This window comes from Oryza brachyantha, chromosome 9, assembly GCF_000231095.2.
Source record: "Oryza brachyantha chromosome 9, ObraRS2, whole genome shotgun sequence".
Classification (NCBI taxonomy): domain Eukaryota; kingdom Viridiplantae; phylum Streptophyta; class Magnoliopsida; order Poales; family Poaceae; genus Oryza; species Oryza brachyantha.
Genome location: NC_023171.2, coordinates 9,532,809 through 9,672,001, shown reverse-complemented (window position 1 = coordinate 9,672,001; position 139,193 = coordinate 9,532,809). Strand labels below are relative to the sequence as shown.

Genomic DNA, 139,193 nt, shown 5'->3' with positions numbered 1-139,193 from the left:
GCTGCGGGCGGCCGCCGTGGCCATGGAAAAGGGCGAGCGGGGGAGGACCGCCAGGCAGTTCACCTGGGTGCTGCTCCTCCGGGCGCACCGCGCCGCCGGGTGCCTCGCCTCGCTTGCCGCCGCCGCGTGGGCGCTGCCGGGCGCCATCCGGCGGCGCTTCAGGCGCTCCTCCTCCTCCGCCGCCGCCGCGGCCGATGAACGCGGCCACGGCCGGGGCTGGCTGCTGTACACGTTCATCAAGGGGTTCTTGGCGCTCTCCTTGCTCGCCCTCGCCGTGGAGCTCGCCGCCCACTGGAACGGGTGGCGCTTCCAGGGGCTGGAGCTGCATGTGCCGGAGGTGGTGGAGATTGAGGGATGGGCGCACTCGGCGTACATCTCGTGGATGTCATTCCGAGCCGACTACATCAGGAGGCCGATCGAGTTCCTGTCAAAAGCTTGCATTTTTCTCTTTGTCGTCCAATCCATGGACCGGCTCATCCTTTGCTTGGGGTGCTTCTGGATCAAGCTCAGGAAGATCAAGCCAAGGATTGAAGGGGACCCATTCAGAGAAGGATCAGGGTATCGGCACCCGATGGTGCTCGTCCAGATTCCTATGTGCAACGAAAAGGAGGTTGCTTGCTGAATTCTCATCTGCATCTTTGTGTACTTGTAGTTTTGTAGTGTGTTATGTTCATTATGTGTGTTTTCAATGAGACAGGTCTATGAGCAGTCGATTTCGGCAGCCTGCCGGTTAGATTGGCCTAGGGAGAAGTTTCTGATTCAGGTGCTCGACGATTCCAGCGACGAGAGCATTCAGCTACTGATCAAGGCAGAAGTTTCCAAGTGGAGCCATCAGGGTGTGAACATTGTGTATCGGCATCGTGTTCTGAGAACCGGTTATAAAGCCGGGAACCTCATGTCTGCAATGAGCTGTGACTATGTCAAAGATTATGAATTTGTCGCCATTTTTGACGCGGACTTCCAGCCAAGCCCTGATTTTCTCAAGAAAACGATACCACATTTTGAGGTAACAAATTCTTGGTGATACTGCATTCTCGATGGTTGACTACCGAACAATAATTTGATGCTAAGTCCCACTGTAAATTCATGTAGGGGAATCCTGAGCTTGGATTGGTTCAAGCACGATGGAGCTTTGTGAACAAGGATGAGAACCTCTTGACCCGTCTTCAGAATATCAACCTATGCTTCCACTTTGAAGTAGAGCAACAAGTCAATGGTGTTTTCTTGAACTTCTTTGGTTTCAATGGAACTGCTGGAGTCTGGAGGATCCAAGCTCTGGAGGAATCCGGGGGTTGGCTTGAGAGGACGACGGTGGAGGATATGGATATTGCTGTCCGAGCGCATCTGAATGGATGGAAATTTATCTTCCTCAATGATGTGAAGGTACATTTTCTATGTTGTTAGTAATTACATTTCACATGAAGAATCAATCACATGATAGCACAGAAACTGATTTTTACTTAGTACCTTCACTCAGGTCCTGTGTGAACTACCAGAATCCTATGAGGCATATCGAAAACAGCAACACCGGTGGCATTCTGGTCCAATGCACCTTTTTCGACTGTGCCTTCCGGACATAATTACTGCAAAGGTATGCAATTCCATTAGCTAGAATTTGGTTCCTATGCCAGTAGGTAAATTTTTTTTTTTGACAAATATTGCTAATGTTCCACCACAGATCTCCTCATGGAAGAAGGCGAACTTAATACTATTGTTCTTTCTTTTGAGGAAATTGATTCTTCCTTTTTATTCATTCACATTGTTTTGTGTCATTCTTCCGCTGACCATGTTTGTTCCTGAGGCTGAGCTGCCTGTTTGGGTCATCTGTTATGTGCCAGTTTGCATGTCCTTCCTCAACATTCTGCCATCACCGAGATCATTTCCTTTCATTGTGCCATACCTCCTTTTTGAGAATACCATGTCGGTGACAAAATTCAACGCAATGGTGTCTGGATTATTTAAACTTGGAAGCTCCTACGAATGGATTGTCACTAAGAAGTCTGGTCGATCATCAGAATCGGATCTCTTGACAGCAGTGGAGAAAGATACAAAGGGTATTACCCTTCCACGGCTGCAGAAGCAAATATCTGAAAGTGAATTGATTGAGCTCAAAATGCAGAATGAACGCCAAGAAAAGGCACCACTTAGTACAAAAAAGGGTAACAAGGTCTACAAGAAAGAGCTGACTCTTTCTCTTCTCCTCCTCACCGCTGCAACTCGGAGCCTCTTGTCTGCTCAAGGGATTCACTTCTATTTCCTTCTCTTCCAGGGGGTATCATTCCTTTTTGTTGGGCTCGATCTGATTGGAGAACAGATAGATTGATCACTCTCAGGCTTTGTCCTCTCTGCACATACATACACACAACGAAGTTCTGAGAGTTCCAAATATGCAATGGAATTTTACTTAAGCATTTTGGACGAGTTACCATGTTCGTAGAGATATGGAAAGGATAATTTGTTATGCAGTCCTGATTCAGGGCACAAACAGGAGGATCCAACAGGAATCAGCTGAAGAGTAGACAGAATTTGTTCATTTGTACCCAGTCCATATATAGTTCCAGAAATGTTCTTTGGATTCAAAAAATACCGAGACATGTGTTGTTCATTTGTAAATCGTTAATACACAATCTGCTCTCATATAGTGTGAATGTGTATATATTATACCTTAGATAATGGAAATGTTTCACATCTCCAGCCTCTGCTGTTAGGCACCCAGCAATTGTAGATATTCCTATGATGGATGATTGACATGATCATAGCTAAATTTCAGTCTCTTATTACTTGTCGGTGGATCTACTGGTAGCCAACAGGTAGGCAGTTGGATGACTTGGATCTACTATTAGTGCTGTGACATTTTCTGTTCATCTCATCATGGTGGAGCATCAAGCATTTTGTTTTCTGTCACACATGTTCCACACTCGTCCTCTCATTTTCGTATCAGATACTGCAAAGGCAGCATCGGCCATGTCGTCCAAAATGCAGGCACAAACGAGAGTCCATCCATCCATTTCTGCTAGTATTTTGGATGCACTTCTGCAGATTCATTCGCAGCTGTTATCTTTCCCACAGTTTTACACTCTTTCCCGGCTAAGGTAAATTCAGAACTCACCAGTTAACTACAAACAACACAATCTTTTGGCTGGTGATGAACTAGGCACTGAAAAATCTTTAAAATGATGTACAATTGTCCTGCAAAACATCATTTATTCTCCTCAGGATGCGATCAAACCTGATTATTTTTCCCTGCTTCATCATCTCTGCCATGTGCTCTGGAGTCAGGAGGCCGTTCATCTGATCCCACCACCACATCAATGGTGATCTCACTATCACCAGCAGGAGAGTAAATACAACTCTACCAATTAGCGACGCCAGCACAAGGACCAGCACAGAGTCAGTACAATTATCACACAAGTTCCATTTCATGTATACTACTACTACTACTACTACTACTAAACTCATCGTCTTCTTCAGTTGTGCAGGACGATGAAAACTTGGAACTTGCAAGGCACTGGCATTTGGCACTGCTTGCAATTGGCAGATTGATCATTGATGTGTTGTGTTGTGTTGTGTTACGCATGTGTGCTTTGACTGAATTGTTGCTTTCTTTTCTTCTCTCGCACCAATTAGCATGGGCCCATTCTGGATTATCCTTGGCGTCCATCTTCTGACGGTAGAGAGACATGCTTGGTGGGAGCACTGTTATGCAGAGAAGCTTTTGTCAGCCAGCCATTGTGCCTACCACCCGGGAGAGAGCTTGGATAAAATCATTTCTAAATTTCCTAATTATTTAAAAATATTTTAAGGAAAGTTGGGAAGTGATTAACATATATGCCCTTATACTTACTAGGTCATAAATATTCAAGTAAATTGTATAAAATTATAGATATTTTAATAAAACTATTGTACCAACACCTCTATGTGGAAAGCCTCTTCACATGGTCACCATAGTCAACGTCACCGTAGTTTCAACTGCCACCAAGTTGAGCATACTTGGTTCCCTTAGCATGAAGTTGTCATGCCAAGATTGATGAGCATCGCCGATGCCATTCTCATCGCCGTTGGGCTTGATGCACATGCCTTTCCTCACATGTGGATCATACCAACTACCATTGACACCTTAGCCCTAATAAGCCACCTTGGTCGTTGCCACTCGCCGCTAGCCAAGTTGTAGGCAAGGCCAAGCACACTTGCCCATCCCCTAGTGTTGGATATAAACCTCATCACAATTGCTAGCCAGGCCCTTTATGGCATTCACTAGCCACCGTCAGTCTCCACACATCATCCACTGTGCACGTTGGCCTCAACTTTGCCACTGTTGCCCACCACACACGTTAGCCTCTCCTCGGTCACTATTGCTTCACATCTCGCTCACTACCCGTTTTCATCCTTATGTATCGATCGCTTGCGTCACCACCTCCCTTGTCGGCTAACAGTCTTGTGTGCCTAGATATATGAACCCCTACTTAGAGAGCACTAGATCCACTTGTGGAGATCACCTCCCTAACCACCTTAAGCCACCAACCCCACTGCCACGTTATGGTGGACACCAGAACTGGTAACCATGGTTAAGGATTCATTTGAGATTCCTATTCCCTCACATACCGAGACAACATTAGTGGAGAGGGAAAAACAAACTATAACGACCCTTATGAATAGGAACGAAATATTGGTGGATGCGTAAGTAAGGAGCTAAAGAAATAAAAAAAATTCTTCGTTTGTTAACCAAAGGTAGGTAAGGAGGTAGGAATTGACTTTTTTTTTGATAAAGTTAAACTATAGAAAGTTTAAACATAGTCACCTACAAATTTTCCTATTTTAAGGGATCATGTCTTTTTTTTTTACCAAAAATTAAGAAAATAGTAAGGAATAAAAGCTGTTTGGTGTCTAACTATATACTATTTAGCTATATTTGGGGGATGACATGATAGATGAAGAATAAATAATATTGATAGGTGGGAATAAAACATTATCGCAGGATCGCAAAATCCCTCATATTAGTCCCCGTTCAGTTGGAGAAAATTTTTGGGAGTGGTTATATCGACGTGTACGGTCACACATTTGAAGTATTAAAACGTAGTCTAATTACAAAATAAATTTTAGATTCCACATGTAAACCGCGAGACGAATCTTTTGAGTCTAATTAATCCATCATTAGCACATGTTGGTTACTGTAGCACTTATGACTAATCATGTCCTAATTAGGCTTAAAAGATTCGTCTCACGATTTCCCCCATAAGCTGTGTAATTAGTTTTGATGTTCATATATATTTAATGCTTTATTTAGGTGTCTAAAGATTTGATGTGATGTTTTTGGAGAAAATTTTGGGAACTAAACATGGCCTTACTTAACTACTAAGTCAAGGTCCCACCTGTCAGCTGAGTGGATACGACCTTTTGGGCCCTGCCGCGGCCTGGGAGTTGACTTAGGCTGAGAAGAATCAGCAGCAATGGCTCTTGGGCCTAATTTGTAAGGATGGTTCGGCTGGGCCAGATCTATTTCCAGGCCACAGTGCCACACAGCTGTGCAGCTACGAACATGACACTGTTCGTGGCACTGTGCTGCTGCTCCAAAGACCAGCTAAAGAGCCCAAGAGCAGCTGCCATGTTCATGTGTTAACCCGTTTAGCAGCAAGCCAGCAAAGAGGCCACCAACCCAACATATGGAACATTGAGAATAAAGAACGCAAGAAAACTAAGATGATTGTACTTTGTGCATGGTGATCTCCAATGAAAGAAAACCCCTCGTGTTTTCGGTTTACACCTAACGTCCGTGGTTGATTTATATTTCCTCGATTACACAAAAGACACAAATGTACACGCTCCCGATTGTGCCTCTTAACACACGTTTAAAAGACGGAGACCAACGATATATCATGACCCCTTCATATTAAAGCGTATTTACGTGTGAGCGACATTTTTAAGACACTAAGATACAACAAGCCATAGTGGGTGGCATGCATCCATGATCAGGGTCGGTAATTCTGGTCGAGAAAACCTCTTCGTTTTTGTAAAGTCATTGAAGATTATTTTATTTGTAAATAATCAAATCATTGGTCAACCAAGATCACAATTAAGGTCACCAAAAGGACACCAACCCCAGTACCCCCCTCTGTCTTTTTTCTATTTGATATTATTGATTTTTAAGTCTATGTTAAACCATTCATTTTATTTTTAAAAATTATATATTTATTGATTTTTTTTATTTGATTTATTAATAAATAAATTTGAAGAATGACTTATAATTTTACTGCTTTGAATAAAATTTTTAAATAAGATGAATAATCAAACATATATCCATGTCAAATAAAAAACCCGGAGGGACTCCGTTCTTAGCTCGACAACACTGCATGCATGCGCATACTACTGCGACGTGCAATTCCACTTCACTACTACAGTAGCGCACGCACATTGACTCGTCCCACACATACACGCACATAGCGCAGCGCAGGCGTGATCGATGATGTGAAGAGGGGCCGTGGCGCGTACGTACGTGCCTGTGCGTGTGGGGGGCGCACACACGTGCACCCGTGAAAAATCAATGCCGCCCACGGACGGATCGACCGCGACGTGCACATGCGTGCATGCGCCGAGATCATATCGACGTACGCCTCACCGATCGGTCGGTCGATCGTACGACGCGCGCCTCGCTGGAAACCCTGCTCCTCCGGCCCCAGCTAGGCTACCTGTGCATGCACCGGCTGGCTTACGTTCCAGCCTCCACCGTCGGGTGCCTTGACTCGCCACTTGCTTTGTTGAGCTAGAACAAAACAAAGATGGTGGAACCCACTTACTTTTTCATGCTTTGAACCGAGTTTAAACTATTATGGGTGTTTGAGTTTATTAAAGAGACATATATATGATAAAAATAGATACTCTAGATAAAATCTTTCTGGACCGGGTTCGTGGGAACCCCCACGAACAACTTAGCTCCGCCCTGAGCGTCGTGGAAAACAGAATGCAGAGTTATTAAACCAAGAGGGTATCGATCAATTAACCAGAATTATGCGAAAATATGATGTTTGCAAATACATACATGTGTTTTTTTTAATAATGTTATTCTCTTCTTTGAAGGATTTGGATGTAAGATATAGCTATACGAGCCGATCGAATAGGTTCATGTTATATATATCTTAATTGGATAGCCACGAGTCGATATTAACTTAAAATATTAGCTTCAAATACCTCTAGTTATACAACAAAAGATTTTGTTCATACTGGGTAATTGAAACATAGAAAAACATCCCATATATCACTACCACTTTGCATGGTATCGCCTCCCCTCTGCTTCCCACTAGGCCCTGCACAGTTGCGCTGCACGCATCGATCACAGCTTGGTCGTCAGACCGACCAGGGTCCCGGTACGTGCGTGCGTCCACCCACTGTTCAGTGCTCGCTGCACGCATGTGTGCGTGTCGTATTAGCTGGCCGCAGGCCCCCCGAGCGAGCCGGCCGGCCGTCCGTCCGTCGCCCGATCACACGACCGGATATGCATGCATCATATCGATCACCGGATGGGTTGGATGCAGCTAGCACGTCGATCGTGACGACGATCGATAGCCCGTGACGAATCATGGGCCGTCGGTAGATGCAACAAGCCGTACACATGCACCTGCCATATGTAGTTTGGAAAGATCATGAAGAAATTGGTTTTCACGGCTATTCTATTACTCCATTCCGGTTTTTTTTTACCCGTTTATCTTATTTATAAATTATTAATTATTTTGTTCTCATTTAATTTATTACAAAATACTTTAAAAACAACATAATTTTGCATATCTACTAAACATTTTGAATAAGACCAACGATTAAATTTAGATTAAAAAATTCAATTATGTCAAATAAAATAAACATTTTGAATAAGACCAACGATTAAATTTAGATTAAAAAATTCAATTATGTCAAATAAAAGAAACCGGAGAGAGCATAAATTTTTCATGTCGTACTACAGTATGATCATGCGGTTAATTAATTTATCTGCGAGCAACGCACTGCATTTTATCTTCGATGGTATATATGGATGACAACATGTGCATATTACTGGTCATCGGCTGCATTATGCTATAGCCTGGTGGTGGCTCTCTTATCTGTTCACACAGCGCCTGCCTAGCTAGCATTGTACTTTGAAGCCCTGATTGCTTTACCAGAACAGCGTCTCACTGGTCAGTGCTACCTGCAAGTCGGTCCTGCATTACACCAAAGTGCCGGTACTGTGCCAGAGTTTAGACTCACATTATTACATCATCTTTTCCTCTCTCCAAATTAATGCAGAATGTAGGAGTATTTGTTTTAAAGCCTTCGGTAAGAAATGGACTAAACCTTCCGTTCCACTTACAGCATCCCCAACAGCTTATCTAAATTTGTTCATCTGTATCTTAGTTTGCATGGTTATCTAAAACAATTTCATCCTCTATATATTTGTCTCTATATATTTGTGTGCTCCAACAGATCATCCATATTAAAGCATCTATATTCTAGTCTATTATATTTTATTGATATATGTAACTACTATGTATTTATTTTATGTTTTATAGTGATCAAAGTGGGGACAATTAAGTTTTAGATGATGGAGAGAGAACATCTATATTTAGATGTTCTCTCTCCTAACATAGAGGACATCTAAAAATGGAGGATGGAAGATGGAATAGATGTTCTGTTGGAGCAATATCTTTACCCTCCGTCCTCTATTTTTAGGATAGATGATGGGATAAAAGAGCCGTTAGAGATGCTCTTACCCGTGCAAAAATAATTTTATTTTTCACGCATCTCATATATATCAACATAAAAGCAATAAAATACCTTTAAATTTATCAAATCCTAAAAGCAAGAATAATAGTACACCATAAGTTCATATAAGATGAGGTGGGAGAGGAAGGTAATGAAAAAAAGTGGGGTTAGCTAGATTTACGCATACTCTTAAAAACTATATTAAATGCATAGATGGGAGAAAGAGATATGAGATAAAAATTAGAGCTAACCTTATAGCCAATCTATTAATCTATTATATGTGTTAACTCTAATATAAACCTATAACTAGTAAATTGGTTTTACTATTAAATTTGTTCTAAGAAAAAGTCAAATAGTTGGCTATAAGTTGACCATGTGATACGGAGAAGAGATGAAATGAAAAAGAAATCAGGTTAACTTTAATGCAATAGCTAGATCTACACGTACTCTAAGAAAAATACATTAAATGCATAATGCATAAGTAAGATAAAAAAACAGGAGATACAAATTAAAATCCTTATAACCAATCTATTATATATGTTCACCCTAATATGAGTTTATAGTACTAAGTTGACTCTACTATTAAACTTGCTCTAATACAATTGTTTCTCATTTTACCTGGTTCCAATGTATTTGTTCTCTACTTTTAAAAACTTTAATAAAATGATTGATCAAGATTGAACTTATTTTGGGACAAACAAAAGAGGATAGATATTAACTTATTTTAGGAAAATTGATGCCAAAGCATATCGGGTTCTTATCCATTGGTTGTTTCTGAATCTACTATCCAGTAGCCACACAGCAATAATATGACCATATTAAAATATCGGTTTAGTGAGAGAAGTCACAAGTGTTTTCTTTCACAATTCAAAATATCGTTTAATGTGCTAGTCAATGTAATATAAAATGTTGTTATTATCTCAGCTCAAAAGGACTAAATGATAGACTAGATTGATCGAACATATAATTAGAAGTCTGCCTACCATTGAACTTCAGTTCCTGAAAATTGTTAAATTTTTAAGTGATGCATGCATCCAACTTGCCCCCAATCAGTGGACAAAAGAAGGTTATTTTAGAGGGAAAATAACTTAAAAATGAGAAAACAAGCATGCATCGATATCTAGACATAATATTCCAACATGCTTTTTTTTTAAAAAAAGAAGGAAGAAATCATCACCTAGCTTGGAACCGTCGGCTCATAACGTTCCATATTCTCTACGGATCCGTCAGCTCACTAACTTGCTGTCACGCTCCATATTCTCTACTGTCCGAATGACACCTATGTAATTAAATATATGAAGTGGTTGGAGCAAACTAAACTAGCGCCTCCCATACAGAAATAGTCGAGGCAACAGTAGTTCACCAGCTCACGCATTGCATGCGATTCAAGGGAGTTCGTGACATGGCCGGCTGCTTCCCCGTGGGAAATGCAAATTGCAATGCCATAAAACCGCATGCACACCGATGAGACCCCATTGAAAAGATTATCAACAAAAATGATAGCCAGAGGAAAGGATTAAGGCTTACGTGGCTGCCACAAGCTCCACATGTATGCGAATTTTTCCTGTGATCCATGAGCGCCTTGGCTGATGAAGAAATGTGGAGGCATTTGCGTCTGTCCCCTGTTTCTGCAGGCTGTGCATCAGTGCAAGCCCATGTTCTTCTCCAGCAACGCTTGAATGACTCACATGTCTTGTCCCAGGAACCAATCCATATTTCTCCTCCATTTCCCTTTTGTAATTGATGGCTCCAAGCATAGAAGGCGACGCCGGAAAATCAACACCACGCCTGAATATAGCCTGCGAAAAGAAATCTAAAGTGTCAATTTTTAGGGAAATCCATAAATGATATCTTCGAGTAAAAAAATCACAGGGCCCAAAAACTTTCTGAGCCTTTTTTTCTTCTCAAAATTAAATGAATGACAGGATTAAACCTACTTTGAAATTTTCTCCATTCCAGATTTGGCCAAAGCGCGTGCTTTTACTGTGTGATTGGCACTTGGCCACAGTGAGAGATTCCCATCAGGTTGCAGCTTCATGCAGTTTTCACGCCGCAAGTTGGCAAGACACCACATGGGGATTTCCTTCAATCATTGCAAATAATTCTAACCATTCGATGATTGCGATTAGGACAAGATTTGTCTTAAGCTAGCATTGCAGGTGAGAAAGCACAGATGGCCATTTTGCTGGATATGGTTATACGCCTGTGTTGATAGACTACGAATAACAACATCAACAGATGACAGAAACAAGTTCACAACGCATGAGGCATGAAACGTGCCAACCTTCTTGTCAAAATATATATATAGCCTACCAGAGGGTCAATTTAAGCCTGGTAACAAGGCACATGTCCGCAATTAACACGTGATCAACAAGAGACAAGAAAATAAATTGGAAAATGTATGTACACCCCGGGGTGGATCCAGGTGGGGGCTTGAGCCCAAGGCTTAGGCATAACCCCATTTAAGCCCCATCAAAATTCCATGAAAATCCTAGGATTTAAAGTACTAAGCCAAGGGTTCATTAGCTTATCCTTAGGCTTTCTAGTTTAGTGTATTGTTTGGATCATTAGATAGTTTCATCATGTAACATTATATAAATTTAATATTTTTACCAAATATGACCTTGTACAGGTAAGGGAGAAGCATACTGCAAAATCAGTGAGCAAAATAAAGATTCCCATGCTACTAGGGACGACCGAGGTCCCAGCTTTTAACCAGTACGACACATGTTGCAAATAGTTAAGGTACCATTCTATGTGACTGCCACATAATTCATGGCCTGTGAGAGCTAGCTATCCTTACAGCTCATTCTACAGGTTAGAACCTGGTTCTGCCCACATGGCCAAGGGAAATATCACTATGCTCTCACCTATATATACCTCCATCCTGAGTTGTGCCTGTGTCACACAACACAACCTTAATTTGCAAAGCATAAGTTTGGGGGAAGAGAGAGAGAGATGAAGCGGAAATCCATGGTCACAGTTGGGAAGACCAAAGGAGTGGCCTCATCAGTGCATAGGAAGCCCCTCCAGCACATGGTGCAGAGGAGGCTAAGGGAGCTCAAGAAGATCGTACCAGATGCCCATGAGGGCAACGTCAATGTGCTGCTCCAGCAGACGGCTGAGTACATCTGCATCCTTGAGCTGAAGGTGGCCATCTTGCAGAGGCTAGCTGCAATCTATGGTGCATGAAGGATGCCATACCTTCGGCTGCTTCTGTTCATTGAAATCCATGATTTGGAGCTTGAGCTCAGAATTTGTTGTGGTTGTACATTTAAGGGAAGAGGAGGGTGTTTCTTGCCTCATCTCTCTCGTGCTGTACCCCCAAGTAGTAGTGGTAGTATGCTCGTGGCTCCTATTGTGTGGTTACACACAGTAGTTTATTTGTCTGGAGAAGCCAGCCTCCAGCCATTGTTTCTGACATTGCTATGAGTGGTGTTCGCCATGAGAACAACGATGCAAAGCTTTGATCTGCAGCATGTGGATAACTGCTGTTCAGTTTCACCTTTCAACTATCCCATGAAGAAGTTGAATTATTGCACAAGTTTTGAACTTATCAAATCAGGAGAGTTCTACATGTTTTATCTTATATACAATGGAACGTTTATTGATGTATGAACAATTGAGTTATTATTCTCAAAAGAACATTGATCTAAAGCTTAAGAGCATACCTGCAAGAGCCTAGAAACACAAGAAATATCCATGTAAGGTTATCTCTAGCAGACTCCAGTGCAGGCAAGAGTTTCCTCCGACATACTGTATTGATGCTGTGTTGGAGCACATACTGTATTGTGCTGCTTACAAGAAAACTGAAAGAAAGATTTATCAGGTTTGATTGTGCAACTAAATGGATGGTATATCATATGTTAGTCAAGGTCCATCTCCTAGTAGAACTGTGGTTTTCCAGCCCTTTTAACCATGGAAAGAATATTTGCTGGTATGCCTCATCAACACATGATGTAGTGATGATGACAGAGTTACTTAAAGGCAATATCTTACCATACTACATGCTACTTATGATTTTATGAAGTATCCAGGTGTGTCAAAACTTCAAGCTTTTCAACAGTCAGCGAGGAAACAAGTATTATGCCTTTTCCAGATCAAAAGCATCTACTAATACTATCTACTTGCTAAATAATAAAGTCTTCATGCGATCACTGAAAAAATCAGGTGACTGAAAGGAACCTGCAACACTATTCAATAATGCTCAATAAATTATAAATGGGTATACAGAATGACAAGAGGAAGGAAGGCTAGAGGAGCCCAACAACTTACCGAATCCAAGTAGTGGCATCAACGCAGTACAAGAGGACTGCATAGAAGTTGCAATAACTGCTTGTGAAATATATGTAACCAACATTCTCAACTCTCGAGCAGCTCAGGCATGACTAAAATCTTGGGAAACATCCTTACTATACCTGCACGCACACTTCAAACTCTGTAGAAGTACAATTATATCCATTTATCATCTACTGTGACAGCTGACTTTTGGCAAAGCTGAACTCCTTGCATGTCAGGAAAACAAGAGAAATTAGGACTAAGCTGGCATAATCAGTAAGATTATATGTTTATGGCAAAACCATATCATATAGCTTGTTGCAGCAAAAATACTGCCACTGACCATAACAGTTCAGCTACAAAACAGAGCAATTGTATATGTGATGATAGGTCCTTTTGCATAATCTTCAAACCCAGTTATTATGTAAGCATCACCGAATTGATGGCATTATAGCTTTCACATGTGCCCCAAACATACCATGATAATCATTTCAACACAAGCATTATCTCATAGTTACCATTTTATCCTGTTTTTGTTCTAAAACCATAATGCATTATATGTGCTCACACACTAATCATATTCCATTATCAAAACAGTACGAAAAATATCAGAAAGATTAAATGATACAGCCATCTCAACCATATATCAAGGGAAACTATCATGTTATTCTTGCTTCAAAAGATATTTCAGAAAAAAAAAAGGGGACGTAGAGTGTAAAAAATCATTGTGTAGGAACGGGCAAGGCCATGCTATCAATCTAAAACTAAACCTCACATTTAAAAATCATAAGTGTCTGATACTGTCTGTAGCCCATTATTGACAAATCTTACAGAAAGTACCCTGAAAATGAGGTACAGCCAACGTATATAATGTCAAGGTCCACTGTACCTTAATGGTACACCTCCTGGGAGTTGCATGACTTTATTGAGACACATGGAGCCCATCCATGTGTTAGCATGTGTCTCTGATACTGCAATTTGCACTATGCATCATAGGCACATACCAGCTGAAGTGACACTGGGAACACAAAGAACACTCCCAAGTCACTGGTAGTTCAACTATAGAGCAAACCAAATCGTACAAGATTATACCCATTTAACAAACCAAGAAACCTTTCTTGCTTAGAATATAATCCCATGATTGAAGCAGAATCCCAGATTCGTGCCTTTCTTCTAATTTACCGAGAACATTCAATCAGATAAAAAACACAAAATCATAGTTATTATGTAGGCACAGTTCTACAGCACGAACAGCCATTCCACCATTTGCAAAATGAGAGAACATTCAAATGTCAGGCTTTAAGCCATGTGCATGCATGTGATATGTCTAATATTTCAGTCTGACTGACAGGGTAGTTCATATGGAACATTGTATGCTACTCCAAAAAAATTAACTGACACCACTACATCCCTGTTAGTCACACCAGGTAAATGTCAAGAATAATCACAATGGGACCAAGAAAATGTACTCTGTAGTAAAATATCAACAATGTTAGACAGGACAATGTCACTTATTATCTGTGCTTAACCCCCAAACACACATCTAGTTTTACTAGAGCCAAACAAATATCACAAGGAGAGAGCAATACTGAAACTATCTGAGAAACTAGGTTGTTGTACTTTCACGCTTCCAATAATCACTAGAAATAGAACTTTACAATGTCACAAAGAAAGTATTACTGACAATGCAAATAGATAGGACACAGTCCCAGCAGGTTGTATTGGCTCTTAACAGAAAAATATAAAAATTACAAATATCTCGGTTGGCCATCGAATGATTCATTCATGGCATTGGGTTACATGCCATCCCATTTGGGCACATCAGAGGACGTAAAACATAAATGACTTACTGGTAGAGGTCGTTTAGTAATCATATACTCGGATACTCCCATGTTACAAAAAGGATGAAAAGATACAAACATAATTTGCAGAAATGACCGTAAGCTCGCAAAACCCAAGCCCCCACGGAACCCCCGAATCCTTCCTTATATTCAGTTTCCGGGCGAGAGAGCCGTGCCTGTACACCCGGAAGGCAATCTACAGACGAAAACGCTCGCCCTACCTACCAGCCCACCACAAGCAGGGAGCTGCTTGGCGGGAGAGGGAGAGCGGGGAGGAGCACGGAGGGGGTGCGAACCGTAGGGGAGCGCCGCCGCAGAGAGGCGTCGGACTGACTCCCAAGCGGCGCGCCATCATCGAGGGGTGGGGGCAGTGGCGGGGAGGAGGCGGAGCCGAGTCGAGCCGAGCCGGGCTCCCCCGGAAAGTCATCGAACGCGGCGGCCGCGGCACCGGCGGTGGTCGAGCGCCGGGGCGGTGTGGGTGGCGCGGCGGAGGCGAGCTCCGCCCGGCGTCGGGGGTAGCCGTGGGGTTGCAAATGGGACGGGCCTTCGCGTGCTCCTCTGAGAATCGGAATTCTCGCGGCCCCAAACATAGAGATGATGGTTGGGTGATCCAGAAGAAGGATTAGGCCCATACAGCCCAGATAAATGGCTTGAAACTCTCTCCGCCTTAACTGATGCACCCCCTCGTAAACTTATCTCTCTGTTGCAGTTTTGATAGCCACATAACAACTCCATGGCAAGTACATATCACATATGAGGTAGCCAAATATGTCTGAAATTCAAGGTTTTATTTTTGGGCTGTACAATATGTTATCTCGTTTTGTAATGAGATGATTCCGACAAGGTATTAAACATGGGAAAATTTAACTATTTACCACTGGTACGTTTGCATACTCTTCAAATATCATTTTTGCGTTTGCTTTTATAAATATACCACTGGAGAGAAGTTAGCTCTTTTTTTTTTTTTGCTAGTTTTGCTGAGTTGGCACGCTACATCAGTGCGCCACCGTGGAGAGGGCATGCAAAATGATAATAGCACCCCTATAAAAAATGAAAAAGTGGCAACGAGAGCTTCGTGCCGTGGGCGCCTTGCGGCGGCGCGGGGAGAGCGCGGGAGGTGCCGTTGAGCTGGTTACTGACGAAGAGCTCGCCCGTCGCCTGCTCGTTGTAGAGGACGAGTCCACCCGACGAAGCCACCGGCACAGCCGCGGCGCGGCAGGGGTTCTAGGAGCGCTCGGCGGCGTCGAAGGCGAGCGGCGGGGGGGCGGCTGAACTCGGGGAGCATGAGGAACCGGGGGTCCCGCGACGGGGCGCGTCCGTAGCCGTGCGCCAGGTGCAACAGACGGCGCAGAGGCGGAAGAAGCTGGCCAGCGGGAGCCGTGCCAAGACGCGCTCCAGCACGTCGTCCTGGAGGTCCCCCAGCATGGAGAGGGCACGTATGTGCTGGAGGATTCTGGATAACACGTACGTGCTGGAGGAGAAGAGAAAGATCGAATTGGCAGCTGCTAGCAATACCTCGTTAGCTCGTCGAGCTCTTGCTCTTGTCGCGTGGATGGAAGAATTGAAGCGAAGCTCTTTTCTTTGCCGACGTGCGTTGACACGGGAGGGGTGTGAAGCGAAAGGAGGTGGCAGCAGCAGCAGCACGCCGTGCCTCCGCTATTATTCCGGACCTGGGGGCGACGACGACCACGGTCCCGTACGTACGAGTAGTATAAAGCTGCATGTCTACGCACTCCTCTCATGCCGACGGGATGGGCGGCAGACGGCACGACGTGGCTTTGGCAGCAGGCGGCGACGTGTCGACGTCACTCTCCTCTCACGGCGGCGGGTCCGGTCCGTGGACAGGCGGCAGTCGGCCTGGCGCGGCATCGGCAGCGAGCACTTCGAGCTCGTGGGCGGTCGGCCGGCAGGCGGCGACGCGCCGTCGCCGCCGCCCTCCTCTCGCACTGGCGGCGGGTCTGGTCCCCGTGGCTTCGGCGTCGGCGGCGAGCACCCAGCGCTCGTGAGCGGCCAGACGGCTGACGGCGACGTCTCTTCTCTCGCACGGACGGCGGCCGGACTGAGAGATGGGGATCTTCTTTTTCCTTTCCACGCTGGCGCTGATGTAGTGTGCCAACTCTGCAAAAATGGCAAAATATTAGGAACTAAATTCTCTACAGTGACATAAGAGCAAACACAGAAGTGGTATGTGAAGAGGTTGTAAATCTAACAGTGACAAATAGTTAAATTTCCCTCAAACACGATACATTATCGGTATCAAATCTGATAATGAAAACGAGATGATTTTGATGATACAGTATCAGATCTGATATTGGAACGGAATGATTTCGACGAGATATCAAACATGAGATTAATTTGATACTGCACCAATACCAGGTGATATCAGTACGGTAACTGATACTCGGTTAATACCACCCAAAAGTTATTGAATCGTCGCCGTCGTCATCGCTGCCGCCGTTGGCTGCTCCCGGTCTCCGCCGTCTAACGGTTGATCGGTATTTTCCTTTATTTTTGTGTGAAACAAATTGCCAATTAAACAGCTCCATTTTAGGAACAGTCCCAACCACAAAACCAGCAAATACTACTATGAAGGTGTGTTGTCACGCGATACATCACGAAATCAAATGCAGATGTGATGTATATATAATACTTTCACTTTTCTGAAACTTATAATACTTCTCATCTTGTGTATATATTATACATATATCTACACGTTTCATACAGCTCATCTATCTCTTTATGTAGCCAACACCAAATCGTAGCCCTCCATGAAAAGTATATAAATATATCAATATAATGAGTATACATATACGTGTAAACAAATCAAAACACGGTGCTGGGGGAAAGCTGGTGGTAGCAAATTGAATTCGCTGGGAACCACACGAGATTGATTTGATGGCGATCGATGACCAGTTGACCACGACGACGACGATGCATGTGTTTAATAAACTTGAAAAATGTAGAGGAGATCTAAAGAGAACGACGACGACGAGCCGGCCGTTGGATCGATCAGACGGGCCGGAGGCCGTGCCTGAGCGCCGCCTCCCAGACGACGTCGATGCGGTCGACGTCGATGGCGCCCACCTCGTGGTGCGTGTACCCTTCAAGGAAGTGCACCACGCCGCCGGCGTGGCAGGCGTGCACCACCCCCCGCTCCAGCGAGTACTGCCATGCGCGCGCGCCAAAAAAAGCAAGATCGATCAGAGGGGTCAGGCGGGTCAGCATGCATGCGGCGGCCGACCGACGGCGGCGGCGGCACACGCCGGAGGAAAGGAAGACGACCGACGGCGGCGATGACAGTAGTCACAGTACTATATATACGTACCTCGCAGGCGCCGAGGCCCTGGACGTCCTTGGGGAGCTGCATGGCGGCGAGCTTGCCGTAGGTGCAGTCGCGGCGGAAGCCGAGGATGGGAGGGACGACGAACTGGTGGAAGTGCGTCCCCGGCGGCGCCCACCGCTGCTCCCGCGGCGACAGCCACTTGCCGACGATCCACGTCTTGCAGTGCTGCGCCGACCGGTACTTGGTCACCTGCACCAGGTACTGCTGGTGCTCCGGCGCCGCCTCCCTCTGTATCTTCTGGAACCTCTCCGTCGACAGCGTCATCATCTGCACGAACACAAACAAACACACGCCATGGCGGCGACGGCCGGAGCATCACGTCGATCGATCGGTCGCCATCAGTCACGCACATCAACGGTACGTCGGTGGAGGTGGTGGTTTGAATAATGACGACGTACCATGACGCGGACTTTCTTCCTGCAGAGGTAGAGCGCGATGGCGCGGCCGAGCTTGGAGGTGGCGCCGGTCATGAACACCTCGGTGGTGCCCTCCGGTATCTCGTTGAGGATCACCGCCGCCGTCAGCGTGTTGCCGTGGACGACGCGCACGCGGAGCCCCGGGTGTTTGTTCACGAACAGCGTCCCGCCACCGTTCAACGCCTCGTTCTGCACCCCGCACCCGCACCGCGCGAATCATCAGCGCACGCACGCGTCTCGTTTCGCAACACAAAAAAATGTGACCGCGAGAACATGTGCACACATCTCAATTCTCACCTTGTTGAGAGCGGCGAGGCTGACGACCTTGACGCCCATCTTGTCGGCCCTGAGGATAGCGAGCTCGATCTGCTTGTTGATCCCGTCCTTGGCGAACGGCAGGAAGTACTGCACGCAAACCCCCCAAAAACACAAACAAAAATTCAGTCGTAGTACTATATCAGATTGATTGATTAATTGCAAGTGAAGAAGTAGCAGTAAGTAGAAGGATGAACTGAAGGGGAAGAGAGGGATGATTACGTGGAAGCCGTAGCGGGGGACGGCCCACATCTGGTGGAGGCGGGCGCGGAGGCGGTAGCAGGAGATGACGAAGGGCTTGGACCAGGCCCACATCATGAGCATGACGAGGAAGGCGAACGGCCACATGGGCAGCAGGAACAGCTGCACCGAGAAGGGCGTCGACGCGAACGTCCGCAGCACGAACGGCACGTGCAGCGACTGCATCACGTCCACCACGTGCGCCAGGAACACGAACTCCGGCACCTCGTCCACCCCTGCACCCAATCCGGATTCACTTGCACTATAGTAGTATGACGCTAAACATGTACTGTTTATCGATAATGTAGCGACCGATCTCACGTATTGATTGCGAATCGAACAGCTGAAAATATATCTAAAATTATGACACTGTTCGTCTCCAATCTCATTTGCCCGTGCACCACCACCACCAGCGTCGCGCGCAGCGGCGGCGACAACGCGCGGCATGGTAGTATAAATTAAGCTATAAAGCAGTGGCACTATAGCTGGTATAGCATGGCCGGAGACGACGACGACGACACGGCGGCTAGAACGTGAACAGCTCATTGAAGTCTTGCGGGTTATTGTTTAGCTTTCCAAAGATATACTCTCAAACTAAAAATAATTTATATATATTAATTTTTTATATATGTGTCCTTAATGGTAAAATAAATTACAATGAAAAAACTCTAAACTCAATTCTTAATTTAATATTTAAAATTTAAATTTGGATTTATAAGTATAAACAGAGGGGTGTTTAACCGCGGAATTGCGTGGGCGGATGGCATGTCGCGGTCGGGGTCGCTGTACGTATACGCATTAGCAGGTATATATGGTTACGGTGACCGTGCAGCGCAGGACCGAACTCCCGGGAGGGTACCTGTCCTCTCAGGACGGATACACTAATTTGCCCCACGCCAACACCGGCATGCACAACCTCTCTCACACATTAATGTTTATGCAACAGGGCTTGCCTAATTTGCTGCCAATCTGCCATCATCATTGACAAAATTATAATGTGGAATTAAGCTTTAAAAATGTATATATTAATATTAGGTGGCCGTTGGTCAAAGTCTTTGTATTGGAAATGGGGGAAGTATATATATTGATGTGAGTGAAACGACTAGGACTACTAATTGTGTATGCGCTACGCATACCATAGCTTGCTAATTCGAGCTTAACAGCATGCGGTTTTGTCTGAGGAAACGCATGTTGCATGTGCAATGTAGGAGCAACAAACTAATATCTCTTGCTTTCTTTCTGCAAACACTTGGATCGAATTAATGGAGCACTCCCTGAACGGCAGGTAGCTAGCTAGCTGCCGTCCATGCGTCACTCACGCAATCGACACAGCAAGCGGCATGTGAAATTTAATTAAGGTCGGTGACATATGCATATCTCACATAGATCGATGGACCATCGTATCTAGTGACCTCCATCGATAATCCACATTACTCTCGTGGATGATCTTAATCAAAAAAATCTGATTCGATTAATTTGATGTGCGTGCGGGCGTACCTGCGCTTGTCTTCCTCTGCGCCTCCCAGGACTGGGCGTCGAGGGTGCCACCGATGAGATCGAACAGCGGCATGAACAGGCAGAAGTTGGCCTCCCTCTTGGTGTGGTGGATCGTGTGGTACCTGCAGCCACGCACGCGTGCGTACGGGAGAACCAATGATCAAGAGCGAATTAGACCGATCGATCGATTGATGCGTGAGAGAATGCGAAAAAAAGGCGAGGCTAGCTAGCTACATCCAATGCAATTAATGGTCGCTAATTGCGTATTACCCGATTGGATGGGGATCGAAGGGAGGAGGTCTCAGAACAGATTGATGGAGCAGTGAAGTGGTTAGGGTGGTCGCTTAGCCGGGCAAGAATTATTTAGAGCAGTGGAGAAGCTTAATTAAGCTGGCCTGTTTTTAGTGAGATCGATCGAGTTTGGCTCGTGCCTTTTCGTTTTTGTTGTTGTGTGGCAAGTACAGCGCTACGGGTTGCTTTGGTCTGGTTCAGAATCGCTCCATGTCTAGCTGGAATATTTTTCAGGTAGAGTGAGCAGTACATGCTGTTGGTCGGAGACATGATCTATGCTGTTCATGTGCGTTTTAGTTATTTTTTATCAGAATTTTGAGCATGGATTTTTGAAGCTGTGTTAAAATTTGAAGAAAAAAAAATGGATTATACGTACGTTGGGGTGTAGATAAGGTATCTGAGGACGGGGAGCGCCTGGAAGAGGCCGCCGGGGAACACCTCGACGTTGCAGTGGCCCATGGCGCGGAGGTGGTCGAAGCCCAGGACGTAGGCGAAGGCCAGCCCGACGGAGCCGTGCCCCGCCGCGCACGCGGCCGCCAGCGGCACCGCCATGAGCGCCCCCAGCACCAGATGCTCCAGCGGCGTCGCAAGCCCGGCTGCACCGCGCGACACGCACGCACGCACCGGCGGTTAGTGATCGAACGATCGACGTACGGACACCGGCGTGGGCTCTGAACGACGACGAGGTCAGGCCGGTGGTGGACCGGTTCGTCGGTCGAGGCTTGCTTTACCTACCTGTGAATGGCTGGGGCACCTTGACGGAGTGGTGGAGCGAGTGGTAGCAGGAGAAGAGGTGGCCGCGGTGGAACGCCCTGTGCGCGACGTAGAACAGGGGCTCGGTGGCGACGACGTGGAGCAGCGCCGCGACGGCGAGGCCCCTGGCGTCCCAGGGCGGGAGGTGCCGCAGCGACGGGAAGGCGTAGAACGCCGCCGCCGCCATGTGCACCTGCAGTATCAAGAAGTTGTCCCTGCAAAAATCCAACGTTACACATAGCACTGAGCACCTCGATCGATCGATCGACGGCTCGGCGAAAACCAGCTAGCTAGCTTGCACCGGCGAGCGAGCGAGTGACCGGCCGTGCGCGCGCGCGTACCAGTTCCACTCCTTATCGATCTGATCGAAGTCGACGCCGTCGCGGACGATGCGGCGGCGGCGGGTGGCGAAGAGCATGTTGCTGAAGGAGCTCCACAGCTGGTAGGTGAGGGCCCTAACGCCGAAGAGGACGAGCAGCAGCAGCAGCCAGTGGTCGGGGCTCGCCCGCTCCCACGCCCGCCCCGCCACCGCCTTCCCGACCAGCGGCGCGTACAGCACATACTACACGCAACACAACACCCATCAACGCCGGCGACGAGCAAACCAAACCAAGGCCAGCAACCCATGCAGTGCAACAACAAATTCAGAGGTCGATCGATCTCTCTCTACCTTGTATGCTCCAAGGTTATCCCAGGGCCACGACGACAAGAATGCCGCACCCATGAGCGCAACCTATCAGCTGGCTCTGTATACCTTCTTCCGATCGATTCTCCAATTAATTCCTCTCACACCCGATCGATCGAGCTGATCGATGATCTGAGTCTCAGCTGGCCGGGATCGAGAAGTGGCCGGCCGCGGAGAGGGGGAGCCGTGAGGGGGAGTGAAGAAGAAGAAGATGGTTGCACCCAACGCGGCTGGTCATGCGCGCTGCGCCTCCGCATGCTTATATACGTGAAAAACTAGCTAGCGAGCTAGCTAGGCTTGCAGCGGCGGGGAAGGTAAGAGTCCAATTCGGGCAGCGAGAGGTTGACGCGAATCAGCGAGGATCCATCCGTCCGTCGGGCGTCCCGGCCGGCTGGGTGCGTCCGTCGGGCTATCCGCCACCGGCGCGGCTGTCCAACCAGATGGAGTTAATGGGCCTGCCTGCCCATGGTAGGATACCACGCGATCGGGGTTTTAAACGGGACGGCGACCGATACCACACACGCGCACACAACTGCAGGTAGGTATGTGGCGAACATAGGGGAAACATGCACGCACGCGGTTGGGCACACGGCGAAAAAGAAAAAAAAAAGGATCAGCGATCAAATATTTGAAAATTTTAATTCCATCAATTAAATCCGGTCATTTTTGTTGGATGATAATCTAAAGACATATATGCTAGTCAAAAATTCCAAACACACCCCCACCTCCATATTGCACGTATGTTTGACAGAAGAAAAAAAATCAAAAGTTCGATCAATAGCAAAAGTGAAAAAGGAAAATTGAGGCACACCAGCGTACACGCAGCCCACGGGGTTCTCTAGCTAGCTGCTTACTCCCGTTCTATAACACTTCACGATCTGAAGAAAGAAGCAACTTCCACTGCTGCACCGTATGTTCTAAGATAAATATGTTTGTTGTTTGTTTTTTAAAGTCCAGTGGGAGTTTCTTAAGTTTCGATTGGAAATGTTTAATTTCCATAGTGAGAATTTCTACCTTGTTTAAACTATATATATAAATAATTACTACCACAATATAGGTATTACTTTATTGATTAACCTTCAAAAGGAAACCTAATCAATTTAAAAATTAAAAATTAACTTGAAGTGATTATAAGAGAATTTAAGAGAATATTTTAACTCACCTTAATCTTTGCTAACAAACTAATTAAGAAATGCTTATATTTTAGAATAGGAGTAGTATTTTGCATGAGTCGCTTTTATCATAGTTGAGAATATAACTAGATGTACGGAATTTTTAATGTAAAAACTCAAGGCATTAAGTATCTAAATGTATCAAAATTGTACACTAAAATTTTGATACATCTAGATATTTTTTTCAAGGAACATGAAATTACTACATGCTTCTAAAGTAAATATTTTACACATTATTTTTTTTATAATGGATGAAATCACCCGGGCTTTATTTAAAAAGAAATTGCAAGCAATTATTACAAACTTTGCATCACACTCTTGCTCTTACCCCCACAAAGCTTGAAAGATCAACTATTAATCAGTAATCACCGGACAAAGATATATAGAGATACATCATTTATTGGATAACCTATTAGTAAATCTCTATCAAAATTTGATGAAAATCTACGTGACATTAACTTCTAGACTTCTGCATGATGTGCTCTTTATCATCATCGCACCTTTGCAACTGAGCCCAAAATCTTAACCAGTAAGCCGCTCCAAAGATTACCTGCAAATATGTTTTAATTAAAGTTTTGCTAAACACCGCATCATTCCTATAGTAAGTCAAAGAATACAACATAAAGAAAATGCTCCTACTAGCATTATTATTATTTTTGGTTCAAAATAACACCGGTCAACCAATCCAACTATGTGAAGTACTTGGGGTGGATTCAACTACAAAGAGATAAAAACCATTCTCCAAAAAAAAAAAAAGCTACTACCTCCATCGCAAATTGAATGACAGAGTTGTACTTACTAGGGTACTACAGAGCTGCACTTAGTATGGGACGGGAGTAATATATGAAAAAGTTAATAATAGTTTCATCATTTCATATATACTAACATTCCATTTCCTTTTTGCCAAATTATCTTTTGTTAAAATAATGCCTTTGGACAAGTACCACAAGAAAATTTTAATTTTCAAATGCACTTTGGCTTTCCACAACAACTTGTTTCTCCCTATATAACCAATTATTAATCAACGGTGAATACACCGATCGAACAAAAAGAAATTAATGTTCATCCTCATTTAGACTGACATACACAAGCTTAGCGACCAAATTATACCCCATGACATGAGATTATGCGATACTAAAGCTGTTCTAAAAGGAATATTTAGAGACATCGAATTCATATAGTTGCTACCAAAGCATTTTTTTTTTTTTGCAAACAATGTTATATAACGAAGCAAGAAGAATACCAAGTCACTTATCCTCCCGAAATCTGACATGTTTATTGTTAACATCAAAAATACTTGTCTTTAACTTTCATAAGCCCTGACCAAAAATAAGAATAACCTAGTTTCTTTTTAACACACGTTATTGCCTAATTCTTAATATATTTTCTTCTAAGAAACTTTTGTCATATACCATCCTCATTTACTAACTTAAATAACCATTTACTTAAAAGACATTGATTTTCTATATCTATATTCTTTATACCAAGTCCCTCTTGATCCTTCAGTTGACAAATGACGCCCCATTTAGACAAAACAGTGTATTTTTTATTGTTGCCACTTTCCCCCCCAAAAAAAACTGTAACAATCATTTTTTTTCAAAGTGCTTCTATAGGAACTTCGAAAAAAAATCATAAACATGATAAGACTCGTTAAAACTGAGTTTATCATAACCAGTCTCCCACCTACTGACATATTTTTCCTTCCCAATTGCTTAACTTCTTTTCGGTAATTCTTCCCTCTTTCACGTTCCAATCCTTATTTGATCGTTTCTCCCTAAAGTGAATTGGAATACCCAAATATCGAAAAAGAAAATTTTCAATTTGATATCCAATGAAATGAGAATAATGTCGTTAATATTCTTTAGAGCAAGTTCAATAGTACAGTCAACTACTAGCTCTAATTCATCTATAGTCAATCTAATAGTCAATTCATATAATAGTTACCTACAAAACATCAATATATGGTCCTACATGCATACATATATTTTTATCTTGCAACCCGTGTGCAGCTGACTATAAATTAGTAGTCCACCTCTTTTCTCTCTTCTTTTTAAAATATGCTTAAAACTGGCTTATAACATGTTATCGTCCCTGCTCTTAGCCTGGTCAAAAACAGAACCGCACTTGTGGAAATTCATCTTAAATTCTGACAGCTTTTCAAACACACAGAAACTAAAAGCTTCAAATCATCACTCCTGCTCGAAATGAGTTGGCTCGCTACGTACCCTTTCGGATCCTCACGAGAACACGACAGTGGGGCAAGATTTTCAAAAGAGATAGTTCAATTCCTCCAAATAAATAAAACTCCATCAAAACGAAACGAAATAGACCCACGAAAATCCTATACAACGAAGACGACCTTAATTACTTCAGTGATACCAGCTGTCGCGAGCCACGACTCACCTGTCATGGCGACGTCTTCGATCTCGATCTCCGGGAGAAAAAAGAAATCCATTATCCATGTAAACCCTGTGACCGCGCGAAAGCCGCGTACTCGCGTGGTGCGCGACCGAGCGAGCCGCTGGGCGATTGCGTACGGAGCGTTGCCGGAATTAATTGGGCATGGACACGGCGGTCTGCCGGCCGGTGAGCCGGGCCGGCCAACCACCGCGCGCGCGCGGCCGCCGGGGGCAGGAGACAGGGTGATTGTTTGGTCACTACTCCGTAGCAAAAAGCTAAGCGTCGTATTCACACATGAATATTATTAAGTAAAAATTTTTATATACATGCTTTTAGCCATCTTAAAAACAAAGTACGATAAAAAAAAACTCTGAAATCAACATTAAATTTAGAGCTTTTTAAATATTTTTTTAAAAAATACTACAAATTACCATATTTTTATATAAAAACTCAGTACCTCGAGTTATAATGTATCTTAATGCCAGTATCAGAATTTTAGACTAAAACTTTTGGTACATCAAGGTATTTATTTTGTAAGCATAATAAGAAACCCTTAAATTTAAGGCTAAAAATTTAAATTTTAGCCTATAAGCATAAACAGAAGTGGAAAGATCAAGGGGTGATTGTTTACCTTGCCAAACGACATATTTACAAACATAAAATAATTTATGAATAATATATTTTTTATATACATATTCTTAGCAATCTAAAAGTCAAGGATGGAAAATAAACTTCGGACCCTAAAATCAACTCCAAATTTAAGGCTAAAAGTTTAGATTTATAAATAAAACTTATGTATACATGTTTATAGTAATCTCGAAACAAAGTATGATGAAAAACCTCTAAAATAAATTTTAAATTAAAAGGTTAAAATTTAAATTTTAGCATATAAGCATAAAAAAGTGGGAAGACGAAGGGGTCATTGAACCAAATAACATATTTGCAAATGAAAAATAATTCATGTACAAAATTTTTATATATGTATTATTAGCGACCTAAAAGTCATGTCTGGAAAATAAACTTCGGTGAAAATAATCTCAAATTCAACTCCTAATTTAAGCTTGAAACTCTGGCTTATAAACGTAAGAAAAACGAAAAGATGAGGATGGAAGGTGGGGTTCGATTCGGTATTGCTTCTGAGGTGATGGCGCGCGCCAGTGCCGTCCACAGCAACGGTGGCTCGCCCTCGTCGCCGGCCGGCGCCGGCCGGTAGCTTATTTTGTTAGTACTACCTGGCTCGCTCACCGTCCGTATTTTGGTCGTCTTCTCTCCGGTGGTGTCCGGAGAGCCTTTTGCCTCTTTTTCGGACGCTCTCGCGCGCATGTGTGCATTCGGCCGCTCGCTCACGCACGCGCACGGGGCGTACCGTAGCAATTAAAGTTTGCGTTTGGCGTGGCGTGGCGGATTCGATGGGCGACGGCGTAACTAATTCTTCGACTAGATAGCCACGGCGTCGGCCGCGCACAGGCCTTTTTTGTTCGATTCGATCCGCTGCGCGCGGGTCTTTTTTTGCGTTGGTTATGCTATTACGATCAGTCGAAGGCGTTCGGCGAAAACACGATCGAAACAGACTCGATCTATCCAGGGAGTGATCGCGTGGGAAAAATCAAACGCATATTTTTTTTAAAATGATTTATTAATACATATTCTTAAGATCTAAAAGTTATGTGTGAAAAATAAACTTCAGTAAAAACCCCTCAAAATTAACCTTAAATTTAAAGGCAAAAGTTTAATTTTTGATTTATTAGCATAAGCAAAAATAAACACAATAATGGTGTTCCTAAAAATGTCGTGGAGGTACGTGCGGAACTGCCCACCAACGGATGACGTCCAACTGTTAGAGTGGGAAAAAAAAGAAAAAAAATGTTTCATGTTTCTCAGATTGTGTATGGTATGTCATATGTGCGCAACCGATGGCGTGTCGAGGTCGGGTTTTACATTACCGATCAACAACAACCGGATTTTGAGCTTGATCGGTATCCTGGTTTTCGTTAACTGCTCTTCAACGGATTCGGACTAAATTTCACTCAAATTTACTATCTAACATTTGATTTTTATCAAAAATGATTCAAAGTCTCAACTAGAAATTGGTTTCAGGTCTTGTTAAAAAAACTGCAAAAACAACTCCATTTTTTATGTGAGAGTTAGGAGCTCTGTACTGCAGGCTGACATATGGGTCCTATGGCTGATCCTATTTGGTTGTGTGAAAGTCCGATTTTGTTTGAGTGTGCCATATTTGCACAGTTGATATCATCTATTCTCCTCCTTTAATATTGCAAGTCTCTTCGCTCATTTTATCTATAAATACATGTATAATTTATATATGTATTAAATTCATTAACGTATACATATATATATATATATATATATATATATATATATATATATAAAAGAGCAAAGTGCACCCCTAGTCCTTAAATTTGTTGGGGTGTGTCACCTCGGTCTATAAACTCTCAAAACGACTAGATCCGTAATCTCTGTTTTGGTGTCATTTAAGTCCATAAGCCTAGTAGTTGATTATGTCTTATTGTAAATCACCCCCTCAGTTAATATAATCGCTTAAGTTAGTCTTTAGGAACGCTTAAAACTGTGATTTTTGTGGCTGGCTGTTGCATGACACTGCTAAAACTTTTTGGTCAGTGCAATGACATGATATGGTTAAACTTGGATGCTTAAACTTGAGTTATGGTTCAGCATGTGAACTGTTTTTCCTAGATGTGTTGGACGGTCATGTTTTTTATCGGTCCTGCTCTTTATGTTCTTTTTTTATCGGTGACGTGTGTTTTTCTTTTTTAAAAATATGTCCCAGGTAGAGGTGGACAGGAAGCTCGTGACTCGTTAGCTCGCTCGACTCGTGACAAGCTCGGCTCGGCTTGACTCGACTCGTTTCATTTTTCTAACGAGCCGAGCTAGCATTTTAGCTCGTTAGAGATAACGAATCAGTTCGAGCTGGCTCGCGAGCCTAACGAGCCTGAACATGTACCACAGTCCACAGGCGGTAGGCCCACAGTCCACCCTCCACCGGCCCACAGGCTAAGGCCCAACGCACTCACGGCCGGTAAACCCTAGCCGAGCACGCACCAACGCACTCATGCACGCAGTCACGCCGCCGTCCTCGGTCTCTCTCCCTCTCGGCCTCGTGTGTGCGACGCACTCACGCACGCAGGCAGCGACGCCGCCGGATCTCCCACCGGCCACCTCCGCCGCAGGCGCGCCGCCGGCTCTCCCAGGCGGCCACCCAAGACCTGCCGCCTCCGCTGCCGGCGCTCTACCTCTGCTGCTAGTGTCCCACCTCCACCGTCGGCTGTCCGAGGCGTCCAGGCTACTAGGCCCCAAGCCATGCTGCCTCCGCTGCCGGGTCGACCACCTTCCTCGGGGGGACGCTCAGCCTCAAGGAGGAGAACGAGGTGCGTCTTTTGGAGGGGCGGTGCTCTCTGACTAACTCCTCTTCTTCCATCGACTCTTCTACGGTTCTGCCCTTGTGCTGCAGCAATTTGAGCATCTGTTGAGGTGGAAGAGAGTGGCTTGATTGGATCTCTAAGTCTTTGTTGCTTCCAAGTTGGTGCACCTGATCTGGCTGTCGCCGGCGGAGAGCGAGCTGGTGTGCAACGGGTTGTTCTACCAGCCCAACGAGATCTGGGACCTCAAGTCCTGCCCAATGAATTTATGCATGTGTCCAGTACTTTAAGCTTTGCTTGATTTGTTGGTTCATACTTCAAACTTGAAACTTTGATATGTAGATACAATTACATATGATTTGCATCCTTGTTTGTGTTTTTCTTGTATAACTTGCTGCAAAATTATTTGGGGTCAATTTTACAGCCATTAACTCTCGAGCTTTCCAATGAGCCGAGCCGAGCTAAGTTTTTTTTAGCTCGTTACGATAACGAGCCGAACGAGCTAGCCTGTTATCTGACCGAGCCGAGTCGGCTCGATATCCACTCCTAGTCCCAGGGTGATCTTATAATCTAATTCAATGGGTGATTTGCAATGAGATATAATCAGCTACTGGGCTTATGGACTTAAATGATACCAAAACAGAGATTACGGGTCTACATAGTCGTTTTAAGAGTTTATGAATCGGGGTAACACTAAGGATACACTTTGCTCTCTATATATAAATTAAAATATGATAAAAAAATCTTATATTACGAAACAAGACTGTTAAATATGCCTGGGAACTTCTCGTTGTCCGAAACAGAGAGACGCTGGCGATTCTACATGATGTGTGTGTCTAAAAGTGCACGGTGCACCGTATATCAGTTAATACGTGTGTGGTATGGCAAGACATGTGCCGTGCAGGACCGTGGTGCTGCAGCGCTACTTTGGGCTTTTCAAGTAACTCAAGGTACCATTTTAGGTACTATTTTAGTATAAATTTTTATTATCTTGATATCATATTTTTTAGGTTTTTTACCATAAGGTACCAAAAATTTTAGCATAAATTTTTACTATATCAAGTTACAATGTTTCTTAAGGTATATACTTTTTCAGCAATTTACAGTATTTGAGAAGGTATCAGGAGGTGTCAAAATTTCAGTGTAAAATTTTGGTATTTATTGGTACCTAGGTATAAGGAGGTAAAAAATTTTATACTAAAATTTTAGTACCTCGTAGTACCTATTTAAATACTGTAAAATTACTAAAAAGTATGACACTTTAAGATAATTTTTTTAAGGATGGTAAAAAAGCTCACACTTTTTATCCTAAAAAGATGGTATCTTGATGTATATTTTTAAAGAAGGTAAAAAAAGCTCTACTTCGATAGATCGATCAATTCTTCTTCTTTTTGAGAAAATGGGCGACTTTGATCGATTACCTGCTAACTTACGAGGCTATCTACTGTTTACCCATCTTTTCTTGTCCCATCCCATGGCATCACAGCAACGAGCAAAACATGGATGTACGAAAGGTGAGTCTTGCATGTAGTACGATTGCATCACACGAAACCACCACGTGCTCAAATGCTTCTCTGACTACAAGGCCATCTTAATAAGCATGGGATCCTTTCTAAATTAAGTTTCTTTAAAAATTTTTGGGCTCTGATGAATTGAGATAGAGAGAGAGAGAGATTGATGGCGATGGCGCATTTAGTTTGCAGTGTTTAAGGCAAGATATGCCAGACGGACGTACGGCTGAACCTTTGAAACAAATTCAAAAAACTGTATTCCACGTACAAATAACACTATGCATGTAAGCGGAAATTTCTCAGATGTAATTTGCATGGTCAATCCAGGACGAATTTGGTTCGGTTTGGTCAATGTGCCAACCAAGAGTCCAAGACCGTGCTATGGCTTTGTAATGTCCTGTTTTGTAGACATCGACATTTTTCACTCTAATTATTTGTGCTATGGCTGATAAACCGTAGAAAAAAATTAACGATACATCCAGAAATAATTTATTTGATAAAATTCACGTGTTCATGTTCACAGTGATTTAAAAGTCAATGATGAAAAATAAACTACGATAAACAATCCTCATAATCAGCTCTAAATATAAGTTCCAAAATTCAAATTTTGGTTGCAGATCATAAACCAATAAGTAAACGATGTTAGCCATGATGAAAGCTTATTACCGTAAAATGAGCATCCTTATTTCACACCTAGCCCTTGCATCGCCGTACAGACATGCACCAATCCTAGAAACAGGTACGAATAATAGAAAAACGAGTTGGTACAGGCAATAGTTTTTGTATAGCAACAGAACTTCAACCTTCGCCTTCTTCTTGAACTTAAGCCAAGGAGGAGAAAAACAACAATGAGAAATGTGATATGCAACCTGCAAGTGTGGGTTTCATAATACCGTTGGAAGAAGACTTCTCATCTTGATCCTTGACTTGCTTTGCAAGAACTCAAACAAAAAGAGTGATGTTAATCATCCATTACTTTCTATTCACTTTCTCAACATAAATCATCAGTTTCCCCAAAACCACCTCTTAACCAAGTCTCATGTTGACGAATCCTTTCGGCTCTAGGGCTGATCTTCTCGACCAACCAACCCAAGTTCACCCTTCTTAGGCCACGTTCGGGGATTCACTTTCTCAACATAAATCATCAGTTCCCCCCATAACCACCTCTTAACCAAGTCTCATGGTTGACGAATCCTTTCGGCTCTAGGGCTGATCTTCTCGACCAACCAACCCAAGTTCACCCTTCTTAGGCCACGTTCGGGGAGGAGTTTGGATGGGGGTTAGTTATCGATCATCAACTTATTAGCTTGATATCGATCTAGATATGTTTAGTATCTAGCCTGGCATTACTAGGCGTAATCTTGAACTGTCTTGGTTGAGTCCGATCTTCTATGATTATTCTTACCAATCTGCGCTAGATATTTTATAGATCTTGGTCGTGTGTCAATCGTTTATAGCCGATGATCTTTGCCGATCTACATGTTCATTATATTTGCATCAGTAGAGTAGCCGATTGCCTTACTGCATTATTTTTATACCAATCGGCTTGATTTAGTTAGATCGACAGTTATTTATGTTGCATCGGCTTATGAGAATTACATGTAAATTGATTTTAGCCAATAGCAACACATGATCCACTGTTTATTCCAAGTAATTCATCGGTTTATTTATTAGCCTTATCAATCTTCGTGTTTCCTATAATTATATCGTGCTCGACCGCATACTGTTTTGGTTAATTTCGATCTATGTATGTTTGGTTCGATCTGGTTATAGGGGCTCATCCGATCGACTAAGATTAATAAATAACTTAGGAGATTACGTTGGTCTAATATTTCAAATCTATTTCTATCAAGTTTCTAGTCGACCCAAGCTTTTTACAGCCGATCGTTTATCCTATCGGCTAACCGTCAAAGCATCAACATCGGATCGGCGGGATATTTTGTTGTCTATCGGCTCGATAGCCGATCGACTTGTTTTACTGTTTATCTTGTCAGTTGTAGGATCAACCTGACTGGCACTCCCGCGCAATTTAAGAGTTTAGGTCCTACACTGGAGCTGTCTAAGATTGACTCCCAGGCATACGTGTGTGACTGTTGTTACCATTTTCAACGTCAACAAAGAGCAAGTTCAATAGTATAGTCAACTACTAGCTACAAATTATCAATAGCCAACTTAATAGCCAATTCATACAATAGTCATATACTACATAATTAATATTTGATCCCACTTATCGTGCACACATATGTCTTGAAGTCCAACAGTCCGTGCTGCAGCTGGCTACAAATCTATAGTCTACTAATCTTCTCTTTTCTCTCTTATCACCCTAAAATATACTTATAGCTGGTTTATATTTGCTATTGTACGTACCTGCTCTAAAATGGATCGTTTTTGTCTATTGAGCACAGGGGAATTAATGCAGCATTTGCATTTCATTGCGAAATGAAAAAGGAGAGGATTAAGTGCGTGGTGCTTTGCGTCGCCTCCTGTAGCCAGTGGAGTCACTGCGCCACACCTTTCTCATCCACGAATGCTGTTTGACCAATTAAGGCACGTAAAACAAGAAAACTATTAACACATGAATAATTGAGTATTAACTATTATAAATTTAAAAATTAAATTAATCTGATTTTTAAAACAACATTGATATATATATATAATTTTTAAAAAATATGTCTTTAGAAAGTGTGCGAAAAAAAAACAGCTCAGATTAGAGCTTGCGACGCGTCTAATGGATTGACACACACACACCATTCAAGGACAAACAATTTTTAACCGAAGAAATACTAATTAATTGCCGATATTATGCTTAACATATGGACATTTCCATCTTGTCAGCTGAAATGTGATACGTTAAAGCGTTTTCCCTTGCTTTTGCTATCCACAGAGAAAGATGCGGATTCGCTGTTATTTTGATATCAGAAAGCGAGACGTGTGGATCTCGACGATGCAGGTAGCTGCCATACAGATTATTGGCAAGTTGGGCATACAGAATAATAATACAGCAGCCAGGCTACCATTCACCTAAAATCAATCTAATAGCTAATTTATATAATAGCTAGCTACAAAACATAAACTATCACGTCCTATATGTCATATACAAATTGTGTTCCGTGGTGCAGCTGGCTATAAATTTATAGCTCACTGCTCTTCTCTTTCTCATCTTATCTTCTTAAAATATATTTATAATTGGCTTATTGCTATTCTAACTGCTCCAATTGTACCAGCTCTAAGATAAAACAACGACATATATCAACTCAAATAATTGCAGAGGATTTTCGCCAGCAGGTGTGTGTGTTGTCCCACTGTAGCTCAGTTCAGCTGCCCTGAAAAGGGCAACGAACTGCAAAAGCACCATCAGGCTTTTATTGCGTACGTGCGTGCATCGCATCGTCTGCGGTTGTTTGTTCCCCGTTCCTTTCAACGCAATAAATTCTCTGGCTGACCCCACCTTGATTGACCATGGCCATGGCCCACTGCCAGTACTACAGTACACTGCTGCCACGTTACTGTACCGGCTGCTTATTCCGTTTTAAAATATAACCACTTCTTGAAAGGAGATATTACTTTAAAAAATTAAGAAGAGATGCGAGATGAAATGAGCGATGGTTATAATAGGTTAAGATGAGAACGTAAGTATACATATTAACTAAAAGACGATTTGTGTGAGTAAATTGATATACTTTGTGAGAATTTTTTGAATGCTAGGGAATGGCCATAATTTTCCACGTCCAATATAATATCATATAAGTTAAACCAACTTAAGCAACATTTTGTGACAACCACATTTGTGTTAAGACCTTTTTGTCATGAACTGTCCCAATTATAAATGACAAAATCAGACTTGCTAAGATGTTAAAAAAAATTTAAGCATCTAATTTTAAATAACTTAGCAATTTTTGTGGTAAACAGTGGCAATCTGTGACTAGTGACTGCCCTAGAGTAGTTATTTATATTATATCTATGTCTTTATGTATGATGTTTTGATTTGTAGACTTGACGTCTAGTCATTAGTGTAAATATTCAAAATTATATATTGTGCCTAAGTAATTGGAAGTGTACACCATGGAGCTATTTTAAAGTGCTGAATCTTACATCCAGGGAGGTAACAGCTACCAATTAATCTGAACCATTGAAATGTTTTATTTATTTCACTTCCTAATGGATAAATCACAGTAAAGAAAGGATCATTAAAGACCAGAGTTACTCTTTATAAATTCCGATCACACATGTATGGTAGGTGCAAATGAATTATACTTTATAAAGAAAGTAAAATTATATATTTCAGATGTGAGAAATAAAATTCAAAAATTTTTAATTTTCAAATATTTGAATTAACCATAAGAACTTAAGTGAATATGGTATGAACGATGATTATATTTATATATATATATATATATATATATATAAATACTTGAACTATATGGATTTGAAAACAACTATCAATATTTAGATGCATTTGGTGAAGATTTAAAATAATATTTTTTGTACTAATCCTAATTTGAAAACACAAGCAACTTAATCTAAATTATATATAGTTCAAATATTTTTAATTAAACCTTTTATAAACCAACCATTTTACAAAATATAATTTGGATACTGGAATTCAATTCAATATATAACATGATTTTGTTATTTTATGCTTTTATGAATTTAATATAAAAGTAAGAAAACACTAGTGTATTCCATATTAGACTCCAATAACTACATTTAATAGAATTTAATAACAATAAATAATGCCTTAGCACCTATGAGGTAACATCGACACTAGCCATTGGATTAAAAGGCGGCGCATAACTCATATTGACTAAATGACTAGGTGCACCATAAAAAGTTTCATACATATATGTTATCACAAAATAAATAATATTTAGAAAAAATTATAAATAAGATGGATGGTTAAACTTTTAGGTTTTCATATCCAAAAAGTTAAAACGCTGTAGATTTAAATAGGGACGGAGGAAGCAGTGCTACAGGCACAGCCAACTCGCTAACAGACCGGGACGTGATTTGTGTGCCGGTGGGGCAGTTGGTGTGGCCACGACCACGAGTTTCTCGTGAGACTTGTGGCGATCGAATAGTGGCTGGGCTTTTGACCGAACAGAGGAAGACGACGATGATTTCATTGGGTTGGGGCCGTGCAGAATCCAGGCGGTTGGTGTCGGTTAGCAGATGTTCTTGACTTGTTTCCTGGGTAGAAATAATAAATGATGGCACACCTCTCGCTCTTCACAGAATGGCACAAGTGGAGTACGAGTACTTGAAGAAAGCTTTCCTATGCCCTCGTATGATGAGGACGCAAATTTCTTGTAAAATCCGAAGTATCTTCTGCTAGATTTAGAACCTTATCTTTTCGCTTGTGTTTATAATTATAAGTTTAAATTTTAATTTCAGAACTATATTTAGAATAAACTTTAGGTTTTTTTTCATTGTAGATTATTTTACAGCATTTGCTTTTAAATCGGTAAAAACACGTGCATAAAAAATCATCAATAAATCATTATTTATCATTAACAAGTGATTTTGCTTATGTTTAATACAGGCCCAAAGATGAGGACGTTAAAGTTCGACGTGTCCAAAGACGGTTTAAGGAGAAAATGGGACTGACAAGCCCAGTTGGAGGTGGTACACTCCAGGGACGTGTTGGCAACTTGGCATCGACCGTTGTATAATACCATTTGGTCGTACAGGATGGGGGGAGTTAATACTCCTAAAAACGACCGATGACAACGGGACGGAGGAGTTCCATCTTTTTCTGCGTCACACTCGTCACCCATATTATGCCACATGACCAACCAATTCGACCACCCCGAGTAGTAACGCCAGTTACGCATTACGCCATCAGCAGCAGTCGAGTCGTCTGCTCCTGCCTCAGCTGCACCCAAAAAATATTTTGATAGGCCTACGTGGGCCACAGTCAACTCCTCAAAAGAAATAAATATAGTGGAGTCCACGCGGGATCCTACATGTCATTTCTACTAGCCATATAATTATCACGTAAGCGCCATGTTAATGTCACGTGGGACAAAAACCTAGTCAAATGCGCCAAATCAATCAAAACCGCCGAGGGACCTCTTTTGCGTCAGTTTTGATAGTTCAGGGACCATTTGTATCCGGTTTTATGGTACAAGGACGAAAAACAGACACCACGATAAGTTGAGGGACTTCAAACAGACTTATTCCTTTTTTGATGGGTTTGGTGTGTCGCATATGGGCCGCCGGTTTTCTTCGGTTTGGTGACGGTCCTTGCAAGGCCGGGAGCCCGCGAGAGAGGGCGTTCGGCCGCCGGTTCTTTTTTTTTTTTTCTATTGGAACTGTAGTTTCAACTTTCAAATCGAGGGTAAAGTTCACCCCCATCTTTTCAACTCTACCAAGATTTGGTAGCACTCGGTGCACAAATTTGGCATTATTAAATATTTGTATAGTTAATTTAGGCAATGAAACGAACAAGCTAGCCCAAGCGAATTATTTCTATAGCAGAATCTCCCATGGTTGCTACGTGAAACCCCCTGTATGCAACAAGTATTGTATGGATCTGAAGCACACTGTTTGCAGTGTTGCTATAGGCGCTTGGCTTTAATAAATTGGTACGTTAATTTGCAAAATTTGCAATGTTGCTATAGGTGCTTGGCTTCAATAAATTGGTACCTTAATTTGCTAAGTTTGCTTTTCAGAGGGGTAATGTTGCAACATCACACACTGTACTTCGATCTATAAATATCTCCGTCCGGTCCCAGGAAAGGTATATGGTCATTAATATGAAAGCTATTGTCTTTGTCCTTATTAATATATGGTATTGTCTAACTGATTTCATAGAATTTCTGACTATGTGGAGGCAAGATAGAGAGTAGAGAGAAGTATGTTGTCTATTGATTAACATGTAGTCTAATAGACAGCTTAATACCATGTATACGCTCCACGTACTATACACAAACTAAATTATTATCATACCATACACCTATTATATAAGTTATTTGCATATCATCCGAATATAATGTAGAAAGATTATATAAGACAAAAACCGTTCAGATCCTTACCATTGTTTGGGTGTTTCAAAGGAAAACCAAATGATATATTTAAAAATAAAAAATAATCCATGAATAAAAAGTTAATATACGTATTTGTAGTGATCTAAAAGCCAATATAAAAAATTAACTTTGGTGACAAAACCCCAAAATCAACTCTAAATTTAATGCTGAAAATTCAAATTTTAGCTTATAAGCATAAGCGAAAAGATAAGGGTGAAACATTGCGAAGGGGGTGTTGAACCTACAATAATTTCTTTCGCTATGGTTTAAATCTTGTCGACCATAGAATTAGCGATATGATTGAATAGGAATTTAGTAAGTTAGGCCAAGATTTTGTCTCTCTCTTTTTTTTTGAAGGGTCAAGGTTTTGCCTTTGGTTCATGTAGTTCCATCTCAGTGAGCATGAGCTAAGAAGGCAGGCACAAAATTGTGGTGGAACCCGTATATATTACATCGAGAGAAATATCGCTGTCGCCGTGAGTCCCTTTTCGCAGCGGAATTATAAACCCGTATGCTCCAAGGCTAGATCAATCGATCGCCATGAAAATGTAGTATGAAATCATGCTCGCTACCCACCTGCAGTATTGAAGAAAACGACCCAAAAGTTGCCTGCAACCACAGTGGAAAGCCCCTCCTCCGACCACGGCGGCAAGTCGGAGACAGGACACCCAGATATATAGCTTATTGGAGTATTGAGCTTTTTTATCGTTCTTAAAAAAATATCTTAAGATATCACTATTTTAGAATAAAAAATATGATATCTTGAGTTACCAAAAATTTATAAAAAAATACCTTGAGTTACTTTTCAAGTATGATAAAAAAGCCCTGGGTATTACTATCTACCGTAGACCCACAGCGAACGCGCGAGGGCACACGCAGCGCCACCGCGCGCTGCTGGAGTGCTTGGGCCCTGGTCGACCGGAAGATCCCTCCGCTCGTGTCGGCCCTAGATGGAGAGATCTTTGTTAAAATATTTTTAAAAATAATAAAATAGATTAATATGTGATATATCGCTAAGAGATATGCATATCTAAATTTAATTCCTACAACCTGTAACGTACAAATAAATAAATTCTAATTATTATATGTATAATCATAGACATTCTTTAACACGTAGAGATCAAATTTGATATAACACATTAGTCTATCTTACCAAGCTTTATTGGTTTTTGACATAACCATATAAATAACTAGATGACACCCTACGCTTTGTTGCGGGATATATGAATGAACATATGTTAAATATATTGAAATAATACATGAATATACTTAATACTGGATAAATAAATGAATACATGTTAAATAAATTGAAATAATTGATGAATATACGTTTAAGTATTATTAAAAAATACTATAAAAATAGTAAAGAGGACGATGATTTAATATTGTTTTATATTAATCTTTAGAATCTAATAAATCATATATGATATAGCATGATTACATAAACTTTAAATATAATAGTCGTTAATGGTTATGGTATGTCATATTTGTATATTGAGCTTATGTACATGCATGAGCTTTAAATATAATGATTACTAATGAGCGATGATATAAAATGTGTGCACGTTGAGCCCTCCAGTCATTTATATGTGATGCTTCGGGCATTCAAATTAACTATCTTTTTAGCTATAACTTTTTATCCAAACAAGTTAACGACCGGAGGGAGTATGAAAAAAAAACGAGGGAATGGCGACTCGATTGTTTACCATAGTTTCACGAGACGGAGGGCAATGATTGGTGCGAAGCCAGTGAAGCCATATACAACGCTCGTTTTTAAGCCGTCTGTATATTACGAAATTTGTAAAAAAAAAACCTCTTTTCATTTAACAAACAACCACAGCGTCACGGCAGGGTGCGTGCTTCAATGCTAAACAGACACCTCTAGCACAGTTGTACGCTGCGTCTCGTCTATTTACTAGTACTATTGATTATCTTAATTTATATGTCAAAGGATAAATTAAATGTTTTACAGACAAACAAATAGATAAGTTCTTGTATAAACTGACTATTTAGCTGTCTGTGTGTGTCAAAAGATAACGACCTAACAACCGTCTGTACTTGCCCTGATGCGCGAGCCGGGGAAAAAATAATCGCCTGGGCCCTTGCTGGCTTGAGGCCACACACGAGACCGGACGACTCCTCCGTGCATCGGCGATTGGATAGAGTGCCTTGGGATCGGTTTGACACGCTGTGTGTGAGGACGAGAGAGTCGCCACGCCGCGGTGGTGGTGACTTGAATGGCTACGATTTGATCATGCTCGTTTTTTTAGGGGGGGTCGTCTGCATCATGGATGATCTTGTTTGAAAGGACGTGTGATTTGATGATCTGTTGGGGGTGTAAACCTCATTTGGATAGACTGATTTGATCGATGGGTTACTACAACCGTTCTAGATATGTACTCTCTCTATTCTTTTATACAGGGTGTAACTGATTTTGCAAAATGTACTAAAATACAGGGCTCATGGTCATGTTATGCATCTACTCCTGAGCGCATGCATGCATGTGGACTACTCCCAGGATGCCAGCAAGAGCCGTATGCATGCATGCTTGTATAGCGGAGATGCACGCAAAGTCCTGCGCGGGCGGAGCGAAGTGTCCCTTGCATCAGCCCGATAAAACGGTTATGCTTCCTTGGTATTGGCGTCCGAGGGAGTCAGTGAGTTACGCAATGTATAAAAGAATGGAGGGAGTACAAAACTACGTTTTTTTACTGAAATGGAAAAAAAGCCTAATTAGCCAATGTTAAGTCTCATAAGGGAGCGATGGAACCAACGTGCTACAGTAGACGAGTTTCCTCCATTTCAGCATTATTATAACAATGGTCATCCAAGATTACTCTATTAATATGACACGAAATTGGCATTACTAAGAATCGTATTCGAAGCATTTGCTTATAAAGCCAAATGCTATGTGTTGTGTGCAGGCTAAGCTACGAGCACGAGAACATAGCTACGCGGCCAGCTGGCCACATAGAAACAACGCTTGCATAGCCTGAGCAAGAGTCTATGATGGTCCAGCGCTGAATCGGTAGTTGGGTTATATCATTAAATAGCTATTACATAAATTAAACAATATACATCGTCGTACGCTAAAAAAAAATACAATCATAGTTTCTTGTAACGCAGTATGAGATGAGCTTGGTCTGGATAAAAAAAAGTCGAGTCATAGTCACACAGTACCTATCTGGCTATATATTTCCACAATTTACACACATTGACCGCCGACGTCGGTTGCAATTATGGAGGATATCTTTTGGCTTTGTGGCAGAAAAAACCAAACATGTATTTGCAAATAAAAAATAATTTATAAATTATATATATATATATTCTTAACAATCTAAAAGTATAGATTGAAAAATATGCTATAATAAAAAACTTTAAAGTTAATTTTAAATTTAAAGTTAAAAATTTAAGTTTTAACTTATAAGCATGATCAAAAACGAAAAATACGAGGTGTATATTTGCTTTCCCACTTTTGCTATTAATCAAACGTATGATTTTTTTTCTTGTGTCAAACACACATGCAATGAGTAGGATAAGGAAGGGCATGTATGGTCTTTTAATTTGACTTGTGTGCACATTTTCAGATTATCATCCAACAATAATGTCTTAATTTGATTAATAAAATTAAAATTTTTAAACATTTAATCACTAGGCGGACCTTGCTTTCCGCTTGCACGTACTCGTCGTGTATATAACCTCCGCGCCATTCCACCGCCGCTCTCCGCTGCGCTTAGCTACCTCCGTTGGAAACGCCCCAAGCTTTCCTCGATCGCGAGGGGCTGAGAGCGGCCACAGAGCCAGCCGTGGCAATGGCCGGAGGGCTGGAGGAGTACAAGCCGTGCGCGGCGATGGTGGCGGCGCAGTTCATCTACGCGGCGCTGGCGCTCTGGGCCAAGGCGGTGTTCACCCGCGGCATGAGCACCATGGTCTTCGTCGTCTACCGCCAGGCCATCGCCACCGTCTTCCTCGTCCCCATAGCCATCGTCGCCAACCGGTAACAATCAATGCAACCATCTGCCGTTTCTTTCTCTCTCTCTTTTTTGTTTTTTTTGGGTTCAGTCTTGAAGCTGTCGACATGACATTTTTCTCGTCGTGTACACTCATGCTTCTGAATGATCGATCGATCGATCGATCTCTGCAGGAAGAAGATGAAGAAGGCGCGGTTAGGAATGACGGGCTTCTCCTTGATCTTCGTGGCATCTCTCTTTGGGTAAATTAACCATGAGCACGAAGCTGTTGATCGACTGAGAATGTACCCAATTAGCGCTCCTGATATCTAGAATGTAAACATTTTTTTTTTTGATCTCTGTCTGAATGCAGGGCAACGGTGAACCAGTACATGTACTACCAGGGGCTGCACCTTGGCTCGTCATCAATGGCGACGGCCATGACCAACCTGATACCGGCCATCACCTTCGTGATGGCAGCCTCAGTGGGGTGAGTGCATCTCTAACAAATGACCCATTTCTGATCTGAATTTTTCTGCCCCAGTTCACGCAGTACTACGAAATTGCATTGTTCTTTAATTTTTTTTTATTATTTTAGAGAGGGGTATTTTTACTCGACCTCTATATCCACTCAGATATATATAGCCATTTTTCTATTTCAAGAACTTTGGAAACTTAGCCTAAGTAAAGACTTAGCCTATTAAATACCTAATCTTCTATGAAGATTTAAACTGAGAACCTTATATTCTAGTTATGTCACTGCAATCATTAGGCCGCATGCCTTTCACGCATTGATCTTTAATTAATTCCCTCTCTGCAACTTATATCCGTATATACGTATGCTCGATCGATCGATGTATTCTGGCTAGTAGTTTCAGAATTTTGGTTTAAGTTATTCAGTCGGTGTCGATGGGACCGATTAACACATGCATGCCACTCAATAATTGCGTTTGTTCTCTCCACGCTAATCTACTGCATGCAGCACTATCGCCTACAGTTCAGATCGAGAGAACAAGAGGACGAACACACACGATCTGAAGAGATCACATGAAACATGACTGAACACATGCAGGAGTAGCTTAGCATATCTGGCATCATTATGACCTGTGGATGTAAAGGGTAAAAAGGACGAATTAGGGAGCTCCTCCTGGATTAAAAATCTCTCTAAGCGCAAGCAAATTTGCGTTAAGACATTTTTAAAAGAGGCTATCAGATATGATGTTGAGTCAAGTAGCAGAGTACAAAGCCATATGTTTGTGCGAGCTGGAGCGAAATTCGTGTCCATTTCATCTTCTATAATTATTAAGCCGTAAACAAGTTTTTGTGTGGTTTTGCTATGATTTTGAGATTTGCTTTAGTCCAACAAAAAGTATCTCGAGGTACCGGTACCTCGCGGTACCAAATCATTTCTGATCGTTGGATCTAACCATGCACATCCTACTCAGCTAGATTTAATAGTGAAAAACGATTTGGTACCTCAAGGTATCGGTACCTCCAGATACTTTTTATTGGACTGGAGCAAATCTCTACGATTTTAGTTTAACTTTGCTACCGATCCAAGAGATTAATTATGACCTGAAACAATCAAACATGTCCCGGTGAGATGGCATATCCGCATATCCATGAATCTGGTCACATGTATTCACAGACCTACATTTAATCACAGTCGTTTCCAGGTCAGAAACATCGTACTTGCACTGAATATTTTGTGAGGAACCAAACGCTGCGTGTTTCTGCCCAGTCAGACCACTGGTTCCAGCTATTGCTTTAGTAGTTATCGCTCGAGACAAAAGGATTAGTGCGTAATGATGGGTAAGTCGGGTTAATAAAAGTGTGTCTGAAATGATTAGTCTCTGTCCGTTTCCAGAATACTAGTAGTATATAATCTCTGACACTTAAAGAAAGAATATACTCACTAGAGGCCTCCAGCCTCCCTTGGATCAGATCTGTTCCCGTTCTGTTTGTTTGGCTGAAACTAGCACACGCGCATACAAAGTAAATTAAGTTTTGTAGAGGGTCGTGTTTGGTAGTTTGGTCTGTTAGCCAACTCTGATATGCCTAGGGTAGCAGGACTTCTTAACAAAAATCAGTCCCCCTCATCTCCAGCTCATGTTTACGTTTATAAGCTAAAATTCAAATTTAATATTAAATTCTGAGATTTTTATCATAATTTATTTTCCAGCCTTTGATTTTAGAACGCTATGAGAAAAACACATGTATATATATATATATAAAAGTTTTATTTACAAATTATTTTTTATTATAAATATGTGTCTTGTTTTTTCTTTAAAAAAACCAAATGATAATGCAGGCTCCAACCAATTCTTCGTATCGACTCCTCGTATCTTGGATCCAACGATTATCTTGGATCCAACGATATCATTAATCAATAACAGTCACAAATCATCTGTCTGTCTGTAATATGAAGACAACACAGGGATAAAGAAGCGGTCGCTGTTGGGGACTGTGTGGCGGCACTCCTGCCACCACGGTGTGGGGTGGGGATCGGGATTCTCTACAATCAAGGGCATGGTGCCTTTGTCACTGATAGATAGGCCCAGTGAACCTTGGGCTCACCTGGGTGACAAAGGCATGGTACCTTTTACCGCAGAGAATCTTGATCCGTGGGGTGGGGGGACGATGTGCTCGATCGGGATCGTGGCGGCGGCGGGGCGGGGCACGGTCCTTGTGCTTGTGGTTGGAGAGAAAGAACGAAAGAGGGAGAGGTGGGGGCAAGGACAGCTTGCTGGGGCCTAGCTGCTATGGTTGGCCAACAAATGGAGTGTGAGCTTAGAGAGATGGGAGTTATGGAGAGTGAAATGGAGATGTTGTTGTAAGGTGTTTTTGCTGAATTTTTAGGATGAGGATCGGCCCTAAGACAAGCCGGCTGATCAGTTACACTTTGCCCTGCACTTTGGGTTGGGTCTCGGTATCAATCTATTTTAGGTTTTTGGTGGGATTTTCAGCCTAAACCCCATGTTGCAGCCTTGCAAGTTGCAAGCCAGCGTGAAGAGCGTGAGACTGGCTATCAATATATCTTGGGTTGGGTTTCAAAAACTATGTTTTGCTAGTAGGCCTCAACCCCACATAAAAAGTTTATGCTAAATTTTACGGTACCCGAGAAAGTATCTCGATATACCAAAATTTTAGCGTAAGATTTTTTAAACCATAGTTACCTAAGTATATTGAGATACCAAAAATTTTACACTAAAAGATATACGTTGTGTTCTTTTGCATAACTTATTCTCAATTTTTCCTTGGCTTTTGCACGGCACTTCTCAAACGGTTAAAATGTGTATTTTTTATAAAATGTTTATATACAAGAGTTCATCATTTCATATTTCTAACGTAAATTTTCAAATTTATAGTAGATAATTTCATCGTTTATATCATTAAATAGCTATAAAAAATCAGATATTTTTTCACTTTTATTTTCATGTAGAAAAATAACACATGCGTAGTACCTCGTGAGGATGGAAAAGTTGCCACAAGTTCCCATTTTTGCAAGCAGACATGGCTTTAGTTGTAAAGCCCTTTTTCAATTAGCATGACAGCGTTCCATGAATTATGCTGGAGTTAAACTGTGACATTCTTATAAAATGAACCAGAAGTTCCCATGTACGTCATTTGTATTTACTTGGCAATTTTAACTTTCACTGTTCTAATTTTGACTATAAATAATTTAAAAATGGTTATGCCACAATGAGCGAAAGTTATATGGTTATATTTTAGTTTAGCAAACTTTGATAATGGTGGCACTTTTTTCAAGTATTTGTAATTCTTTTGCAAAAAAAAAAAACGAGTGTTCAAAGCATACATATGAATAGTACCTCAGTGCCAAATATTTGCAAACGAGGTAGTATTTTCTTAACAAAGTAGATGCAACCTTTTGTTTTCTCACATGCGCCACAAATGCCCCAAATAAAATGCCACAGTCTGGGTAATATTTTTCTTTGGCAAAATACTATTACATAACAGAAACACCACAATACTACTGCCCCGGTACTGTAAAATCACAACAATGATAAATGTGATGGTTAAAAGGTTTCATTTTTCTTCATGAGCAATTCACTGATACTGTCATCTGATCCGACAGGCTAGAAAGGGTGGACGTGAGGAAAGTGAGGAGCTTGGCCAAGATATTCGGCACCGTCGTCTGCGTCGGAGGAGCCATGGCCATGGCGTTCTTCAAGGGCCCAAGGCTGCTCAACTCGTCGTCGCTCGTCGGCCTGAGCCTTTTTCTGCACTCGTCGGCGAGCAGCAAGTGGGTGATGGGCGCCATGTTCCTCGTCTGCAGCAGCTGCTGCTGGTCACTCTGGCTCATCTTGCAGGTCCATTGCTCCATCGATCCGTTCGATCGCCTCAACCATATGAAATCAAGCCGAAAATGTTGTTTGTATGCAACCGTGGACATGATTATGATAAAAAAATGATGAGTAGATGTTGGTGTCTTCTTCAGGTGCCAATCTGCAAGTCGTACGTGGATCCCCTGACGCTGTCGGCGTGGATGTGCTTCCTGTCGACGCTGCAGTCGGCGGTGCTCGCCTTCTTCCTCCTGCCGGACCTCAACGCCTGGAAGATCCACTCCCTCTTCGAGCTCTGCTGCTGCCTCTTCGCCGTAAGCTCGCTCAATCTTAAATTTGTGAATAAAACTTTTATATATGTTTTTCAGCAAACTAAAAGCTAAGGCAATCCTCACCACCATTGGTAAAAAAACCCTAAATTTATATTATTTTTTTTCTTACAAGCAGAAGCGAGAAGCGAAAAGACAGTGTGCATTTCTCCGGTTGCTGTTGCAAACAAACTAAACCGTGTTCACTGATGATGCAGGGCGCGTTTGGGTCAGGCGTGACGTTCTACCTTCAGTCGTGGTGCATCTCGGTCAGGGGCCCTCTCTACTCCGCCATGTTCAACCCACTATCCACCGTCATCACCACCGTCGTCGCCGCCGCCTTTCTTCACGAGGAGCTACACATCGGCAGGTGAGCGAACGAACGAACCAACCTACATTTCACTTCATCGACATTCCTCACCGCTGCAATCCCTTTTTGCACGGAGCGGAGTTGATGATCTCTGAATTCTGATGACTGACCGATCGAGACGGGGTTGTTCGGCTGATCAAACAGCTTGTTCGGCGCGGTGGCCGTCGTCGCCGGGCTGTACGTCGTGCTGTGGGGCAAGGCAGGCGACGGCCGCGGCGGCAAGAGCGGGAGTGCCGCCGCGCCGGAGCATGCGGTCGATGCGGAGAAGGCGGCGGCGGTGCAGCCGGACGCGCAGCTCGACGCCGGGGAAGGCGTCACGGAGCCTCTCTTGGCGGGCGGCAACCCGGCTGATCGAGAAGTGGAGGAGAGATTTTGATGTAGCTAACGGCAGCGGCAGCCACGCTCGATTATCTGCAGAAGTTAATTCTTTTTAGCACTGAGTGTGTACATGTTGCTGCTGCCTGTCATATGTGTTACTCCTACACTATTCATTAGGATTTCAATTTTTAGATTGAATTCAGATGCAAGGAGTTCAAGGGTTGAAAATTTCGGTTCGAAAATTTCAGAATCCCGATAGAAAAATATTCCGTCCAAAAGTTTCCTTTTTTTTCAAAATTTTGCATATTTCATTTAAATTTTAAATAATTTCGAATCAAAATATCCCGAAAATTCTGAAATTTAGGTCGTGTTCGTGCCCCCCGAAATAATTGCCTATTGAACCCTCCAGACTCTCGCGTCCCGTTCATGCAATTCGAACAGCCCACTCGCACAAACAGACCTGTTTTTCTTCCCCGGCACAAATCTTCCAAAAGAACGGTCGCATATTTTTTTAATGATCATGTAAAGAAAACGGTCCAAGCTCGTGCGGCTTGCTCGTGCAATTTGGACAGCCCATTCGCACAAACCGAAATATTTTTCTCCTCTAGCATAAATCTCTTTTCTCTAGAGCGCGTAAAAGACCTGCACGTTAATATATTAAAAGAAAATAAGTGTCGGTACACGACACAGCAAGATTAGACCGGGCTCATGCAGAGAAACTTAAGGAACAAAGTTAGTACTAACTTAGAAACCTCAGAGACTAAGCGACTAACTAGGTACCAAGAGAGGAGAGGGAGGTTATTCTAATCCCTCGACGGGATATATCTTTGGTTTTCATAGCATCTAAGCATTTATGAAATAATTTAATAAGATAGATCGGTATAAAATAGGTCATTTCACAAACATATATTTTCAAATTCAACATTTGTAAGTTGTAAAAAAGAACAAATTTAACTCTAAGCATATCCAAAGTCGTATTTTTTTTTCTAAATTATAGAAATCAATTTTAATCATACTTGTTTGTGATATAGTACATATTAATTCATCTTGTCAAATTTTATCAATTTGTTTCTATAATTATTTAGATGGCATGCACGAACGGATATCCCTAAAGATTTGAAAGAGTTTCCCAAGTTCTCTTACAGCGCATTGTTTTTGGCGGTTCATTCCGGCTAATTAGCCACACGCAAAATGAAAAACTTGATCGGGATATGATTAATTGAGTATTAATTATTAAAACTTAAAAGTTTATTTATTTGACTTCTTTAAAGTACATTCTAAATAAAAGATTTTGACATAAACATAGTATTTAGCAGCTTAAAATATATAAACAAAAACTGATGATAAACCAACTGCATAAGCTGTGAAGAACGGGGCTTATCTTTACGCATTTTGAAGTAAAAACACAAACGATATATTTACAAATAAAAAATAATTTATAAATAAAACTTTTATACATATAATCAGTGATCTAAAAGCTAAGCCTGAAAAATAAATTACGATGAAAAGAATTAAAATGAACTTTAATTTTAAAATTAAAAGTTTAAAATTTGTCTACAATGAAAAGCAAAAATTAAGCGACTCTGAAATGACGACGGTCTAGGCTCGTGCGACCTGCTTGTGTTCAGATGACACACTCGCATGTAAACGGACCAGTCTTGAAACGAAGAGTGGTTCACGATCTCTTGCCAACACGTACGTACTGCTGAGGCGCTGCCGCTTAAGCAGTTAAGCACACGAACACGACAAAAGCTGCAGCCTGGCTGGTTGGTGGCACGCTGTGACGCCGTCGACGCACATGAATAGAGAAGAAGCGAATCATTTCACCAGCAGAAAGTATCAAACGTACTACCGGCTACCGCGAGCTCTCCCTGTTGCGCGCGCGCGTCGCGCGTCTGTATGCGTCGTCGCCCGAGCGAGATCTCAGCTCCACCCGGCCGGCCGGCCCGATCGCGATCGAGAGCTGGTTGTTCATTTGTACTCGTAGCTAGCCATGGGCGGCGGCGGCGGCGGCGGCGGCGGCGGCGGCGTCCGCACGGCGGCGAGGGAGTGGGCGCCGTGCGCGGCCATGGTGGCGGCGCAGTGCATCTACGCGGCCATGACGCTCTTCGCCAAGGCGATGTTCGGCCGGGGCGTGAGCCCGGTGATCTTCGTCGTCTACAGGCAGGCCATCGGCACCCTCGTCCTCGTCCCCATCACCGTCGTGTCCAACAGCAGGTAGAGTAGTAGTGCCTGCCTTTAGCTTAAGCCGCATCGATCGCTCGTCTCAGTGGCACGCAGGCACGGCTGCAACTCATGATGATCATGTACCTGTGTTCGTGCGTGAATTCCAGGTCGGAGACGAAGGACACGAGGAGCCTTGGGACGACAGGCTTCTTCGTGGTGTTTCTGACGGCTTTGGTCGGGTTAGTATACAAGCATGCTTCATCTGCACTAAGCATCGCAGCCCTATCTTTTTTGGTTTTATTCATGGTTATAAGCTGAAATTTAAATTTTTGATATTTAATTTTTTTTTACATTTGTAAAAGCTAATACGTAGCTTTGCAAGCTTGATTCTGATTTGATTGTATGTTCGATCGATTCCGACGAACAGGGCGACGGTAAACCAGAACCTGACCTACCAAGGGCTGCATCTGGGCTCGTCATCCATGGCGTCGGCCATGACCAATCTGATACCCGCCATTACCTTCCTGATGGCAGCGTCTGCAGGGTGAGAGCGTAATTAATTGCTTCATCTGCATCTTAAAAATTCTACCATTCACCTCCAGTACTTACATTACGTACCCGAGAGAACTGAATTTCGTGACCATTGCTGCTTTTTCTCCCCAGAATTTCGTTGCACGTACGTGTTTCCAAATAATCGTAAACAATTCTGAAATAATTAGGTAGTAATATACGTTGTCATACTAGATGTACACAAAAGAAACCAAACAATAAATCGAAATGTGTCTATTAATAACCATTTAAAACACGTAAGTAGTACATGAAAAGATGCCTTCTTGTTTTATGGCCAGTTGCTCCTTTTACGTGCTTTGTTTATCTTTCGCATCCAAAACAGCATGCTGCTGTCGATCGGGTGCAATTGCAGTTGCAGGCATTGTGTCCGGCCAGCTGGTCATTTTTGTAGTTTTCACTTGAGACAAAAGGGTTACTACTGCTTACTAATGAATAATGATCGATTCTTACGTCTTTTAAAAATAAGTCGGGTCTGTTCGACTAGCTACTTGTTCACAAAATACTTTAGATTTCTTAAATAAAAGCTGAACCCACTGCCAAATTTTTTTAAGGGCTCTGTTCTAGTCTTCCGTACGTAACTCCAAAATGTGGGCGGTACAAAGACCTCACATTGTGAACCACCAATTGAAATAACATTTTTCAATTACGGATTTGAACCATATACTACAGTACTTAAATACAAAAGATTTTGAAGATGAATATGGACACGTGATTGTCTAAATTCATTCCTAGAATCCCTTGCGTACTATCAGTCTCATTTTTTCACTTCTATTTATATTCATAAGTCAAAATTTAAATTTTTTAACCTTAAATTTAGAGTAGATTTTGGGTTTTTTTCGTCATGCTTTATTTTTTAACTTTTGTTATTAGACTGCTGAAAACACATATATAAAAGTTGTATTCACGAATTATTTTTTACTTATAAATATATCGTTTAACTTTTTCTCTAAAAAACCAAATAATCATCCTAGGACGGAGGGAGTACTTGATTAAAAACTGGAGCATCCTAGGACGGAGGGAGTACTTGATTAAAAACTGGAGCTAGATCTTACAAACTGCTGGCCCTCCTTTTTATCTCCGTGGTGATAGCAGATAGACGGTGACAGCGCACACAATGGCAGGAGCCACCCGAGACAGAACAGAAGGGTAACGCTGGGACCTGGGACATCAAAGGCAAAGTGGAGAGGTAGTGTTAGGAGGGGTTGGTGGGTAGGGATGAGGTCAGGTCAGGGGCGGGTTGGATAGGAATATACCTAAACCCGTCATTCGAATTGTATACTTGAATCTGGACTAGATTGGAGAAACGGGTAGAATTCAATCCCCGTACCCAACCCGACCGGGTAACCCGCTCACCCACATTGAGTAATATCTCACTTCAATCGATACAATAAATAAAAGACGATGAATTCAACTTGAACAAAAATTGAATATTTCATGCACGATTCATCAATCCATCATTCGGAATACACAATAATCAAGATCCATCACTCGTCGGTTTCTGTACCTTACTCCTCGTTAGCTTAGAATTGGGCTTTTGTATATTTTATGGGCTATAATTTAAGGGATTATAGTATAATATACTCCCTCGGGTCCCCGCGGGTAGGACTTAATACCCGTCTCCGCACCCGCCCATATGCGGTACCCAGGACTTGGTTATCCGTGGGTCAAAATTCATACCCGACCCCGTACCCGTAGGGACGGGTACCCGACAGGAACCCGAACCCGCAGGTGAAATTACCATCCCTATCATCCCTATTGGTGGGCACTGGGCCACTGGCCAAGGTCTAGTGGATAATACCGAAAAGTTTTACTATATAAAATGAATGGCGTATTGTCGTTACCTTTGGTAGATTATATGGAATTTTCTGTCATAAGCAGTATTAGTAGCCCCTAAAAGAGTAAAAGGTGAAATATATTTTTTCCTCTTCAGAATATATTTCGTTTCCTGTGTACGTACTGAACTGATCAACAGACAGGAAAGAGTTAATATCAGACAACGTGGCACCGTCGCCAAGATATCCGGAACCATCGTCTGCGTGGGAGGCGCCATGGCCATGGCGTTCTTCAAAGGCCCGAAGCTACTGAACTACACGCTCAGCGACCTGAACATGCTGCTCCACTCACCGACCATCAGCAAGTGGGTGCTGGGCGCGCTCTGCCTCGTCGTCAGCAGCTCATGCTGGTCACTCTGGCTCATTCTGCAGGTAAAATTCCTCACTGCACATTGGCACAATCCACACCGTAGCAGTGCCACAGTGAACATCTGTTTGCAGCCATCACGAGTTGATTTTGTGATTTTTTTTCTCACCGAAGTTATTTTTCAGCATTGGCTTTTAGATCGCTAAAAATACGTATATAAAAGTTTTGTTCATAAATTATTTTCGTTTGACTTTTTCAAGCCGCTTCGATCAGTTACCAACTTGGACTTTTTGATCTTGTAATTTTCAGGTGCCAATCTGCAAATCGTACGTGGATCCTCTGTCTCTGTCGGCGTGGACCTGCTTCTTGTCGACGCTGCAGTGCGCAACGCTCGCCGTCTTCTTGGTCCCGGACGTGAACGCCTGGAAGATCCACTCGCTCTTCGAGCTCTCGGGCTACGTCTTCGCCGTGAGTCCAGATATTAACGGGATGCATGCGTTTGTGTTTTGTCTGTTTGTTTGTTCATGTGCCCAGACTGCACAATGTGCAAGATCATGGTTTCTGAATCTGAGCAGAGAGTTCGACAAGAAAAATGCAGGGCGCGTTTGGGTCAGGCGTGACGTTCTACCTTCAGTCGTGGTGCATCTCGGTGAGGGGCCCTCTCTACTCGGCCATGTTCACCCCCGTCTGCACGGTGGTCGCCACCGTCGTCGCCGGCGTCGTTCTCCGAGAGGAGCTGCACGTCGGAAGGTATGCTTCGATCTCCTGAGTCATGACGACAAAAGTAATTCCTTTTCTTTTTTTTTTAGCATGGGTTTTGTAATTTTCAGCTGTTTTGATCAGCTTGCTAGGCGCCGCTGCTGTGATCGCCGGCCTGTACGTCGTCCTGTGGGGCAAAGCGGACGACATGAAGCGGCGCAGCGAGCCGAAGACGGCGGCGGCGGCGACGCCATGCTCGGATCCACGGAGCGACATCGAGCGCACCGCCGCTGAACCTCTCCTGGCAGATGATGACTCGAGCTAGCGGCTCTGATTGTTTATAAAAATATTGCATCACAGGTTGGTCTTTATGACTTGTACATGTTGTCTGTTCGAACATTCAAGCAGCCAACGATTAAGCTCCCGTTTGAATTTTTTTTGCTACGTCGCGAACACTCATCTCAGCAAGCGAACACGTCCGTGCAACTGATGACACTTTTGGACGCACTCTCACGGTGAACCATCAGTACGCTGTGATTGTTTGCCTTTTTTTTAAAGAAAACCGAACAATATATTTGTAAATAAAAAATAACTTCTAAATAATATGTATATTCTTATTGTTCTAAACGTCAAAGACTGGAAAATAAAATATGATGAAAAAATCAAAATCTTAAAAATAAAAATCTAGCTTATAAATATAAATATAAAAAAAGATTAGAGTGGCAGTCGCGAGAGAGCATAGCATTTACCATACCACCCTGCCCCTGCTATAGTCGAGGGTTCTAATAGTCCGTCGTGAATTTTGTCGTAGTTAACAACGATCAAAACTTCCAGAAAATTTTGAAAACTCTGATCCTCCCTACGAAGTGACGGTACCCAAAACCAACATAGGTGAACAAGTAGGATATAATAGCTCCCATCGTTTCGCTTTTTTTTTATAGAAGAATAAGCGAAAACGTGTTTTTGCAAACGAAAAATAATTTACAGATAAACTTTTATATATGTGTCCATAGCGACTCCAAAGCGAAATGTGTAAAAGAAACCATGATGAAAAAACCACAAACTCAAGTTCAAAATTAAATTCTAAAATTCAAATTTGGCTTTATAAGCAGTTTTAACTATGAAACGATAGAGCCCAATACGGCATGTTAAGAGAGCCACATTGGGCTAGTTTTAGTTCACAAAAAGTTTTTTCTCAAAAACACCCCATCGAATCTTTGGACATCTAAATGGAGTATTAAACATAAAAAAACTAATTGTACAGTTAGTAGGAAATCATGAGATGAATCTTTTGAGTCTAATTAGTCTATGATTAGCCATAAGTGCTACAGTAACCTACATGTGCTAATGACGGATTAATTAGCCTCAAAAGATTTGTCGTTTCCAAGCGAGCTATGAAACTCAATTTTTTATTCGTGTCCAAAAACTAACGTCCGGTCAAATGTACGGCATAACACTAAAAGATTTTCCTTTTCCCAAACTAAACATGTCCGAAGAAACTCAACAAAATGACCTAGTAACTGTAGGAGAAGCAGGAGCTGAAATTGATGGACTAATAAATTATTCAAATATTTGTGGTAACTTTTAATATGTATAAACGAAGAAATTGACTATCACAGAGTCAAAAAAAATTGTTATTAAATATATTAAAAATTTACGAGCTCAAAAAACATGTAAATGAAAATGCAAAATCAGGACAGATGGCGTACGGTGGCCGTGGTGGCTCATGGTGTCAGGTTGGGCCGAGAAACGCCATCTCTGAGACTGTCTGCATTGTCCATTTTTTCTTCGTGCGAATTACAGAAGTGCAGAACAGGGTAGCCTGTGACAGATAAGTTTTAGCGTATCAAGAGGTGCCTAATATAAGTTCTAAAAATAAATATTGGTATTAAAAGCTAAAAATATTGCTCCAACGGTTGTCTAAATCAACTCCTAAACTTTTAGTAGCCTCAAACATCAATATATTTTGACTCAAATTTTGGCCTCCAGTGGGTTAACAATCCACCTTCGCTGTTGAAGAAAACTAGTACATTCTGTCGCTGTTGACAAATACATAGGATGCTAGGAAACACATCTAGGTTCCTGCTGTGTATCCATCCATATATAATTACACACTTATACTTCGATTCTGTAGTTATTTTGCTCCAAGATTCTGTAATATATATTTTTAAATTTAGAATGAGTTATCAGTATTATTATGTTTGACTCGTGCAATATGCTGGAATCGTTGTAAAAGGGTCATAACGATGAATTGGCATATTTAACGTTTTTGAGACTATATTTTTTAGCCACCTCTTAAAGATATGAATGTTTTTTTATCCTAAATTTATTGGTTAGCCCCAATCCAATTTTTAGCCTGTTAGAGATGCTTATTTTTTTTCCAAATCACAAACAACGCCGGCGAGACGCTGCCACGGCGACGCACGGCCATAATAGGAAAATCGCGAGAAGAACTCGAGCAAGCAACAACCAATCACCCCCAATCCCTTGCCACCGTGAACGCGTGATCAATTTGACCGCTTGATGGATTTGCAATCATAAACAAAGCAGAAAAAAAATACAAAGCGAGTCGTGATCAGCGATCAGATGCGGCTACCTTGTCCGCGAGCGCGCACATGGATTCTCCAGCTTAGCTGGGCGAGCAAGCGAGCGAGCTGAGGCAGCTGCGGCTGCGGCGGCGGTAGGCAGCTCGCTCGCGCGGATCTCGGCATGGCGGGCGGCGGCGGCGGCGGGGGAGAAGGAGGGTGGGCGGAGCTGTACGGGCCGTGCGCCGGGATGGTGCTGGTGCAGTGGTTCTACGCGCTGGTGGACATGGCGCTCAAGGAGGCGTACGGGATGGGGATGTGCCCCATCGTCTTCGTCGCCTACCGCCAGGGCATCGCCGCCGCCGCGCTGCTCCTCGCCTCGCTCGCCGCGCGGGGGTGGGACCTGCGCCCCCACATGGCCGTCGGCGCCCGGGCGTTCGCGCTCCTCTTCGCCGCCTCCCTCGCCAGGTACGCACGAAACCGCCACGAACCTCCTCCGCCGTTTCCCTGGATCGAGTCGGGCCGGCGTGGCTCATCGCCGGTGGCTGTTTCGTTTTTTCGGCAGCGCGACGGGGCAGTACTTCTACTTCCAGGGGCTCCAGCTCGCGTCGCCGTCCATGGCGAGGGCCACCACCAACCTCGCCCCAGGCATCACCTTCGCCATCGCCGCCGTCATCGGGTACTAGTACTACATCGTCTCCATCTCCGGCGCCGCCGCCTTCTCCAGCTGCCGATCTCTCCCTTCTTTTGGGCCGGATAGCTTCGTGTAAACATGGCCCATCAGGACGGCCCAGTTCAATTTTTGGGCCGAACTGTTCATGGGCTCATCTTATTTGAGGCTCAGTTCATAGTCCGTTCATCTTGTGAAATCCGAATCAGTGCGCGCGCAGGTTGGAGAAGGTGGATTTGAGGAGCTCGAGGAGCTGGGCCAAGATCGCCGGCACCGTCGTCTGCCTCGCCGGGGCGATGGCCATGGCGTTCTTCAAGGGGCCCAAGCTCCTCGGCGGGCTTCCCCACGCAGCGGCAGCCGCCGATGATGACTGGGTGAAAGGAGGCATCTACCTTATCGGAAACGCTTTCTGTGTCTCCATTTGGTACATCTTGCAGGCGAGTTTATGCAGCCATTTTGCTGTGTTGTACCAAATGATGATGTATTAATCCTTCTTGTGTAAAAAAAATGAATTTCTTAGTTTTTTGAATTGGCAGTGATGGATTCAATTGGCACTGTTTTTGGTTTATCTTTTACTGTGTCACAGGTGCCAGTTTGCAGATCATACCTTGATCCACTGTCTCTGGCAACATGGATGTGCGTCTTAGCAACATTACAGTGCGCCGTGATGGCATTCTTCCTAGAATCAAACTACTTGGAGATTTGGAAGCTTTCTTCGGTTTGGGAGCTTCCCTGCATCTTATATGGAGTAAGTTCATTTCAAAATGGTGTATCTGTGCTGGTGTGCTTTGATCTTTTTATTGGAAGAGAGTGTACTTATTTGTCTGAACTGTAGCGATGTGGATTTCATAAAGTGATCAAAATTTGAGTAAATTTTGTAGGGTGTTTTCGCCTCAGGCGCAAACTTCTTTCTCCAATCCTGGTGCATATCAGTGAAAGGCCCCCTTTATAGCGCAATCTTTACACCACTGAGTGCGGTGATCACAACAGTATTATCTACAATTTTTCTTCATGAGGAACTCCATATAGGAAGGTATTTTTATACGCATTTCATTTCTTATTTGGGTACCTGTGTTGTTCAGACTTCATCTCAGACTGCTTTCTTTTAAGATTTCGTTTTTGTTTGTACTGCTGCGTACATGAATGATCTTTAATATGATCCTTTTGTTGTGCAGCATAATAGGTGCAATTGCAATCATCATTGGTTTGTATGTTGTGCTATGGGGTAAAGCAGAAGACGTGAAGAGTGAGAGGCTGACCATCCAGTCAAATAATTCCAAAATGATACTTGAACCTGAATGTACAGGCCTCAAAATTGAATGTGGAACCAATCTTTCAGCACCATTGTTATCTGAAATTACAAATGCCAATACTTGCACATGCTAATGAGACTTGCCTATGACTTGATAATTGACTGTTTTCCATTTTTTTTATCGCATATTAGCAAATGTGTTTATGATTCGGGAGTCCTTCACTGCACTGCGAACAAATGCATAACCTGTTAGACTGCTCAACTTGATTCTTAACGCAGCCCTATTCCATCTATTTCATGATGTAAGACTTTCTAATCTTATCTACATTTATATGGATATAAATAAATCTAGACACATCTATAAACCATATACACTTATCAATGTATGAAATCTAGCCTAGAGCAGAAAATTTTACCATATCAAATCGAATAGAAGGAGTACATAACTTGTATCCCATTTGCTGGCTGATGTCGTTTTACTCCGTCTTCTTGTCATCGTTTATTTCAACATATTTAATTGGTTTATCCTAGAACTTTAGAACTTTGTAATAAGTGGACGTGGCATATTTTCAAGGAAAGGCTGGACTAACCATTTTCTATGAAACACAGCTTACCTTCTTCCCTTGGTGCATGCAGCATAAATTTCCCAAACAATTTTACCATCCATATAAAATACCTCTAGGGCCACGTTCGTTTGAAGGAGGATGGGTTTTAGTTATCCGGCACGGAAAATGTAGTAATAGATTAGTACATGATTAATTAATTATTAAAATATAAAATAGATTAATATGATTTTTTAAAGCAACTTTTTTATAGAATTTTTTTGTAAAAAATACACCGTTTAGCAGTTCGGAAAGAGTGTACTTGAAAAACAAATGAATCTAGTGTTAGTAAACAGGGGCCAAACGCAGTCCAGGTATCAAAATTAACTGTGGTGCCTCCGGGTACGTTTTCAAGATGGGCAATTTTACCATCGGTAAGAAAATACCTTTAGGTACAAAAGTTTACACCTTGATGTACAAAGTATATGAAGGCACCGAATTTTGCATTAGAAAATATGATATCTTCCGATTTTCTCATATATGTATAATAAAATTGGTCTTCCAAGAACGATAGAAGATATTGAAAGGTGCCAATGAGCAAGACCTGTGCTAAGAAGGGCCGACACTACCGCACTAAGGTTGATAAGAAAGAATCCCATAGAGGAGACGAAGATGAGAAGGTGATGGCTACTACTTTCATGCTTTGCGAATGAAAGTGAATTGAGGATATTTTCAGTGTTAGGTTCGACTTGCCTCTTATGATGCACCACCTCAACTTTCTTTTGACCTCATCAGAGTTGAAATATTCCTCCTCTTCCATAAATGCAGCATTGGTAGGAAAGTAAGCTTAAAAAAAAGTCACGAGCCATGCAAATCTGTATGCAACATTGAGTAGCACACATGCTAATCCGTTTACTACTTTACGTGTAAATCAGGGAAATCGCAGTGATCAGAGACAAAATTCGTGATAACCGATTATCAGTATGGAGTCATGAAGCGGTATCAAATGCCTCGTGATTCCTAATCTAATTAAGCACCCCAAATATGTTCCTTAGAAAAAAAAATTATGGTTATGTAACTATGTGACAATTGAATCCGTATTCTCAAAGATGCATGTTTCAGACGTTAGGCTATTGTTTTCAGATACTCGTATAGATCCAAATGAAATGATGTTTGCGTAGCTAATAATGCACCCCAGATGACCTTATCAGAATTAATTTCTATTAGAAAAAAAACCCTTGTTTTAATAATGGAGTAATGGTGCAACCATACACGTTAACATCTTATCCTCTTGCAAAACTCACGAACATTTCCTTTTTATATCCTCACGAACATTAAAACAAACGAGTAGGCAGCTGGATGACACTAGCAAATGGATGCTCCAGCTTAGCTGAGCGAGTGAGCTGAGGCAGCTGCGGCTGCGGCGGCGGTAGGCAGCTCGCTCCCGCGGATCTCGGCATGGCGGGCGGCGGCGGCGGCGGGGGAGGAGGAGGGTGGGCGGAGCTGTACGGGCCGTGCGCGGGGATGGTGCTGGTGCAGTGGTTCTACGCGCTGGTGGACATGGCGCTCAAGGCGGCGTACGGGATGGGGATGCGCCCCATCGTCTTCATCGCCTACCGCCAGGGCATCGCCGCCGCCGCGCTGCTCCTCGCCTCGCTCGCCGCGCGGGGGTGGGACCTACGCCCCCACATGGCCGTCGGCGCCCGGGCGTTCGCGCTCCTCTTCGCCGCCTCCCTCGCCTGGTACGCGCGCGAAACCACCACGGACCTCCTCCGCCCGTTTCCCTTTATCGAGTCGGGCATGCGTGGCTCATCGCCGGTGGCTGTTTCGTTTTTTTCGGCAGCGCGACGGGGCAGTACTTCTACTTCCAGGGGCTCCAGCTCGCGTCGCCGTCCATGGCGAGGGCCACCACCAACCTCGCCCCAGGCATCACCTTCGCCATCGCCGCCGTCATCGGGTACTAGTACTATATCGTCTCCATCTCCGGCGCCGCCGCCTTCTCCGGCTGCCGATCTCTCCCCTTTTTGGGCTCGATAGCTTCGTGTAAACACGGCCCGGCCTATCAGGACGGCCCAGTTCAATTTTTGGGCCGAACTGTTCATGGGCTCAGCTTATTTGAAGCCCAGTTCATGGTCAGTTCATCTTGTGAAATCCGAATCCGTGCGCGCGCAGGTTGGAGAAGGTGGATTTGAGGAGCTCGAGGAGCTGGGCCAAGATCGCCGGCACCGTCGTCTGCCTAGCCGGAGCGATTGCCATGGCGTTCTTCAAGGGGCCCAAGCTCCTCAGCGGGCTTCCCTTCGCAGCGGCGGCCGCCGATGATGACTGGGTGAAAGGAGGCATCTACCTCATCGGAACCGCTTTCTGTGTCTCCATGTGGTACATCTTGCAGGCGAGTTTATGCAACCATTTGTTGTGTTTTACCAAATGATGATGCATTAATCCCTGTGCAAAAAAATATATATGAATTTCTTAGTTTTTGAGTTGGCAGTGATGGATCCAATTCAATTGACAGTTTGACACTATTTTTCGTTTATCTTTTACTGTGTCACAGGTGCCAGTTTGCAGATCGTACCTTGATCCGCTGTCTCTGGCAACATGGATGAGCTTCTTAGCTACCTTACAGTGCGCCGTGATGGCATTCTTCCTAGAATCAAACTACTTGGAGATTTGGAAGCTTGCTTCGGTTTGGGAGCTCCCCTGCATCTTGTATGCAGTAAGTTCATTTCAAAATGGTGTATCTGTGCTGGTGTGCTTATTGATCTTTTCATTGAAAGATAGTGTACTGATTGGTCTGAATTGAACTGGTGTGGATTTCATAAAGTGATCAAAGTTGAGTAAATTTTGTAGGGTGTTTTCGCCTCGGGCGCAAACTTCTTTCTCCAATCCTGGTGCATATCAGTTAAAGGCCCTCTTTATAGCGCAATCTTTACACCACTGAGTGCGGTGATCACAACAGTATTATCTACAATCTTTCTTCATGAGGAACTTCATATAGGAAGGTATTTACGTATGCATTTCATTTCATATTTGGATATCTCTGTTATTCAGACTTCAGCTCAGACTGCTTTCTTTTAAGATTTTGTTTTTGTTTGTACTGCTGTGTACATGAATGATCTTTAATGTAATCCTTTTGTTGTGCAGCATATTAGGTGCAACTGCAATCATCATTGGCTTGTATGTTGTGTTATGGGGAAAAGCAGAAGACGTGAAGAGTGAGAGGCTGACCATGCAGTCAAATAATTCCAAAATGATACTTGAACCTGAATGTACCGGCGTCAAATTTGAATGTGGAACCAGTCTTTCAGCACCATTGTTATCCAAAAATACAAATGACAATACTTGCACATGCTAATGAGACTTGCCTATGAGTTGAAAAATGACTGTTTTCCTTTTTTTTTATCGCATATTAGCAAATGTGTTTATGATTCAGGAGTCCTTCACTGCACTCCGAACAAATGCATAACCTGTTAGACTGCTCAACTTGATGCTTAACGGAGGGTCGATAGTATTGCAGATTACGGTCCAAACTTACCGCTGGAGCATTTTCTAGTACAACGGCTAAAATCATTGTTCAAATTTAATAGATAAATGCCGTTTCCTTTTATTATATGAAAAAGGCGAATTTTGGAAATAACAAAGACTATTTTCTGGATAGAGTAGACAAATTAATTAGTAGTGTGGATAAAGACCAAAGTGTCCCTACTTAAAAAAAGTAGCATTATAAATTAGTATGTAAGTGGTATTGAAGGGACAACTTCTTGTTTTATGGACAAAGGGCACGCAAAAAGGGTAGAAATATAGTTTTCTGGGCGGCAATGTTGTAAGAGCTATTAATGAAGCTTGTTGGTATGTTTGGGACAAAGTAGTTCCACATGCATTCTTACTGCAAACATAAGCGAACATTTGGCAAAAGTTACTATTGCCATCTTTCCAAAACATCAGTTCTCAAATGTCACTCTCCTAGATTTTCATTCCCATTTACCACCTAGACCCCACTAAAACCCTCTTGTGTGCCACTTGCTCCACCCCTTTACCACCACATGACACCGTTTTTACAATCTCCTCCTATTTGACGTTGAGTATAAGGTGAAAACACCTTAATGCCCATGGTGAGTGAAAACTGGTCCTCCTGGAGCCACACCAGGGACCTCAACCACGTATGCTATTGGTAGCCAGGGCAATGACATGGCTTGGGAGCAACAGAGAAAGGAAGGGTGGGTCATCCTAGGAGATGGCACCTACATGGTCGGTGACAAATTGTTGGATATGCTAGTGGCTAGAGCTCAGTGGAGGGTGGGCGGCATGCCAGAGGCTGAGGCAGTGGAAGTGGCATGTTGTTGACAAAGATCAATGGGTGCCGAAATGACCCAACATGAAGAGGGCTCCGATCTGCTTGGCAAAGAAGTGGCTCTCATGATGGAAGCGGAGAGGTCCAGGAAGAGGGCAACCAGTGAAGCACTTGGTCCTTTGCATCTCTAGATCCACATGTGCCCTGACATACTCCATCTCAAACACCTACAAGGCACACTCGAGTTCCATGATTCAATCCGTCAAGTGGGCTCGAGCTTAGAGGGACTCATAGGCTACCAGCGCCATGCGAGTGAGAAAAGAAGAGAAAAGGAAGAGGGGAATACAAAGAGAAATTTTATGATTTGCCATATATTCGCCATGTTAGACAAGGGATTCTAAAAGAGATGCCATGTGGATGAAAATAGTAAGAAAATGTGGCACACAATAGAGTTTTGGTGGGAACTAGATGGCAAATGAGAATGAAAATTTAGGAGACTGGTATTTGGGAATTATAGTTGGGGTTTTGAGAATATGGAAAAAAATTCCCACAATTTACAATTTTGCAAGCACTATATAACCCATGGACCATGCTTCGGGAACTTACGTTGCATTTTCTTGCATATACAAGGTGTGCCCTATTTCATCTGTTTCATAATGTAAGACTTTCTAATCTTATTTAGATTTATATGGATAGTAATAAATCTAGACGCATCTATAAACCATTTATACACTTATCAATGTATGAAATCTAGCCTAGAGCTGAAAATTTAACCATATCGAATAGAAGGAGTAAATAACTTATATCCCATTTTGCCGGCTGATGTGGTTCTACTCCGTTTCTTGTCATCGTTTATTTCAACATATTTACTTGGTTTACCATAGAACTTTAGAACTTTGTAACAAGTGGACGTGGCATATTTTCAAGGAAAGGCTGGACTAACCATTTTCTACGAAACATAGCTTACCTTCTTCCCTTGGTGCATATAGCATAAATTTGCCAAACAATTTTACCATCCGTATAAAATACCTCCAGGGCCACATTCGTTCGAAGGAGAATGGTGTTAGTTATCCAATGCGAAAAATATAGAATAGATAAGTGTATGATTAATTAATTATTAATTATTAAAAATATAAAATAGATTAATATGATTTTTAAAGCAATTTTCTATAGAATTTTTTTAAAAAAAATACACCGTTTAGCAGTTCGGGAAGTGTGCGCATGGAAAACGAAGAAATCTGGTGTTGGGCCGAACGCAGCCCAGGTATCAAAATTAACTATGGTGTCTCTGGGTTTGTTTTCAAGATGGACAATTTTACCATCGGTAGGAAAATGCCTTTAGGTACCAAAATTTGCACCTCGATGTACAAAATATATAAAGCACCGAATTTTACATTAGAAAATATGATATCTTCCGATTTTCTCGTATATGTATGATAAAATTGGTCTCTCAAAAATGATAGAAGATATTGGAAGGTGCCAATGAGCAAGACCTGTGCTAAGAAGGGGCACTACTGCACTGAGGTTGATAAGAAAGAATCCCATAGAGGAGACGACGATGAGAGGGTACGGTGATGGCTACAACTACTTTCATGTTTTGCGAATGAAAGTGAAGTGAGGATATTTTCAGTGTGTTAGGTTCGACTTGCCTCTTATGATGCACCACTCAACTTTCTTTTGACCTCATCAGAGTTGAAATATTCTTCCTTCCATAAATCCAGCATTGGTAGGAAAGTAAGCTAAAAAAAAAGTCACGTACCGTGCAAATCTGTATGCAACATTGAGTAGCACACATGCTAATCCGTTTACTACTTTACGTGTAAATCAGGGAAATTGCAGTAATCAGAGACAAAATTGGTGATACCCGATTAGCTGAACAAACATGTATTAATTTCTTTCGTCTACTAGTCTACAAGCGAAGCAGTAAACGTGATGCGGATAGTTTGAAAAGTTTACAGAACTCATGGCTGTGCTAACTTGTAATCAAATCTCAGAATAATCCAAGATTAGAAGCTTGAAAAGATCGGTACTGAACAATATATAGTGGTGCAGGTCGTATAAAGAAAAAACTAATGAACAGAAACATAATATATATGAAATAAAACCAAGTACAAATACAGTGTACGTACGTACTATGTCGCATCAAAGAACTGCATACAGAAAGCTACTCGCGATCAAACAGTAACTAGCATGCAGATGATCAGAACTGAGAATAATCTCGCCTGTACAGTGCTAGAATAACACATCAGAGCTATAGCCTATATGGACAAGAATATCTGACACGATCGATCAGAGATGAACAGGCCGGCCGATGCTCGGTCGCGATCAGGCGTAGCCGCCCTTCCAGCCGGCGCCGCCGGCGCCGCGGTAGGCGCCGCGGTGGTTGTCCCTCCGGTTGTTCCTGAAGGCGCAGCAGCCGACGGAGTAGACGATGACGATGAAGACGAGGAAGACGATGCAGACGACGGCGACGCGCTTCCAGTCGCGCTTCAGGGTGGCCACCACGCCGGCCTTGCACGACTGGCAGTCGTAGCACAGCGCCCTGTCGTCGTTCTTCCAGGTGGCGCAGTCCGGGTCCGTCGACGCCGGCGTCGTCGTCGTCGTCGTCCAGTTCGTGCCGCCGATGTAGGTGAAGCCGCAGCTGGTGGGAGGCTTGCAGCATCCGGACTGCACGCAGATGAGAGGTAAAAAAAAAGTGAGTTTCTGTTCAGAATTTATGAACAAACGTATGATTATTTGAAAATTATCATTCAGTTCAGAATGTGGTCAATTACCATTCACCAGAAATATGTGTACAAGTGCTACTATTTGGTATTATTATTTGAAAATTTTCAGTTATATTTCTCATGGATTTTTTTTCATAAAATTGCAAATTGCAATTATATAATTCTTTGTTAACATGTACTACATTTAAAGCTAATTGTTAAAATTGGATATTAGCAACCGTGTGTCCTACTCTTTCTTGAAAACTTGATTTTTCAGACATCTTCCGAGAGAATAATTAATCTTTTCCAAAGGTGTATAATACTCATCAAATGGAAATTTTCGTGAGGTAGTTGAGTTTTGCGACCTAAAAGTTCGGTGAAAGGGCACCAGACCGTTGAATTTTGAAGATAGCACTAAGAAATTTCTCTCAACGGTCAGAGCTTTGGGAAGTGTTCAGGGAAAAGCAGGTAGGATTATTGCTTTGAGTTGAAGAAACTCCATCATATGATAGGAGTAATCCACTAATCCGTTGACTCGACATATCAGTATGGAGTCATGAAGCAGTATCAAATGCCTCGTGATTCCTAATCTAATTAAGCACCCCAAATATGTTCCTTAGAAAATAAATTATGGCTATGTAACTGTGACATTGTGACAATTCAATATGATTCAGACTTTAGGCTATTGTTTACAGATACTCGTATAGATCCAAATGAAATGATGTTTGCCTAGCTAATAATGCACCCCAAATGACCTTATCATAATTAATTTCTATTACAAAAAAAAATACCCGCGTTTTACTAATGGAGTAATGGTGCAACCGTACACGTTAACATCATGACCTAGATAAGATCCTTTTGCAAAACTCTGTTTCATTGACAATGACACTAGCAGTTTCCTTCTTATCCTCGCAAACAATATTGAAACAAACACGTAGAGAAAAATGTCAAACTATTTTCAATTAGAATAAGAACGTGACAAACTGATCAACGGCAATGAAATCTACAGGGTAATCAAAGAAAATGTCGAACATCGTATTTACAAACAAAAATAATCTATAAATAGAAAATTTATGGAGGTGTTTTAATGATTTAAAAACAAATGTTGAAAAATAAACTATATAAAAACACTCAAAATCAATTTACAATTTAAGGTTAAAAATTTAATTTTTGCGGCATAAGTAGAAGAGAAAACACGAAGCCAAGTTCAGAAGTGAAATGACATTGAGTTTGGTTAATTTTGGGTTACCTCGAGAGGGGAGAGGCTGGCTTTGAAGAACTGATCCTGGGTCCACTTCTCCTGCTGCAGGGTCTTGCAGACCTTGGAGTCCTGGAGGCAGCTCCTGATCCTGTTCCAGTTCTTGCTGTTCTCCACCCTCTTGCGCAGCCAGTTGGAGTAGTCGCCGAGCTTGTACTCCTTGTAGCCCTTGCCGGAGACGGCCTCGCCGGCGCCCTTGTTGGTGACGGCGAAGGCGAAGACGGTGAAGCAGAGGACGACGACGATGAGGACGAACATGGCGACGAGGTAGAACCAGAGGAGGCAGTTGACGCGGCAGCAGGCGCCGACGAGGCCCGCGACGGAGACGAGCATGAGGAAGACCCCCAGCGCGATGACCGGCGCCGAGAGGTAGCGCTCGCACTCGGTGCCGTCGGCGCGCGTGCCCAGCCAGATGCCGGCGCCCAGCACCGGCACCGACAGCAGGAAGGTGACCGCGTTCAGGATCCCGATCAGGTTGTTGCTCAGCCGGAACGCCATCGCGACAGGCGTTGTTTGCACACCTTGCACGGTGTTTTTGTGAGGTTTTCTGGGCCGCGGCGCGGTGATTTCTGAGGCTTTTTCCGGTGGACGTGCTGGTATTTGTAGCACCGGGCGCGTGGCGGGGGCGAGGTGGGGCGAAAGTTCGTGGGCTTTTTGGGGGGTCGTCGTGGTGGTTGCCGGGAGGTTTTTTTTTTCTGGATTAGCGTATTGACCAGGAAAACACCTCTCACCTAAACTACGTATTTAATTACTTCAAAAATATTTATCATTTAAAATAGGATTTAATTAGACTTATAAAATTTTGATAAGCATTTTTTAAATAAATTTATAAAACCTAATATGTTTATAATATTATGATAGTACTTTTCGAGAAGAATTTGTGTATATCATTGTCTTGTATTTAAACTAAGTATTTAAGAAATAATTGCTTGTTGGAATTTTAAAAGTTTAATCAAATTTGATCATGAGTGATAAATATCTTTTTACGGAAGGGAGTATATTTAATTTTATCTTTCATGCATTTTATACTCGTTTTCGTGACCTTCTTTGTCTACTCGATAGTGAGAAAAGAAGGAAAAGAGTACGATTATTACTCGTCACAAGGACGATTAATCGTCTTGCGCGTCTGGGTCGTTCTCAAATCGTCGGCGTTTCTTTTTTCCTGATGAGCGCCACCGGCAATTTGATGAGAGCGACGGTCTGTCTTCCATCGACGCGCTGAAGAAATGTCCTGCACGCTCAGTACCATGGTTTCCGTTACCGTGGTAATCAGTTTTATCGTGGAGGCGTGGTATGGTATGAAGCACGGTTTTAAGTTTAAATTTAAGAAGAATTTAAAATTTTTAGGAAATTTAATGAAAAAAATATATGCCGTGTAGGTTGAGTATACCTTTGTCAAAGAAATTCTGGAAACAAATGTATTTTAGCGTAATTAAAAATCAAAACCGAAAATTTTGGAGGAACAAATTAAAAAATAGCCTATTGCAAATAATATTTTGTAAGAAGATGGTTAATAATATTTTGTTGTTGAGTCATTATTAATTTGCACTAGATACACGTGGTACATAATGTTGAAATACAAACATATAATAATGGATATAGAAAAAATATGTATGGAGAAAAATTATTTGTGCATATTAGTACATACATAATAGTTTTAATTTTGTTCGTAATAATAGGTAGTAGGTATATTTGTGACACAACAATTAAAATAAAGTTGTTGTTAATGTGAATTATTTGGTGAAAGTGATATGACGGTGTATGTTGCATTGTCAAGAATTTAGAAAATGTCATGTCAAAATTTTTTTCCCTATAACATGTCCTAAATATCAAAAGAGTGAAGTGCACCATCGGTTCTTAAACTTATATGCATGTGTCATCTAGGTCTCTGAACTCTCAAAATGTATTTTTGGGTTCCTGAACTTGTTCGGGGGTGTCATATAGGTCCAACGAGCTCTAACCCGCTCCATCTGCTGACGTGGCATGCCACGGTGGCGCCTACGAGTAGGGAGAGAAAAGAATAAGGAGGAGAGAGAGACTGACATGTGGGACCCATGTGACACCACCAACACGTAGACGCCACCGTGGCATGCCACGTTAGTAGATGGAGCGGGTTAGAGCTCGTTGGACCTATATGACACCTCCGGACAAGTTCAGGGACCCAAAATACATTTTAAGAGTTCAGCGACCTAGATGACATATGCATACAAGTTTAGAGATCGCTGGTGCACTTCACTCATATCAAAAATATAGTCACAAATATATTTTTCTTATTTTTTGTATTTTTCTTTTTTTGTATTATTTCAGATTTTTTAATTATTTTTTTTGCATTTGACATCCCACAAATTTTCTTGTTTTCAAATCTTCTTCTCCCTGCGGTAACCGCGGTTTTCGTAGCTGAAACCGCATGGTTTTACACGGTTTTCGCCGTTCTCATGCACTGTTGTTTCAGTAAGTATTAGCCACGGTTACAATGCGAAACCGCGCAAAACCATGCGGTAATTGTGAATATCGCACGGTTTTGAATTCAAGTTTTTTATTTTTAAATTTATCGTAGTTTTTACGACATTCGTGGTTATCGGTAACTGTGCTAACGGTTAGGGTGGTAGGGACGGTAGAAACGGGAATTAGAACGCTGCTCAGTACAGTATTATGATCGGTCAGTTACCGTGCTGCTTCTGCAAATTACCTCACCTGACCGTCAGAGAGTCTACCCAAGATGCAGCCAGACAGATAAGTAGAAGTGTGACAGACACGTAGGTAGAAAAAAAAAGACCTCCCAATCGTGTGGTGATTACGCACGAACCGTGGCAGAGAAAAATCTGGTGTACCCTGAACTTTCCGACGAACCAAGACCACAAAAATTCGTTTCTGAACAGTAATTAACCTGAACCGTGATTTTTTTTCTCTTTTGGCGTACAATTCAGGAGTTGCAAGTATGAAGCCACGGCAGCGGCCGAGCAAACTCACGAGTTTGTTTGACCGGAACAACGCCGATAGGCGACAGAGCAACTGCTGCACGAGGTCTCTGATTAATCTGACGGCTCTGACCGGGCTCCTTTCTGTATGAACCACGCGATGGATTGTTTTGTGTGTACCAACTTCGCACGCTGCTGCTTCTGAATTCGTCAAGCGATGGAGGAGCGATAGCTTTCGTTTTGCGAAGCAATGAATTGAATACGGGTCCTCTCGTAACGCGGAGTGTCATGATCTATCGATCCTGACGCTTGGCTTCACCTAGGTCTCCCCTCGAATATGTCCGCAAAATCTCCGTTTCATATTTCATATGCCCTTGTATTTTGGTTGGCTTATCCCTCCATCATAAATTATAATTATCTTTTTTTAATCTTGAAATGGTTTTTAAGATGCTACTTTGGCCAATAATATTGATAAAAATAAGTAATTTTAAATAAATAAGCGTCATATTATGATAGGTTGTTAACAACAAATCTAGTAATATCGTTCTTACTTAATTGATATTTTTATTTTATAATTAATATTTGATTGTTAATATGTCTGTATTAATATTTTTATAGAAAGACTTATATTTTGGTACAAGTGCAGGTGATGTGTATATAGGGGTGACTATTTGGCTTATTTAGGTACTGGTGCATGGTGCAGGTGATGTGTATATAGGGGTGACTATTTGGCTTATTTAGGGAAAAAAGTCAAATAATATATTTGCAATGAACTTAAAAAATATATTGTTTTTACTGATCAAAAAACAAGGTTAAAAAATAAAGTACGATAAAGAAAACTCAAAAATATACTCTACCCCATTGTACTTTGATAAAAAAAAATATATTCTAAATTTAAGGTTGATAATTTAAATTTTAGCTATATACATAAACAAAAGCGGAAAGATGAGACTAATACTTGGCGAAGGCTTAGATGCATCGGCTGTGGTATAGAACAGAGCAGACGTTTCAACGTTGGCCTCTTACACGCATCAACCATCACATGGCTATCTGTCTCAGGACGGGCACACAATTTCAGCTGCTGGTAGCATCCAGTTCCAGTATTCCACCGTGCTATGGTTCGTCGTCATACGTGCATCCGGTCCATCGCAGCCATGCAAACGAGGTGGAGTTGAGGAGGTATGGCGTTCGGTCAGGCTACTCTTTCCCGTTGGGCCATCAGAACACGCGGCCCAGGTAGGGTCACCCCTCCCAGATAATGTTCGCGGCCCAAATAGGGGCCACGAAAAATGACGAGGATCGAAAAAGGATGGTACTCCCTAACCCTAATACTTGTTGGCCTGCCAAATTCTAGGCCGCATAATAAGGCCTTGGTATCGGACTGACGGCCTGGCCTATCCAGGACCATTATAGGCAGGAAGAAAGAGTCCATTTCGTCTCCCTCCACTATAATGCATTTCTTAAGTATTAAAACTGTATCATTTTGCCCCCAGAGCAGTTTTGAATTGGCCATCCGGCCCGTCCGGCACGGCACGGCCCAAGCACGGCCGTGCCCGTGCCTACTCCAGTCGGGCCGGCACGGCCCAATAACCGCACCAGGCTGTGCCGTGCCGGCCCATGGGCTACATCGGCTACCCAGGCACAGCCCAATAAGCCTCGGGCCGTGCCAGGCCGGCTCGGAAGTACGATGGGCCGAAGAGTAAATAAGTCTACAATTGCTCTTTTACCTCTTGGGGCTGTGCAAATAAGTCTAATTTTCATCCCTTCTCTTTGGGTTGTGTCTTTTACAGCTAAGATAAGTCTATTTCTCATACCTCCTATATTGGGCTGAGCCTTATATAACTAAATTAAGTCTATTTTAGATTCTTTGATTTTTTTTTCATCTATCGAGCCATGCCGGGCTGGCCCACATGCCAAGGTGGCGGCCCAGGCATGGCCCAATGGTCGGGACAGGCCGGCCCAAGCCCGATCCCGTCGTGCCGCTGGCCTTCGGGCCTCGGGCCATATGACCATCTATAGTTTTGATGATGTTTTGCCTTTGTTTGGCACTTGTGTTGCATTTTAGTTAGCGGTTTTGTGTAAGAGTTTCTCTAACGTGAACTACCACATGACGTGATGTAGTAACATGTGGGTCTATGGGTGGAGGTTCCTTCCTCTCCTCTGTCTCACCTTGACGCATGCACCAACTTGTGCTATTCGATCTCCACACCTGCTCCTTCCTCTCGATTCATCCCCCCATCGGTGAACCAGGGTCCATTGAGGCCCTCTTCCCCAACGGTATGTAGGGATGAAGTAGACGAGGCTACCGGAGCATGGATCTCGTTAGTTTTCGTCTATTACATTGCATGCTATCTAAATAATTATTAAAAAATATAAAAATACTTGTGAAGATTGATTAATATATGATAAGTCGCTACACAAACATGCAAGTTAAAATATGACTTCTATAATTCATAACAAAAATAACAAATTAAACTATAAATAGTATACACATACTCACAATCATATATTTGTTAATTTTGCAATGGATTGTAGAAATCATATTTTAAGTTATATGTCTGTGTAGTGATATATCATATATTAATCTATCTTTATAATTTTTTTATATTTTTTATTACTATTTAAATAACATACAACATACGAGAAGACGTCCACTCGAGAGGTTAGAACTGTTTCCCGAGGCTACCGCCAATGCTGGAAATGGTGGTCACTTGCTAAGTGCGGAGAAGCGAAAGGAGAAAACACGCTCACAAAGTTTTAAAATTATTTTTGCTGATTGGACAGCTACGACGCTATCAGATAAGATAAAATTGTTTTTTTATTTGATAGCCACAGTATTGTTAAATAAGATAAAACCACCTTCCTTTGTTGATGGTAGTGCCATATGTGGTCACGTAGGGAGAACCTCCATCCAAAGCACCTAGTGATACGATCTGGCCCGGTTTTCATAGCTGGAGGGTGTTGTATACTTGCCTCTGCGATTGAGTGGACGTCTTCCTTTGAAGAAAAGGTTAGAATCAATGAGGTTGGCCAATTTGTGTCTCAACGTGAGTGCAGGGGTGGCCACGTACATATGTTATCGTAAGAGAAGTTCAATAGTATAATTTATTTATATTCAATTTAATAACCAACTTATACAATAGTTATCTACAAAATATTAATACATAGTATTACATGTCATACACATATTTTGTCTTAGAATCTGTGTCTAGCTGACTATAAATTAGTAGCACACCTCTCTTCTCTTTTCCCTTTTATTTTTTTAAAATATGCTTATAACTGGCTTATAGCTTACTATTTTAACTGCTCTGACAAGTTGAAATAACTTTTGGGGCAAACTTGAACTACTTTCTACTGCAAATTTCAGACGTGCCTCAGCGCACGTGTACAGAGAATAGGAGAAGCTAAAAAGTCTACTTGGGAGTTGGGACAAGCAATGTTATTTGCTTATATCATGCTTCAAACTAAACATTTTATACAAAATTATTGCAATTCACCGATCATACATTTTTTATTGACATAACTACAGTAGTGAGAGGGATGCCAAACATCTTACATGTTTAAAGAGACATCTTATTGATTTAACCTCACATGCCTTTTGCATATCTCAAAAGAAAAGAAATAAACACTCTTTTGCAAGTTGATTAACTCACCATAAAAAAATAACATGGTGAAAATATTAAGGATTTCTGCTTGAGCCAGACCCAGATCCTTGCCCAGTTCCAATGCCTATTCCAGTGCCCGATCCACCACTAGATCCAGCCGAAGATCCAGCAGAGGACCCTACCCTTAACCCACCCGATCCAACGGAAGCACCTGCACTGGACCCAGCTGACGAGCTCGCTCCTCCAATTGAGACCGAGCCAGACCTTGACCCAGAGGCAGAGCCAACCCCAGCCACTGAGCCAGACCCAGACCCAGAACCAGACACGGACACACCACCAGGCCCCAACCCGACCCCGAGACCAACACCAACACCAATCCCAACACCCAGCCCCTGCCCACCGCCACCCAACCCAACGTCGAGGTCCTTCCTCGGCACCGGCCGGCCCTCCACAGTCCCACCGTAGGGCATGCACATGAAGACCACCATCACCAGCAGCAGCAGAGCAGCTGCCAAATTGCAGGCCTTGCTTCTTGCCATCCTCAAAACACCACTGCTTATTCAGCCCTCAACTCGATCTTGAGTTTTTGATGAGCACAACCACTGCACTCAGCTCTCTTCTTCAGTGTGTGCCGACCGCTGCAACTGCAAGAAGGCAAGTGCAGATGCAGAGACGCAGCTGCAAGAAGGCGCTGCTTATGTAGGAGGAGAAGCAGCAAAGACCAAGTGACCAACCAAGTGGAACGCGACGGCGTGGCGCGATCGATGCGGCCATGCGAGTCCACGTTGTGCCGAACGATAGCGACGTCCTGTGGCTATCTGCGTAGCTACTGGCGAATAACTGTGGGCAAAGCGCGACACCAGTAAGGCCAGTTCGTTTGAGCGCCTATGGTAGGTTAAGGCACTGTTTAGTTTCTAAAATTTTTCCCCAAAAACATCACATCGAATTTTTGGGCATCTAAATGAAACATTAAATATATATAAACATTAAAATTAATTACATAGTTATGGAGGAAACAGTGGGACAAATCTTTTGAGTCTAATTAGGACGTGATTAGTCATAAGTGCTAAAGTAACCATCATGTGCTAATGACGGATTAATTAGACTCAAAAGATTCGTCTCGCGGTTTTCAGGCGGAATCTGAAATTTGTTCTGTAATTAGACTAAGTTTAATACTTCAAATGTGTGTTTAAAGTTTTGATGTGGTGTGTTTGCAAAAAAAAAATTGTAAACTAAACAACCCCTAACTTACCCCAGTGAAAAAAACAGTAATAGATTACTACATGATTTTTAAAATAACTTTCGTATAGAAAATTTTTGTAAAAAATACACCGTTTAGCAATTCGAAAAACGTGCGCGTGAAAACGAGAGAGATTAACTAAAAGGGGGACCGAACGCGGTCTAAGTAGTTCTCGTCCTTTCGCTTTTTTGAGACAGAAAAAGTTAAACAACGTATTAATAAATAAAGAATAATTTATGAATAAAATTTTTTTATGTATTAATAGCGATCTAAAAGATAAGATTAAAAAATTAGTTACGATAAAAATATCTTAAAATTAATTTAAGTTTTGATTTATAATCATAAGCAAAAGCCGAGGTGCTGAATCAGTTAGGATAGAATGATAGATGCATGTCGCGGTGGTGGGTGATTTTCTTTAGGAAAAGGAAACGAGAAAAGATGCGTGCTTTGATTGGAAGCGAGTGGGGAGAGTGGTTGTGATTTGTGAACTCGAGAAATCGTGATGCGCCTGCCGGTGTGCAGGACGGACGGACGGACGCCGCCGCGGGCGGCTTTGGTCAGTCAGATGTTGGGTGTGCGCAGCGGCGGCGACCGTGTTCCATCACTTGACGTATAGCTAGCTGGGCCGGCTCCTCCGCGACGCGCGGCTGACCGGTAATTCGTCGCCACCGCTGGCCGGCTCTCGCACGCTGCCTGCCGTTCGGTGGTCGCCGGCGCCGGCGCCGCCGCTGGATTTGCAGACGCTGCGGTCGGCCGGCCGCTTCGCATCGCAGCTGCATGGCGTACGTCGTCCGTTGCAGTCTTGCAGATCAATGATGAGAGACGAAAACATGAGGCTAAACCCTCCTGTAAAGCAAAAATTAAGAGGACTTTTGTGCTCCCAAATTTCCATCTGTTTTTTGAACGCACCTGTTGTTTCAAATCAACAAGATGGATCCGAGAATTGAAAGCATTATAGTATCGCCAGAGTCAAATACCTCAAACCAAGTTTATCTGTACGTGAAGAAAAAGAATAGAATCGCTTTTTATGGGAGTGTTTTACGTAAGCCCACATGGACCATGGTCATCTCTTACGAGGGCCAAACCTTCATCCTGAATATTTTTTATGGGATCCTTTTTTTTTTTTCTGATTACACAAAATACACATGTATGCACACTACGTTAACATCTATGCTGATATGCACACCGCACTAACACACTAGCAAATGCTTCCCTAATACTCCCTCCATATTTTTTTATACGATGTCGTTGACTTTTAAATCCACGTTTAACCATTCGTCTTATTCAAAAAAAGTTATATAATTATTAATTATTTTGTTATAATATGATTTATTATTATAGAAACTTTAATTATGCATTATAATTTTGTATATTTGCATATAAATTTTAAATAAGATGAATGGTCAAATGTGATTCTAAAAATCAACGGTGTCTTATATAAAAATAAAATATGAGGGAGTACCTTCTAAAATGATCCGCCCAACAACAAATCTCTAACCTCCCAAAAATTCTAACAAAAGGGCACATGGAACCAATTTATGCATAATATTTCTGGACATCAAAATCTGAACTCCGGTGGGTGGTCCAGGAAGTAAACAAATAGGGAGAAATAAATATCATTAGATATAATAGCTTCTAATTTTACCACACCAGAGAAAATTGTGTTTTATTAGTTAATATACAGAGTAATTTTGTGGTCCTTGCCACACCCGCTTTTATTTTCGTAAAATTTTGATTATCTAAGATGTGCCGCGAGCTACCAGAGTTTATGTGAAAAAAAAATGATGTTAATCCTATATTGTTACCCAAGATCACAATCAAATGCTACTGCATTCGTTCCTTTTTAGTCCCTTTTTAGTTCAATAAAACATCAACGTAGTCTCCATACATTTATTTTATTGTTACTTTTCAGACTATGCATTTTTAAAAATATTTAAAATATAACTATATGAAAGAGTTTTTTATGATAAATCTGCTAATATAACCTGCAAAGATGAAATCCTAATAATTTTGCATCTAATTCATGATTTGAAATTTGACTAGCACATATTCTAAGACGTCCATTCAACCGAGAACGAAGTAGCATGATTTTTTGTTCATTCTACACCACCACCGTTAAAAAAAAAACAAATACAAGTGTCAAGGATAGACAATATTTTTATAACATTCAATTAATTCTCACACGGAGAAATGATAACAATAACATGCTAAATTATAATTACATCACAGCGTATCTTTCTTAAGGGTTTCTACCATAACCGGATCCATAACCATACCCTTCTCCAAACCCATTGCTCGAACCATGCCCATATCCTCCACCCTCACCATACCCAGATCCTAAACCCGACCCACTGCCACCTCCTTGTCCATACCCTTGCCCACCATTTGACCCTGCTCTAGATCCAGCTGAGGACCCAGCCCCTGATCCATCCAACCCAGCGTATGATCCAGCACTCGACCCAGCAGAAGAGCTAGCTCCTCCAATAGAGACCGACCCAGAGGTAGGCCCTGCCTCAGCCACCGAGCCAGAGCCAGAACCAGACCCAGAAGCAGACACACCTCCTGTGCCCGCTCCAAGCCCAAGCCCAAGCCCGAGGCCGAGGCCGAGCCCAATTCCCTGGCCGCCACCCAAGCCGATGTCGAGGCCCATCCTCGCCACACGGCGGCCCTCCACGCAGCCACCGGACATCGCGCACAGGAGCGCCACCAGCGTCAGAGAAGCAGCGGCGCTACCCTTGCCGCCCACCATCCCCGTCGTTCCACCGGCACCGCGTCTTCTCGATCGGTTCCGCGCCCTGGCAATTGTTCAGCTGTGTACAGAGATGGATATATATCATGATCGATGGGCTTGCTTATATAGGACGCGGCGGCCTGCGCCCGAGGCCGAGGCCAAGGGCAACGGGACGGCCGGGCGGCCATGTCGCGTGCTCGCGTGTAGGCGGAAAAGCTTCACCTTTGTGCCCGAAACGTACCGCGGATCATGTGGTCGAGGTAGCTAGCTAGCACGCGATGGTGGCGCGGTGGTGCAGCGCGAAAAGGTGCGCGCGTCAGTGATCGTGTGCCTGCCTGATTGATTGGTTGGTTTTGATTAGTGCGTGGAGTGGTTGCGATACGATCGATGCCACGCGTGCCTGCATGCATCTTGGCCAGTCGCTTCAGGAGAACACGCACCGGCACCGGCCGCAGCCGGCCGGCTTGTCGTCCTCCGCGCACTAAGCTGCAGTGATGGGTTTGGTATAACCTGCTCGATCCGTGGACCGACCGATCAATCGATCGATCTCCAGAATTTTTCTTGGATATCGGCTGATATCTGCGTTCGTTTCGGCCTGTCTGGCTGGACTAATCCTTATTTTTCTTAGCATATTTTTCAAACTACTAAATAATATATTTTATGTAAAAATTTTCTATATAAAAATTATTTTAATTAAAAGATCAAATAAATCTATTTTTAAAATTTTTAATAAATAATATTTAATTAATTATATACTAATTATATTTATCGTTAACTTAACTTAAGTAACTCTTACCTTCGAACGCAGCTGATAAAGCAACGGCATCGAAAGTTCGAGATTGATGTCCAGTTAGGCGGATATAGATCAGCTGTACTGTATTCAGGATCTTGGACAATGGAGGTGTGAACTGTATTAGATTGAATCTGCAGTGCTGCTCTTTCAAACGGAGGAAACTTAACTTTTTGTCGGTGGTCAAAACAGATTTATCACTTGCTGTCTATGATATATGGGTTCTTATGAATATATGACAGGTGAATCAAGTGGCAAATCGGTTATGAAATGGCAAAAAGTTAAATGTCCCTAGCACAGTTGCAATATAATGTATATTGCAAAATTGATGGCGAGGAATCTCTGTCACTAACTCTATTTGTTTGATCGATCGAGCATGCGCGCGTGTCAGTCTGTTACCAGATTTTACGTTAATTTTTTCTATATCATTACCCGAGATGACAATCAAATGCTACTGCCTTCTTTCCTTTTAGTTCAATAAAACATCGATGTAGTTTCCATACATGTATTTTACTGTATCAAACTATGCATTTATAAAAATATTTAAAAATATAACTATGTAAAAGAGTTTTTTCATGACAAATCTACTAATATAATCTTTAAAGATAAAATCCTAATAATTTTACGTCTAATTCATGATTTGATATTTGACTAGCATGCATTCTATGATCGTCCATTCAAACGAGAGCGAAGTAGCATGATTTTTGTTCATTCTACACCACCACCGTTTAAAAAATAACCAAATACAAGTTTCAAGGAAAGACAATATTATTACATTTCAATTAATTCTCACACGGAGAAATGATATAATAATGTCATGCTATCATACTTATCTCAAGGGTATCTAACAGAACCGGATCCATAACCATACCCCTCTTCAAACCCTATGCCAGACGCATCGCTCGACCCACGCCCATATCCTCCACCTTCACCATACATAGACCCCGAACCCAACCCACTGCCCCCTGATCCACCTGACCTAGCGTATGATCCAGCACTCGACCTAGTAGAAGAGCTAGCTCCTCCGATAGAGACCGACCTGGATCTTGATCCAGAGGTAGACCCTGGCCTAGCCACGGAGGTAGAGGTAGAGACAGAACCAGAAGCAGAGGCAGGCACGGCGCCTCCTGTGCCCGGATCGAGCCCGATCCCAATTCCCTGGCCGCTACCCAAGCCGATGGTGAGGCCCGTCGTCGCCACACGGCGGCTCTCCACGCAGCCACCGGACATCGCGCACAGGAGCGCCACCAGCGTCAGAGAAGCGACCGCGCTACCCTTGCCGCCCACCATCCTCGTTGTTCCACCGGCCGGCGATCTTTCTTCTCGGCGCACACCTTTGGCAATGCTCAGAGGTTAGCAAGCTAGCCTGCTGCTTATATAGGATGCAACAGGACACGGACGCGAGGCCAAGAGCAACAGGACGATCGATCTCGGCGGCCGGCCGGCCATGTTGCGCGCTCGCTCGCGCGCGTACGTACGTACGTGTGGGCGGAAAAAAACTTCACCTTTGTGCCCGAAATAAACGTATCATGTGGTGGCGCGAGGTAGGTAGCTAGCACGAGGTGGTGCAGCGCGAAAAGATGCGCGTCACTGATCATGTGCCTGCCTGGTTGGTTGGTTGATCAGTGCGTGGATTGGTTGCAGCGCCAGCTGCCTGCATATGCATCTTGGCAGCTAGCTAGTAGCTGATCAGGACAACGCACCGGCACCTGCTGCAGCCGGCCAGCTTGTCGATCGTCCTCGATCGGCGCACTAAACTAAGCTGCAGTACTGATGGGTTTGGTATAAACCTGATCGATCCGTGGACTGACCATCCATCGATCGATCTCCAGTCTTTTTCTTGGATCGTTCAGTCTGTCTCGCGGCCGGGTTCCTCAGACTGAGGGGATGAGTTCAGTCGTTGTGTACATGAACAGAGTTTTCAACAGTCCAAAGTATTCATTCACCCATGTAATGTTGGCATACGGTACAAAATTAAAGTGATTAACATACCCTAAATTCACTTGTTTACTACTCCGTGAATAGTGTCAGCACATCATGCACATCAGAGTTCCTTCTTTTGCTATTAGACTTATTTTTGTTCAATTAAAAGAAGGAAAAAAAAAGGAAAAACAGAGGATACAATACGTTTGTTTCGGTCAGTTCGCTGACAAAAACCGTTGCCCGTCGTACGTACTCGTACCACATGTGAAATAGAAACACGATTTCACGTTGATGTACAGCTGCTTTGCAAGTAGCATCCATGCATGGTTCCCAAGGAAAAAGTTTTTAGCACACGGGTGTAGATACATCTGTGTGCTTGCATATCATCTAAATAGTCATTAAAAATATAAAAAAAATTGATGAGATAGATTAATATGATTTATATCACTCCACAAACATGCAAGTTTAAATTCAACTTCTACAAGTTGTAGCAAAAATATAAACAAAACTGAAACTAAGTATATGCATATTCATAATTGTTTTTGTTATTTTTACTATAACTTGTGGAAGTTGAATTTAAATTTGCATGTTGGTGGAGTGTTATAACCCATATTAAACTATCTTGCCAAATTTTTTCATAATTTTTTATAACTATTTAGATGGCATGCAAGCAACGAGTATGCTAAAAAACTACTTCTATGGTTCCATCGATATCTCAACCAGCCATCCAACACTAATCCTTTTACATGAGCGGCTGTCATTTTCTTCCAGACTTAGCATGCACGCGCCAAAAACGTGTCGCACAGCAGCGCTAGCTCAACACCACCTCACCGGCCGGGAGCGACGACGGCTAAAGCCAGCCATCCAGCCAGCCGCCGCCCACTACAGCCGGCCGGGATCTCTCGGCCGATCGCTTCGCTCATGCTGAATTAATTCTCACCACCGGTGGAGGCAAAAAGGCACGGCGATCACATCAGATCAGATCAGTGTCACCCAGCGAGCCAACGATGCGAGCTCGAGCGCTGATCTGGAGCAAACACGCAACGCAAGTGCGCAATTCAACCACACCACTCTGTGGCAAAGGCGACGTTATCATCTCTCTCTAGCTCAGCTGCCGTCTTGCACTGATCGATAGCATCGGACTATAAATTCCCATGAGGCTTTATTGAACACCTGCAAAATCGCCATTGCTAGCTACTAGGTGTTGCAATACTGTTGATACGAACTAAGACATGATGGTTTGCATGAAGGGCGTTGCTCTAGTAGCCGTGGTTGTAGTTGCTGCATCACTTGCTCCGGTGGGGGAGGGCCGCTCTGCTCGGAAGGACCTTGGTATTAATCTTGGGGTTGGGGGTGGAGTTGGGATTGGAGTTGGTATAGGCTTGGGAGCAGGTGGTTCAGGTTCTGGCTCTGGCTCTGGCTCTGTTCTAGCTCGGGGTCAGCTTTGGGCTCTGGTTCAGGATTCGGCTCAGGCTCAGGATCAGGAGGTCTTGGACTTGGACTTGGAGTTGGAATTGGCATTGGTCTAGGTGGTGGTGGTTATGAGTCAAGTTCAAGGTATGGTTCCGCATCAGTGTCCAGCTCTGGATCAAGTCCAGGCTTAGGATCTGCTTCTGGATTAGTTTCGGCTTCGGGTTCAGGCTCAAGCTCAGGGGGAGGTGGCCTTGGAGCCGGAGTTGGTATTGGATTAGGTGGTGGTGGTGGTAATGCTGGCTCCTCTAGCTCTAGTTCAGCTTCAAGCTCAGCTGGCTCTGGGTTCAGATCAGGAGGTGGTTCAAGCGCTGGATCGTCAGCTGGTTCAAGTGCATCATCCTCCGTGAGATCTAATTCAGACTCTAATGATGGATCATTTGTAGGTTCTACTGTCGGATCTAGAGCAAGATCAAGTGCAGCCTCTCGAGTAGAGTCCGGAACTAATCGTGGGCACAATTGATCGATGTGGATACCGTAAGGCCTGACTCTCTATTAATCATGTTAGAAATTAGTGCGTAGATAGACTATCATAAGGACTTCAAACTACATCAATTGCAATTAGGTTTGGTGTATCAAATTCTCATGTTGTTTGGGTATGAAGACTGGTGCATGATGAGCAGATGTTGTGAGAAATCAAAATCTATAGTGACTAACATAATTACTTAAAAAATCTATAGTGAGGAATAGTTTACTTGCAACTTGAGTTGAAATACCTCACTCAAGGTCAACAACAAGTTTTGACCACAGGTCAATTAGACATAAAGTGGAACTAAAATAATTACTTACAAAATTTATATCGAGGAATAGTTTACTTGCAACTTGAGTTGAAATATTTTACTCCAGATCAACAACAAGGTTTTGATCACAGATCAATTAGGCATGAATTGGTACACAATAATGTAAAAAGAATCTTAAATTTGACAGCCAGTTGAACTCAATTTTTGCTTCCTACACATTTGTGTGCATGTAAGCATTCACAGTGATAGGTGAATCTCAAAAGAACTAATATCCACTGCTAGGCAACAGTAAGAGCAAGTTCAATAGTATAGCTAACTAATAGCTTCAATTTATCTATAGTCAATCTAATAGTTAATTCATATAATAGTTACTTACAAAACATTAATATATAGTCCTACTTGTCATACACACACTGTGTCTCGTAGTCCGTGCTGTACCTAGCTATAAATTAGTAGCAGTTGTTTTTCTTTCTTTCCTCTTTTCTTTTTAAAATATGTTTATAGATGCCTTATAGTCTACTATTGTACCTGCTCTAAGATGATAGTCCAAGAAGAAAAATTAAAGAAAGATTTAAGTCAACTCCAGAGTTGACAATAGAAATTGACAAATGAAACGGACTAGCAATAGCCTGATCAGGTTTACAAGTAAGCTTCCACTGATTCCAATCCGGATAAAAGAAAGCGCTTCTCGAAACCTCCAATTACCTGCTTCGTTTAGCCTCAAAACTAAAGTAGCTTCACTTTTCCATGCAGTTATCAGGTAATTAAGTCACTTTATACCTTAGGTGTGGTCGTACGTGTGGATGCCATCGTCTCCTGTGTAATATCTAAAAATTATAAAATATTTTGAATAAATTTGACTATATAAATTCACCTATCACTCCATAAACATCCATGGAAACTGTGATGTAGGTTAAAAAAAAGGTAGCAATTGTACAGTGTGCAAGTGTAAACAACTTAATTTCATATCTTTATACAAAAATAATCATATGTTAAGCAGGATATTAAATATGTGTGTATTATTACAAATATGCTCCACAAGTGTTTTATTTTAAAAAAACACTGTACAGTGTCCAAGTGTAAAATCTACAGAATGCATAGTCTTGTGCTCCTTTTCAGTTTTCACTAGTGCTAGTATTATGCATGATGATTCAGAGGTCAAACGTGTCACTCCAATGCACTACCTATGGATAATGAATTAATGGCCATACACCTGCACTATCATTGCTCCACTAGATGCCACTACTTAGAGCAAAATCTGCTGTCCAATGGCCATTACCACAAGTTCTTGCCACAGATTAAATTAAGCATTATTCCTGAAACCCACTTTTGGGTTCTATAAATACCACTGCACTCCTGGTGTTTGAATATCCAGGAATTGTTGGAGGCAAGAAAGGAAGCTAGTGTCTACACACATTTGAGAACATTGAAGCAATACAATCAGGCTCATTGTTCCTGCTTCCTGCAATTTCCTATCGCTGGTTCCACAATGTCTCATACCAAGACTATTGTTCTTGGCATTGTTGTGCTTGCTGCACTTGTTCTTGCATCTGAGGGGCGAATTTCCCGTAAAGACTTAAGCATCGATCTTGGTGGCGGGGGTGGTATTGGAATTGGTACGGGAATTAGTATTGGCATAGGTGGTGGTGCAGGTGGCTCTGGCTCTGGCGCAACATCTGGGTCAGGTTCTTTCTCTAACTCTGGCTCAGGTTCAGGCTCGGGCTCTGCTTCTGGGTCTGGCTCATGGTCAAGTGCTAGTTCAAGCGCAGGGTCATCAGTTGGATCTAGCGCTGGTTCTGGAGCAGGTTCATATGCTAACTCTGGTGGAGATTCAGGATCCAGTTACAACCAAGATCAAGGCACCAGTGAAGGCCAAGGCCAAGATCAAGGTTCATGCCATGGACAAGGAACATGTTCGGGATATGGTGAGGGACATGGTGAAGGAAATGGCTACAGCTCAGGATATGGTGAGGGGCATGGCGAAGGCTATGGTCAAGGGAACGGCTCTGGCTCAGGATATGGTGAGGGGCATGGTTATGGTCGAGGAACAGGGTCGGGTTACAGCGAAGGCCATGGCTCAAGACATGGCCAAGGATCAGGATCAGGCTATGGTGAAGGTTCAGGAAGTGGATATGGAAATGGCTCGGGCTCAGGCTATGGTGAAGGTCATGGTTATGGTTATGGGCATGGGAAATAAGATAATTAATTGTTGAATTTGCCTCTATGCCATTGTTTATGAATTTATGCTTGTTCATGGAAATCCGATATGTATAATATATAAATAAACAATAAACTTCCATGGTGAAAGATGAACAAACTTTCATGCCCCCAAGGATGAATTCCAATATTTCTCTTTCTTATATGACTGGCAAGGTATATAGCAGTGCAGAAAATAAAAGGAAAAATATCAAGTGACGGTAGCAAACAACGATGCTTTGTTTTTCGCGTCAGACTTAAGGTAACATAGAGGATGAACTTTTCCATCTTCAATTTCTAAATAAGAACTCTTTCTTGAAAATTCAGCTAGAACATATTTACAAATTTTAATGTAAATAAAAAAATAACGACCAATACTACAGCACGAGTAATTTTATACTTAGAACATCTCCAAGAGATGTCTAAAATTGATCTGTAAAACCAAATTTTAGGAATTGGACTAGAAAATATATCTCTTACCAAATACATTCCTAATATTTACTCATGCCTAAATTATCCCAATTGTATCCTAAATTTGAGGAAAAATATGGCTTCCTAATACAAGTTATTCATTTTTAGATCTCTGTTAGAGGAGTGTGTAATTTTTATGCACAATATTTTTTAGATGAATCCAATACAAGTTTTTGCATAACAAAATATTAGCATTCTCTTAGGGATGCTCTTAGATATTATATTTTCTAGGATAAAACTTTATTCCTCCCAAGGTAATAGGTACGTAGAGATACCAAAGTTTTTAGCGTAAAATTTTAGTATACCTTTACGTACTTATTTAAGCACTGTAATCTTATCATGTTCAAGTTTGTACAAACGCCCTGCTCTGAAGTCTGAACACGCCCACACAACGTTCAGTCTCTCTTCTGAAAAAAAAAAACGCACAACGCTATCTGCAGCTGTGCCCCCTCGCATCCCAAGAATGACCAGAGTTCAAGTTCAGGATCGACGTGTGCAGTGTTGGGACACCTTGCAGTTGCAGAGATGCAGTTGCCAAAACTTCTGTCGTTTTTAGTGGAATGCAGTTGCCGAGACTTGCAGACCAATGGTGCCATCCTCCCGGTTCATGCACCACGCTCTCCACGTCCCCCACTCCGACCAAGAACATCGGCCGAGATCATGGGCCGCTCCGCCGCGATGAGCTTGCCTCCTCCCCGGCTTCTCCTCTGCGTCGCCGCGGCAGCGCTGCACGCGTCAATGGCGGAGCAGCCATCCTCCTCCTCGCAGCAAGGTTCGGGGTCTTTGTCACTGCTGCAAACTTGTGCCTTTCTTTGCGATCTTGGAGTGGACTTCATGGCGTGCCGCTCCTCTTGTTAATTACGTGCAGCGGCAGCGGCGGCGGCGGCGGCGCCCGTGCCGACCTTCATGTTCCGTTGGCACGAGAACAGGGCGGCGTTCCGTGCCGGCGAGACGGCGGTGGTCATGATCAAGGCGCTGGACCTCCCGGACTGGGGCGAGGCCCGGCGGTCGATGACGTTCACCGCGACGGTGAACGGCAGGAGAGGCAACAGCACCTACATCACCGACGTCGCGGCGCACCTCGAGGGGGAGCCCGACACCTGGAACCTCACCTTCGTGCCGCTCCGGGCCGACGGCTTCGTCGTGCTCACCGGCGAGGAGCGGTTCGACGTCGGTGAGTCGTACCTCCTCCTGGACGTACTCCAGCGCGTACGTCGTCGGATCAAAGGCGCTCCCGGGAGGAACCGACATAGCCGACGGCGATGGATACTGCACTGTGTCGGACGCATCAGCCTTGAGTTTGTCCCAGTTGTTGCAGGGGAGTTCTTGGTTCACCACTGTTACTGACAGTTAATCCAGGTTGCAAAAGTACTAATGATTCTGTTTCAGTACAATGCTACTCGTAGGCTAGGTTTTTTTTGTTGATAATGGAAATGAATTCAGACTCTACATCAAGGATGTATTCAACCAACTTCGCCACTGCTAAAATTTGAATTCTAAAATTTGGAATTATGTTTTTGGGGTTTTTCATCGTAGTCTCTTTTTTAGCATTGGCATTTAAGTTGCTACAAACACAAATATAAAAATTTTAACCATAAATTATTTTTTGCCATTAAATTACACGAGTTTCTTACCTCCTCTATATAAAAATATGAGACATTTTATTTTGTTTGAACAAGTTTTTGACCCGCGATTGCTTTACCAATATATTGTTTGCGTGCCACAAAGTATAATAAGTACTTCTGAATTTCAATCTAATAACATTAACTTTGCTTCACGAAAACCATATTCTAATAAAGTAACTTTTTGATCAAATTATTATACTAGCAAAACAAAATATGAATTATCTTCTTATACGAAGGGACTATGAAGGAAAGATAAGCTATAGTAACGAGATGAATAGCATTTTAAGTATTTTGCTGGGCCGGCCAAAGATTGGACGACCAAATTTCATTAAGATTGAGCACTTTTAAGTATCTGAATAATTTGGTCAAGTTTTTGTCAACTTCTTGCAGGTCCTCTTGACATAGCTAAAAGCACATGCAGCTGGAAGTAAGGGACTAATGTTCTGCAGATATTTTCCAAGTTAGAGATGTTCATACATCAGAAGGATTCTTTTGGAATGTCAGATCGAAATCATCTTCAAGCAACGCAACAGAACACAACCACCATCCCTTCTCTCCTGTCAGTTAGCGGGAATAACCACATGTTGCTGAGCTGGCACCACGAATGTTCGGCTGGGCGTGTCCTGCCTTGTCAAGCTTTATTCATCAGCTAACCAGATGAAGTGGAATGGCAGCTCAATCTCTCGAAGTCGTGCAGACAGACCATAAAGGATATTACAGTTCTCCAGCGGAAATGGATAGAGTAAGCTATGATCCACTGAACAAACTCGCTGGGACCTAAAAAAAAAATGGAATGTTCAAAAGCATCAGTATGTGATACTCGACATTTCAATACATCAGCATGTACTGTAAACATACTTAGATATGTTAGAAGAATCAGGCGAAATTATTCTAGTCGTGGAGTTATCTCGCTGGCAAATTCAAGTGTTCAGTTTCAATGAAATCTTCTAGCTTGCTCTATCTTAGGAGTACCTTGCAAGAACCAGTTATTGAAACAACTAATCAGGCGGGTATAAATGCCACGTGTGAAAACAATATAAGCTACCTTTGCATTATGTGGCATTATCTTTATGTCGTGAGGTGGATGGAGCCATGATTCAGGGGCATATGACAAGAAGTTCTCGAGCTTGCTTGTGTAAATATCTGCATATTGATGGATGTGATAAGCAAATGATGATTCCCTTCCAGTATCTGTAAGGAAGGTTGCGCCGAAAGAACTATTGAAAAGATCTCGCATCGCAGATCGACATTGACGCCTTTCTGCATTCAACTCATCAAGCAATGCTCGGTAAACTTGTCCTTTCTCAGTGCTAACCACAGTTGCATGGACTTTCCCAAGTAGATCATGTATTATACTTAATTTTGCCTGCAGTGTAAGAATATTTAGAGTAACATGACAAAGCATTCGTGTAGATAGAAAATCACGGAATATCACACAATATATTTGGTAATGGAACAAAGCCATACAAACTGAGAACCAAATAATAAATTCCATCCTCAGTAAGACGAAATTTGTGGTCGTGCATCATGTCTTATGTGCTGGCCTAAAACCTTAATTCCACTACTCAGCATAGTCAGGCTTTCCTGAATACTGTGAGAGGGGCATTCTCAACTCTGACACTGTACACACAATACTTGTTGCATTCACGGACATTATAGCAGAAATTTTTACACACGGAAATAAAAACTCGTTTTTATAACATGTACAACTTTCTCACAAGTCACAAAAAGTTTTGGTAAAATAAAATTGCCATCTTCCACAAATATTATACTACCTCCGTTTCATATTGTAAGACTTTCTAGTCTTGCCTAAATTCATCAATTGATGAATGTATATAATTTATTCATATGAATCTAAGCAAGGCTGAAAAGTCTTATATTGTGAAACAGAGGGAGTATATCACAATAAATAGTAATCCGGAGTTGTAGTGCTTCAGTTTTCACAATTTTAATTCAGACGGCTTTAAAATTTTCAATTTCTAGTCTAGCTTAACTATACTCTGTACCTTTTTCAATATGAGCTTGATTAATTTTGAGTATTAATTAAGACATTAACTCAAAACACTCTTTATAAGATGTAGTAGCCACTAGCCACTCTTGTACCAGTCCGTTGGGAGTTGTAATTGCATGCCCAGAAAATAAATTTAAGGCTCAAAGGGGACAAAAATACAAAATATTGGTTTTCATACTCCTTTTATGAAAATTGAGTTACATTTTCTAAATATGAGAGGCAGATGATATAGTACGTACCTGTTGGAACCGATAGTTTTCCCCATTCTGGATTTCTATTTCATCCTGAAGTGACAAAGACAGAACATTGTAATAAAATACAAAATGTAACTATGTGTATTGGATGGACACGTAATGTGAAAGACAGAATCAGTTAAGACTCAAGAGAAATGAAAGAGGATTATTCAGATTTTTCGGTTTAAGTACAAACTTGAACCCATATACTATCTTATCCCACAGTATTCAAGATTAAGACAGTCAAAGGGTGCTAATCAAAACTCCCACTACACTTCTTTATTTTGATATATTTTCTAAGCATAACATGAGTTATCATCAACATGCAAACTTCTTTAGTAAAAACAGGGATCAAGACAACCAAAGAGGTTACTAGTCAATCTTAGGATGTTAGATTAGTGAAACTTGGATTTGACCCGCTCCCTTCCAGGGTATGTAGATTCCGGAAAAAAAAAAGGCCTACCTCAAGTTCACGAATTACAGCTGCTGTTCGCCAACCAGCTTTTGAAGGCCCTCTCAAGTCACTCAGAAGGTGGTCACCAAAGTATATAACCTACAGCATGGCCAAAACATCTGGGATGATAGATTTGAATATACAATGTCCAATTTGAGGAGTTGCATGTATTAGCATGAAAGTGAAAATGAGACCAAGCTATGTGTATATATTATGTTAGAATAAGCATGAAACATAGTCTAGTAATCAACAGATCCACATGAAGCAGATAAGCCTAATTAACATGTAGTGTCTAGCTTCCACTATGCAGCAGCCATATGGCCATTTAACATCCGCAAATGTTTGATGTGAAAATAAAGGGAAAAATAATATCACTATGGATGGAAATGATAAGGATGAAAAGAAATGGAAACATAAAAAAAATTGATATGGTTCAAAGTCAAAACAAACCTCTGGCCCTCTCCACTTTGTAATCTGCAGAAATGATTTTAAGCAACCATGATAATAAACTTCATTCGGCAGAAACTTGTCAACTGCAGTAAAAGCTAGCGTATCCTTCTGAGTGTCATACACCCTGGTTTAACAATAATAATACTGATCACAACAGTGGAAAAGGTAAATGAAGCCATTAAGACCGTAATTTTGCTAACGATTGAATTTGTTCTTTTCTTTCACAGCATGGGGGTGTACCTGAAAGGATGGTCTGAATTATAGAAAGTTGGTTTATTGGCCTGTGCAATGACAACATCAAAGAGCTCTCTCCAAGAATTACCATCAAAATGCTCATCCTGTTCAATCAAATAATTGACAAGTCAAATCAAAGATTGTGAAGGTCTTCGAGAAAGATTTGCCATATTACAGCGATAATCAAGAAGAAATGACCTCAAGCAAATAGCTCATTCCTCCATCCACAAAGTAGAAGGGTGAGTTGGTGAGAAGAAATAGTTTTTTATCCTTCTCTCTTAGCATTTTCAAGAAGCGAAAGACCTGGCTCTGCAGGTCACATGGAAGGCAATCATCTTAAGAGTTTGCAATGGTGAATAAGAATCATTGAATAAACAAAAGTCAAAAGACGAGAAACAGTATCATCATAAAGCACTGATCTGCAAATTTTGATCCAAAACAAAGGTGGAAAGGTAATATGCTTAGAAGATTTTTTTCTATTGTACATTTTTTATCAGATATTTCTGAGGCTCTGAAAGAATTTTCCTGTGAATCAGACCACTTCTGTGGACATGCTGAATCGATTGGTTTACATCTTCATACACATAAGATGCATCAAACTCCAGCTTGGCATCTACGAATTGCTGAACTGTATCAGCAATAAGGCATGCCTGTGAATATTAGAGACAGTTAGTTGAAAATCCAGTTAACTTTTGTGACGAACTAAGACTTATGTGATACTTCAATAGTACAATCGAGTAAACTATAATTCTCAATGCTGTTGTGTGATACAAAGATGGGTAGAGGAGTGCAAAACATCTAGGCAAGGAAGGTGAAAACTGAAAGCCATACTACTCAGTGCACAGATCTATTAAGGCATTGATAGTGTTTTCCTAATTCAGCACTCGGAAGTAAAAGAATATGACATGGTTAGAACCATATGAGAGGTGGTTTTGATCAATTCAAAAGTACCTCACTAAAACAGAAGACATCCATTAGCCCAACAAGCTGGCGAGCTTGATCTCTGCCAATATGCCGTGTGCCATAGAGTTCTTTTATCTCGCTCAAATTCAGCTGATCAAGAAACATATTGATAAGAATTAGTAGCTTGTTGTGAAGGGAAAACATTAGAATTATGGTTAAGAACAATGGAGGTATGAATAAATATGATGACTATAATCGAACTCCATTCAGCTGAAAAGTGCAGATCAGGAAGAAGGTTGCAAACTAGTATAGAGATATTTTTTGAGGCCCTTGTCCACCATTGACCCCAAAACAGATGCATACGCGTTTGTGCACGCACAGAAATTGCACCACGACCAAACCCAAATATGTTTGCAGGTAACTTCCAGATCAACAAACTAATGGAGAATCATGTTCTCAACATATTGTCTGCGCCATCCTCACCGATCAGCTTGAATTCAATAGTCACCCAGTGCAAGGGGGCCAATAACTAATAGAATGATAGCATTCTATTAAGAATTACTTCTTTCCGCATGAATGTAACAAATAGTGAATGTATCACCTTACGCCGTCCAAAGAAGCAACCATCTGGTTCGATAGACCCAAAGAAATCAAGCTTCAGGAGGCAACCTTTTAACCTGTCATAATAGAGCCCCCTGATGGGAAAACTGCGGTCATACTCATACTTCAAGCAACTCTCCGGATACTTCAACTGCACAAATCATCACAGCCGCTCACAACCCACAAAAGTGTGATTCGTGCAGAAGTCTGAAAAAGTCACTAAAACCAAAAAGAATCAAACCTCATTGACCAAGTGCTTCTTGGCGAGATCGTAGATCAAGCACTGCAGGTGCTCTGAGTAGTGCGACAGCGTGTAGTCATAGTCGAAGCCATAGACTTGCAGGTCATCCAGCTTGACGTTCTTGTTCACATAAATGCCTGAAAAACCCGCAACGCAAGCCCCAGCCCCCAAGCACCACTTCAAGAACCAGTTTTCAGGTAGCAAGAATAAGTCGATGCGTATATAGCAACAAAAATCGTACTACGAGACCTTGTGGGTTCATCTTGGGCATGTCCTTGATGGCGACGGGGATACTGAGGTAGTTGCGCTTGGCGTCCTCGAACTCGCGGCGGATGCGCTCGATCTCGTCCTCCCCCGCGCCGGACCCGAGCGTCGTGGAGAGCGTGGACATCGCGCGGAGACCTGCAATACCAAACCACCCCCACAGCCAACCAAGCATCAGCGCCAGCGCCACGGCGGCATTACGTCGAACGCCTCGAAGGCAGAGTGATTACTGCGTACCCTGCCTCGACGAGTGCCGCGGCCAGGACACGGCCGGAGAGAGGAAGCCCAGGGACAGCAGCCGGAGCCGCGCCGCCGCCATCGCGCTCGGCCGGCCGCCGGCTGGAGGGGAGGGGAGGGGAGAGGCGGGAGACGGCGACCGCGGGGTTTTTCCTACCGCGACGGTGGAAAACGATGTGCGGAGCGGAGTGGAATCTGCCACCCGCGGGCCCACATGTAAGACCTCCGGTCTCACCGACTCGTGGGCCCCCCTGGGCACAGGGCCTTGCAGGCAGAGCTCGTGGGCTCGTGCCGCCTCACGGGTGAGTGGGTGGGCCACCAACGCTACGCTTTCCGATGGCGAATCCACGAAAAGGCCCGGGAGAAAAGAAACCAGACACGAGCGGGACGACGCTGCGCAGTCGATGCGCGCGACTCGGCCCATGGATCGTCCATGGGCTGATTTTTTGCCGGGGCCAGCACGAGCCCACGTCCGCTACGTCTTACGGCCCACAGAGTTTTGTTCGATGAAATCGATGGCCCGCTAAGTTCGTCTTAGGTCCTTTTAACATTGACTACGAGTTTGATTTTCGTCCTTAAGCGCAGTACTACGTACAACAGGTCTCTCAAGTCAACCGTCAAAACGGTGCAAAATAAGTCATTATATTGGTTTGGACAGCGGTTTCGGTTGACATGATGTCTATGTGGCTAGTTAACTCAGTCCTCATCCTACGTTATAGTGATGTAGCACTGAAATCAAAATATAAAAAATAAAAAAACATATATGTATCCTCTGCGACGATGCCCTCCACAAGTTCTTCAGCGAATTCGCATAGGTAGAGAAGAGAGGGGATGAGGTGGAGGAAGTAGGGCTCACTGACATGTGAGTCTCCCTATTTTTTAATTTTATTATTTGACTGTCATGTGGATAGTGTACCTGCATATTTTATTTTATTTTTTAATTGTTATATTTTCCTTTACGTGCTACGTTAAGACGGGTACCAAGTCAAACCCCACGTCAGCCAAAATCACCGCTCGAACCACCTTAAGACTTATTTTACACCGGTTTTGATAGTTGAGGTACCCGTTGTATCTGGTTTTCTCATTGGAGAACGAAAATCAAATTCGTTAATAAAATAAGGGACCTAGATGGGAGGGAAGCCCAAAACTGTTGCTAGTGTTTTGGATTTTTTTCCCCAAAAACAGATAAATTTGTTTTGTCAACGAGCCAACTCTGGCCATCTGGTCACTAAGCCCAGCAAGTTTGCACCTACCACACGTATTGACAATTACGGTAGTTTTGTTGCGTAAGTGCGGGCATGTACAAAAGCTATTATTAATTGACTATGTAGGCAAATATGACAATTAATCTGTAGATAAAGGAAGAGAGTAAAGAGAAAAATGTGCATGACAACGCCCTAAATTGTTATCATGACCGCTTACACCCTGCGCCCCGCGCCACGCCGACGGCCGCATGGCCGCCTACAACTGTGACTCCTGTCCGCCACACGCAGCCGCACCCTAGCTTCGCAGGCCACAACCCCACGGCTCTGTCCGGTAGGGATGCTTCTGTCACCACCGGCGACGTCTGAGGCTGAAGTTGTGGAGCAAATATATACGGAGCAACCCTAACAAACCAATTTTTTCTATCTTTATCGTGTCCCCATAAATCAAACGGATAAATTTAAATGATATGTGGTGATACCCTGTACTTTATGGTATCTTATTAAGAATAAAAAAATGCTCGACAAACAAACACACAAAGGCCGAGACGTACTACGTGCTCTTCAAAAGTCAACTAATCGAGCCACAGCTGATGATCGATGTACGTAGCGCGACCTACTACTACGTACACACGTCGACGATATATCGATCGATCGATCGATCGATTGATCGTTTCACCGGCGCCGTGGTAGGTGTGCCGTGTGCGCTACCCTCCTACGTTCGGACACACGGCGTCGTGGCAATCACGCGCGCGTGGAGTGCATGCACGAACGCACGCACTCGTTTGATGATGTGTTACGACAACTAGCTAGTAGCTCGTTTGGCCTGATTCTGTGCTGTCCAGCGAAGTAGGTGTGGTAGCTTTGGATAAACTACGGGAGATTGGGAGTGCGAGTTGATCCCGATGTATTTGTGTGTCTCGATGTGCCTTTTTATCGACTAAGAACGAAAGGATAAAAGATTATTTGCCTTTTTATAGATTATAATGAAGTGAAAGAGGAATTTAACTACTAAAAATTAAAAATCTATCTTAAAACTATAAGATAATAAACTTAGAATCCGGATTCAGTGACATTGTCGTGTGATATTCTTGGTATCCACGACGACTTAATATCATGGGATAATGTCACCGAATTTGTGTCAATAAACTTAACTTATGTATACAAACTTTTAATAAAAACGTATAATTTAGCGGTTTAAAAAACCGAAAGGAAGAAAGAATGATCTGCATAAAACAACGCAGTCTAAATCTTTGCACTTTCTTAGTCAGGCAGAGAATCGAATGTTAGTGCCGGGTTGCCCACAGAGCAGCCGAGTACGCACACCGGCACGCGCGCGCGCGCATGGACCGGGCGGCGCGCCAGCACCGCACTCACGACCTCACCTCACCCCCCGGGGCCGGCCGCGCATCTCGCCGGACGAGAGCGATCTCGTTGCCGATGCCGATTCCTCCCCGCCCCGCGCTGCGTACGTGAGGCCAAAAACCCAGCCATCGTCACGCGCGCGGCCGGCCTCCCGTGACCTGCCTATCTCTACTCCACTACGAAATCGTGCTCGCGTCGCGTCGCATCTTCCCCCTTTTTTCTCTCTTTCGCCGAAACTTTAGCCGATCGATCGAGCAGGCCGCGGCCGGCTAGCTGCGCAGCTACACTACACGCTTTATGCTAATGCTACTGCTCCAGTGGGCAAGCAAAGCAACGGCCTTGCATAGTTGCATCCATCCACTCCTCGCAGAGAGGGAGAGAGAGAAAAAAACAAAGAAAGGCGAGGCAGAGCCACGCACTCACCGAGTCATCCCCGGGGTGAGTTGGGCGCTCGCCGACGATGCCCTCCTCTGATCCCAAGGCTTCCCTTTTCGTCCGTTTCCTCTCCTCCATCGCAGACTAGTGGTGGCTGCACGCCATGCATTGTGACTTTTTTTTCCAACCTCCGGTAACATCCTCGTTTATCTAAATTTAGTTATTTATATCTTTGTTTAGATGATCATCTAAAATACTTTTATCTTTCATATCTCTCTATACTCAGCAAATTATCTATATATGACATCCTTTATGTCTATTTAGAGGATTGGAGAAAGAACATCTAAATATAGAGTTTCTCTCCTAATATGGATGACATCCAAAATAGATGATGAGATAGATGTTCTGTTGGAGCTCAACTTTTACTCATCATCCTTTATTTCTAGGATAAAAAGATGAGATGAATGAATTGTTGGGGATGCTCTGAGCTTTGGCTTCATGAGATAACCTAGAATTTTTTTAGTAAATGCATCTTTCTAATATTTGCTTTTAATAATATGCTTTAAATTTATTTTTGAATATGTATTATTTAATCACGTCATCGTGCCACGGTGGTAATATAGCATTTCATGCCACAATATATATTATTTACCCCCATCGATTCTGTCGATGTGGCAAATCCTTATCACGGCATGGCACGACAACGGGGGTAAGAAAAATATCATACTGTATATTTACAAACAAAATTATAATAAAAATTTTATATACATATTCATAACGATTTAAGATTTAAAATTTAAATTTTGACTTATAAGTATAAGAAAAGGCTAAAAAATAGGGTGAACGTGTCCTGACGTGCTAAGACTTTTAGTTTTTAAAAATATTTTTAAGAGTTTTTTAAAATAAATATTATAAAGGTGCATCTAATTAAAGAAGTTTGCTAACCTAGCATCTATTCATCCTCGAGACTCGCACCATCTCGTCGCTTTCCTGTCCCCGGCTTACACCCCGTTCGGGCGCACCTGATAATTTATTCATATTCTCTCTTTTTTTTCGCACGTTTTCTGCTCAACGAATTTTTCAAAAACCTTTATAAAAAGTTACTTTAAAAAATATTAGTTTATTTTATATTTTTAAAAAATTAATAATTAATTAATCATGTACTAAGCTGGGTAGCTTTTAACTTATCCCCCTCAGTGCGGAACGTGGCGTTAGATTCGTAGATGGTGAATACTGGTGGTGACTCATCACTCACGCTGGCTGCGCGCGGCGCGACAATGGCCTTTTTTTTTCTTTTAACAAGACGCTAATGACGTACATGTTCTTAGCTAGTGACTATGCACGCTGCTTTAAGCTTTCAATATTGTACTCCTATATAGCGTTGTCACTTCTCGCTCGAACTCTGACACCGTAGCCCCTCCTTACTATAGCAAGAAAATTTACAAATTAAACCTTCTCAGATCGTTTTTTCATTGTAAGTTAAATTTTAAATTTTTGACTTTAGATTTAGAGTTAATTTTGGAGGGTTTTTATTGTAGTTTATTTTCAACAAATAACTAAGAACATGTAAATAAAAGTTTTCTTCATAGAATAATTTTCTTTTACAAATATACCATTAATTTTTTTCTCTGAAAAAGCTAAACAATGACAATGTTATTTGAACAATAAACACCTACTGAAACTTATTTCAAGAATGGATTAGTAGCTCACAAAGATGATGACATTGAGAGACTTCACCTTGGCGCTAAGCACTCTTGTATTGACTATTGACATTGGTGCCATGTATGGTAACGGTATAGGCTTCCTAGCTCTGACATGACATTGGCGGCCTATGCCATATATATAAGCCATGTCTAGGCCTTCAAGTTAGGCCTCTATCAGTTTCCATATTTTTTTCCAAAAACATCACATCGAATTTTTAAATATCTAAATAAATCATTAAATATAGATAAATCAAAAAACTAATTGCATAGTTATGGAATAAATCTTGAGACGAATCTTTTGAGCCTAATTAGCCCATGATTAGCCATAAGTGCTACAGTAAACAACATGTGCTAATGACGGATTAATTAGGCTCAAAAGATACGTCCCGTGATTTCTACGCTAGCCGTGAAATTCGTTTTTTCATTCGTGTCCAAAAACCCTTCCGACATCCGGTCAAACATTTAACGTGACACTTCTACCGAAAACTTTCTCAATCTAAACACCACCTTACCTTAGTTGGCGCTAATCCTCTGCCATATCAACTACTGCTCCGTAAAAAAAAGTGATTTATGGGTTTTTAGGTTGTGCGTTTGACCATCCGTTTTATTTTTAAAAATTATTAAAAAATTAAAAAAATAATCACATGTAAACATGTTTTATCATGTAGTAAAATACGAATATTAATCATAAAAAATTTTAAATAAGACGAAGAGTCAAAATTTTTTTAGAAACCCATAGAAATTTATTTATTTTGGGACGGAGGTTATAGTCAGGTAGGCTATGTGTTCACACTTATACCAATGTTAACGCTAGAGTGCTTATTGCTGAGGTGAAAACCCTCGTTGCCATCGATGATGAGCTCTGTTCATTTCTGAAATAAATTTCGGTATGGAATCATTGTTCAAATAAGTTTTTGAAAATGGTTAATTTGCTGAAAAAAAATTGTTACTCTAGCAAGCTTGATATAGAGCTGTGGATCGTAGATAGCGAGATTTGATCTCTTGTACTCCCTCATATTTTTATTACGTATGACACCGTTGACTTTTAGAATCATGTTTTACCATTCGTCTTATTCAAAATTTATATCCAAATATGCAAAATTATAATACATAATTAAAGTTTTTATAATAATAAATTATATTATAACAAAATAATTAATAATTATATAATTTTTTTAATAAAACGAATGGTCAAACGTGGACCTAAAAATCAATGGTATCATATAAAAAAATATGGAGGGAGTATTTGTTTTTTTCCTTGGGGACGCATGTGGCAGGTAGAGGGCACGAATGGTGCTGTGTTGGGTGTTCAACTGCATGCAGGCTAGTTTGTTTTTTTCAGCCACGACAGTTTGTAACTTGCATCATGGACGTCAAGTATGAAATAGCTGCTGCAAATGTTCCATGGAGTTGTAAGCTTGTTACTGCGTGATTTAACGGTTGTATGTTTAACTTCGATTGAAGTGCTTTTAGATTGAAGTTGTAAAAGAACCTTACCGAAACTGCGAGACTTATTATCTAGATTAATTTTATGGTCCAACAAAAAGTATCTCGTGGTATTAAATCGTTTCTAATCATGGAATCTAACCGTGCACATCCTACTCAGCTAGATCCAACGGTGAGAAATGATTTGGTAACTCGAGGTACCGGTACCTCGAGATACTTTTTATTGGACCGGAGCAAATCTCTGTTATCTAACTGGATTTCAAAAGCATAATTCAGTACATCAATCACAAACTGTGATAATATCTTTGTAAGTATTTTTCCCATCCTTAAGTAGGTATCATGAGATACCACTGTTTTCTATATAAAATTTGATAGCTCTTGATATTTTAGATACTAAAAGATACTAAATTTTACGAAGAAAATAATGATAGCGCATGATACCTCCTCCTGAATCAATGCTCTATCTTTGTCGAAGAACTTAGTGCAGCTAGACACCGAACTTATTAGACCGTTCATTTGTCTATTTTCCCCGTCTCGTCCCGTATACATTTTTAAGGATGTAGACGGCAGATAGAGAACATGAATGACGTTTTATTGATCAAGTTCATTTCCTTTTTCTATTTGATCTGTTACTTGCATAGCAGATGTAAAGCATAAAGGGCTCTTAAACGGTACATATGTTCCATTTATAGGCATTATATACAATATCATTTTAATAACACTGATTTATTTCTTTTTATTATTTTAAGGGTGTGTTTTTGATTGGCTAAATACCTACATATCTATGACCGCTAATTTTTCCAATGTGTTTGATTCAGGGGTGGAGTAGGATAGGACAATCACCGAAGGAAATATTACACGAAGACAGTAGATGAGTGTATTGATCCAAATTGGCCATAGGAGTATATCCACCTTCACCAATAGTAATTGTTTATTGATGGTTATTATATTATATCATTAATTAATAATTACTAATTTTAAATTAGTGTTAATTACAATAATAAATATATTTTGTTGTTAATTGGTACTAATTACGGTAATATCATATTAATTTATATTATTATTTATTTATAATTCAATATGCTCATCCCACCCACCATCATAAATCTAACTAAACAAAAATATAGATTATTATATCCATCCAACCAAACACAAAATAAGATCACCATATACTTGATAATATAATATGGATGACCATATCTCCACCCACCTAACTGCAAACCAAACACACCCCTAAGTTATAATGTTTATTCATTCTCACTTGCAATTAGAATTTTGTGCAAATGAGTATCTCAAAATTTAGTCACTAATATAACAAGGCATGACGTACAATTACTTCTATATTTGTTTCCATATTTTGTGAAATTATAATTAGGAGAAGTAGTTGATACCTCCTATTCCTTTGTGAATATATAATGAGAAGAAGCAATGGACTATACAATGGAGGAGTATAATTAACACAAGAAAACGCAAGGAAAATCATGCCTAGATAGTGCTTTATATGTAGTGCTTGGGTTGCCACATAGGCACGAAGCTGGGTGGTGTGCATTATTATTAATCAAAACGCACGCGTCCCCCCATTAATCCATTATTGCTCTATATACAATAACCAAACAAGCAATGGCCACACGTATATGGTCAGCATCACACACTTGCTGTGGTGATCACCAGCTAGATCGGCCTGATCAATGTAATGTATGGGATTTGGGATGATTCCTAACCGGGATTAGTTCAGCACTAATGTCCAATTATTGCAAAACTACATGTAGTTAATAGCTAGTGCTGTGTTCTAGTACTTGAATAAGTTAATGACTCCTTTCTCGGTGAATGCTCAAATCTAATTAACAAGCTTGGAATGAACTATTGTTATCGAGCTTATCACAATCCAGATATTGTTTAAGACATATAGCAGGCTGTCATTAATTATTCTGGAGCTGTTTCTCTACTAATTGATCTATATATAGTTGTACAATCTCAACGAGGTACAGGGGAGAGGCCAAACGTACTAAGTCCTTTTCTTGTTTGAAAATAAAACAAGTCTTTTCAGTTTGTACATAGGAGTTTTCTCTTTTCTGACATATTGAGAATGTGAAGTACAAGGAGATATAGTCAAATCTTGCATGATTGTATTATATAGAAGATCATTATTTGCTCACCTTTCAGTAGGATTCTGTTTCTGATCTCCCATTAAAATGACTTTACCAAACACAGTAAATCAAAGGTGGACTGATGCTGGGTTGTTGCCTTTTGGTATTGTTTAATCATGAAGTGCCAGAATGTATGATCATATCACGCAAGTCATATTGCAATTTGGATTTTGGAATCACAGTCAAACCCCACTACTTTGATATGATTTTCTACTTTAGTTTCAACCCGGAGAGTATCTCCTAAAAATGAAAATAATTTGCTCCTGAACACAATTGCAAATAAAGAATGACACGACACTAGAGAACGAAAATTTCACCAAAAACTATACTCCATCCGTTTCATAGTGATTATTGGTCCAAAAAAATCATACTACCTCCCTTTCATATTGTAAGTCTTTCCAGGTTTACCTAAATTCATTCATAGATGAATATATATAATTTACATATGTGTTTAGATTCATTAGCATCCATATGAATATAGAAGTCTTTGCGAAACGGAGGGAGTACAAAATAGGAGGATGTGGAAATTGACATGGCTACCCTCATTTAGTTTATCCCAAACGTACCCCAAACCTTCCAAAGGGCTACATGCAGCGTGTTGAGCTTGTATGATGAAGGATAGCAAAGTCAGATGAACTCTAAAATTGCATTCTAACCATGTGAAAGTGACAAATATTTTGATATATAAACTGAAAGCTAGAACAACAATCTTTGTGAAACAGAAATACTGTTACAAAATGAATAATGCAAGTGTTGATACTTGTACCATGCATCACATATATATTTTCTGTCAACTTTTAAGGTTGATATAATATTGTGCCAAAAAAAATCAAAGAAAAGGTAGCGCCAAAGTGGTAATATAACTTGCTTTCCTATTTCCAACTAGCTCTAAAGAGCAATGTATTTATCCTAAGTTTTCATGTGTCATTTATGGCTTGCTTGCTTACTTCTCATAACAGCAACCAAACTAAATCTCGTTCTCATCCTACAACTTAATTACTATGTAATATTATTCTATAACTATAAATATACATATGACAACTATTTATAGAAAAAAAAGTCCGCAGAAAAGATAATAGATAAATATAAACACAGTCCGCCATTTACCATAATAGTTAACGTTGAAAGTGGAGCTACTGTATAAATCACTTATATCTATATTTGTAACGGGGCTATTATAGTGAGATTAAGGGGATTGGAACCAGGAGCGCATCCTGCAAACACAGAGCTTAGCTTAATGCCGTAACCACTCGGAGCCGTTTTGACACCACCACCACCAAAAGCAACAGCCGCAGGTTAGGGTTTCGCACAGGATTTTTTTTAATTTTTAAACAATTTTAATAAATAATTTTATTACTAAATCTTAGCGAAAAATTTTTTTTGCCGGGAGAACCTTTTGGCCAGGCAAAATAACGCTGCCATAAAGAGTATTTGGCATGACAGGCTGACCACCCCAGTGTCGCCGGCGCGGCAAGATAATGTTGTCACGTCGATGTCGATGACGTGACAAACCTACCATGCCAAATACTCTGCTTGACAGTGTTATCTTGTCACGCCACCAATACTGGCATGACAAAGAAGTTCATTCGGTAAAAATATTTTTCTCTAAAGTTTAATAATAAAATTATTTATTAAAAATGTTTAAAAAATAAAAAAAATGCCCGGCACAGCCACCCCACGTCTCGGTTATAAATAGCGCCTGTGGCAATCTCCCATCACTCCCACACGCCTTGGCATCCAAAGCACTTCTCTTCTTTGGAGCAGAGCACCACCACCTCGCCTGTACTATTTTCTGTTCCGATTCCCCCCCCCCCCCCCCCCCCCCCCCCCAACGCGAAGCCAAGAACGGGCAGCGCCCCCTCCGCTCTCGCTCCCCCCTTCTTCCTGGTTTCTTGGCATCCTTTTTTCCTTGTTCCTGGGAGATTTCTCTTGCCGAGGCGCCGCCGCATTGTTGAACCAAAATTGTGGGTGAGACGCCCCTCTTGCTTTCGTTATGCTCATGTTGGGGTGTGAGGTTGTGTGTGCGGTTGGATCGTTGAAGCAACCACGGGTGTTTGATGCTTCGTTCATGATGGGTTTGGGTAACTTGGGGGGCGTCTGGATCTCGATTTAGGCTGTTTGAGAGCGAGGGGATCGATTGGGGGGAGGGGATTTAGCACCTGTCTGCCATCCCCTGTTCGTAGCGTGCGTTGGGTAATTTGTTTGTTCTTGTGGCGAACGTGCTGTTAGAGAACACCCTTGGCGTACTGGGAGGTGTTCTGGTTCCTGCGATTGTAGAAAGGCGTCTCCTTTTGTTGATGGTCATTTGCTGATGATGTGGTGAATCTACCAAAGTTTTCATCTTTTTTGTCCTATGTGATGTGTGTCTTCCTCTGTCATGTTCATACCTTTCCGAGTTTGCAATGCCCAAGAAGCAACCTTTTTTGTTGGAAACATCTAGTGCTCAATACTTTATTTCAAGTTGTTGAAATCTTCCAAGGAGCAGTTAATTATGCATCCTTGTCAATTACACTTGTTTACTTACAAGAGGGATTTAGGCGTTGATTCATATATGTTCTTTCTGCCAGGTTCCTTGTCAGGCTCTAGTCTTGCTCTTTCTTTGTTGTAACTAATTCCCAGGTATATTAAATTTGCACGGTGCTCTGTTAGCTCGGCAAATGGGTTTGCTCTAGCTGATATTAAAACAATTAAACATGTGATTAACAAGGAAACAAATTATTGTGTCTAGTATAATTCAATGATGGTATCAGTATGAGAAAGCACCTTCATTGTGCCTATTGGGCATCATTCCACGATGTTCATGCTTTGAGCAATTTTACAAGAAGTTACTAGGAGTAAAATTTTGGTACCTCCTTAGCCTAGTATCTAAGGTATCAACCTCCTAGTACCTTCTACTTTCAAAAAAAAAACCTCCTAGTACTTTCTCAAGAACCGTAAAATTACTCTTATGCTTTAGTTCTTAGTTATTAACTTACGATAGAAATAAGATCCTGCCAATTCACTAGTTTTCTTGTCAGTTCGATATTGTCTTCTATTATTGTATGCCTTACTTATTTCTATGCTATCATAGCGCTTAGTTAGTTGCATCACAGTTCTTCGTATTCTCTATTTTTGAGTAAAACTCTGTTCTTATGGCCGTTTTGTATCTCACCTTTTTTTTTTTCATTCCTAGACAAGTTCTATTTGACGTTGTAAAAAGGACAGAAATAAGCGCAACTGATGCTCTATTGTGTATATATACTTTCACGGTTCTTGGTTTAATGCCTAAAAATCATGTACTGTAAATACTTTAAGTGTGTATCTGTCTCCTTTTAATATGTTTTACTCATCTAAACATGCTACTTAGGATCTGAACAGTACCTGCCATTCATATACTACTGCTTAGAAAACAACACTATTCGAATTACTAATTGCTAATTATGTTGTGATCAACAGAATAAGGGAACATTTGTTGATGTTCTAATGGAATCAAAAGGTGGAAAAAAGAAGTCTAGCAGTAGTAGTTCCATGTACGAAGCTCCCCTTGGTTACAAGATTGAGGACGTTCGCCCAGCTGGAGGAATCAAGAAGTTCCAGTCTGCTGCTTACTCCAACGTAAGCACCAAGAGATTTAAGCAGTATATTGCTGCATAAAAAAAATTGCTCATTTATGCACTCCGGTTTCTAATGCTTATTCGGTTGATCTTTTTCTTTGCAGTGCGCTCGCAAGCCATCCTGATATTCCTTCACATGCCTTTCCCTGTAGAGTAGGAATTTCCTGCAATTCTTCCTTTCTTTTGTTGCAATAAATCTCCCTTGGCTGGCTGCTTTCTCAATTTCTTCCTTTGCCTTACCCGATCACTTCTTCCCTCTTACTGCTCCTTGCAACACTTGATCAAATATTCAAATGACGATGTCCTTGGCTGATTCTTGGGGCTCTACTCCTGCCTCTTCCATTGGGTTTGAAGGCTATGAGAAACGCCTTGAGATAACATTCTCTGATGCACCTGTCTTTGTGGACCCCTGTGGTCGTGGCCTCCGTGCCCTCTCGCGTGAGCAGATCGACTCGTTCTTGGATCTTGCGAAGTGCACCATTGTATCCCAGCTTTCGAACAAGCACTTCGACTCCTATGTGCTGTCAGAGTCAAGCCTCTTTGTTTATCCCCACAAGGTTGTCCTCAAGACATGTGGCACAACAAAGCTTCTGCTCTCCATTCCTCGCATCCTTGAGCTTGCTGCAGAGCTGTCACTGCCTGTTCTCTCAGTGAAGTACTCTCGTGGGATGTTCATCTTCCCCGGAGCGCAGACATCGCCGCACCGCAGCTTCTTGGAGGAGGTATCTGTGCTCAACAGCTTCTTTGGTGGCCTCAAGTCAGGTGGCAATGCCTATGTGATTGGTGATGCATTCAAGCCTAAGAAGAAGTGGCATGTCTACTATGCCACAGAAGAGCCTGAGCAGCCTATGGTTACACTCGAGATGTGCATGACTGGGCTGCATGCTAAGAAAGCTGCAGTGTTCTTCAAGAATTCCACTGATGACTCTTGCTCATCAGCTAAGGAGATGACTAAGCTCTCTGGGATTTCTGAAATCATCCCTGAGATGGAGATTTGTGACTTTGAGTTTGACCCGTGCGGGTACTCGATGAATGGCATCTATGGCCCTGCCGTCTCCACGATCCATGTCACTCCTGAGGAAGGCTTCAGCTATGCAAGCTATGAAGCGATGAACTTCAATCCTACCTCCTTGGTTTACAACGATTTGATCAAGAAGGTGCTTGCTTGTTTCTGCCCTTCAGACTTTTCAGTCGCTGTCACCATCTTTGGCGGGCATGGCTTTGCCAAATCATGGGCAAACAGCGCAGAGGTTGATCCCTACATGTGTGATGATCTTGTTGAGCAAGAGCTTCCTGGTGGTGGTCTGCTGATGTACCAGAGCTTTACTGCTGTTGCTCCTGGTGCTGTCTCCCCAAGGTCGATCTTGGATGGCTGGAATAGCGATGGAGTGGAGATGGTTGCGAAGAGCAAAGAAATGATCGTTTGCTGGGAAGGAGAGAACGCGGCAGAGGAAGATGCGGATGCCTGAGAAATTTGTAGTGTTCTTCAATCTCAAGTTGCAAAAGTTGCAAGTTGAAGCTGAGGCTTTTGAGATAGTTCCATCTGAAGTTTCTGATGCCTCATTGGTTCTGCTCTTTCAGTTTCGGTTAAGCAGCTGGCTGGGCTACCGGCAAGCATTTCTTATATTATTGTTCATTGTTCTTTTATATTTATCTGCCCCAATAAGTGCTCTAGATGGTTTGCTGCGTCTGCCATAGTGAGCAAATCTGAATGTAGTGGATTTTACATCTGTTGCCGATGCTCTTTTAGGGAGAATGAAATGTAACTCGATTATTTCCAATAACCGTTGAAATTTCCATAATTTTCTGTGCATTGTTCGCGTTTTTAGTTTTCTGAAAGATATTGGTCATATTCACTGCTACTAAATGTTGTTATGGAGTGATTTTCACTCAGCAGGCTTGCAGAGTTGCTTGGACTGGTAAACAAGTTTGTCATGTCATGCTTGAGGACTTGTACATTTAGCACTATCTTATAGCACCAAGCACACAAATTTGATAAACAGGTTCAGTCCCATGAGCAGTGTTCTTTATTTCCATTGTTTTAATTCTCTATCAGTCTGTCAGATTATTGTACAGATACCAACAGTGTAGTCAGTCACTTGTCTCTCTTAATTCAGGTACTCTGAACTCTCTGATACATCTGCACGCGACGCCGGAAATGAGCAAACAGTTTCTCACTGTACAGAAAAACTTGTTCATGCCTTGTTCTCTTAGAAATTTAGGTGTCTCTCTTAATTCAGGTACTCTGAACTCTGTGATACATCTGCACGCGACGCCGGACATGAGCAAACAGTTTCTCGCTGTACAGAAAAACTTGTTCATGCTTTGTTCTCTTAGAAATTTAGGCTTGTTTAGTTCCTAAATTTTTTTTCTAAAAACAGCACGTTGAATTTTTGGACATTTAAATAAAATATTAAACATAGATAAACCAAAAAACTAATTACACAGTTATGGAAGAAATTTTGAGACGAATCTTTTGAGCCTAATTAGTTCATGGTTAGCCATAAGTGCTACAGTAACCAACATGTGCTAATGATAGATTAATTAGGCTCAAAAGATTCGTCTCGCAGTTTCTTAGGCTAGCCATGAAATTCGTTTTTTCATTCGTGTCAAAAACCTTTTCCGACATCCGATCAAACATTTATCATGATATTTTCCCCAAAAAATTTTTCAATCTAAACCCCCCACTCTACACTGCTAGCCTTTCATATGGCATACATAAAGGGCACAATAGATTGCTTCCGGGAATCCCGGTCAAAGAGGCATTTTGTGGACAGATGTGAATTAAAGTACATAATTGACTGCAAAAATATGGAGCATGGACCACTGAACCAGTTTCAGATTACTTTTAGACATAGCCTTGCAAAGACGTCTGTGTCTGGAAAATACGAAGATCGATGCATGTCCTCGCAAATCTTTAGCTTAATTCCTCACCTTCTACTTCTACACGTGTGCTTATCGAACTACTAAACCATATAATTTTTATAAAAAGTTTCTATATAAAAGTTAATCATTATATTTCTAAAATAGATTTTTAATTTTGTATTAGTTAATTCCATTCTTTATATCATAAAATAACTATCAAAAAATCGTTTATCTTTCATCTTCATGTAACAAAAGAGACATATGTCTATATTTTACTCTACAGAATGGGTATAATATATTCTTTAAAATCTCAGTTTTAGGCACAAAGTTGCTTATCCTTGTTTTCGCAGTTGTATATTTCTTTCAGAGCATGCACTATTCATACGACTATGCAGCTGTCAAAATTGTCGAGAAGAATGCACAGTTCATTCTGCAAATGATTAGCAGCCTTAGATCAGAAACAATTCAAAGTTCAAGGCTTCGCGGCGAGAAACTTTGGTTCCTGAGGCCCATGGGGCATTGAGCAAAGTTGTCAACATCAGCTTTGCAGATTCTGTAGATATGGTGAGTTTTTTTTTCTTAGCATCCAGTAATTTGTACAAGCCCACACATACATAACCTGACAATCAAGCTTTGTTTATTTCAATTATGCATGTCAACATTGGTGATAAGGACTTCCAATACATACTGATTCACAATAAATTTGATGGTAAAACTGGGCATCTGTGCCTACCACTAACAGCATAAACTAGGAAGCAACAAGCTACCTCACACTGTCACAAACATCGACATGGCCAGAATTACTAAATACAATCACAAGGTAGTACTAAATGTGTATGTTTATCAGTGCATGGGCAATTGGGCATATGCTATTCTTCTTCAGTCTTAAGGAAACTTTTGCACAGTTTGAGCCAAAATTCCCTGTCAGGGCCAGTATCCTCCACCTGCCTCCTCACTGCCTCTGCCATCGCCATCTGTAACACAGATGATGTCAAAAGTATCACAAATTCCTAAATTCCTAGGGTACCAAACGGCATATTCACGAACGAAAAATAATTTATGAATAAAACTTTTATATACGTATTTTTAACGGGCTAAGAAACAAAGCTAGAAAATAAACTATAGTAAAAAAACCCTAAAATCAACTATAAATTTAAATTTAAAGTTGAAAATTCAAAAGTACTTAAAGCCATGGTCTCTTGCATACTTAATTTATGTCCACAGTTATCTTGTAATAACCGGTGGTTGCAAAACGTACCATAAATTATTAATAAAAACTATGGTACCTATCAGTAACAAGAGTTTACAATTTTGGTGTAAATTTTCCAAATTTCATGTTTGCTAGTGGATCCCGGTAGGAGATTCTTCCGGATTAAATTTTCAGTCTTTTTGTATTTAACAAAGTTTATTAAAATTTTCAAATATTATTCATTTGGATTATTCGAATAATTTTGAAAGTGATGCGTTACTAACGGTGATGGATCCAGCGGAGGAGAGGCGGTCGACGAGGTTGAGGAGGATGTCAATGGTGTACTCCGGGTGGCCCTGGATGCCGAGCACGCGGTCGCCGGCGCAGAACATCTCGACGCCGGTCTTGGACGAGGAGGCGAGCACCTCGGCGCCGGCCGGCAGTTCCCAGACCTCGTCCTGGTGCACCTCGGTGATCTTGGCGTACGGCGCCGCCGCCGCCGGGAGGCCCTGCAGCGCGTCGTCGAGGAACCTGTACGGCGGCAGCGACTCCGCCATGGCCACCTCCCTGATGCCAATGTCCCACCCGCCCCTCGCCTTCCCCACGCGGCCGCCCAGCGCGCGGCATATCACCTGAGGCGAAGAAGAAGAAGACGACGACGACGTCACGATCGACATGGACGGAGATGCTGCATTGAGCTTGTATGTGCTGGACCCATGTCTTTTTACCTGGTGGCCGAAGCAGATGCCGAGGAGCCTCTTGCGGAGGGCGACGAGGTCGCGGATGAGGAGGCACAGCCGGAGGATCCACAGCTCGTCGCCGTACGCGTCGTGCGGGCTGCCGCTGATGACGAAGCCGTCGTAGCCGTCGAGCTCGTCCGCGCCGGGGAGCTCGCCGTCCACCGCCCGGAACATGTCCCACTCCTCGCCGCCGCCGTCGCCGTCGCCGAATGCCCGCACGAACACCTCCAGGTAGCCGCCGTACACCTTGCGCACGTACTCCGAGTCCCTCGCCGCCAGCAGCAGCGCGAACCTCCTCCTCCTCCCCACGCCTCCCTCCACCGCCGCCGCCGCCGCTACAACCGTCATGACAGACAAAGCTGCTTCTTCCGAGGAAGAAAGATCGAGCTCGAAACTAAAGCAGCAACCCTTAGCTCGATCGATCGATCGATCGCAAATTGTGTAGGAGATGGCAAGAAGCGGCACAGATTTATAGCAAGGCCAAGAAGGAGCTCGAGCCCTGGAGAGGAGCAGCAATGGTGGCTGGCTGGCGATGGCAAGTTGGAGGGCATCGTGAATTCGTGACCGAGAGCGAGAATCTCTTGTGCCGAGAATTTCATGCATCGATCGCGGCGGAGGTCGGAGCTAGGTGAACGAGTGGATTATAGTCATCTGATCCATCGCATCCTGTCGCGTTCGCTGCTGCAAACGCATCGATCGGCGACGGCGAGTTGGCCGATTCGTCGCGCCAACTGGCGGGATTAATTAGCTTGCTTTTGCTTTGAGGTTTTGACCGTGCTTTTGTTGGAAGAAGCTAGCGAGCTTTAGCTAAGCTGCGGCGGTCGTGTTCGTCGCCATTAGCAGCCGGACGGCTCTGATCTCTGTTGGTGTTCAACGGCTCAACCTCTCTGTTGATCAGCATGCTCTGACGACAATTAGTTAACTTTTTCGATCTCTAACACATTGCAGGAATGCAGGCCTAATTGTCAGATATATGCATGTATATTAGTGTTCGTTTCTTGACTTCTCATCGATGACTTGACTGCCGTTTTCATCTTTTCTGTAGCTAATTTGCAATAAAAATTAATTTGGAAATAAAACTTTTTGTATACGTATTTGTAGCGATCTGAAAGTCAATGCCGAAAATAAACATTGATTAGAAAAATATCAAAGTCAACTCTAAATTTAAAGTTTAAATTTTAAATTTTAACTTATAAATATTAGTAAAAGAGTTGGAAACTCGCAAGGACCTTCTGATTAATTAGTTGCATTCTAGTACTATTTTTGAACTCGTTGCACATTAACAGGCTGCCAGGCTGTGACGACTAAGTTAATCAGAAAGTCCTTGCAAGTTTTCAACAAAGAAGACCATCATTGTTTGTCGTGAGACACGAGATCACCTAGGTGATGACTGATGAACAGTATACATAAGAGTAAGTATTATAAAGCCACTTAACACAAGCCTCAAGCTACCACGTAGGATTAAGGGCCTCTTCGGGACACAAGAATTTTATAGGATTTTTAGTGAAAGCAGATCAATTCCTTCGATGTTCCTTTAAAATTCTTATAAACCGAAGATGCCCTAAATGGTGAGGTGAAGAAGTGAGTGAATGAGCTACCTCTCATGCAAGAGGTAACCTTTACATGTATTCAAAAAAAAGTAACCTCTACATAATCTTTAAAAGAAAAATAGAAATAGAAAGAGTAGATTAGCTAATCAATGGTTAAAATTAGTGTATTAGAGCCAGTGTAGAATAATATAATTTGTCTTTTACATTCATATCGTGTGATGTTAATCCTCATAGCATGTGTCGACATAGAATAGCCATACTAAGATGGATGTTACTATACATTATATCATGTGTTATTGCATTATTACATATATGTTACTATGATACGGCAGTAACATTACATGGTATGTTACTACAATCAGTAACTTAGCATAAAGATTGATAGAAAATACCCTACTTCTGTTTGCATATATATTGATTGTTTAAAATCCTAGAATAGGCATAGCAGTGATGATCATGCCCCTTGAGGGACTTTTGTCTCCCCCTTATATACTAGGGGACAAGGTACAAGAAATAAAGACATAATCTGAATCGACTAAGCCTAAATCGACTCGTACTCAACTGATTACGAAAACTCGGACATAGAATACTACTCTTAATAACATACCTAGTTGTATCTATCTTCATAACTTCTCTTACAATTCAGAATCTACTTTTCTATACATATACATACAGTACACGGGATACTCCATATCCAGGTATCACACACTACAGATTTAAGATCTTGTGTCCCAAAACTATATATTTAATGGTAAAACTATAAAAAGAAACTACAGTTTTAGAGTTCTGTTGTTATTTTTTTGAGCTACGAAAGTTGTAATTTTATGATAAAATTGATGCTAGATATGTATTTTTGTAAAAAAAAGGTGTTAAATATATAGGTTTGTAATAGATGTCCTTAAATTTGTAGTTTTTTATAGTTTAATAATATATGGTTTTGTGTAATTTACTCGTTATCTTAATTTACTTGGTGGCATGCTTTACGATAGTTTAATCAATATATGGTTTTATGAAATTTACTGATTGTGACAAGAGGGGTGCACAAACAAAGGAGATATGTGCAAGGAATTTAGATGATCATGCCGCATATCGAGCTTCACTTGTTTTGATCAAATTTAGAAAAAGAGAAGGAATAGCATTCCCAGGAATCTATTGCCTTCTAACTTAGAAGTATTTGAAATGGAGGATTACATTATCGATTTTTATTTGAAAAATTCTATATATCTTTTTGTGGTTTTGGAGGAAAAGGTAATTATGGAAAATTTTCCTTTGAAGTTCCAAAGGACTGTCTATAAAGCCACCAGATATATACAAGGTCACTCAGTTGTTTGGATTTATCAAAACTTTGTTGGTATTCAGTGAAAACATGTTTAAACTTCAAAATTTTCCGAAATTTTAATTTAAATTCCCTTTTTTTTTTTGCAATTTCTGTCCTCCCGATTTTTCTTCAAAATGTAAACTCATCCTTCAGACTTCAGTAATCAGTAATGTTGGCGTCAGCTCGTGCTCCCGAATTTCGGTGCAGTTCAGCTAGCATACCAACAACAGATTTTCGAGGTTCATTGAATCTAGCCGTGCTAGCTAGTTCATCGGCGTATATGCCCATGAGAACCGCCAATGGGTTGGTTTATTGACGAGACAAAAAGTTTGTGTGCAGAATACGAATAAGTTCGATTCTTCCTGGACCTTACTAATTCCAACGTATATAGTGCACTCAGATATCAGAGAATATATAGATCCTTTTTCTTCCTTCTACTAGTCGGGGTGAGCGATCCATACTTCCTCTGTTTTAAAATAGTTTATTTTTTTAGCTTAAATTTGAATCAGAAAGATGTGTTTACTTGAGAACTGAGGGTTTACTTGCAAGTAAGCACACTTTATTACTGTGGTCTGAATTCGCTTATATATCTCCATCAACCACTATGGTCGTTTCTGAAAAAGAAAAATAAACAATTTTACTGTACTTGAGAAGGTACCATTATGTACCAAAAATTTAGTCTAAAAGTATCAAGAGGTATCAAATTTTAGCAGTTCAGAAAACGTGTGCGCAAAATTTAAATAAAAACCGAGAATAATAAGCTAAAAGAATGCAGCCATATATGTGCACTGCTTTTTCCTAAGTTTTCTTTGTGCTATTTAATAGTTGGTGAACATAATCACCCCTATTATTTGTCTTTTATGTGGAAAAGAAAGTTAACCGATGTATCTACAAATGAAAAAAAAATTGTGAAAAAAATTTATAAGTAATCTAAAAGCAAAAGCTAAAAAATAAATTATGATAAAAAACATTAAAATCATCTCTAAATTTAAAGCTCTAAAAATTTAGCATGAGCAGGAGCCAACCTAATGTATACATGCTGTATATGTCCGCATCAGTGTCATTTTTCCGCCGCGTGCGCGGTGACACAGTGCAGAACTACAGGCAGCATGTGATGCGGTGCGATGCCTTACGAAGTTACGATGATACGGGACGGGATCGATGCGATTCGGCGGCGGCGACTGCTGCCGCCGTGCCTTCCATACGTGGCTCGCGTGCGAACACGATATGATCGATCTCTCTTTATCTCCTCCAAGATCATGGCGCCCGGATGATGGAGACACGAGATCCCTGAAGAAGAAGAAGAAGAATGATGATGCTGCTGCATGGGCATGCATGAAGCTGGTGGAAAGATTCAGACATGGCACCAAGCTGCAAGTCGATCCAGTAGTAGGGCCGTTTATTCCGTCTTTTCACTGTTCACTAGCTCCCTTTTGGCTTCAGGCTCGTCGATTGGTTTTTTGGAAAATGTCAAACGGCATGTTTAGATGAAAAATAATTTAGGAAAAAAATACTTTATATAAGTGTTTTTTTTTATCTAGTGAAACCTGAAAAATAAAATATGATGAAGAAACTCTAAATTTAAAATTTAAGTTTTGATTTATAGCATAAACATAAGAAAAAGAGGAGTAATCATGATACATGCTGCTGGTCAAAGCTGCGTGCGTTGCCCCCCTTATACATGGCACCTTCTTGGGTCAGTGAGACAGAAACCCAATGAGGCCGGACCATTTTTTTTCTTTTTTTTTGTCAGAAAACAAGAAAAGAAACCATCAATAAGGACACTTTTTGTTGTAAATTCTATCCAGAAATATGCAAGCTTCGAGAACAGGAAGAGGATGATTCAGAGTTTCGGCTGCTTAATCTCTCTAGTCTAGTTTTTTTTGGTTGCTGTCTGTGCTTCGGCTCCTGCTCTCAGCTGTTGCTTTCTTTCTTGCTAGCCTGAAACTCTAGGAAGTGTGGAGGGGTGTTTTCTGTGTTCTGTTTAGCCGTCCGACGATATCTATTATGCTCGGGATCCCCCGGTGAAACTCTGTTTTCTGTTTTGCAGTTTGCTCATTAAAAAGCTGGGACAAAAAGCCTTTTATCCAAAAAAAAAACTTTTTGTTGTAAAATAAGATGGAACTTGTATGATGGCTGATGTGTCTGATCTCTCGCTACGGTGGACGAGTGACATGAAAAACAAATTACTACGTGGCAACCCTTTGGATTAAAATTAGGTGCACCCACTTACTAACTTGTTGCACATATATAAAACCGGCTTTAAGTCATTGCGCTTGGTTACAAAGGTTCATGATGTACCGTGAGCGTAATTTACTCTATTAGGACAAACAAATGTTCAAATGTCACTACGGACCTCTCACAGATGGGCTTGCGTATAGGCCTTGCCTAATAATGCTGAGATGGGCTACAACGAAGAAGCCCTCGGTTCCAACCGATCTCACTTCGGCCCATGAGCCAAGCCAGCGAGAGAGAGCCCACGGCCACTTCCCGCTTCGTCCCTCAGTTCGTTGCCTTCTCTCCTCTCTTCCCGACCTGTGTTTCCGGGTGTCGTCGGGCCTTGGAAGGTTCCTTCCACTACACCTTTTTCTAAAAGATTTTTTTTGTCAGAAACTACAAATTTTAAAAAATGAACTTAAAAACCAGAAGCTAGACAAGTTAAGTGTAAATTTCCAGAAGCGGGCTACAGCCCCGTCGTCTTTTTTTTTTTCTCCCCCGCAAATTCCCAAGCAGCGAGAGGCCGTACGCGCCGTTGCTTTCTTTCCTCTCCCTCTCTGCCCTTGTTCGCTCCGCCGCTACAATGGAGCAACACGCACGGACACGATCCAACCAACCAACGATGCTTTCCAAGCTTGCTTTCCCGGTACAATTTGTCCTTTCAGTATATTCATTTTGGATCGCAACAGTTCCCTTCCTATTTTAACCGAGGAGACCGCTGACTCGTTAGCTTTGATCATTTATTTTATTTAAAACTTTTATGAATATATATATATAATGTAAGTTATAATTAAAATATATTTACTAATAATACTAAAATAAATGATAATTAAATAATTTTTTGATTAAATGAATGGTCAAAACATGTGTTCAAAAATTAACAACATCATCTACTAAAATATGAGGGAGAGTACGTTATATTAGCGCGTCTATTCTAAAATATTTTTAAATTATTTAACAGAGATTAAGATCTAGAAAAAAACTATATACCTCCTAAGAAACGAGAATTTGACATGGATGAGAGGGTAGTGGCAATAAAATAAAAATATATAATTATAAAGTGATTAATGACATATGTATCGTTAGTGTTACTACACTTATATTTTGGTATAAGTTTAAATATTTAAAAATAGTTATATTTAAAATGAATGGAGTACGACAGAGAACAATTGAGTCCCTATTTCTGTTCTGTTGCGAGTCATCTTCTCACGTTCCTCTTCACGGAGCCTTTGTTTTGAACGATGATATTTCAAACCGTGCAGTTTAACTTCTAGAGAACTTTCCGGCCGCTGTAGTTGGCTAATTGCTCTTAAAATCTTCGGTACCTAAAACGAAATGAACTTAATAGTGGAAAGCTTTTTAGAATTCTCATCGGTTACTCCCTATAATATATACATCTTCATTTTTTTTTGTTTTTTTACGCTTATAAGCTAAAATTTAAATTTTACTTTAAATTTAAAGTTGAAGTTGATTTTGAGTTTTTTTATTGTTGTTAATTTTTCAGTTTCTTTTAGCTCGCTAGAAACACGTATATAAATTTTTAATTTACATATTAATGTTAGTTTATGAATATATCGTTTAATTATTTTCTAAAATATGCCAAAAATCGTCCCATAGCTTCCCAAACAGAGCCCAAGTATTCTTCCCAAGTTTGGGGCACAAACAAGAGAGCCGTGAATTGGCCCGCCGCGCGCAGATACGCGCCGGCGGCCAGCCGGCGGGGACACCGGTCGACCACCGGCGGTTCTGACATGCAGGACGAGCACTTTACGTACGCATTGCAGATTGCCAGTGAGGCAGCTGGCTGTTTCATCAACCAGGGTCATCGCTTTCTCAGCAAAAAAAAGACAAGCAGTATATTACAAATAAAAAATATTTTAAAATAAAATTTTTATATATGTATTTTAACGATTTAAAATAAAAGGTAAGATACGATTAAAAAATCTAAAATTAACTTTGAACGAAAGTATAACAAAAACATTGATCTTTTTACTGCCTGCCTGCTCTAACAGCCAACGCATTGTTGCAGTGGTCTCTAAGGGCATGGAGCTCAGTCTCACACAAAAAAGTGATGACTCGTAGGATCAAATCACAGATAAGATCCATGCTGCACAATGCATAATATCTCATGTGGGACCCACCTAAATTTTCCCTTTTTTCAATGCCCCAGCCTGTCTCCACTCCATCTCTCTCCCTCTTTCTCTCGATCTCTCCTCTCTCTCTCCGGCGGCGGCGGCGTGTTCCGACGGGTGACGACGACCTCGGCTGTGGCGCTTCAGGATCTGGCGATGGCGGGCGGGCAAGGTCGGCATCTGAGGCAGGCGAGGTCGGCGTCCGAGGCGGCTGATCTCGGCGGGGACGGTGCTTGGCGGCGGCGCTCGGGGATAGGTCAGCCTCGGCAAGCGGTAGAGCTCGGCGCAAGCGCGTCCCGCAGCAGATCTGGCGGGCGGCCGGCGCGCCTTGGCGGCCGGCAAATCTGGGTGATTGGGCGCGCGTCGGGCAGCGCGTGTCTGGGCGAAGCTCGCCGGCGACCGCGTCGGGGGTGACGTTCGAGGCACGACACGTTGCTTTTTTGCTTGCTCTCTCTCCTCCCTCTCTCCTCTTTTTGCTAGAGCACCCCTGCCTCTGTAGGGTACAAGGAGCTTCCCCAGGACACGGTCCATGCATATGTGGAGAAGAGCAGGTGCTAATGTTGTGAGCTAGAGCTTTTCGCTATGTCGGTGCACTGTATTCGTCTTGAGAAAGGTGTTGAACAGGATCATATGCCTTCGAGAAACGCGGCTAGGACCATTCTCAAACTTGCAATCGCGTACTTGCCGTAGATGCGTGCACTGCGGTGCCGAGACAATGTTTCAGAAACCAGCTTATTGCTGATAGGCTTGCTCATTTTGTCAGGAGCTCGGGATTGAACATAATTGTTCAGAAATTCACAGATCCTTTTCTCAGGTATTTATGTAGATTTAGATGTATATATTATGAGATTTTTTACCGAGAAAGTACCTCAAGATACCACCCTTTTTAGTATAAAAAGTGTGGTATCTTTAGGTACATTGTATTTGAGGTACCAAAAAGTTATACTAAAAATTCTCGTTAACTTGAGATACTTTTCAGGGATGTTTTCAGGGATGGTAAAAATTGTCATATATTATATAGAGCTTTTTTACCATCGTTGAAAAAGTATCTTATACTTTTTAGTGTAAAAAGTATGAAGGTATATTGTACCTTGAGATAAAAAAAATTGTATTAAAATTTTTGGCACATTGAGGTACTTTTTAAGGATGGTAAAAAAACCCTATTATATATATGGGCTTTTTTACCATCCTCGAAAAATACGTCAAGGTACCAAGAATTTTATTACAAATTTTTAGTACCTCAAGGTATCAGGTACCTACCACGCTTTTTACACTAAAAATGCTGGTACTTAAGGTATTTTTCAAGAATGGTAAAAAAGCTATATGAAGCCTCTATCCTACTACCAGGTGTAGTTACTCCCTTCACGTCTAAGGTGTAGAAACACCTCTGTATATATTTCTTTTCTCTTCCAACAGAAATTACAAACTGTATACATGTAGTTATATTATTCACATGAGATTAATAGTGTCCATACTTTCTGTTGGGTGGGAGCAGAAACAGTTATAAAAATATTTTTCATCATGGACGTGAAGGGAGTAGGGACACCTGGTAGGAGGATCAAATTTTCCATATATATATATATATATATATATATATATATATATATATATATATATATATATATATATATATATATATATATATATATATATATATATATATATATATATATATATTGTTGTTCATTCTGTCCGGGATGAAACAAAAAATGGAACAATCTCTCCCTCACAATGTCACCCACACACACTCTAATTCGGATTATCATGGTAAAAAAATAATATAGAAATAATTATCACTCCCCAGTTTCTCACTAATACTGTCATTAACTCTAAGCACTAGCTTGTGCTATCTTGCATGCATATGCATGCCAGCGTTTTTGTCTGTTCCTCTGTTCATTTTTCTTTCTTCTCCTTTTGGTCATTTTCCTATGGACAAAAATTCACCCAATTAAAGAAATTAATTAACGGTATGTAACTGTATTGCGTCGTGGCCGTTGGTCCCACCGGCCAGTGGGCTACTGGCCAAGCACACGCTGACACTGCGCCGCCGCCGCCGCCGCCGCCGCCGTCGTCACAAGTCCAGCTCGAAGTGGAACGCCGGCGACGCGTACGCGGCCAGGTCGCCGAAGAACAGGCCGTCCACGTCGGTGTAGCCCGCGACGGCGGCGCCGTCCTCGGCGGCGCAGCCGAAGTAGGTCTGGATGTCCTCCGGGAAGCTGCACTGCGGCGAGGCGTCGTCCTTCGTCGCCTGACGCAGTGACGGGCGCGGCGGCGAGGGGGACGAGGAGGAGGTGGTCGTGCTGCTGGTGGTGGTCTCCGCCGCCGACGTCTGCTCGATCATCTCCTTGAACTTGGGCGACTGCAGAAGCAGGCTGAGCGCCGACGTCGTCGTGGTGTGGCCGAGCGACGTTCTTGACGGCAGCGGGATCAGCTGCGCCGCCGCCGCCGCCGCCGCGCCATGGCCATCGTGCTGGAACGACGACGCCATGGCGTCGAGGTCGACCGCCGACAGGCCTCCCAGCATCGGGTGAGGATTCTGGGCGGCACCCACGCCGCCGTCGGCGCCGGGCCGGAGCCACTTGATGTACCGGCTGAGGTCGAAGTTGGTGACGGCGTTCAAGCCCCGGTACTCGATCGCCGCCATGTCGTACGCCATTGCCGCCTCCTCCTGCGTCGCTGCCGCCGACAAGAAAAGATTGGTTCAGGCCATGGCTGACACTGATCAACCTAGCTAAAAGCCAAAAACGACGCGATTGCTCGCACGAATTTGACAGCACGTATCGATCATTTGTTTTCTTTTTCAGCAACGACAAGTTTTGATACGGCTCATTTTGGCATCAGCCAAACACTTATCATTAACCTGTTGCGAAAACATTTAAAGACTTTCAGACACTAGTAATTTGCAGTGTAAACTGGTTCCATCTCTAAAGAAAATGAGACATTGTTTCCTCGTTTCAAAAACTAGTTCATTAATTTGCACTTTTGTGTTTCTGTGCAGTGATTGGCATGACAAACAAGAATAAATCATATCCATCGTGTCTGTATGGATATCCATTCTGATCTTAGGTATATATTAATTATGCTAATGTTTGGATTAATGGATGTGTAGCCTTCAACTGGTGCACACAGGGGGGCCGTTGGAAGTTGGTCTTCATGGGGTCTACCTCATTGAGCCATTGCATCTAATCCCCAACTAACCAGGATTTAAATTGCCGGGAAATGCCCCAAATGGCCTCACTTCCTGCCATTGCTAGCTCAACTACTTCGATCTAGATCATCCCTATGCATGCCCCATTGAGCAACTCCTGTGTATTTAAATTGTGGGGACATCACATACCAGTTTTCTTTTTTTTTTCTTGGGTGTAGTTTCTTTCTGAATTTGTTATGGAAAAATTTGAGCTGATATATTTTTGTAAATTGCCCCCTCTAGTAAAGAAATTGTTTACTTGGTATATATCCGGCCAAAATTTTTCATTTTAGATTTAGCTTAAATATTTTCAAATATTACTCTTATATGGCATTACAAATACAATAAAACTATTGAGTTTTTTTTTACCACTTGGGAAGCAAGGATTATGCAAGAATTTTGGTGCAAGACTCATGTGGGATGTCATGCTAACTCCTGACAAATAAGTACATATGTAAATCAAGTGTTCCAATCGTGGCCTAACTATTTGGACCGCAGATTTTGGTGTTGACACATGCGAGCAACTGAACACGGTGACTGAGCTAGCATAGGTCGTAATCTAATCTATTGACAGAATCCAGCCCTTACAATCACTGGATGGAGGAATTGGTTGGGAATTTGTACAATGTCAGGTCATAGAGTTCAATGCAAGGGGCAGATATGTCACTATAGCAGAGTAGCCGTATAGACAGAAACTAACTCCAGCGGCTTGCACTTAAATACTACTATTCAGATTTGGCTTTCATCAACTTTAACATGAAGAGAGTTTATGGCTAAAGGAAATCTGGCATTTATAAGGCCACTGTGATGTTAAATTCTTCCTTTTATTTTGATTCCAGATGTACTGATTTTGTGATAAGAAATTAACATACCGTAAGTACCGAGATAGAGGTACTTGTTGCCAAAAACACGGCCAATCCGGGCCTCCCATCTCCCATTGTGATGGTGTCTGAGTATTTGCACGAATTTATGATATGAGAGTTTTTCCATCGAACTGCCTGAACATATTTTAGGTCTCATTTGGAGTGTAGTAATTTGGAGCTTCTGATGATTACCTTGCAACGCCTCGGTACTTCGATACTCCTCTTGAGAACCCACTGCTTTTCCTGTGAAAAAAAATCATAAATATGATAATTATTAACATTGTTATTATTTTAGAAAATATTTTCAGAATATTTAGTTTCGTTAATTTCTTCTCTTTTTTTGCTAGGAAATTCGTTAATCTCTGATAGAGCTTTTCTCTACGGAAACTCCTTGCACGTTTATCTACATGAGAATCAATTACCTCCTTAGGGATCCAATATACTCTTCCCTTGATTGCCCCTCCATTTCTTTCAGCTCATCGTCGTACGCAGATAACTGCACATTATAAAAGCGACAGTGATACAATTGTCAGGAAAATAATGTAGTCAGATGCAATGCACTTTATCAGATAAAGAGAAGACCGATATCCTCGTCAAAACAACAATAAAAACATTTTTACCCACATATTTCCGCTTCCGCTTTTACTTATACCAAAATATAAATTTTTAACTGTAATTTAGTGTTGATTTTGAGATCATTTTACCAAAGTTTATTTTTTCCGTATTAGTTTTTAGATCGCTAAGACATAAATAAAAGTTTTATTCATATAGTATATTCTATTTGCAAATATGTCCAAACAATCACCGCTTTCTTTTTTTTCCGTAGACATGGAGCGGCGGCAATATCTTAACATTTTCACACCGTCGAGAATATTTATTCGAGGACGATGTATCGGTGTATTTTTAAAGTGGATCATGAGACAGTCCATGACCGAATTGAACTCGGAGAGGTGGGGAGAATTCAAGCCGGAGACCCATCCAATATCAACACACACTGGCAGAGGCAGTGCACTGCTACTGATCCTACTGTGCTACATGCTGCTGGAATGTGCAGGGAGTAAATTTTGGGGGGGAGGGGTGGTACCCTACCGGGAAGTTGAGGATGGTGTCGGGGCCCCAGTACTTCAATGCCGCCAGATCGTACGCCCTCCCCGCTGCCTCCTCGTCGTCATACGCCCCTGCAGCAGCAGCAACAATAATCGGAGGCGACCAAGCTAATCACACACTTAATTCTCTCCTCATATCAAAACTCTTCTTTTATATATAAAAAAGTTGGTTTTTTTGGGTTGGAATGGATGAACTGGTTGCGTGTGTGAGATCATGCCAAGGCCATGACTCGAGAGCCTCACGTACGTACCGAGGTAAACTGCATGCACCAACAGAAGAAGAGAGAGAGAGAGAGAGGTGAGTGACTGATCAGTGACTAAGCCGTGGCGTGGCGAGGCGAGGTGAGGAGGGGAGGAGCATACCTTGCTTGCCCTTCTTGTTCTGGGACTCGTTCCAGCTGTTCTTGTCCCACAGGTGCGCCTCGAACCGCCCCGTCCACCGGTGCCTGCACGCCGGCGATCAGCACCCCAGGCGGCCACGGCGAGGTTAATCTGCCGGATTAATTACTTGAGTTGCTTAGCTTACCTGGTGACGCCGCGGTAGACGGAGCTGCGCTGGGAGGGGGACTCGCGGGGGACGCTCTTCCGCGTGCGCTTCGGCTTCACCGCCGCCGCCGCCACTGCACCTCTGCCGCGGCTGCCGGTGTTGGTGGTGGCGGCGGTGTTCTTGCGAGGCTTCGCCATGGGTGGATGGATGGATGGAGCACGAGCTCAGCGTGGAGGCGACGGAGGAGGGATGACGAGGGAGGGGAGGGGAGTGGGTGGGTGGCCAACTACGGTGGCGTTAACGGAGGCGGCCGTTTTAAAGAGCGGAGGTGGTGATGGGGCGGCAGAGGTGGTTGGTGTTTGGAGCTCAGGGCTGGCGCCAAATGCAGCAGAGGAGGGAAGCAACGAGAGAGATGAAGAGGGAGACGAACGAGAGCGGAGATGGCCGCCGGCCTCTAATCTAAAATCTTAATAACCCAAAAAAATTATAAGAAACTTGCTTGATCTGATTGGCCGTCTAAGAACGGCCTCCTCTTGTCTCTACTCTCTCTCTCTCTCTCTCTCTCTCTCTCAATGGCAGCTGCAGGTTGCTGAGCCTTCAGAAGACCTCATCGTTAAGGTTTTTGGTCTACAGCTGTGTTGTGCGTCCTGTGGCTGATGCACAGTTGTTGTGTTTTAGCCTTAGTTTGTGGCGTATAGGATGGTGAAACAGTCTAGCTGATGTTAGAATAAGAGGATTGTGGTATAATTTTGTGCGGAGCTAGATTTAAATGCGTATAGATTTGGCGTTGTAGATATGATTTTTATTTTGTGTATCGATCCAGGTGTATTCTTATTATAATCTAGACATGCTACAACTAAAACGGTGCATGTCTCTCATTTTCTCAATTAACATGGTAATTTTCGGTAAATTTATGTCATTTACTATTATAGTATTGACATTACTGTTATAAACATGTAGGTCCACGTGTCAGTAACTATAATGGACAATAATATAATGATAGACGATAACATGTAGGTCCACGTCTCAGTTATCACATAAAACATGCAGTGTCCCGTTTATGTCACTACTTAGAGCAAGTTCAATAGTATAGCCAACTATTAACTCCAGTTCATCTATAGCCAATCTAATGATCAATGCATACAATAGTTAGCTACAAAACATCAATACATGGTCCACATGTCATACACACATTTTGTTTTGGAGCCTGTTTGCAGCTCATCAATCTTCTCTCTCTTCTTATCTCTTTAAAATATACTTATAGTTGGCTTATAGCCTGCTATTGAACCTACTCTTAGTAAAACAAATAGCATTTATATTCTGTTTCTTCTAAAACATAGAAGCATAGTATTAGATTAAACTCAGTTTCAAAAGTATTGTATTAAACACTGTCTACTACCACGAATTTGGATAGATGGAGTAATTCTGAAGAAAATTCATTTGCACGGAAGACTACTTCATGGTAAACTATGGGCAGGCTACCTCTAATTGACAAAGTGCTGTCTCATCAAAGCATCAGATAGGATATGGAGTCTAAACCATGAAGAGCATGTTTGGATTGATGCAAAAATCAAGTCGAGATTATCAAAATCGGGTAGGATAGATAGATGTAGAAGTACTAATGGCTTACCTAATTTTAGAGTAGTTCTGAGTGTAGATGTTTCTAGAGTTACCGAACTTTTGGTGAGGTTTTACCTTATAAAATATGTTTAATCAAATTATGGATCAACTTCATGATATATTGATGCTATTGAGCCAGAAAAAGGGTTATGCTAAGGTGGAACCTTCGCTGCCTACCTCTTTTATACGTGGCTACGAGCATTCATGATTTATAAACAGCAATCTTTTAACATAGCTGAGCAAAGGAGTTTGACAACAACCAAAAGTGATATCACTCATAAGTGACCGGTTAATATATTAGCCACATTAAGTAGAGCAGTGTGCAAAGTGTAAAGCACCATATGTCACAATTGACTGAAGTGATTTTTACCATGAGCTCACTTTGTTAGCCACTTTAAGCATCATAAAGCATACATTATCATGTAAATGAATTGTTTCATGGATTAAGTTCCATCATCTTAAAAATGCAAATGAACTGTTTCCCTGGCTTTATATGTCCCTTACTGGACAGTCGTCAGTAGTCCTATCGTTTTCAATTGTTGAGAATATGGGCCGGACTTATGAGTTATGGCAAATTCGATCAACTCCCAACGAATCTGGACCGTCCAAAGTCATGAGCAAAACCTCTGCCTTAAAAGCGACACATTCCTCCAAATTATGGCACAACTACAATCTACGACACTGATGTGTGCATCAGCGTATCGATCAAAGCTTGTGGTCAGAAGCCCACAATAGGCTATGTGCAAATGGTTTCCTGCTTGAACCTGTCTCGACTAATACTACGTGCTTTAAAATTGATTTGACATAAATCTGTACTAAATAAACTCTCTCTCTCCCTGTCCCAGGACCAGGGCCTTGATCATGACTGCAACGGCCTAACGTACTTAAGCAAAGTTGCGGTACAAGATTGATGTGAACTTGACTTGAATATTTGGAAATTCATGAAAAAATGAAGAAAGGGGATTGGTAGTAAAAGAAGAGAGAGTCGCAGTCGAGCAGACCAACCTTGAAATTCAAATACCTCGGCAAGGCTGTAGCATGGTCCTTCATCGAGCAATCGGATGTACTTAAGATAGTAAATCTGGAATCTCCAAGGCAATTAAAATTGCCCATCTGATGGAGTATTGGAGCATATGAATATGCCTTCTCACCAAGGTGAACACGTTGTAAAGTGTGGACACCAGGACAGAAATGCTTTCTTGTTCTCAGTTTTTTGTTGGTTGGTGTAAGCTGACTGTTAGGAGTTAGGACTGCAAACGTGAAAAACAGAGTTAATTGGTCTCATCAATCGTAGGCATACAAGTTGACTTCAAATCAAAAAACATGAAATAGATAAAAACTAGAAAGAAAAGTTGCTGGTAATTATCCCCTGATTCGGTTTATTGACTGCGTAGCACTGCTGCACGTGCTGTAAAGTAGTGGTGTAGTGTTATTTCTTGACTGGACAAAGTAAAATCAGCAGGTCCAGCACCACTATTTGCTAACAAATAGAAATATTGTGTGTTACTATTTGTGTTGTGCTGACACAAACTCCGACAACATCTCAAGATTCCCAATTGACAAGCACTTGGACCCCAGACATAGCTCTCTGTGATTGAGAGCTTATGGAGTATGCCAAGTCCATAATAGGTGGATGACAAATTTACCAAAGTGGGCATCATTTTCATCCAAGTCTCTATTGCAGGGGTCAAGAACTTATTTCATTCTGCTGGTCATTAGGTCCGGATGTGAAAGCAGGAATGGTTAACCTACAAGATGTACCTGAATAGAGGAAGGGAGGATTGTGATATCATAACTAGTCCTTGCAAGATTCAAAATCAGCATGGAGTATCCTTCTCTTCCTTTTCTCATCGATCATCAGAAAGTATGTGCCTGATCATTCAATGGCCAGGTTGAGTTTTTCTGAGAGGCTGTAGCCTGTAGATTCACAAACAAATATGCAACAAATCAGCAAGGTTGCGTCTATAGATAGCTTGATGTTCCTCTAAACATTAAGAAACCAATTACCGAGATAGTGTCTTCACAGAAGTCACAACAGAAAATATCCAACCATGCATGTGAAATCATCCCTTTGCACGTATGATGTATCAACTGCAAATACATAATGCAGAAATTTTATGCATAACGGTGATAGAGATGCCAAATATGCCATAGAAGTCCAATCCTACAGCTTCATTCAATTTTCTTCTGTTTTGCACTCTAAGCTCTATCAATTCAACGACTAACAAACAGTAACTTTGGTTACTTTCATTTGGAGGATCTGCAGTGTACGGCTCAAAAGAGTCAAAACCTTGGTGCATTCTTTTGTCTTAACTGCTGAAACCATCGGTCCTGCACAGCTAAACGAGACAGCAGAAAAGATGAAGAGAAGGGAATACAACGCATCAACCATTCTTGACAGAATCATTCATCTTTCGTAATCATAAATTTGATGTTAAAATAAATACAATGAAACTCATACAATACAAAAGCAGACCCTGTGATTAAAATTTAATCAACAGAAGTAGAAAGCTCCACTAAAAGGACAACTTGGCACAAGTAATAGTGTTAATTCATGGAATTTCTGAAAGAGTACAGAAATCTGGGAGAAATTATCTATATCAGTTACTTTTGCTACATAAAGTTGGTGACAGGACAAAATCGCCTTATATAAAATGTTTCACCATCATGTAAGAAACATGAAATGATTCAAGGGTAATCATAAAAATAAAACATTCTAGATCCTAAACAGCTGGTTAAAAAAATACATTCATGTATATTACAACTTGCATTAATGGCTGTAATCAGCGTGAGTTGGCATACCACAAACAAAGAAGCATCAAGAACTTAGCTACATTGTGGAGGACTACACATTCAGATCAGCATTGAATTGAGTGTTGGTTATTAATAATTCACAAACCAAAGAACCAATAGACTAAAAGTAAAACTTATTTGCCTATAATTTTGCTTTTTTTAAATAAAACTGCGCTGTACTTTCTGCAAGTTGATACGACCAGATATGTTTCATGTTGTACAGACACCATTTGCAAGCAATCTCCAAAAGCATAAATCACGCCTATTACTGTTGAACAGTATTGGAGAGAGATGTACTGCATAACTGGTAGAAAATGCATCCAATGCAGCCTTCTACTCCACAAAACATCTTTGATCCAGTTTAAGATGCATACAATTGGTAATAGCTAAACAGTTAAACAGACTCTACAGCCAACCAAATAAAACCATTTAGAGTGAAACAAAATAGTTCCATGGAGGTAATTTATAATCCAAAAGAACAAAATAGAACCAATAGAATTTATGAAACAAGATGGGCTAATAAAACAAATCATCTCATTGAACCGTATTTCAGAATGGATACATACATAACCATTATTATCTTATGCTGAGAAAGAGGAAAGAGAATCCTGTTTTTTTCTGCATGTCTGCAAATGGTTGAATCAAAAGTCTACACATGAGAGGGGAGTTATCTCTATGTAATTTTGTATCTTATACAAAAGATGCAATAAAAAAGTAATGACTTCTCAGTGTGAAGAAATAGCTGAGGCAGTGACAAAAATATTATAGAATCACTTGTATTGTTGTACATACAGAGGAATATGGACAGGCGTACATACAATTAGCATGTTTAGTTTTAACTAGTAAAAATTTTACAGTATGGTAGACTTCCTCTGCTCATTTGTTGACAGGAGGATCTTCAAGCCACTTGGCACGAAACCCAGTTCCTTTGCAATCGGCACAAGTTGCGAAGCCCTGAAATCATATAAAATTAATTAATTAATATCTAATGTCATGCAAAAAGAACACATTGATGGAATATCTTGCAAGCCAACAACATATTACTCTTTTTCACATGCATTATTCACAAATAAATGGGATAGCACAATTCAGGACAAGAGCTCATTCCAAAATGTATGGGAAGAAAAGGTAATACTACCTTTCCTGAGCATATCACACATTTCGTGTTTTTTGAGGGTACTTCACACAACATGTTGTTTCCAAGGATAAAGAAGCCTGTGCCGGTACACCACTTGCACTCCACGTGCCCAGCAGATTGACAAGATGAACATGGGATAGGTCTTGGTTGCTGCAAATCCACAACATGTGAACGTAAGAATCTAGCACAATCACATGGTGCATACACAATTTAACTTTATTCACCTATTACCCCCAGTGCAACAATGATGGTATATAGCTCAAAGAACTTCGGACCTTTCTTAAGTTGCATTTGTTTGCAAAGAAAATATAGCTGCGTAATCTAGTTTGCATGTCTTATTATTTTAAGCAATGTACATCCTATATACCTCACATCTTATAACTGTACAAATGAAACAATTGACATTTCCTGATTTCCATTTACTGGCCCATATTCAAATTGAAATTTGCTCAAAATGAAAAGAATAGAAATTCCTATATTAATTGAAAACCTACAAAAATTCCAAGTTAAAATATCTGAAATTCGGAATTTAAAGAAAATTAAGGAAAGTCCATGCAGAAATACAATTTTAGACAAATATAAAATTTGGATCAAAATTTAAAAGAACCAATATTGAGATAAGAGTCCATATAGAAATACAATTTAGAAATAATATGAAATTTGGATTAAAAATGTAAAAATAAGTAATATTTAGATAAGAGTACATGTAGAAATACAACTTAGAAAAATATCTGAACTTCGGAATTAAAAATCAAAGAAAATTATGGAAAATTCTATGTAGAAATAAAATTTTAGAAAATTTGGATAAAATTAAAAATAACAAATATTGAGATAAGAGTTCATACAGAAATACAATTTAGAAATATAAGAAATTAGGATAAAAAATGTAAAAATAAGTAATATTGAGATACGAGTACATGTAGAAATACAATTTAGAGAAATATTTGAAATTTGGATTAAAAATTCGAATTAATATTGAGGGAAGAGTCCATGTAGAAATACAATTTAGTAACATCTAAAATTTGAATTAAAAATAATATTAAGAGGAAGAGTATACATACAAATAAAATTTACAAATATCTAAAATACAAATTAAAAAACTAAATATTATGGAACAATTTACAAAGGGAAAAATCTAAAAAAATACCATTGACAAACGTCTAAGTCTAAGAAATATCATTCACAAATGCAAGTTCTATAAAATGTCATTGTATAAACGACTTTATCTGAGAAATGTCATCGTCGTTAAGGTTTCGTCTATTTCTATCGTTAAATACATTATTCATACCATAGCACTTAATGGGGAAATGCTGACAGAACCCTAACAGCGATGACATTTCTTAGACAAATTCATTTGTATAATGACATTTTGTAGAATTCGCACTTGTCGATGGCATTTCTTAGAATTACGTGTTTGTCAATACCATTTGTTAGATTTTCTCATTTAGAAACATCTAAATTTCGGAGTAAAAATAAATATTATGAAGAAAAGAGTTCATGTAGGAGTATAATTTAGAAATAATTTAAATTTATATCAAAAAATAAATAATATCATGAAAGAGTCCATGTAGAAATACAATTTAGGAATATCTTAAATTATTATAAAAACAAAATATTATTGACAAGCAAAATGCAATGTGAAACTATATATACACGTTAATCAATATAAGTTTTAAGAAAACTCTTGTACTTGCCAGTGCAAGTGCATGGGTTAATGGCTAGTTAAAATTATAATCTGAATTCATTCAATTATGTCCTTTCAAAATAAAGGTTCCTACAACTATACTAATTCTCCAATGTGATCCCTATAAATTTATCTCCGTTGGCTTAGGGCAAACAAAATAGAGCAAGTTAGCTTCATTGCAATTATCCTCAAAATAGTGATTATACCGTCGTATTGTACCATGTTTTTCCCCTTGGGAATTTTGCAAGTTAAATCTGTGTCTGTTGTTCATCTATTTGCTGTGTGATTCCTAAATGTGGCAAACATCGCAAATTATTTGCAAAACACACACCATGCATGCCTTTTTTATGTGAATTAAGCATATGTCATCGTTAAACTGACAAGTCCTTATGGCGAAAACAATGCATGATTCAAGATGGTCCAACAAGGAAACAAGGAAACAAGCCCTTGTTAAAAATATCCTAAGAACATGAATAGTTGAAAGCTTGCACAAAGCACATACAGAATCGGTGAGGGTGTGGATTTCTCAACTAGAGAATTCACCAACAACAAAACATATCATTCCTGGCAACATGAACCATTTAGAATTTATCGTTCCTTATAAATAGGTTTTCCAGTCCCAATATCTAATTCTGTACATTCGCACCATAATTGGGCACAACTTCCCTACGTTGTATACGCGTTAAGTCCAAATCTCGGCAGAGTTTGCAACCCATGCTCAAGTACAAATTGCACAATCGTTTCAAATCACGATAGAAGAAGCGGGCTCGATGTGATGGAAACCTCCTTACACGATCACACAGATAAAGAGGGGAAAAGTATATACTAACAAAACGCGTAACAATTAAATTAACGGGCATCACACCTAGAAGCAAATCCGACTCGCGGCGCACCTGGGAGATGAGCCAGGCGCGCTCCATGCGCCTGGCGAAGTCGGAGGAGCTCCCCGGCGAGCCGACGGCGGAGGCCATGGGAGCGGGCAGCCGGAGCCCTAGCCGCGCCGCCGCGGGAGGAGCCGGAACAAGCCTCCGGAACCGGAAGCGAACGGGAGGCGGCGGGGCGTGGCCAGGGGCGGGGAAGGCGGGCCGCCCCGCGCGTACGCCGCCGCAGGCCATGGCCGGCATCTTCTTCTTCTTCTTCTTCGCCGCCGCCGCCGTGGGCTTTTTCCTATTCACCACGCTTGTGCGTGTGGCGAGCTTCTCTGGTCACCGGGGAACGGTCGTGCTGTTCGGTCACTGGCAGGTGGGCCACAGAAGGCGTCGCTGGTGGTATCTGGCTGGCTGGTGGCCCTTCGGAATTCCGGTCCTGAATTTTTAAGCCGATAGAATAGAATAGAGCAGAAGAAAAAGGGAGAGAATTTGTAAAATGTACGACTCTATTTTTTACTTTTTTTATTTTTTTACACAAATAACCTGCATAAGTCGTGGTGATATTATACGTACTTCGAATTCAAATATGTGGTAACTCGATATTATTTGGTTAAAATTTTGAAACTTTATTCATATGTAACTCTAGAATAGTACTCAATCTGTCCTTACATGACATCATTGTTACCAATTTTTCTATAAAAAAATTATTTTAGAATGAGCATTGCATTCGAGTTTGTAAAAATGGGAAATAAGTTTATTGGAGTTTGAGAAAGTAGCAAACAAATTCATTAGAGTTTGAAAAGCAAGGACGAGCTCATTGGATCAAAAACATAAATGGCATTTTTGTTATTTTTTCTATAAGGACTAGAATTGATCATTGCATTAGAGTTTATAAAAGGGAAAATAAATTCATTGGAGGCTGAGAAAGTAGAGACAAGTTAATTAGGGTTTGACAAGCATAGGACAAGCTCATTGGATAAAAAAAATAGATGGCATTTTAGCCATTTTTCTATAAAGATTATTTTCAAAGTAATCATTGCATTAGAGTTTGTAAAAGTAAAAAATAAGTTTATTAGAGTTTGAGAAAGCAAGAGACAAGTTAATTAGAGTTTGGAAAGGCAGGGGGCAAGCTCATCGGATAAAAAAATAGGTGGCATTTTAGTATTTTGATTATATACCAGTACCCCGAGTGATATGAGAAAGATGGAGTCTTTTGAAATGGAGTGAGCTGTCCTATTTAATAAGACTTACATGGATTAATATTATTTATAAGTATATTGATGGAGCGCCATGTACTGAATTATATATGGATACAGCTCCATGATATGGATGAATCTTGAAAATATATGAATCCGGCCATTGTAAGAAAATATATTTTTTTTATAGAACCACTACTCGAAACATATATATACCGCCTCCCAAGTTCTCCTTCAAGAAAAGAACAATCCTGGGGTACAAATAGGTCTGCTAATGGACTGAATGGAAATAGATTTAATGTGTTGATTTCTAATTTAGATTGTCATTGGTTATGGACTAGATTTGGTTTCTAATTCAAATGGTTTGAATTAGATTGTGTTATAGGGACAAGTGGATTGGTATGGACTAGATTTGGTTATGTGATTTCAGGTTCTAAATGGATTTGATGTATGGAGGACAAATGGATCCTCTAGTTGAGTAACCTATGGATTAGAGAAGAGACATTTGTAGGGCCCACATACACAAACTGATCAAAATTTGCATAAAGTTACTCTTATACATAATAAATCATTCCACCAAATTTTAATAAAATTTAATAAAATTTTTATAGGGTGAATGCAAGTTTTAAAATTTTAGGTCCGAGTTTAACATACTAAATAGATACATCCATTCAGCTAGAGTAGATTAGATCCATTTTAATCAAATGGTTTGGTGCGGATTGGACTAAAGTCAGAGTTAGATTCGTCTGGATTGGGTCTTAATGAAAAATAATTGGTGCAGGTTAGTTTGGTAGACTGCTTTATAAAAGATAGATCGGAGTGAATTTGGACTGGATTGAAATCCGTGGGCTTAGGTATAAATACAACGACCTGTACTAGGGAAGAATAAGCCAATATAATTCAAAAGAAAAATAGTATAAACCGCATGTCCAATTTCTTTAAATCGATATTAGAGGGGCCGTGATCTACACCGACGTAGTGGCATGCCAGAATTAGGTTTACATTTCCATACGTTTTATAAAATTTCTGTTGTGCACGTATACACAAATTTAATCACCGTTCTTCTGTTTTCGAGGGTAAAGGCATAAGTTTGATCTAGTTTCATATAACTTCTTTAAGGCTCCCTTCTTTTCGACTGATGGTGATGGCCGATTAACCACAAGTAAAACATGTAAATGCGAATTATAATTAATATATAATAATTGAGTATTAAATATTAAAAACTTAAACATATTTTTTTAATTTTTTAAAACATGCTAATGGAAACGGAAATACTAATGTACGGGATTCTGCTTTGACGGGATCCCACTGTAGGGACATGTAGTGGGTCACACTCTTTCTGCAATTGGAAACAACTTATACCTTAGCATCGTTTGGCTTATATGGTGATGTTTATTCGTACGATTTATCACTATAAAAAATAACTTATAAGCTTCTATATGTATGTTTTTAGTGATTTTAAAAGTAGAGTGTGATAAAATAAACAGAAATACTATAGTACGGTCTACCGTTTGGACGTGATACGACTACGGTTGTGGCTGCGGCGGGGGCGACGACGACGACAACGGGCGGGAGTAGCCAGCGGTGGTTTACGGTGGCCGTGGCGACAGTGGTGGTAACTGTTCAGGTAGATTGTTGCCCTTAGGCGTCTTGCTGGCGTAGAAGATAAGAGCCTTCTTAATGGTCACCAACATTGGCATGCCACCGGCTTGTGCAGCGTCGATGGTCTTCCAATAGTCGAAGCCGCCGGCGCGGTTCGGCCGTGACCCGTTCCGATACTTGCGGCTTTGATGGAGAAAAAAATACCATGTAACCACTCCTTCTCGTCATACAATGTCATTCCTGCATGCACGTATGCATGGATTAGATGTAGGGTGGTGGTTTGGCCAACGAATCAGAGGGAGAAAGCTTGAGTGGGTGAGTCGATGGAGGACTTACTAGGTGGCGGCGGCCAGAAGTAGCCAGCGGTGGTCGATGGCGGCGACGATAATAAGGATTCAGTAGCTTTTGGGTGATACTAACCGAGTATCAGATGTTACCGCACTGGTATCGCATGGTACTAGTGCGGTCTCAGATCTGATACCGATGAGGAATCGTGTTTGATACCTTGTCGGGATCACCCTATTCTAGTATCAGATCTGGTACCAATGAGGTATCATTGAAATCATCTCGTTTCCAGTATTAGATCTGATATGAATGAGGTATCATGTTTGATACTTCGTCATAATCATCTTGTTTTTAGTATCAGATCTGATACGAATGAGGTATCGTGTTTGATACCTCATCGGAATCATCCTATTTCTAGTATCAAATTTGATACAGATGATGTATCGTGTTTGGTACCCTATTGAAATCATCCTGTTTCAAAACGAGATCCCGTATGGTAACAGTCTCAGACAAAAAATAAAGTATAACTTAATCCTATAAGCCAAAAGAGAACATGTCTCGCTCATCTTACTAACGAGAATTACTCACATGTAACACGACGAGAACCCCGAGTATTTGTTTAGTGGTTCCCATGTACGTAGTATCACGTGCCAGATCACTCACTCTCCGTCCAAACTAAACCAAACCAAAGCAGTGTGAAGCACCACCGAGAGCAGGCGCGCCGCGCACCGATCGACCTGCTGCTGCAGTGCTGCGAGTGCTACCAACCGTGTTACTACGAACCCCACCATGAAAGCCCCAAACAAAACCGACGCGCCCCCGCCCCGCCCCGCCCTCGCCCCCGCGGCTGTGTGGCTCACCTTCCCCTCTCCCCCACCACCACCTCCGCCTCCTCCTCCTCCGCCGCCGCAGCCATGCCCGCGCCGGCCGCGGCGGACCCGGCGGCGCTCCCCGCCGCCTTCCTCTCCTTCCCGTCCCCGCTTCTCCCCACATCCTCCGCGCCCCTCCCGGCGTCCCCCGCGGCGGCCCCCTCCAGCGCCTTCTGCCTCCCCGCCCGCGGCACGCGCGGCCACCCCCGCGCCGTCTCCGCCTCGGCCTATGGCCCCGGCTACACGGCGGCGTCGCGGCTCCACCGGATGTGGGCCGAGTTCGCCCGCTTCGTGCGCCTGCACGGGAACCAAATCGCGCCGCTCGGGTTCGCGTCCCTCGGGCTGGGTGTCGGCGGAGGCGGCGAAGGGGGGAACGGGGAAGGTGCCGCTGGTGGTGGGGGCGGGGGTGGGGGTGGGGGTGGGGAGGTGGATGGGTTGGTTGAGGAGGAAGGGGCGGTGCGGGCCGAGGCGCCGAAGAAGGTTCTGATCCTGATGAGCGACACGGGCGGTGGGCACCGCGCGTCCGCTGAGGCCATCAAGGCGGCATTCATCCAGGAGTTCGGCGACGACTACCAGGTGCGGTTCAGCCTGGCGTGCCCGCCTGATTGTGATGCGCTCGAAATTTGTTGGTCACCTGTAGCTGTTACTTTCTAAGCTCTGATATTAAGAGTTTCGTAGTATGGTATACAAATTTAATATCCGTTTCATAGCCTGTTGGAACATTTAAGAGGTAAATCGCACCTTCGATGATACTGTGGATGTGGTGGTTGAGTGCTTCAATACTGCGACGTGCCACCATAGCTAGGTCTATCACCTATGTGCACACAATCGCTAACTTTTTTTATAGAAAAACGGCCCTGGCTATATGGGGTGAGCGTAGCTGGCGAACTATGATATATTTTCATTAGGAAGTTGAATTCTAACTCTTAAACTGTGATATTACAGAAGTGCTCACAAATTTCTTTGACATGTACAAGAGTTGTGCTGTATCTTTGTCACATTTAAGCCATATATTTGTCCACAGTCGTTGGGGTGGTATCTACAAACCTAACTGTTAAGAACTGCAGTCTTTAAGTGAAATTTGGGTAATTGTCTGAACAAGGGTTGTAGAAATTCAGGGAAGCATTGTCATGTTTGGGGGAAAAGTGACTGGGAAAGGGAATTGGATTCAATTCAATTTAGCATTGTTGTGCCATTCACCTCTAGGACCTGAGCTTATATGGCCAGTCCTCTCCGCATATAAATTATCGTGGATCCAAATGATCAGTTGGAGACTGGCGGTTGACTAGGCAGAGGGGCTACAGCTGATGCCAATTCTGCACAAAGAATTGTTTTGTGACCCACTTTTCTCTGCTTGTAACTTTAAGCAGCTTTCCCTTTCACACACAATTTTAATCTTGACACTTTTTTCCCAGCCTTAGATCACCTGTTCCCAAGTGCTTCTGGCTTCTTCTTCACTTATATGTCTCCTATTCAACAGTTATATTGTCATCTTCAAATTAACTTGCTCGCTACTTGCTACCACATATTGCGTTGTAAAATTATATTATGGCATATAGTAGTTATTACTTTCTCCGTTTTACAACGTAAGATTTTCTAGCATTGCATAGATTCATATAAATGCTAATGAATCTAGACATATATACAAATTATATGCATTCATTAGTGGATGAATCTAGATAAGGTTAGAAAATCTTACAATATGAAACAGATGGAGTAGAAGGGAATAGAGGGTAGAGAATGGAAACATGGAAATAATTCAAATAAGCTGGCTGATACGTGGTAGTTGCAAGTGCCATAGTATAGTATTTTTATACATGAGGGTTGAAGATCCATGGGACTTAATATGGGTAATGGTTACTAGTGGTACTACTGCCTAAATTTCTTATTGGTCTTAACCTGGTAGTTCTCAACGGTACATATTTGTTTCTCTTAAGTAGAATTTGAATTTCTTCCTAGAGTCCAACTTCGACAGTATTTTTTTATGAATATGTAGATTGACCATATGGAAACAGTGAGTAGATTTGTCTCGCGTAATACATTCATTATGTTAGAAATATAACACTGAATAATTTTGAAATCGTGCCAATGCAAAGTATTTTTACATTTCTTGATGTTCCTAATTCTGACATGATGCTGTATTTCTACTAATTGAAAAGGAAGAATGATCTTCTTGTTTGGCTATGACAATCTTTACTGCAGTAAGCTAGAATTCTATCTGTTTCTACAATAAAATGGTGACTTTGCAGGAGATGATTTAGCATGCATTTGCTATGTACTAGAACAGAGACATGCAGCTGACACTTATCCACTTTCAACAACAGTTGTTTATACTGGTTTCATTCTTAGATAACATGGTGTTATTTCAATTGATATGCCTTCTTCTCAACTAATATTTGTTTTTATTGGAAATTATGTAATTTCTGCATTCATAACAAAGAAATATATTGCAGGTATTCGTCACTGATTTATGGACCGACCATACTCCATGGCCATTCAACCAATTGCCCAGGAGCTACAGTTTCTTGGTGAAACATGGGCCCTTGTGGAAGATGACATACTATGGTACTGCACCAAGAGTAGTTCATCAGCCACATTTTGCCGCAACATCAACATTCATAGCAAGGTGATTCTTATACAATGGCGTATCCAGAAACTTTCTAAAGCTTGGGCAAACACATGCGTGGAAGTTATACATGTTGAACACTGAAAACACAATGCATTACAGTGGTATGATCCCCTGGTGAGCCTGAGCAGCCACCCAGGGTCACTGCGCCTTGGATCCGCCCCTGTTCTTATATGTTCTGACTTCTGACTTATATTTTTCATCTTGAAGTAGTTTCAATATTTTAATTTAACTATCATAGGATGTCTTTGCTATTCGGAAAACAAAATCTTAAATTACTCAAAATTGGAACATGTATTGCCAAATAAGTTACAGTTTGTGCTCTAACTGATCAAGCATGTGTAGTTTAATGCAATCAATAATTACTGAATAATACATGCTATGGAAATTTTGGTATTTACCATTCATGTTGTCTATGCCCCCTTTTAATTATTTATAAAAGCTTGAGTTTTTTCTCACCTCAAATTTATTGATATTGGAGGCCAATCACTCTTATGGCCATGGCTGAAATATTCAAAATGCACATTGCCTGATCACTATGTGTCTTTTCAATTAAAACATTAGCTTGAACCACTGCCAGGGTCGGGGCTATATTTTTTATTTATCCCTCGACTCTATGGTTGCCCTTGAGTCTGTGATAGTGTGATGACATTCTGAAGCTGTTTTCCAACATTCCACAGTGGCTAGCTTGCTTTAAGTTTATTCCACAGTGGTAGTTATTTTCTTGTTAATAAAGGGATGCACATGTAGACCCTTATTGTCTTCTTAAATATGTATTGTACTGTAGCTGTGGGCCTTGCGTGTATTTGTGAAATAAATATAACATTGAAATTGGCTCTCTTATTTTCCTGCAGAGAGGTTGCAAAAGGTCTCATGAAATACCAACCAGATGTAATTATCAGTGTCCATCCTTTAATGCAACATGTCCCACTCCGAATTCTGAGGTCAAAAGGTTTATTGGATAAGATTCCGTTCACAACAGTTGTCACAGATCTGAGTACTTGTCACCCAACATGGTATGCTGGTTTCAATGTCCATGCAACTTATCATCAGTTCTGGTTTCTTACCAAGTTTAAGACATGCATGTAATTGTCCTTACAGTGAAATAGTTATTTCATTGCTATCCCATAGGTTTCACAAGCTTGTGACTAGATGTTACTGTCCATCAGCTGAGGTGGCAAAGAGAGCACTAAAAGCCGGACTGCAACCTTCACAAATTAAAGTGTATGGCCTCCCTGTGCGTCCATCTTTTGTCAAACCTATTCGACCAAAGGTAAACAATTTATTCTACTATCAGCACCCTATCTTTTTCCGTCTTCACAACTCACAAGTTACTGGTTGTTGTCCATGTTCTTATCTTATTTGATAGGATGAACTGCGAAGGGAGTTAGGTATGGATGAATATTTGCCTGCTGTTCTACTGATGGGTGGGGGTGAAGGGATGGGTCCTATTGAAGCCACTGCTAGAGCACTTGGTGATGCTCTATATGATGAAATCCTTGGGGAACCCATTGGTCAAATACTTGTGATTTGTGGCCGTAATAAGAAGCTGACCAATCGATTGCAGTCAATCAATTGGAAAGTTCCAGTTCAGGTGCATACTTAAAGCTGCTGATTTGTATCTTTCAAGCATTTGGACATTGCAACAACTCTGTCTTGCCATGTTGTGATGTTGCTCTGTCCTGTGCAAGTATATGTTTTCTTCAACCTTTGGAAACACAAGTACACAGCATGTGTCTTCATCCGTTTGCAGAAAGATCTTAAAACAAGCTACAATATTAGCTGTAGAATTTGATGTAGTGAATTCTTTGAGTGTAGACAGTCGCATAGCCTTTCTGCATTTGTTGCGCAGAATTTGTCAGCAAAAAAGGGAAAAAGACATTGGCCACCTCCACCAAGTTCTACACTCCATTGCTTTAATTCTTCTTTTTTCTTTGAAATCTTAGGTGAAGGGTTTTGTTACAAAGATGGAAGAATCTATGGGTGCTTGTGACTGTATAATTACAAAGGTATGCTGTACATTATTGATATCTTCATACCATGATATTCTCAACCCATATTATATTACATGGTCTGTGATGAATATATTATATTGCATGGTCTGTGATGAGTTCATAATACATGATTTATGGTAATTTTCAGGCAGGGCCTGGTACAATTGCAGAGGCAATGATTCGTGGCCTACCCATTATTTTAAATGGTTATATTGCTGGTCAGGTAATTTTCCAGCCAGTTAATGTAGGGATTTCTTGATTCTATAAGTCTACTGAAAAATGAACTGATTTATTTGTTGTTGGGTAGTGGCACATCATTAAGATATCAGCACAGCATTCAACACTGAGTGGACCTGTTGATCCTTTTTATTAATCTAAGATTAAATGCGTTGGGAGTAGTGGTCAATAAAGATCACAACAATGGTTTTGTAAAATGGAATCATAATCAGATGCTACCTAGCCCAACCGAGTTATAAATTGTATTTAACATTTATTTTGATGGATTCTTAGTTTGTTACCAGACATTCTCATACGTACCTGCCATTTCCTTTTTCTGCTTCATACCATCCATTTTTCTTTTATCATCTGGGTTCATGCAGTTATTCGCACCATGCTTATTCCAAAAATTTTTCTGGTAATGTGTCTTTATGTTATCAACTATTTTTGTTGAAAATGGATCATATTTTTTGGGAATTACTTGGCTATGTATTGACAATTTAAGATGGCATTAGATCTCGTCAATTTCTTACACATTAAAGACATGTTTTTCCATGGATAGGGACATATATCATGCCTATAAAGGAAAGCTATAGTCTTGTACAATAAGCTTGGATATAGAGTATGGCATCATTTATTATCTTTCTAAAACAATTTATTCACATGACAGGAAGCTGGCAATGTTCCATATGTTGTTGAAAATGGATGCGGGAAGTTCTCAAAATCTCCAGAACAGATTGCAAAGATCGTTGCTGATTGGTTTGGACCTAGGTCAGATGAGCTCAAAATGATGTCTCAAAATGCCTTGAAACTAGCACGGCCAGATGCCGTGTTTAAAATTGTCCATGATCTGCACGAATTAGTCAGGCAAAAATGTTTTGTACCTCAATATGCATGTGCAACATAAGCTCATATAATCCTTAGTAGTGAGTTTAGTTAATTCTATTCTTTTTGTGCGGCATTAGCAACTAGTTATCTGTGAGAATTCATATAATATCAATTGATTTGGAAATTCTCTATGATAGAAAAAAAAGTATCATCCAATTTGGTTTTCCTCAATATTTTGCTTGTACATGACTATTGGGACTAGTCAGTTTGGGTACTGTTAAAACCATCCAATTTCCATGGGAAACTGGAATTATTCTCCCTTCTTTTTCTGAATGGGCCACTCCAATCCTTAATTAGCCTTGTTCGCATGGTGCTATGTTGGGCGAGGGTCCTATAGATTTTAAGATATGTTTGGTTCATTGGTTGTGCCTTAATGACCTGTGACATGGTAGTAAATGATCTTCCCCACACTTAGTCGAGCACACCATCCTCCGATCGGCATCTAAAAAATTCCATGCAGTATCAAGAATAAATTGAGCTTTGTGACAGGATAATTTGGTCAAGTCAAACATGGGAGCTTGTTGGACTGACACCCTCTGCACCATGCCTCCTGACCCCATGAACCCATCAAACTATTGCTTCATGTGCCAAAATCTTCTGCCATCTGATTCGCGGTGTCAGGCAGGTTGAGCACCCTAT

General features: G+C 41.6%; 19 protein-coding genes across 23 annotated transcripts in view; 10 read left to right on the top strand and 9 right to left on the bottom strand.

Annotated features, from left to right (window-relative positions):
• LOC102713665 (probable xyloglucan glycosyltransferase 2) overlaps positions 1-2,869 on the top strand; it is a 3,381-nt gene extending 512 nt beyond the window's left edge. Inside the window, exons 1-6 of one of the 2 annotated variants that reach the window (XM_040527658.1) lie at positions 1-610; positions 698-1,006; positions 1,093-1,383; positions 1,478-1,591; positions 1,679-2,167; positions 2,270-2,869. The exon at positions 1-610 is cut by the window's left edge and continues 512 nt beyond it. In XM_040527658.1, coding sequence (XP_040383592.1) covers positions 1-610; positions 698-1,006; positions 1,093-1,383; positions 1,478-1,591; positions 1,679-2,167; positions 2,270-2,323 — 1,867 coding nt within the window. In that variant the 3' untranslated portion in view covers positions 2,324-2,869. Of the gene's footprint in view, positions 611-697; positions 1,007-1,092; positions 1,384-1,477; positions 1,592-1,678 lie in introns of both variants that reach the window. The other variant, XM_040527657.1, reaches the window with a different exon arrangement.
• A 14,591-nt stretch (positions 2,870-17,460) lies between these two features.
• On the bottom strand, positions 17,461-22,602 carry LOC102720175 (very-long-chain aldehyde decarbonylase GL1-1). The gene is made up of 10 exons (XM_040527774.1): positions 22,369-22,602; positions 22,040-22,260; positions 21,681-21,913; positions 21,322-21,541; positions 20,655-20,776; positions 19,140-19,393; positions 18,900-19,007; positions 18,585-18,791; positions 18,169-18,453; positions 17,461-18,008 (listed from the first exon to the last, which is right to left on the bottom strand). Exons 1-10 carry the CDS (start codon positions 22,420-22,422, stop codon positions 17,853-17,855), a joined length of 1,860 nt encoding a protein of 619 aa, XP_040383708.1. The 5' UTR covers positions 22,423-22,602; the 3' UTR covers positions 17,461-17,852.
• Positions 22,603-41,628: 19,026 nt separating this feature from the next.
• LOC102713396 (WAT1-related protein At4g30420-like) lies at positions 41,629-47,408 on the top strand. The gene is made up of 7 exons (XM_006661189.2): positions 41,629-41,886; positions 42,034-42,102; positions 42,213-42,329; positions 45,936-46,170; positions 46,299-46,457; positions 46,670-46,821; positions 46,966-47,408. The coding sequence occupies exons 1-7, from the start codon at positions 41,702-41,704 to the stop codon at positions 47,195-47,197; spliced, it is 1,149 nt and encodes a 382-aa protein (XP_006661252.1). The 5' UTR covers positions 41,629-41,701; the 3' UTR covers positions 47,198-47,408.
• Positions 47,409-48,975: 1,567 nt separating this feature from the next.
• Positions 48,976-53,274, top strand: LOC102713118 (WAT1-related protein At4g30420-like). 2 transcript variants are annotated; one of them, XM_015840869.2, is made up of 7 exons: positions 48,976-49,356; positions 49,473-49,544; positions 49,733-49,849; positions 51,848-52,079; positions 52,324-52,482; positions 52,613-52,764; positions 52,858-53,274. In XM_015840869.2, the coding sequence occupies exons 1-7, from the start codon at positions 49,133-49,135 to the stop codon at positions 53,036-53,038; spliced, it is 1,137 nt and encodes a 378-aa protein (XP_015696355.2). In that variant the 5' UTR covers positions 48,976-49,132; the 3' UTR covers positions 53,039-53,274. The 2 variants fall into 2 exon arrangements, with proteins under 2 accessions (XP_015696355.2, XP_040383707.1); XM_040527773.1 differs by having other exon boundaries at positions 52,845-53,274.
• A 1,871-nt stretch (positions 53,275-55,145) lies between these two features.
• Positions 55,146-57,506, top strand: LOC102712845 (WAT1-related protein At4g30420-like). Its single transcript, XM_040527482.1, has 6 exons — positions 55,146-55,706; positions 55,804-55,917; positions 56,129-56,345; positions 56,495-56,656; positions 56,790-56,941; positions 57,084-57,506. Exons 1-6 carry the CDS (start codon positions 55,423-55,425, stop codon positions 57,292-57,294), a joined length of 1,140 nt encoding a protein of 379 aa, XP_040383416.1. The 5' UTR covers positions 55,146-55,422; the 3' UTR covers positions 57,295-57,506.
• Positions 57,507-59,041: 1,535 nt separating this feature from the next.
• On the top strand, positions 59,042-61,101 carry LOC102719893 (WAT1-related protein At4g30420-like). Its single transcript, XM_006660583.3, has 6 exons — positions 59,042-59,444; positions 59,546-59,659; positions 59,875-60,091; positions 60,254-60,415; positions 60,550-60,701; positions 60,844-61,101. The coding sequence occupies exons 1-6, from the start codon at positions 59,161-59,163 to the stop codon at positions 61,052-61,054; spliced, it is 1,140 nt and encodes a 379-aa protein (XP_006660646.2). The 5' UTR covers positions 59,042-59,160; the 3' UTR covers positions 61,055-61,101.
• A 2,870-nt stretch (positions 61,102-63,971) lies between these two features.
• LOC102719612 (tetraspanin-8-like) lies at positions 63,972-66,542 on the bottom strand. Its single transcript, XM_040527779.1, has 2 exons — positions 65,945-66,542; positions 63,972-64,657 (listed from the first exon to the last, which is right to left on the bottom strand). The coding sequence occupies exons 1-2, from the start codon at positions 66,449-66,451 to the stop codon at positions 64,316-64,318; spliced, it is 849 nt and encodes a 282-aa protein (XP_040383713.1). The 5' UTR covers positions 66,452-66,542; the 3' UTR covers positions 63,972-64,315.
• A 6,008-nt stretch (positions 66,543-72,550) lies between these two features.
• LOC102712570 (glycine-rich cell wall structural protein-like) lies at positions 72,551-73,015 on the bottom strand. The gene has a single exon (XM_006661187.1). It carries the CDS (start codon positions 73,013-73,015, stop codon positions 72,551-72,553), a length of 465 nt encoding a protein of 154 aa, XP_006661250.1.
• A 2,940-nt stretch (positions 73,016-75,955) lies between these two features.
• Positions 75,956-76,465, bottom strand: LOC102719322 (putative per-hexamer repeat protein 5). The gene has a single exon (XM_015840867.1). It carries the CDS (start codon positions 76,463-76,465, stop codon positions 75,956-75,958), a length of 510 nt encoding a protein of 169 aa, XP_015696353.1.
• Positions 76,466-78,071: 1,606 nt separating this feature from the next.
• LOC102719040 (putative per-hexamer repeat protein 5) lies at positions 78,072-78,527 on the bottom strand. The gene has a single exon (XM_006660580.2). It carries the CDS (start codon positions 78,525-78,527, stop codon positions 78,072-78,074), a length of 456 nt encoding a protein of 151 aa, XP_006660643.1.
• A 1,865-nt stretch (positions 78,528-80,392) lies between these two features.
• LOC107304894 (glycine-rich protein 23-like) lies at positions 80,393-81,093 on the top strand. Its single transcript, XM_015840866.1, has 2 exons — positions 80,393-80,534; positions 80,621-81,093. Exons 1-2 carry the CDS (start codon positions 80,393-80,395, stop codon positions 81,091-81,093), a joined length of 615 nt encoding a protein of 204 aa, XP_015696352.1.
• Positions 81,094-82,752: 1,659 nt separating this feature from the next.
• Positions 82,753-83,828, top strand: LOC102718766 (keratin-associated protein 6-2-like). Its single transcript, XM_006660579.3, has one exon. The coding sequence runs from the start codon at positions 82,860-82,862 to the stop codon at positions 83,565-83,567; it is 708 nt and encodes a 235-aa protein (XP_006660642.1). The 5' UTR covers positions 82,753-82,859; the 3' UTR covers positions 83,568-83,828.
• A 681-nt stretch (positions 83,829-84,509) lies between these two features.
• Positions 84,510-85,552, top strand: LOC107304968. The gene is made up of 2 exons (XM_015841158.2): positions 84,510-84,809; positions 84,906-85,552. Exons 1-2 carry the CDS (start codon positions 84,563-84,565, stop codon positions 85,382-85,384), a joined length of 726 nt encoding a protein of 241 aa, XP_015696644.1. The 5' UTR covers positions 84,510-84,562; the 3' UTR covers positions 85,385-85,552.
• A 399-nt stretch (positions 85,553-85,951) lies between these two features.
• On the bottom strand, positions 85,952-91,443 carry LOC102718483 (5'-nucleotidase domain-containing protein DDB_G0275467). Of its 2 annotated transcripts, XR_001550947.2 has the most exons (14): positions 91,290-91,443; positions 91,038-91,190; positions 90,789-90,925; positions 90,549-90,698; positions 89,996-90,097; positions 89,530-89,694; positions 89,243-89,353; positions 89,051-89,148; positions 88,811-88,934; positions 88,370-88,459; positions 87,913-87,957; positions 86,708-87,028; positions 86,521-86,660; positions 85,952-86,439 (listed from the first exon to the last, which is right to left on the bottom strand). XR_001550947.2 is itself a non-coding variant. In XM_006660578.3 (13 exons), the coding sequence occupies exons 1-13, from the start codon at positions 91,369-91,371 to the stop codon at positions 86,410-86,412; spliced, it is 1,608 nt and encodes a 535-aa protein (XP_006660641.2). In that variant the 5' UTR covers positions 91,372-91,441; the 3' UTR covers positions 85,952-86,409. The 2 variants fall into 2 exon arrangements, 1 of the variants encoding a protein (XP_006660641.2); XM_006660578.3 differs by lacking the exon at positions 86,521-86,660 and having other exon boundaries at positions 91,290-91,441.
• Positions 91,444-101,360: 9,917 nt separating this feature from the next.
• On the top strand, positions 101,361-104,922 carry LOC102718203 (S-adenosylmethionine decarboxylase proenzyme-like). 2 transcript variants are annotated; one of them, XM_015841284.2, is made up of 3 exons: positions 101,361-101,491; positions 102,963-103,121; positions 103,225-104,922. In XM_015841284.2, exon 3 carries the CDS (start codon positions 103,414-103,416, stop codon positions 104,587-104,589), a length of 1,176 nt encoding a protein of 391 aa, XP_015696770.1. In that variant the 5' UTR covers positions 101,361-101,491; positions 102,963-103,121; positions 103,225-103,413; the 3' UTR covers positions 104,590-104,922. The 2 variants fall into 2 exon arrangements, with proteins under 2 accessions (XP_015696770.1, XP_006660640.1); XM_006660577.3 differs by having other exon boundaries at positions 101,361-101,495.
• A 1,688-nt stretch (positions 104,923-106,610) lies between these two features.
• Positions 106,611-108,262, bottom strand: LOC102712010 (gamma-glutamyl peptidase 3). Its single transcript, XM_040527819.1, has 3 exons — positions 107,903-108,262; positions 107,459-107,806; positions 106,611-106,959 (listed from the first exon to the last, which is right to left on the bottom strand). The coding sequence occupies exons 1-3, from the start codon at positions 108,260-108,262 to the stop codon at positions 106,855-106,857; spliced, it is 813 nt and encodes a 270-aa protein (XP_040383753.1). The 3' UTR covers positions 106,611-106,854.
• Positions 108,263-116,977: 8,715 nt separating this feature from the next.
• LOC102717923 (AP2-like ethylene-responsive transcription factor At1g79700) lies at positions 116,978-121,377 on the bottom strand. The gene is made up of 8 exons (XM_015841071.2): positions 120,814-121,377; positions 120,651-120,733; positions 120,539-120,547; positions 120,271-120,359; positions 119,604-119,677; positions 119,374-119,424; positions 119,191-119,267; positions 116,978-117,807 (listed from the first exon to the last, which is right to left on the bottom strand). Exons 1-8 carry the CDS (start codon positions 120,969-120,971, stop codon positions 117,203-117,205), a joined length of 1,146 nt encoding a protein of 381 aa, XP_015696557.2. The 5' UTR covers positions 120,972-121,377; the 3' UTR covers positions 116,978-117,202.
• Positions 121,378-125,749: 4,372 nt separating this feature from the next.
• Positions 125,750-129,230, bottom strand: LOC102711731. The gene is made up of 3 exons (XM_006661185.3): positions 128,903-129,230; positions 126,326-126,475; positions 125,750-126,141 (listed from the first exon to the last, which is right to left on the bottom strand). Exons 1-3 carry the CDS (start codon positions 129,131-129,133, stop codon positions 126,064-126,066), a joined length of 459 nt encoding a protein of 152 aa, XP_006661248.2. The 5' UTR covers positions 129,134-129,230; the 3' UTR covers positions 125,750-126,063.
• Positions 129,231-132,854: 3,624 nt separating this feature from the next.
• Positions 132,855-138,799, top strand: LOC102717644 (probable monogalactosyldiacylglycerol synthase 1, chloroplastic). Its single transcript, XM_006660575.3, has 8 exons — positions 132,855-133,406; positions 135,284-135,456; positions 136,311-136,472; positions 136,588-136,729; positions 136,826-137,050; positions 137,403-137,465; positions 137,599-137,673; positions 138,337-138,799. The coding sequence occupies exons 1-8, from the start codon at positions 132,876-132,878 to the stop codon at positions 138,571-138,573; spliced, it is 1,608 nt and encodes a 535-aa protein (XP_006660638.3). The 5' UTR covers positions 132,855-132,875; the 3' UTR covers positions 138,574-138,799.
• Positions 138,800-139,193: the final 394 nt, after the last annotated feature.

Excerpts from the sequence above, each read along its gene's own strand:
- LOC107304968 (XM_015841158.2), top strand. The coding sequence starts at position 84,563 with ATGCAGTTGCCAAAACTTCTGTCGTTTTTAGTGGAATGCAGTTGCCGA. Across the intron at positions 84,810-84,905 it reads ATCCTCCTCCTCGCAGCAAG|CGGCAGCGGCGGCGGCGGCG; the intron begins GTTCGGGGTCTT and ends AATTACGTGCAG.
- LOC102718483 (XM_006660578.3), bottom strand. The coding sequence starts at position 91,371 with ATGGCGGCGGCGCGGCTCCGGCTGCTGTCCCTGGGCTTCCTCTCTCCG. Across the intron at positions 90,926-91,037 it reads GCCCAAGATGAACCCACAAG|GCATTTATGTGAACAAGAAC; the intron begins GTCTCGTAGTAC and ends CGGGTTTTTCAG. Across the intron at positions 87,029-87,912 it reads AAAACTATCGGTTCCAACAG|GCAAAATTAAGTATAATACA; the intron begins GTACGTACTATA and ends CTTACACTGCAG.
- LOC102711731 (XM_006661185.3), bottom strand. The coding sequence starts at position 129,133 with ATGCCGGCCATGGCCTGCGGCGGCGTACGCGCGGGGCGGCCCGCCTTC. Across the intron at positions 126,476-128,902 it reads GCGCCTGGCTCATCTCCCAG|CAACCAAGACCTATCCCATG; the intron begins GTGCGCCGCGAG and ends GTGGATTTGCAG. Across the intron at positions 126,142-126,325 it reads GTGTGATATGCTCAGGAAAG|GGCTTCGCAACTTGTGCCGA; the intron begins GTAGTATTACCT and ends ATATGATTTCAG.
- LOC102719040 (XM_006660580.2), bottom strand. The coding sequence starts at position 78,527 with ATGGTGGGCGGCAAGGGTAGCGCGGTCGCTTCTCTGACGCTGGTGGCG.
- LOC102720175 (XM_040527774.1), bottom strand. The coding sequence starts at position 22,422 with ATGGGTGCGGCATTCTTGTCGTCGTGGCCCTGGGATAACCTTGGAGCA. Across the intron at positions 22,261-22,368 it reads ATAACCTTGGAGCATACAAG|TATGTGCTGTACGCGCCGCT; the intron begins GTAGAGAGAGAT and ends TGTTGCGTGTAG. Across the intron at positions 18,454-18,584 it reads GGAAGAAAGTCCGCGTCATG|ATGATGACGCTGTCGACGGA; the intron begins GTACGTCGTCAT and ends GTGTTCGTGCAG.
- LOC102718766 (XM_006660579.3), top strand. The coding sequence starts at position 82,860 with ATGTCTCATACCAAGACTATTGTTCTTGGCATTGTTGTGCTTGCTGCA.
- LOC102718203 (XM_015841284.2), top strand. The coding sequence starts at position 103,414 with ATGACGATGTCCTTGGCTGATTCTTGGGGCTCTACTCCTGCCTCTTCC.
- LOC102717644 (XM_006660575.3), top strand. The coding sequence starts at position 132,876 with ATGCCCGCGCCGGCCGCGGCGGACCCGGCGGCGCTCCCCGCCGCCTTC. Across the intron at positions 135,457-136,310 it reads ACATCAACATTCATAGCAAG|AGAGGTTGCAAAAGGTCTCA; the intron begins GTGATTCTTATA and ends ATTTTCCTGCAG. Across the intron at positions 137,466-137,598 it reads GTGACTGTATAATTACAAAG|GCAGGGCCTGGTACAATTGC; the intron begins GTATGCTGTACA and ends GGTAATTTTCAG.
- LOC107304894 (XM_015840866.1), top strand. The coding sequence starts at position 80,393 with ATGATGGTTTGCATGAAGGGCGTTGCTCTAGTAGCCGTGGTTGTAGTT. Across the intron at positions 80,535-80,620 it reads TGGAGTTGGGATTGGAGTTG|GATTCGGCTCAGGCTCAGGA; the intron begins GTATAGGCTTGG and ends GCTCTGGTTCAG.
- LOC102713396 (XM_006661189.2), top strand. The coding sequence starts at position 41,702 with ATGGCCGGAGGGCTGGAGGAGTACAAGCCGTGCGCGGCGATGGTGGCG. Across the intron at positions 42,103-42,212 it reads TTCGTGGCATCTCTCTTTGG|GGCAACGGTGAACCAGTACA; the intron begins GTAAATTAACCA and ends GTCTGAATGCAG. Across the intron at positions 42,330-45,935 it reads GTGATGGCAGCCTCAGTGGG|GCTAGAAAGGGTGGACGTGA; the intron begins GTGAGTGCATCT and ends CTGATCCGACAG.
- LOC102719893 (XM_006660583.3), top strand. The coding sequence starts at position 59,161 with ATGGCGGGCGGCGGCGGCGGCGGGGGAGGAGGAGGGTGGGCGGAGCTG. Across the intron at positions 59,660-59,874 it reads GCCATCGCCGCCGTCATCGG|GTTGGAGAAGGTGGATTTGA; the intron begins GTACTAGTACTA and ends GTGCGCGCGCAG. Across the intron at positions 60,702-60,843 it reads GAGGAACTTCATATAGGAAG|CATATTAGGTGCAACTGCAA; the intron begins GTATTTACGTAT and ends TTTGTTGTGCAG.
- LOC102712845 (XM_040527482.1), top strand. The coding sequence starts at position 55,423 with ATGGCGGGCGGCGGCGGCGGCGGGGGAGAAGGAGGGTGGGCGGAGCTG. Across the intron at positions 55,707-55,803 it reads TTCGCCGCCTCCCTCGCCAG|CGCGACGGGGCAGTACTTCT; the intron begins GTACGCACGAAA and ends TTTTTTCGGCAG. Across the intron at positions 56,346-56,494 it reads CCATTTGGTACATCTTGCAG|GTGCCAGTTTGCAGATCATA; the intron begins GCGAGTTTATGC and ends ACTGTGTCACAG.
- LOC102717923 (XM_015841071.2), bottom strand. The coding sequence starts at position 120,971 with ATGGCGAAGCCTCGCAAGAACACCGCCGCCACCACCAACACCGGCAGC. Across the intron at positions 119,425-119,603 it reads TATATTGGATCCCTAAGGAG|GAAAAGCAGTGGGTTCTCAA; the intron begins GTAATTGATTCT and ends TTTTTTTCACAG. Across the intron at positions 119,268-119,373 it reads AAGTACCGAGGCGTTGCAAG|ACACCATCACAATGGGAGAT; the intron begins GTAATCATCAGA and ends GCAAATACTCAG.
- LOC102719612 (XM_040527779.1), bottom strand. The coding sequence starts at position 66,451 with ATGGCGTTCCGGCTGAGCAACAACCTGATCGGGATCCTGAACGCGGTC. Across the intron at positions 64,658-65,944 it reads CCAGCCTCTCCCCTCTCGAG|TCCGGATGCTGCAAGCCTCC; the intron begins GTAACCCAAAAT and ends ATCTGCGTGCAG.
- LOC102712570 (XM_006661187.1), bottom strand. The coding sequence starts at position 73,015 with ATGGCAAGAAGCAAGGCCTGCAATTTGGCAGCTGCTCTGCTGCTGCTG.
- LOC102712010 (XM_040527819.1), bottom strand. The coding sequence starts at position 108,262 with ATGACGGTTGTAGCGGCGGCGGCGGCGGTGGAGGGAGGCGTGGGGAGG. Across the intron at positions 107,807-107,902 it reads GCATCTGCTTCGGCCACCAG|GTGATATGCCGCGCGCTGGG; the intron begins GTAAAAAGACAT and ends TCTTCGCCTCAG. Across the intron at positions 106,960-107,458 it reads CCTCCGCTGGATCCATCACC|ATGGCGATGGCAGAGGCAGT; the intron begins GTTAGTAACGCA and ends TCTGTGTTACAG.
- LOC102719322 (XM_015840867.1), bottom strand. The coding sequence starts at position 76,465 with ATGGTGGGCGGCAAGGGTAGCGCCGCTGCTTCTCTGACGCTGGTGGCG.
- LOC102713118 (XM_015840869.2), top strand. The coding sequence starts at position 49,133 with ATGGGCGGCGGCGGCGGCGGCGGCGGCGGCGGCGGCGTCCGCACGGCG. Across the intron at positions 49,850-51,847 it reads CTGATGGCAGCGTCTGCAGG|ACAGGAAAGAGTTAATATCA; the intron begins GTGAGAGCGTAA and ends ACTGATCAACAG. Across the intron at positions 52,080-52,323 it reads CACTCTGGCTCATTCTGCAG|GTGCCAATCTGCAAATCGTA; the intron begins GTAAAATTCCTC and ends TGTAATTTTCAG.